Below are 144179 nucleotides of genomic sequence, written 5' to 3'. Positions count from 1 at the left end.
CTCGTCCTTGGAGGAGAACGCATGGAACGTGCGGACTGAGTAGTTAACCGCGAGGTGGAGGCCCACCTGGGGAAGCTCATGGGTTACCAGGAGTGGGAACCATTCTCATGAGGATACATCAGACGGAACAGCCCACGGAGGGGGTGTTACAGACGTCCGGTAGCACTAGGTCCGGTTAGAGCTATCTGTGATAGCTCACATGGTATCCCGGCCTAAGGGGGAAGGCTGCTCTGCCCAGCCAGCCCCCAGGGGGTGCTTGTTTGGTGATGGATGGAATGCCTATTCTTAACCAGTGTCTGGGTAAGAATGGAGGCTGGTGAGGTACCAGTTTCTTAGCGATGTGTTCGGGTAAGAAGAAAAGGTAAATAGCACACTGACCCAACCTGTTAGAGGGTGGAAAGGTGCTTTCGCAGGCATACGCCCCCCCGGATGCCAGTCCTACATGTCGCCACGCAGGACGTGGGCTGACACCGGGTTTACGCGAAGGTTGTTAACCCTTGCGAAGGTGTTTGGGCATAGCCCAACCCGCAGCTCTACAGATGTCTGCTAGAGAGGCGCTTCTGCCAGTGTCCAGGAGGTGGCTAAACTCCGTGTGGAGTGAGCCCTCACTGCCAATGGGCATGGGAGATTCTGAGATCGGAATGCCGTCGTAACGGCGTCCACGACCCAGTGCGCCAGCCTCTGTTTGGAGACAGCCTTCCCCTTCTGCTGTCCTCCAACAGACACGGAGCTGGTCAGAGCTTCAGAGCTCTGCGTGCGGTCCAGTACGTACTGGACACAACACTAATCGGGTTGGGTCTTCCTCCCCTATGGGGAGCGCCTGCAAGTTCACCACTTGGCCCCGGAGGGAGTAGTGGGAACTTCTTGGGCACGCATCCGGGCCTGGGTCTCAAGATAACGTGAGAGTTTCCAGGGCCGAGTTTAAGGCAATCCAGGGACACGGAGGATGCTCGGTGGTCCCCTACCCTCTTGAAAGAAGTGAGCGCCGTCAGGAGGGCCGTCTTACTCTATGAGGAAGATCGGAACCTCCGAGGGGCTCTTTGGGGGGCCCTGAGGCTCCCCAGGACCACTTAGGGTCCCAAGAGGGTATGGAGCGGAGATGAGGCGGATTCCGCCCTCTCGCTGCTTAGGAACCTGGTGACCAGGTCGTGTTGCCCTAGAAACTTTCCACCGACTGAGTCGTGATGAGTGGCAATAGCGACTACATACACTTTCAGTGTGGAAGGGAGATGTTAGTCTCCAGTCTCGTGAGGAGGGGAACACAATCCTGATCAAGCACCTCAGTGGGTCTTTCTCGTTGAGAAAGACACCAGGACGAGAAGAGGCACCGTCTAGAGGCGTGTAACCGCCTAGTAGATGGGGCCCTAGCCTGGGTGATGGTCTCAGCCGTATAGGGGGAGTAGCCATCTTAGGATCTTCTCGTCCCGTCTAGAGACCAGACATGGGTGTTCCAGAGGTCTGATCTGGGATGCCAGAACGTGTCCTTCCCCTGAGAGAGCAGGTCCTCTCTCAGGGGAATGGTTCAGGGGGAGTCGCTGTCCAGAGCATCGGCTCTGAGGCCAAGTGCGGTTAGACCGGTGTGGTGTAACCAATAACACTTGGTGCTCCTGCTCCCTGACCTTGCACAGAGTCTGTACAAGAAGGCTCCTGGGGGGGGGAAGGTGTGCTTCCGCCCATCCCGCGGCCAGCTGTGCGCAAGGATATCCGTGCCGAGGGCAGGGACTATCAAGCGGGCAAATGGTGGTGTTACGGGAGGTGAACAGGTTTTACCTGGGCCTACCCGAACAGCCTCCAAATGAGCTGGACTGCACGGGGGTGGAGTCGCCACTCTCCACGAGGCATAAACTGGCGAGAAAGCACGTCGGCTGTCTAGTTCAGTTTGCCCGGGGTGTGTGGCCTGCAGGGAACGAGTCACCTGTTGACTCCACCGGAGGAGGCGTCGAGCAAGTTGTGTTTAGCTGCTGTGTGCGAACGCCACCCTGACGATCTGTATTCGCTACAGCTATAGTGCTGTCCTCGGAACAGCACGTGCATGTCTCGCACGAGAGGCCGTAGCCTGCTCAGTGCAAGTAGCATAGCCCACAACTCTTGGCAATTGATATGCCAGCGCAGGCGGGGGTTCGTCCAACACCCCACCTGCGTGCCCGTTGCACACTACACCGCACCCCTGCAGGGAGACTTCAGTCGTCACCACGACCTGCCTCATAACCTGCTCAGAGGGACCTGAGTCCGTCGAAAAAGTCATAAAGACTAGGGGTTATGGTGCGTCGGCAGCAGGGCGGCATCACCATGCGCCTGCTGCCGGTGTGCCACGCTCTCCTCGGAACTCGACTCTGAAACCAGTGTTGGAGCGGTGTCATGTGCATCAACTCGAGGGGTATTAGCCCGCGAGGACGCCATGTGTCCCAGGAGCCTCTGAATTGTTTCAGGGGGACCGCTGTCTGCCTAAAATGTTCATTTCAGACAGTTCAACACTGGTTGGGCACAACTGCGGACAGGTGTGCCGACATGGTGACAGAGCTGAGTTCCATACCGAGAAAGAGGATGCTCTGCACTGGGGAGAGCTTGCCCCTCTCTTGGTTGACCTGGAGTCCCAATCGACCTAGGTGCCGGAGCACCAGGTCCCTTTGTGTACATAACAGATCTCGCGAGTGTGCCAAGATAGGCCAGTCGCTGAGATAGTTTAGTACCCGCTCGCCTTCCTCCTCTCAGGGAGAAAGGGCGGTCAGGGACAGACCGAAAGGGAGGACTCTGTACTGATATGCCCGCCTCTCGCACGCGAACCGTGGGAACGGCCGGTGTCGAGGAGGATCGAGACATGAAAGTAAGCGTCCTTCAGGTCGATTGCCACGAACCAATCCTGACACCTCATAGATGTCAGGACGCGCCTCTGTGTGAGCACCCTGAATGGCAGCTTGTGAAGGTGCTCTGTTCAGGGTACGCAGCCTTTGGGGGCAACCCGCCGTCTTTCTTGGGAACGATGAAGTGCGGGTGGTGACCCACTGAACATCTTGGTTTTGAGGGACGAACTCGATGCCTGTTTTGCCAGAAGGGTGGTGACCTCTACCCGAAGTACGGAGGCGTCCCTGCCTCTGACAGAGGGAGAGATGATGCCCCGAAACTTGGGTGAGTCTCTGGCGAACTGGATCGAGTAACCAAGACGGACCGCCCTCATTAGCCAGCGAGACAGTGTGGGCAGCTCTCGAGCTCCCAGGGACTGTGACAGGGTGACCAAGGGGACGGTCTGCTTCATCATTCCCACGGGGGGTGGTTCGTCGGCTGGCGGAGCTAACCATGTCGCGGGGAGTCCCCGGAGGGAAGGTTTTTGCTCCGCCTGCTTACCTGCCTGGTGGGACAACGGCACGCACTGTCGGTTTGAGAGTGGTGACGGCTGTCGTATATGTGTACGACCTCACGCCTCGCCAGGGTGTGAGGTCGGTTCGCCGAGCACAGTCCAGTGGAGTGTGCGATCGGCTGCAAGTAAACCCGGGGAGAACAGAAAACTCAGTGAGTAAGTGGGCACCAAGCCCTAACAAGGGCCCGGCTTTGGTGACGAGGCAGGAGTCGTCCCGTACCGACCGATCAGAGCCGTGGCTGTGAAGGTTCGGGCCCGATGTTGTTCTCCCTGGGGTCTTCCCGTCAGTGTCCCTTCTCGCGAGGAGGTTGCTGACGGGGTGGAGGTTTCCCCCTCGACCTCTGCTTCCGGGGTGCCGCCTGTGGGGGCACAGGAACCGGAGCCGATGTCGAAAGGGTCCTGGGTTGCAGGGAAGCAGACGTCACGTGAGATCTCGGAGGCCTGTAGGCGGCCGAGTCGCGGCGTGAAAAAAATGTGGTTAATTGCCACTGTCTGCTTCGCCGTCAAAAAACTGCTGAGCGCAGTCCTCGACGGTGTTACCAACAACCCACCCTGCGAGATGAGTGCATCAAGAAAGCGGACTTCCTTGCTGTCACTCTTCTGCACAAGGTATAGCCGGGGGTGTCTCTCCTGGACCACTACCGTGGACATCGTCCGACCCAGGGCCCGTGCCGCCGCCTTAGTCGCCCGTAGAGCGCTGTCAGCGGTGGCACGGAGATCCTGCATTATACCCGGGTCGGCCTTACCCTCGTGGAGCCCTCTCAACGCCCTGGCCTGGCGGACCTGCAGGATGGCCAAGGCATAGAGAGAGGAGGCAGCCTGGCCCGCAACATCGCAAGCTTTCGACACCAGTGATGCCGAAGTCTTACGTGCTTTGGACGGTAGGAGTGGTCGATCCCCCCCCAGGTGGTAGCCGTCCGCGGCACAGGTGCACCGCAGGCGGACGTTCCACCCGGGGGATCTCGACGCAGTCCTTGGCTGCCTCACCATCGAGGGAAGTAAGGGAGCCGGAGCTGGTTTCACTGGAACGGTCCGTGAGAGGAGCGTTCCAAGTTTTACACAGCTCCTCATGCACCTCCGGGAAAAACATGGCACCCGGGGTGGGCGCGGTTTGCACCGCGCACCGACCTCGGGAACCACGTATCCCCGGGTTAGCACGGATGACATCACTTCTGCTTCCTCCTGAACTCGACCGCTGGGGGTGGAGTTTGGATTCGGCAGAGTCGGATGCCAGTCTCCCTCCGATGTTGCGAGCGACATCTCATCTACGTCACACATCGTTTCCGAGTGTGTGCGTGAGGATCCGGACGGTATGCCACCGCCGGTTGGGGAACGTTCAGAAGAGCGAATCGGGGTGCGATCGGCCCGTGAGCACTTGGCTGGCGGGTTTACGTTCGCAGAGTTCCCCGTATCACTAACGCTGCTAACGTGGGTGGTCATCGGGGCCGTAGCCACAGATGTCACAGCCCGGGTAGCAGACGAAATGGTGGCTGGTTCCCGTAGGAAGACAGCCACCCGTGACCGCAACTTCTGAATGACAATCTGCCCGCAGTGCAGGCAGATGTGTCAACGAACGCTGCTTCAGTGTGCTGGACGCCCAGACACCTAATGCAGCGATCGTGTCCATCCCCCTCCTCGATGAGGGTGCCGCACCCAAGAGAACAGCGGGACATGCCGCGCTGGAGAATGCTCAGTCAGTCCTGAAAAGGACTTTTAGAAAAAATCTCTAACACCTCCGGAACCGCCGAGACGCCCAGGGGAAGGTCGCTGCAGAAAGGGACGATCCGCTGTAACACGTCGTAGCACCAGCGTGTAGTTGTAGAGGATTGAATCCTGAGTTGTACTCATGAGCGATGGCTCTGAAGAACAAAAGGTAAGTGAATGCTGCACGCCGGCCTCCTTTTATACCGGATTTCCGGGGGCGGAGCCCGGCATGCAAATTGCATTCGCCAAATTTCATTGGCCTTTTCTATAGTAGTCAGAGTTGATTGGTTCTCAAGGGCGAACCCCATCTGTCGTTCTCGACACAACGTCGAGAGACCGACAGAAAGGGAACTCATGCTGTTCCTTAAAAATAAGGTCTCATAAAAATAAATGTTCAGTCGTTATTTTCTTAACCTTATGGTGTGTGTTTATTCTTAATGTCGGTGAAGGTTTGTCAAAGATGATGCCAATTGGTCAAATTGTGCAAATGAACTGCAGTAGATGGGAAGATTTTAAAGGTTTATTAAAAGAGATAGTTCACCCCGAAAGGAAAATTTTGTCAATTACTCACTCTCTAGTTGTTCCAAACCTGTATAAATATCTTTGTTTGGTTGAACTATTCTTATAATACTTTCCTTTTAAAAAACTCTGAAAAACACTACTTCACTGTGTCACTCACACACCAGTTCTTCCATTAACACATCTGAGCACCTGTCACAGGGAGGCGAGAGACACAGGAATGTGTGTTTGTGTGTGTTTGTGCGTGGGTGTGTGTGCGTGCATGAGTGCGGGTGTGTGTGCGTGAGAGAGTAAGCTTTAAAAAGGTTTTTCACTCTACACTACGAGACGAGGCACAAATAGCTAAAACCTGACTTGATTGTATTATGTTTCACCAATCCCTGTTCAGTATGCCCACCCATAAATAACAATATAAACAGATAATTGAGTAGCATTTTAAGTGTGAAATGGGTAAATCGACAAAAATTCAGATCACAATTTTTTTTACAAACTTAAGGATGCTTTAAACAGAAAAGGGTACAGGAAAGGACATGCAAGAGATAAATGAAGCACAGGGCCCAGAGACTGTCACCGTGTTGAAGGCTCTGGAGACGTCACCCTGTTCTGAGGGTAATTGAGCTCTGTGTAAGCAGACTCAGCCCTGCCAGTCTCCTGAAGCCCCATTTGCTGCGTTTAGTAGGTTGTGTGCTGAATACTGATGCAGGGATAAAAAAAAACAGCACACACCTCACAGGGCATCACAATCACCGACCAATCTGGTGTCACAGATCTCTTACCCGTATCGTATGTCAGCCCTCCTCATACTGCAGCAATTGTTTCATTCAACTCTTCTTTCTTTGTTCATATATCTCCCGGTTTGATGGACATGGATCGGTTCTCAGCAAGCCTGTGGTACTGAATGTTCTACTCGTCTGAATTTGAGACGTTTTTCTAAATGTTCCACTTCCTGTCTAAACTGGGCGCACCTCTCTCGCTCGCTTTCATCTTCTCTTTCAGAGCAATAGCTGCAAGGACAGTGTGAATAATTTATTAGATATTAAAGTATTCAGTTTGGAGGAGTATTATTTACCTTATTGGATGTGGCTTATTATGTTAAATATTTTAAATCGTAGCCTTCAAGAAATAATCTAGAAAACACAAATATAAAAGATTATGATATATTATATATACACTGTAAATCTTTGATGTAGTTTTACAGCAGTTTTGCCTGTAACTTGCTGTAGATTTAATTTAAAAGTTCGTTTTAAACAAACACTTTCCTAGTTCTTGTATTTTCTTTCATTAAACAAGACTAAATATAATTTTTCTTGTTATCTAAATGTATCATATTTTATGAAGTTTTAAATATTTTTACTATAAAACAAAACAAAAATGCTCAGGAAGAATGTCATTTTTTGCAGTCTAATGCCAGAGATGAGACCAGTCTCGTCTTAATATTTTTGATCTCAAAGGTCAAAGTGTTTTACTTTTGATTAAAGTAAAGTTGAACTCATTTTTTTTACATTTATATGCATTTGGCAGAAAGCTTACTTTTCATTATCCAATCCCCATATTGGATAATTATCCATATGCAATCCCATGGGATCAAACCCACAACCTTGCAAAGTTGGCGCAATGCTCTTACCACAGAGCTACAGGAATGCTACTCAAACTCAAGTTAAAAACAGTACAAATAGGAAAATATTAATATACAGTAAGTCATTGGCAAAACTGCTCCAAAATTCAAGCAAAGTTTTACAGTTTATATTAAAATATATATATATATTATTACATATGCTTTCCTTAAAAAAAACATTCACGTTGGCCGTTTTGTTTTCAGTCTTTTTATGTTTGGTGTGTTCGTTTTTTGTTTTCATCTGACTGGCAGGCAATTTTCACATGATCGTGTTTATAGAACTGAACACGGCAACAGCCGCCAGTGTTGCTAGCAATACAAGTTAAAGGGAAGATAGTTAAAAAATTAAATTAAAAAATTTAAAATTAATTGTAAAAATCATTTTGATTGTTTCACATTGTCATTTTAATGGAAGTAATTTAAGGAATATAAAAGTCGGACAATTGCAGTTATTTTCTCAAAAATTATCTATTTTTTCAAAGCTGTTTTTCTGCCAAACTAATTGCGTATTGTTAAAGGACTTAGCATGGCTGTGAGCATTGTTCCTCATGAGACTGTGAAGTGTTCATAATCAGTCAGTACATGATCAGACAGTACATGACTGACAGATTCACACACAAAGAGCCTTGGGTTAAAACCTGATCATATCACTTGTTGAATTATATGATAAGAAGACAAAAATGGGATGTTATTTAATATAACTCTAATTGTGTCAACTTAAAGGGACAGTTCACCCACAAATAAAAATTCTGCCTTCATTTACTCAACCTCAAATTGTTCTTTTAAATCTGCAGAAATGTCTTTGTTTTGATGAACACGGGGAAAGATGTTTGGAAGAATGCTTGTAACCAAACAGTTCTTGGTCACCACTGACCACCATAGTATGAAAATTTCTCTGTAAATATCTGTTGAATATAAAAGAAGATATTTTGAAGAATGTAGGAAAGCAAACCGTTCTGGGGCACTTTTAACTACTATTTTAATTTTTCCTTCCTTTCCTTCTAATGGTGGCCAAGAACTGTTTGGTTGCAAGTATTATTCCAAAAGTCTTTCCTCTGTGTTCATCAGAACAAAGAACTGAATACAGATTTGGAACAAACATATATTCATTTTATGTGAAGTTACATTTTTGGTCACCATAAAAACTGTGGTGACTGTAGTTAAACTGGGGTTAGTTTTCATTTACATGTTAAAAACTACTGTATGCTATAGTAAACTGTAGTTTAAATCCTAGACATTAGTGTTGATGCTTGACATCAATATCACAGTATAGTAGTTTCAATTGATTTTTTTGTTGACACAACTTGTAGTTTCTGAATGTGTTCATTTAATTTAGAGTAACATGTCAAGTTAAATGAATTAATTAATTTCAAGTTGTGTAAACAAAAAACATTGAACTCATAGTATTCATTAACATTAAAGTGAAGTAATAACTATACTGTCTAAAAGTACACTACTATTGGTGTCGCCTCCTGTAAAGTCTGCAAAAAGGACTTGAAGCTTTTCTCCATGGGTGAGGCTCCGCTGTCGAGCCACGTGAAAGGTAAGCAGGAGGGAGGGCGGGAATGTGTTATTAACGTTATACGTATACACAAATTATTTTGCTGTCTGCAATGCATCGCGGTTCTGTTGTCATGATATATACCTAAGCATTATGCTACGCTCCAGCACAGCGTAACGTAAGATGCCCCACGAACGAACACATGTGCTGCTTTTCCAAGAATTTCAGCACAGAATTCCATTTTTCTTTTATACAACAGTTTATTTGTTGATGTAGAGAAATATTTACATCATTGTCTGTTTTTGTTCAACTTTGCTAACAATAGTCAGCTAAAAGCAAACAACAAACTGTTGCGTGACTCATAGCAACCGATTGAACAAACATGCATATGCAATATCAAAACATATTTACATTTTTTACTGCATTTATACATTATTTCCTTAAATTAAGGTAATAATAATTGCAACAGATATATTTTCATTAGTTTAAATTTGTTTTTTTAAACCTTATAGAGTTATCTATTCAAGACATTTCTAGATAGATTCATAGATTTCGGATAGGCCTATTTACAATAGGTACTGTTTACCCCCATGTTGTTTTTCCCCATTTCGGTAAGAAAAGTTAAAGGTTAATAAGGACACTTGACGGGGTTAGCATTGGCGCTATCAAATTAACACGCAAACTGGGAAGTTTATTTTAATGTAACCCACTACCGTCACTAGGCCTTTTCATGGGAGCTAAAGCCGACAGATGGGGTTCCTATGGAAAACCCCACAACGCTATATCGTGTCACAATCTCTAACGAAGCAACGGTAACAGGCCTGGGCGTGTCAGCACGAGGCTTTCGAGAAACTGTAGCCTTTCAGTGTGATGGTCGGGGGGTCCCAGTGCTTTCTTGAAGTAAAGATGGGTACAGCCCTGACCGGTAAATCTTTCACGGACGGAGGCCTAAACTCTCTACTGGCGAGAGGCCATCCGGATCGGGTTTTGACCGGGTGAGTGCGACTTCCTTAATTAGGGATGCGTTGCAGAGGCTACTTCCTACCCGGGGGATGTAATACAGTGGATATAGATATGGTCTAGCCCTTGGGGGAGATCGCATGGAACGTGCGGACTGAGTAGCTAACCGCGAGGTGGAGGTCCACCTGGGGGAATTCATGGGTTACCAGGAGTGGGAAACATCTCATGTGGATTTAACCTGTCATTTAAAAATCACATCTCAAATATCACAAAAACAGCCTTCTTCCACCTTAGAAATGTTGCCAAATTACGAAATAGTTTGTATGTTGCAGACGCAGAAAAGCTTATTCATGCATTTGTGACCTCACGGCTTGACTATTGTAATGCTCTACTTAGTGGTTGTCCTGTATCATCAATAAACAAACTACAGTTAGTTCAGAATGCAGCTGCCAGAGTTCTTACTAGGTCAAGAAAATACGATCACATAACCCCAGTTTTATCATCGCTTCACTGGCTACCCATTAAGTATCGTATTGATTTGAAAATTATTTTAATTACTTACAAAGCCCTGAACGGTTTAGCACCTACTTGCTTAACCGAGCTTTTATCACGTTACAACCCATCACGCTCTCTAAGATCTCAAAACTTAGGACTTTTGACATCCACCTAGAATAACAAAATCCACCAAAGGGGGACAAGCTTTCTCATACGTAGCACCTAAACTCTGGAATAGCCTTCCTGATACTATTCGAGGGTCAGACACACTCTCCCAATTTAAATCAAGATTAAAGACACATCTTTTCAGCCAAGCTTTCACTTAATGCATAGTTAATGAACAGCAGCTTCGCTAATTATTCTCTTTATTCTCTTTCCGCCTCTGCCTCGGGATTCCCATCCCGAGGTAGGAAGAAGTTCCACCATGTCCAGACGACCGACAGATGCCCATCCCCAATTTGAGATTACGCCAGCTACAGCTGCAGACTGACTGACCATCCCAGCTCCATCTAAGGCAATTCCACCACCAGCCAAGAGAAATATGACCATCGGACCATCCCAGCTCAGACCACTACATCCCCAACCAAGAGCAAAAGACGGACTATTTGTCTTACTAATGCTGAAGTTACAATATTTGGTATTAAATGCTAAACTAAAATCACATGTCACCAGTTTGAGGGCAGCTATGACACATCAGAGGGGATCTGGCCCTCCCGGTTGAGCCTTTCTCCATTAATCAATCATTGGAGTTTGGGTTCCTCGCCACAGCAGGGCAGTGTTGGCCTGCTCACCGGGAGACTGCATTCATTCATTTATTTATTTAATTAGAAATTAGATATTATTTATTAGAATGATCTTACTCGTTGTATAAATACCATGCACTGTGCTGTGTTTTAACTTTTCTGTTTTTCCTGTTTGCCCCTGTACAGCTGCTTTGAAACAATACACATTGTGAAAAGCGCTATATAAATAAACTTGAATTGAATTAAATTAAGCGGAACAAAGAAACTTGATCTCGCCCAAAAATCAGCTCATCACATTGGACCACTCACTTTAGAGGGGCGTGAAGCCCAAGCTTAAACATCCGTAAACTGAGCAAACGATGCTCAGCTCTTCCGTGTGTTCGCGCGTTACAGTTCAAGAACACCTCCTGAGACCTGTCTCTCTGTTCGGAGACAGTTTTTCCTTTTGGCAGAATTACTTTGGCTAATTTCGTCAGCCAATCCCGGCTCTAAGAAAGAAGTAGACAGACTCACCTGCTTGCTTTGAAACCATCAGGACTTTAAGAACACTTTTCCACGGACACAAAACCTTGTCCAAGCACACTCAAAAGGAAACCAATGCAAGTATCAACTATTTCCTAAATAGGTGCGTTTAAGCTGTAACCCCTTTTAACTAAGGAGAAGGTCCTCGATGGTTCATGCAGATGTGAATAGTTGTTTGTAATACTGCCACTCTTTGCTTTGTCTATTTCTTCCATTTCTTTTCTGCTTTTACGTTTCATGTTTGTTTGTTATTTCTTAGTTAGTCGGTTTGTTTTCCCTTTAGTGTAGTCAATAAACCTGCATTTGTCAGCTTGTCGAATTGTTGCTGTGTTTCTTTATCACATATTAACGTCACTTAAACTGCTTGATTTCGTTATAATTTCTGGAGCGGTACTGTACTACATACAGTAAGAGTGTTATGTTTCCAAGGCCAGGAAGGTAATATTTTTTAGATTTGATATATGATCTGCGGATCACTCGCTGGACGAGTGAATTTAGTTTGTCGCTATTATCAGGTCTGCCGAATCCGATAAAGTGTATAAAACAGGTATAGTTAATCATCATTAATTATAAGTCTTTTACTGTGATCAAACTCATAGTTTTCCCCGAAATACACTACATAATTGGTGGAAAATGCGCGGGCAGTTTTAAACGTTGTTTGTGAACAAAGCCCAGTTTTAGTTTCATTTGTGTTGGCATTTGTGTGTAACGATAATGCGCGCTGAGCGAAATTTGAAACTCGCTCTTTGTATGAATGATTGAATTGTTAAGTTATTCCGGCGAAACACACTCTCAGTTTCAATCCAGAAAACTCCAGTCACAGTTAATGATGGTCGAGCTAACTGCCATTTCAAATTTGACCCTATAAAACGAATAAATCTTTTATAGTGAATCACGATATTGTTGACCGCCCTAATCTGAGCGAAGAAATCCTCTGTTAGCGCGAAGGAAATAGTGGAGCGGATTTCCTCCCTGTTTCATGTATACGGCCGAATTTTGTGTATTTTAGATTGATGTAAGAGCCATTGATGCATTTTCCAATGAGTGTTCAACTAAATATACACCGCTTCCCGAAGTTGAACCATTTGCCTAGCTAGCTAATGCGTGCTATTTGTTCCCTCCTAGACAAGGCGTAAGGATATTGTTTTTGTACTTTACTTTACTGGATGTTGTGGAGTTAAACAATAGATTGCGAAGATTAAAAGGGAAGTGTTTTAAAATCTTGATCAAGTTAATTGTACGAGGGTCGAAGAAATCCCGTTGTGTGTTTGTTTTGAATGTTACTGTGTGTTTTTAAACTCAGTTTGGGCAGCGAAGAAATCCTGCCGCACGCGTACAGGTAGTGAACTGACGCGTAGCTTAGATCCGCCGAGATCGAACGTAACCATCTGTGACGCCCCCAAAGCGGGCGATTTGATTTGAATTTATATCAATCTGACGTCAAATTCTGTAGCATAATTGTCTTGTAGACCCAGTTAAGAAAGTTATTGGTTGATTTGTGTTTTGACGTTTATTTTAGATGTAAATTCTTTTCTACAGCAATTGCCGCTTGAATGTTCAAATTAAAGTGATTGTTAAAGTCTTTGTGTAAACACGAGAGGGTAATCACGTTAAAGTCGGAGGATATGGTGTTACGACTCACTAACACCAGAGGGCAGTGTAGCATGTTTTAGGTGACTAACACTTTCCTAACTCCACCCCTTCCTCCCTGACTTCCTTTTGGCGTGGCTCCACCACGCCCACCTTGTGGGTACTCTCAGTCAGTCTCTTCCTTTACCTTCTCTCATTTCCATTTTGTTGTTTTGACTTCTCAGTTTATTTTTATTTATTTACTTATTTGATTTTGAGTTTCAGTTTAATTAATTATTATAATAATAATAATAATTAGTTTTCAGGTTACCTGTTTTTATTTTTGTTTTCAGTTTTCAACATAGTAGGTTTATTTGTTTTCATTCCTCATTACTCCATATAAAGCCCCCTACCTAGAAACATCATTTATTTGATTTGATTCAAGGATTAAATGCCATTAATTCTACCCCTGTTCAGCCTTTGTGTTTCCTTATAGGTAGCACTTCCCTTAGCACACCTGGGTAGCGGAGTGACGGCTCTCCTCAGTGGTACTTGGTGAGTGGATCCGGCTCTCTTGGTGTGCCTGGCACTGGTGGTGGATTGCTCAGATACCTCTGTCCCCGACTCTAGGTGACGGCACGCAGGGAGACTTTCAGCCAATGGCACTCCTATGTTTAGTGGGGGACCAACAGCGTTGGCTGGTGCACTGCAGCAAATTTTGGGGTATATAACGCCGGGAAGTGCCATTTAGCGGGAAGAAAAGCCTACGGGCTATGTCTGTTGCGAGTGGCACCCCCGGGTAAAACCCCAATTTTTCTCTGTGCCCAACAGCTGGTCACACACTCGGTACGGCGATGTTGTGCTGAGAGTTGTAACTGTTTGAGTGGTCGCACCTGAGTGGTGCGTAGGGCGAGGGGTCTGGGTTGTTTGCCGCTGTGTGTCCAGAAAGGCTGGAGAGTTGGATTTGTTTACCTGGGGCCCATCTGGAAGCCCTCGCTTCACGCCAGGTCTGTGCAAATAAGGTACAGCCCCTAAAGATTTTCTATAGGCAGAAAGAGAAGTAGGAATGCTCCCTTCTCCCGCTTTTAAACTGGGTAGTTTTTCCCTGTTGTTTTTAACTTAGCTGCCTCCCTAGGCTATATGACACCATAGTGCCCCCTACCTGCAGGCCCCGTCATAACCCTAGGGTTCCCAACCAGCGGAGCCAAGTTGAGCAACCCTCTCTTGCCCCTTTTCTATCTTTTTTCTTTTTGTTTTGTTATTGATCTATTTTTGTTTTACTTTTTGTTTTTTGCAAGATTGAATCTGCATGAGCCATCAGGAAATTCTCAGTAATATGTTGATAAAGTAAACTCCCCGGTCATTAGGGTCTAAGTTTAGACCCATCGAGACATTTACTCCAACAATTTCCCTGGGCCCACACACACTCACTCACACACCTTCTATCCAGCCCTGCCAATTCACCGCTAGGTTAAATAGGTGTTTGAGTTACGCCAGTGACTGTTCACCCAGTTAGCTGCACAACACATATCATAGAAGCGTTATAGAGCTCACTGAACTTGTAGGGACTTGCATTGGCCTTTTGTGCTCTTCTTTCTCGACCCAGTGTTCCAGCATGTCCAGTCTATCCAGCCCTGCCACCCACTGGGACCAGCTAGAGGTCTGGCTGATCGCAATGACGGAGGCACTCCTGCCCGAGGCGACCAGGGATCTACAGGACCTGAGCCGTGAGCAGCTGGATGATGACTTGAACCGGCTGATGGCCCCCGATCCAACACAGAGCTACACCCACAAGGAGCTGGCTAGGATCAGCGGTGCCCTCGCCCACAATCTCATCGTCCAGTTGAAGCTGAGCGACGGAAACGTCACCCTCCTGGAGCAAGAGACAGCAGCACTAAAGCTTCATGCTGGAGAGGCACGCAGGAACCAGGAAGACGTCCAGAACCGCCTAGATCAAATGACCCTGGAGGCCCAGGAGCTGGCAAAGGATGAGCGGCACCCAGAGCTAAAGGAGGAGGTGAAGAGGCTCCAGCATACTGTAACTGACCTCCGTACAGACACCGAGCACGGAGAACGGTTGGAAAAGCAGGCCCACGAGGACCTGGAATGCAAGCTCCAGAAAGCAGAGACTCTATTACAGCAGGCTGAAACCGAACTGAAAGAGAGGGAGGCAAAATCCAAAGCCTCTGAGAAACACTTTCAAGCAGACCAAGCAGAAGCCCAAGCCTTGGCTCAGCAGCACGACCAACTCCAGTCGGAATTTGATATCGTGCAAAGAGAACTAAAGTACGCCTATATGTTTAAAGCTGAACCAAGAGGGGGAAGAGCCACCGCTGAACTTCCCCCGACAAGCAGGACCAGACTTCCAAGCCAAGCATCATCCGGGAAAGAGGAAGCTGATAGCCTGCGGTTAAAGACATCACCTGCCAGTATCCAAGAGCCCTTAACCGCCACTGAGGGATGGGAGCATCTCCAGAGAATCCCTACAACAACCCACTGCATGGCTCCCAAGGACCTTGACAAGCTGGCCAGGAACATCCCCACGTTTACCCCAAACCCTGCAGGAGGACACGACATACACTCCTACCTGCAGGATATTAACTTTCATCTTCAAAACATGGCAAAAGTTTCCACCACAGACACTCTGTACTTGCTCAGGATTACCTCCAGCCGCGAGGTGCGCAGCTTCCTGGACCGGCAGTCAGACACTGTCAGGGGATTACAAGCAACTGCAGCAGGCTCTGATAGAGGAGTTTTCAGACCCAGAGTCTGAACAGGGACTGGTTGCTGCCATGGACCTTAAACAGGGCCGTCTCGAAACCCCACAGGCCTATTATAACAGACTGAGACAAACCTACTTTGGTGCCAGAAATGAGCCAGAGATGGAGGAGGATTTTAACTTTAGAACTCTTTTCCTGCGCAACCTGCATCCTAGCGTGAGCCAACACTTAGGAGTCACGGCATGCCCCCGCACCATGACCACTCAACAGCTGCGGGATCTAGCCCATAAGGCCTATGTAAAGCACAGGACTGCCTCTGAAAAGACTGTTAAAATTCCTTTTATTCTCCTTGTCTCTGAACACTACCCAGAGTTGACTCTACAGGGCACCCAACCGCATCACAATGACAGGCCTGTCAACAGAGAGGCAAGGGACTTTACCACCAGTCGGGAACGGTTTGATTACACTGGTGCTCCAACCATGCATCCGACAGGATGCCCCGAGAGACCTTCGAGCAGACCATGCCCGTCTGACAACCCAGAGGGCAGCACTGCCTGGGAAACTTACCTCATCGAGATCAACCCTCTGACAAGTGCGCCACAGCATGGAGGACCAATAAGACCCACCTGTCACTTTGACTACTACGATCCAAACAATCATCGTCCGACTAAGCTTCTATGCGAACCCCGTCGACCGAAGGGGGGAAAATGTAGGATCTTGCCCCAGATCAAAGGTGACCATTTCGAATATCGTAAAATATCTTGACCCCTCAATAGGGGTCGCACCAGTGATTAGAGATCCGGGTGTTGAAACAAAGAGGACCATTGAGGGTCGTTAAGACTATGACCTCTTAGTGGAACGCTAATCGGCGCCAGCAAGTCTGATCCAACTGTCCTCTTCTAACACATCCATCAATTGACCATGATAAATCCCAACCAACACTCGTGGACTTCAAATAAATTCCAACAGAAAGGATGGGGTCGTTGACACTAACATGGACTCTAGATGTGTTAACAGGAGGGCAAATGGTCAGTCAAGTCTTGAAAGTCTCCCTCTTGTTAACCACAAAAGAATAGTTTAAAATAATTCAAACCTACATCTCCACATTGTATCTTTGTCCCCATGTTATTCGGCCTCGCCTATAACCTCAAAAGCATGTGTGTTTAGTTGTATTCTGGTTATATTTTCATTCTTGTACAAACTTCAGGTCAATGTACTTATAATCCTGGCATGTTTTATATCTAAATGTTTCTCTTTTCATTCCTTGAAAGATGATGTATAGCACAGTAAGGTGTTTCCTACCATACTCATTTTATGTATTCATGGTACCTTGCACACGCTGAAGCTTCCCAGTACCTGCAGAAGCAAAACAGCCCCAAAGCATGATTGACCCCCCGCCATGCTTCACAGTAGGCAAGGTGTTCTTTTCTTCATAGGCCTTGTTCTTCCTCCTCCAAACATAGCGTTGAGCCATGGGCCCAAACAGTTCTAATTTTGTTCTTCCTGTGAAGAGTAATCACCGGTTCTCTTGTCTTCCTGGACCATTCTCTTGACCTCACCATGTTTGTAACCACACCAGTAAATGTCTAGAAGGAGCTGGGTATCACAGTCATTTTAAAGCTGCCTAATTGGTGCTTATTAGGCTTTATTGCTGCTCCCTGATATCCACAGGTGTTTTCAATACCTGATTGAAAACACTTCATTGAACCTCTGTTCTTCAGAGTGGTAGTCTTTAAGGGGTTGAATAATTATGTCAATGAAGAATTCACAAAAGAAACATTTACTACTGTATTACAAAACTAAGTGATGTCATTTTAGTTGCATATGGTTCTTTAAGAAGTCCTTGTAGGATTTCATTCTGAATACAATTACAAATGTACACTAAATTCCCTAAAACCATTTACAGCATTGGGGGTTGAATAATTTTGAACACAACTGTACAACTGATTTCAGCAGTGCGCAGTGTACAGGTTATAAGATGGTGATCGGAAACATCGTCACTTTGAGGTATAACATCGATATTGGTTAGATCGGCTCCGTGAGATATAATCAAGTCTAGGGTATGATTAAGGCGATGAGTAGGTCTATTGATGTATTGTGTTACACCACAAGAGTCTAGCAGTTCTTTAAACGCCACAGCTAATGGATCGTTAGCAATATCTACGTGGATATTAAAATCAACAATCAGCAATTCAACAATCAGTACTTTATCGACGTTAACCAATAGATCCGATAAGAAGTCTGCGAACTCTATCAGAAAATTAGTGTAAGGCCCAGGGGGTCTAATCACAGTAACCAATGTAAGAGAAACCAATGGTTTTTTCCTTTAATTTGGAAAAGTTATGTTCAACGCAAGCACTTCAAATGATTTAAATGTATGCATTGTTCTCCGAGTCACGGTAGGAAAGTCTCTAAAGATTGTTGCGACACCACCACCTCGACCAACCGGACGTGGCTCAAGAATATAACTGTAGCTTGGTGGAGTAGACTCATTTAGAACGAAGTAATCATTTGGCTTAAGCCAGGTTTCAGTAAGGCAAAGTATATCAAAACTGTTGTCTGTGATCATTTCATTTACAATAACTGCATTTGGATTTAGTGATCTAATATTAAGTAGCCCAAACTTTAGGCGTTGGTTTTGGTTTTGCTCATTAAATATATTGTCTTTTGGTTTAATCATGATAAGATTTTTTCTCTGACTTTTAAATAAATTATTATTTGGTTGTATTATTCGGGGGACAGACCTTACCTTCATTGAAGGAGGCGCGTACGTTCCGGACGATTGAGTCTCCGATGACCACAGCGTTGGATTTCGTCTTGCAGAGGGCAGCATAGCGATTTCTCGTAGAAATCTCAAAGACCGGTGGCGGCGGTGGGGGAGAGTTCATCGCTCCGGTCCTGGATTTCGCCTCCCGCCGTGCGATTGCAGGTGCAGGAGTGAAATTCATTTCGGCTCGTTGTGATCTTGAAGCCTGGTATCTGTGCATAGAAACACACGGAGTAGAAGTGATAGGAGTATTACAATCACGTCGAACACTTACCGCAGCTTTACCAGCGTCAGCCCGGGATGTTTCCAGCGCCATTTTTCATTCTCGCAGACGTGTTTGCCTCTCGAGTAGATCGTGGATCTGCTTCTCCAATGCTTCCAGTTGTGACTGAAGTGCAAAGAAAGATTCATCATCTGCACTCAAAGGTAACATTAAACACATATCTGAATCATTAGCCATTAGTGGTGTTATAATGAGAACAGTGGGTTAAGCAGTAGAGGCAATATTCAGAAAAATAAAGGCTGGGATTGCTAACAGCCTGAGTGCTAATAGCGAATGGTCTCACAAAACAAATTTATCTGTGCGTTATATGATGATATTTGGTATGGGATACACTTAAGGATAGGTTTAACCCTCTGTGAGTTATCAATTTAGAACATAAATATTAAGAAATAACAGGAATAAACGATATATTTAGAAAAAGTTTGACGGAGCTCTGTCTCAAACCACGCTCTCTCAGCAAACAGGAAGTGATGAGTTTCAGGTGTGTCCAATCATCCAATCACTCGTAGGACGTTACGACGTTTGCAAGGAGGCTCCTGGGGGGGTGTGCTTCCGCCCGTCCCGTGGTCAGCTATGCGCAAGGATTTCCGTGCCGAGGGCCTCGCAGTGCGGGCAAGATGTGTCAACGAACGCTGCTTCAGCGTGCTGGACGCCCAGACACCTAACGCAGCGATCGTGTCCATCCCCCTCCTCGATGAGGGTGCCGCACCCAAGAGAACAGTGGGACATGCCGCGCTGGAGAATGCTCAGTCCTGAAAAGGACCTTTTAAGAAAAAAAACTCTAACACCTCCGGAACCGCCGAGACGCCCAGGGGAAGGTCACTGCAGGTAGGGACGATCCACTGCTATATGCCGTAGATCTGGTAATGTAGAAGAAGAATTTGTTGAATTCTTTTTGTTCGTAGTCATGAGCGAAGGCTCTAAGTAAATGAATGCTGCACGCCGGCTTCCTTTTATACCGGACTTCCTTCTTCCTGCGGATCTATAGGACGATTTCGTTTGTGCGCCCCCTGTCGTTTCTCTACAGCGAACGCGTCAAGTATAAACGTCTCGTCTATTTGGGGAGTTGCGCGCGTGCGGTCAGCGGAGGTTCGCGAAGCGGAGCCAGGCTCGTGTATAAACAGGCCTTAAGGGCTGGTTATACTCGACGCAGAAGCTAGTTCGCCTGGGTGCGCGCACAAAATATGACGTCATCGCGGAGTTAGCGGAAGTTCGCTTTGTGGCGCGGCGCCGCAGTCAACATGAAAGCTTTGAAGAGATTTTGGCTGAACATGTACGCCTGTAAAGACATCTTTAATCATCAGTGTGTCTGTTTTATATTGTATTCAGAATAAAACAATATTTATAAACATTGCTCTTTTGATCTGTTCTTATATCTTCTCATTTTTTAAAACAAAGACATCCAGTAGGTTAATTTATGGCAATGTACATTTAGCAGTCCCTAACCAACAATATGTAGAAATGTGTCTGCATTATGCACAGAAATGAAAGAGTGAACAAAAGTTTTTGATGTAAAAATGTATTCAGTGAGCTTAACAACTTAACAATTCATTTGTTTGCAGGCTTGTATTCATTTATGCGGAAATTAAATCTAACACTCACCATAGGAGAGAGTGACTGACTTGTGATGCGATCGCTTTTCTCTCACACATACGCAATATAAGCATAACATTTAAGATATATTTGTATTATAAATCCTTTAAATGTGCTGTTGTGGTTTTGGCTCCCAAAAGTGTTTTTGAAAGTCGTGGAAGCTGTTAAAAACACAATAGACACCACTTACATGCTTCAAAGGTCATGGTGTTACTAGTTCCTGTCAATCCATGTGGATATTGTATGTAAGTATGCACTGTTGCTTAAATTTGCTTAAACTGTCGCGGAACAAAAATAGACTCGGCGCAGAAATCAATCGCTGCACTGCCGAATACGCGCCGCTTCTGCTACGCGAGCACACGCTGCTTCCGCGTGCCGTATGAAAGCCCTCATCTGTTAACATGTGCATCGAAAAAAATACTGCTTAGTGCTCCATCAAAGCCTTCTGTCCAAAATATTGTTCTCGCAGTACAAAGTACATTAAATGTACGTACTTCTTGACTGTTTTATCAGTACGTGCTTTAAAGTTTGTGTGTGATATAATAGATCTGACATGTTTTTTTTGTCACGTGACCCTATGTTTACCTGTGACTACATTTACATGTATGCATTTGGTAGACGCTTTTCTCCAAAGCGACTTACATTGCATTATCCTATACATTTGTTTCTAAGTATGTGAAATCCCCTGTGATCGAATTGTTGTTAGCGCCATGCTCGGACCACTGAGCTACAGGAAAGCTAGCAGTGCTGAATAAAGTAAAACATCATCTAAAATAGACAATTTTGGTATACATACGTTTTTTAGAATATTCCTTTGAACATAAGCTACTACTGTCACTTTCATTCGCATACTGATTTCCGTGTACTGTGTTCTAGGGCGATTTGGAATGCAGGGAATGATTCAGTGACTCAATCATTAATACAGTAGTGTCCAAAACTGCTCTGTATCGTATTTAGTATACCGCTCAGTTTATCTGCTATTATGAATGGCAACATTCTTTTTATAATTATTTTCTGCCTTTTTTAAAGAAACATAGTTCTTAGTAAACAAGACATGTTTGTCTCTTTATCATCAGCTAATACATAATGAACTTAAGTGTGGTATGATACAATCCAAAAAGCCATATATTTTCATACACATAGCCATTAATACACATTAGGGCTGTTTATGACAGTGGACTTGTCATGTGTTATGTAATATATTAGTGAGCGACTTTAGACACAGAAGTAACTTTTTACATGTAATGCATCATGAAAGAATACTTAAAATGCTCTTAAATTGTTTTTATTTGGCTAAGTGCTGTTCTATTATAAGTTGAGCTCAGAGCTCAAGCTCCCCTTCGAAGATGGCAAGCTAAGTATATTTACCATTAACAATTAAGACAGAATGGGCAGCGAACTTGTGAACTCTGACCTAACCGATTCACAAGTATCATTTTCAGCTTTCTTACATAAACACTTTCTTCTATTTTTGCGTTGTTATTAAGGGAAAAAGCATCAAGATCTGATTAGAAGACTTCAACATTCAAGTCCTGCATTTGAGGATTTTTTCTGCAGACAAGCAATGCATCAAGCAGCAGTGTAAAAGGAACCAGTATATTGGAATTAACCAGTGAACTTTCAACAGGATTTGCTCCTCTACCATTCCCAGGTTCATCAAATCCATATGAGTCAACCAGTTACTGTGTAGAATCATTTGTTAACTCTAATTCTGCACTTAAAGCCAAAATATGCTGGGCGATAAAAGTTGCAAGTAGCCACTATTCCTACAAAGCTTGTGAGAATGCAGGGGCCATTTTGCAAGCCATGTTTCCTGACAGCGACATAGCAAAACAGTTTACATGTGGAGAGGAAAAAGTGGCATACCTCACTGTATTCGGGTTAGCTCCTTATTTCTCTTCCCTAATGAAAACCAGTGCCAAGAATAAGTCTGGCTATGTACTTCTATTTGATGAATGTCTGTATCAAGAAATGGAAAAATGCCAGATTGACGTACACTTAAGATTCTGGAATGATAATTAAGTAATCTCGAGGTATCTGATTATCTTTTTTACAAGCCACCGCACTGAAGAATCAATCTATGAGAAGGTTTAGACAGTGTGTTGCGATATCGGCTTCCAGAATTTGATTCACCTGTCGACGGATGGTCCAAATGTGAATGGGAAGCTCCTCACCATGGCCCAACAAAACATAGAAGAACAAACAGTCAAGAAAATGCTCAATGTTGTAAGTTTTGGTTTGCATGTAATTCTCAATTCCTTCAGAGCGGGGTGTGCGTCCACCAACTGGGAGCTGGAAAATGCTCTTACCAGCCTTAGTTGGCTATTCAAAGATGTTCCAGCTCGTATGGAGGACCATGTACTAGTTACCGGTTCCACATCCTTCCCTCTTGACTTCTGTAATGATCGATGGCTGGAAAATGTGGAGGTGGTTGAGCGTGCCCTACAGATTTGGCCATCTCTAAAAATGTACATCAGTGCTGCCGAAGAGCAAACAGAACCCTCTACTCAGTCATTCATATCTGCCAAGATGATCGTCCAAGACAATCTTTTCCCTGCAAAGCTCAACTTTATAAAGCCGTTTATGAGTTGTGATCTCACCAATATGCTGAGAAACCTAATGGAGAAGTTCATCAAGCTCAGTGTCATGAAGAACGCAACAACCACATTGAAGCTTCTCAAGGTCGACTATGCCGACCCAGTCAACCATGTGAATGTGGCCAAACTGAGAGTGGGATTTGTCACGGAGCAAGTCCTTGATAAGAGCTTAAAGAAGAATTCTGTTGTCTTGCGTCTCTAGGCTACACGTGACAGAATAGCCAACCTTAAATATGGATTATCTGCGGCTCAAGACTTCCTCGTTCTGAATCGCAAGGTGAGCTGGAATGATCGCTCGCTTAATGCATGTTTTTTGTTGGGATTTGATGATGACTCCCTTCGGTGTCTGTGTCCTGAGTTCAAGGACAGACCCGTTGTGGAGTTTGTCGATCTCATCCAGTGCTGATTGGGTGCTCAACTCCGTTTAAGCGAAACCATCCCGGATGAGATCGATCATCATCCAATCCCGTCTGTGCACGTGGCGAGCGATCCGACTCACCTCACGATCTCTCCGAAGTCCTCCACCGGAGACAGAGCGCACAGAAATCCGGGGTCTGCAAAGCCTGCTGCCCAGCCTCTAGAGCCGACTAAACTGCCGCTAAAGATCGCTGCCCAGCTGACAGACTCCGCCACCAACCGGCTACATGAGCCGGTTAAAGGGGACATGCTCTCGGAGCCGGTTAAAGGGGACCTGCTCTCGGAGACAGTTAAAGGGGACCTGCTCTCGGAGCAGGTCCCGTCCGGCCTTCCAGATCCCATCGAGCCAGTCCCATCCGGCCTTCCAGATGCCATCGAGCCGGTCCTGTCCGGTCCCGTCCGGCCTTTCAGATCCCATCGAGCCGGTCCCTTCCAGCCTTTCAAATGCCTTCCAGCCTGTCCCGTCCGGCCATCCAGAGGCCCTCCAGCCGGTCCCATCCGGCCCATCCGAACTACCTCGGGTCACGGGGAGCCTGCGCCTATCTCAGGAGTCATCGGGCATCAAGGCAGGATACACCCTGGATGGAGTGCCAACCCATCGCAGGGCACACACACTCACTCGTTCACTCACACACTCACACCCTACGGACAATTTTTCCAGATATGCCAATCAACCTACCATGCATGTCTTTGGACCAGGGGAGGAAACCGGAGTACCCGGAGGAAACCCCCGAGGCACGGGGAGAACATGCAAACTCCACACACACACAAGTCGGGAGCTGGAGGTGTGAGGCGAACGTGCTAACCACTAAGCCACCGTGCCACGTTTACTTATTTCTGACATAATTCTAGTAATTGTCCTGTAAATAGTTTATGTCGACTGAGTTTTATGGTAGGCATTAACATCTACTGGCTGTCAACATTATATAATATTCTCCTATTTAAAATGGCTTTTCATCAAAACTGTCCATAATATTCTATATATGTTGTTGACAGATAATCATGTGATGATTGATGCGAATAAATATGTATGAGCAGTAACCTTTGGCATGGGGAGAGGAACACGTTGTGTTCAGAAGCGGACAGGTATCTTGCTGAGCTGACATCAGCGTTCTGAACGAGGAACAAGCACCTCACAGCATGAGCACAAACCATTAAGAGCCCGCTGCTCATCAATCTCCTGCTACGTATAGACATCAGACCTGTGGGGAATGAGCCTTTTTATTCATTAATATTGATTTAACATGGCTTTAAGATACAAGCTATAAAAGACAAGAAAACTATTTACATAAGAAAATGCAGAAAAATACAACGGGCAATTTAAAATGTAAAACTAAAAAACATAACATTTTATTTGTATTAAACTGTTTTTTACTACATATAGAGTAAAGTGGGACATCATCTGTCCAACAGATATAAAAGTTGCTAGGCAGGTCTTGTGTTGTGGTAACCCGCTCTCAGGTTGCTAACAGTCTCAGAGCTCTGTGTGTTCCTGTTTATTATTCCTGATAAGAGCTCAGAATGCTTCAGACTTATGCAGAACCCACAGAATGAGCCTGCGAGGGGTATTGTAAGCATTCTACAGATGCTGGTGGTCTCATATGGCTTCTTGTTTGATCTCAGAACAGATCTTATATTATTTTATGAAAGTTTATTCTGTAGAATTGAGATGAAATGATGGTCCTGGGGAGAGTTTGGTACCTGGCAACTGTGACTGATTAAGTTTGGCACTGGAACTTCAACCTCTGTTTCTTCTCATGAAAGTCTGAGTGGAGCTGAACTTTGGATTCGATGTGCACATGTTGTATATTGCTGTACATTGCTGAAAATGGAGTATCATAGGCCAGTGACATGCTCTGTAAGTACTAGATCCTTTAATATTGAAACTTGTTTATTTGTTGTACATATGGAGAAATGTTATTTGTCCATTTTATGTTTAGATTTACAGCACAAGAAAGAGTCATACAGGTTTTGAATGACATGACAGGGAATGAATAAATGACAAAATTGAACTTTTGGTACCAAACAACTTACATTGTGTTTGATATCGTGTTATTATGATTAGTATTTGATGGAGGCATTCATCCATCCATCCATCCATTTTTTTCATTGTCTTGTGTTAGAATCATATAATTAAACATGCTATTTTTTTTTTTTTTTCCACACAGTTGGAAAAAGAGATATTTGATTTGCCGTCACATGACGTGATTTCCAATATTCTGTCAGAGTACCTTCACATCGATAAACAGCCTACATCTCAGACCAGACCTGAACCTGAACAACAGAAAATAAACCCAGAGCTCAACCAAACTTTTGATCCACATTCACCACACAACAGGTTAAGTTTAACACATTAAGGATTTCTAGAAATATCAGTTGTAGTAATCATTTTATCACGGTTTTTCCCTGCTCATTTGTGTCTATGATTTTTTTAGTCCCCCTGTACCTGTTATAAAAGATGATCCACAGACAGATGAAGTCGCTGAACATCAAACTAAAGTGAGTATTAAAATTATAGAAGGTTTCAAAGCAACATCATGAACGTACGTTACTGCCATTGTTGGGTAAGTTACTAGTAATTAAATACTAGTTACTCATTACATATTCAATAGTGTAGTTAGATTACTGAACAAATTACTCTCTCAAAAAAGGATTGAATTACTTATTACTAATTACCTTCTATGTATATCCTATATCAACCATGACTCATTAAGTGAATCTAGGATAGACATGAAACATCTCTTTTAATTCATTCAAATGAATAATATAAACCTACATAAAGGATTCGTATTAACTGATTCAAACATAGACTTTGAATTTAGATGTCAATTCCACTATTGAACTATTACACAGTATTTAGTTCAATTACATCAGAGGTTACTGTAATTCAATTATAATTATCCCTTACTTAACTTTTTCAAGTGAAAATAAATACAAATTACTTGGGTTGCACCCAACACCCAGCGCTTTTGTGGGCCAAATGTAACTTTTGGTACACTCCCAAAATGTTTTTTTCTGAAAACAAGCTAAATAAATAAGTTAATTTCATTATAGCTAGCAAGTTAAAAGTATGTCTAGACAGTATTGTTTGGGTTACCAGTAAAAGAACCTTTACTTGGCTAAACTTAAATGTGACAAATTTACACGACCTATTTAACAAATAGATTATTTCATAAAATTAACATACAAAAAATTCAACAAATTGTTTATTTAATACAATAACTATTCGGTACAATATAATATTAATATAAATAAAATAATGTATTAATAGTTATATTATAAGCCACTAGCCAGACCAGTAAACAAACACAGATCAGAAATTAACTTCAGGCCAAGCGCGTTACATTTATGTTTTCGCTGTCAAGTGAAACCTTGTATGTCCAAAATGGCTCAATTAAAAAAAATAAACACATCTTTTAATACAATAAAACTGCTGACATGCTCTTTTGAATACTTTTTTTGGTTAATATGTGCAATGAACAAACATGAAATGTGACCAATAGTAATGATTTTTTTTAAATCATGAAATATAGATATACAAGGTTGATGTGTATGATAGCCCAGAATTCCTTCACAGAAATTCTCCCTCCCAACCTTCAAGAGAGAACTCTTGGTCATGTTTGAAAATAAAATGTTTATGGAATAAACTTTCCATAAGGAGAAAAGGATTACTTGAAATGTAGCGTAGTGTTTGTGAAGGTCAGGAGGTATACAGAAGGTTTGGGTCCAGTGAGGGGCAAAAGCTTTTTTAGTGTCCGTCAGGCCCTCCTTTCTCATGTCTCGGTCGGGAGTCTGGCTGACGGGTAGCGATTAAATGGTCGGTTCCATTTATTATGCCAGCTTGAATCTCCCATACAGGAAGAGGCTGTCTGAGGATAGATCTGAAATCAATGAGACCGCAATAATAGCAGAATATAACCAAGCGGATGCCCATAATAAAACAATCTAGGCGAACATACAGACAAAGCAGAAAGAACATGAATGCTCTCTCTCGCTCTCTCGCTCTCGCTCTCTCTCTCTCTCTGTTTTTTATATATTGTGAATTTTAGCAGTATTTATGTTTGATATCCTGTTGGATTATTTCAGATTACAATTACTTTTTGAATACATTTGCTTTTAAATGAAAACTGTAGACACATACATGTCACCTTGAGATGGGCCACAAGGGCTTTTTATTGAAAGGAATGAAAATACATTATCAGCTTTTCTTCTTTCATCATCACAGAGAGAGAGAGAGAGACCCAAATTTTTATAATGTGATTGTTTGGAGCCAATTCTCAGGCACCCCATCCGCAGGGTCCGATCTCAATACATTCACTCTTTCATTGGGTTCAGAAGACCCACTCCTCATCTCCGCCCCTTCGTGGGGTCCCATCTCATCACTGATCATCATTCTCACCTAGCATGTGTGCCCTTTCAATTATGCGCTCAATTTCTTTCAGATGACCCAAGGGAGACACAAGCACACTGGCCCAGATTGGAATCGTCTAATCGGTCTCTCATTCAAACCCTTCCATTTCTGCACGGCTGACGCCCACTCCCAGTTCAGTCAGACCCCCTTCCTATGCATGGTGACCCTACATGATACACATGAAAGAACCCTCGCTCACGTGTCGCAAGACATGCAGTTAACATAATAGCACAAAAGGATGCCTGATGGTGTGGCACATCCCATGTCCCTGGGCTGTTCTCTGTTTAGCAGAAGGTTGATGCCACAGGTCTTATTGTTCAATCGAACAAACATTCAAGATTTTTTAAATTGAGCTCTGATGATATGATTCCAGCTCTGTCTGGTTTATTTATAGCTGCTTCTCTCTGTCTGTCTCTATGATTTGATCCACATCCAACAGTTTTGCAAGGGATTCTGGGAATTTATACACCTTTGACCTGCTAGATCTCATAGTAATTCTTGAATTCTTTGTATACTCGGATCTCACTCAGGTCTCAGTATCTGCCTGCGGTTACAGTCTCGAGTCGATTATATTGTACTGCAGTGAGTCAAGCTGTTGTCTAAACACAAACACATTCTCTTCCCCTTTAAAAGCATTAAAGAACAACATTAAAAGCCATTGTTGATTTACATTTTTAGAAAAATCAATAATAATTTAAGAAATTCGTAAAACAAATTTTGCATGAAAACAAGACTGCTTTTAGTTTTAATACTGTTTTGGCGCCATGGAGACACAGTGAGTAAATATGAGCAGGGCTTTAATGCCCTCTAGTGGCAGTAGTTTTTTACTACTGGATAGCTGCTCAAGAATTTATTTTGTTGTGTTTTAATGATGACTGTTATAAGAGGTGTTTGTGTGAAAGACATGATACATGACGTGTCTTGTTGATAGATAGTTGAAATGAATTATAAATTAAACAATTTTAATTTATATAATAAAAACGATAATGTTATCACTTAGAAAGTAACAATAATGGATTTAATGTTGAATAAGTTTGTTATTCTCACTGTTGATTTAACATTAAATCAATTATCTTTGCTATCTGCAATGTGATTCCATTAATTTATTTTATTTTATCAATGATCTTTTATTTATAAAGAGGGAGAGGTAGACAGTAGTGAGGTATTTTTATTGTCAAGTACGTTTTCAAATTTCTGTCCTTTATAATTTTTTTACTATAAAGATTTTCCTACCCTACATTAAAAAGGATATTATCACGTCTCCACCACATTTCATAAATGTATTTCAATACACTTTTTAAAACCTCAATACATATTCTTAAAGGTGTTAGGTTTGTTTAAAAAATACATCTTTTTCTACATTACATATTTAAGTGTAGTGAAGTAAAAACTTTGATAGATGCTTTTTAATGTTGCAAAGTAAAAGTATTTCAATTGTAAAAAACCTTCAAGTTTCTGTCAAAAGGTACCATGGTAATACCATGTTTCAATAGCAATTTACTTCAACATCACGTAATTTTACATGTAGCGCTATTTTTTATATTTTGTATCAATAATTTATGCTTTTGAAGGATTAGTTCACCTTCAATATGAAAATTCGGTCATCATTTACATGCCCCTTTGTCATTTTATAACCTGTATACGACTTTCCTTCTTCTGCAGAGAAGATATTTTGAAGAATATTTTTTAAAAACCATTGAAGTGCATTGGTTTCCATAATCAGTGTCCATAACACTGAAGTCAATGAGGACCCAGGGTTTTTGGTTACCAACATCTTTCAAAATATCTTCTTTTGTGTTTTGATAAGAAGGAAAATCACACCGCTTTAAAATGACAGAGTGAGTAAATGATGACGGAATTAGAACTATTCTTTTAATTTTCTAATTAGAAAGTAGAGTTAACAACTGGAAGAGTAATAAAACTTGAAAAACATTATGTAAATAAAGTTAAGTGTCATATTCAAAAAACACAACTGAAGCCAAAATGTTTATAATTGTCTGTATTTCTCCATCAGGAGCTGGAGAACTACCGTACAGCCATGCACAGGATGGCAGATGACATCATCATCCTGCGTTCTCAGGTGAGCAGTCTGGAGTCTGAGAACAGTCAGCTGAGACGTGATCTCTCCCTGCATCAGGATCTGGGTCACACCCTGCTGGATGACATTGATGTTGACGTCATGACCAGGGCTGAGATTGCTGATCGGATCGGTATAATTCCTCATATTGTAATCTTGTTTAAGCATGCTCAGAGAAGGCTTCGGTCCTCATTGTGCACATTAATGGTTAACATTGGCTACCTGAGAACCAACCACGGGTAATGCTGCAGTTCTTTAAGCTCAAACTAAATAATTGTTTACTCATTTTGATACTGAGAAGTTGATAGAGAGAAGTTTTACAATGCAGTTCAATGACGTAGTGTAGAAAGTTATTTTCAGACTTTCGCATTTCAGAAAGAAGTTGCTAATCCTCCCAGGTTTTATATCCTTGTAGCTGTGTTGAGGATTGATAAAACGTCTCATTTAGCTCAAGGAATCTGATAAGCACTCGCTGTCTAATCTGCTGAAGGACAGCGTGTGTCCCTCACACACACGCATGCAAGGCTCAGTTTAAAGGACACGTCGAAGACCTTTGAGCCCTTCAAAGCAAACGCAGGCTTTAATTTCCTACCTATGGGAAATGCTTCGTGTTTAGATAACGCCTGGAATATTTTCTCCAAAAGTACCTCTGCTGTCACAGTCAAACTGTTTATGTTTTTGCCGTCCTTTGAAAGCCTTCAGTTTCACACTTTCGGCTAAGTTTAAAATCCATCATTCATTGAAGGTAAATTCTTAGCTATTCAAAGTACTCTATTGTTCAAGATTGGAACTATCCCTTTATATGATGTGATGTATTTACAGTGTTTCGTTAATTATTTAGTTACACATCTATTTTTTTGTTAACCTTTTATTGTTTATATAGCTATTATCAGTGTCTTCTGTTGTAGCTTCTCTGAAGTTAAAGCTGACCAGTGAAAGCAGCCGGGCCACTTCCCAAAATGACAGAATCCAACAGCTTCAGAATGAGTTGATCAAGGTGTGCTTCCATCAGACTTGAATTAAATCCTTTAGTACCGAAGCAGCAGACTTCCTCTTGAAAGCTCAGGGGCTACATTGACTGGTACACATGAGTGATATTTGCTGGCAGTAGGAAATGATTTATTAAATGCATTAATGCTTTCCTCTCAAGATCACTGATTAAATCCGGTCATTGAGTTTGTTTTCATTTGATGAAAATGCAAAGGGCAAGCAGGCATCTTTAACACAGATGTTACACTTAAAGGTCCCTTTGAAATTAAAAAGACAATTCTTATTTTTTCTTGAAATATAGCGTTCATACTAAATAGCTTGTCAATGTGGGCCATTCTCTTTTTAAATTCCATGTATTCCTTATAATCTTCAGTTAAAGTGTGAAAATACACTTACGCCCTGAAATGACTATCCGTCTCAAATGATGTAAACTAGACGGCTTGGGCAGAGCATCCGTTAACTCCTTCCTTTCAACTGTCAGTCTGCTGCCAGTTTCATTTCAAAATTCAACTGTTTTTACACATCCAATCAATTCGCAGGAAAAAATGCAAGTCACCTTGCACCTTGCTGTTCTCCTTAGAAATTCCTTTTCAATTGGAAATGTGTCAGAATGCGGCAGTAAAAACGATCAAAACTTCAAGTCCATAGGGACTTAGCATATTCGGTTTTATTTATACACTGTGAATGTTTCATTTTGGTCTCCACAAAAACTTTCTTATGTGCATTATAAATGCATTCATATTGTATTCGTCTATGATCTGTTCAGCACAGCACTCTTATTCTCCTATTTTATTCTTTTCATGCAGTTGGGGGAAATTCAAAAAATTATAAAAAACAGTTCAGATGTTCTTGTTATGTTATGACTTACCGGGTAAACAACACTAAGAAGCATTCCTGGCAAATAAGTTAACAGACTCAGTTAAAGGTGCTGTGTGTTGTTTTTTCCCGGTATCTATTGCACTCTAAAACATAATTATGTGGGCTCAGTAAATATCACAGAAATAAACAGCTATATTAACTTAAGTTTTTAATTAACAAATTATAATTTTAATATACACTTGGTGATTTCTAATAGAAATATTTTTGTTTCTTCAGTATATTTCATTGATTCACAGCTGGAGTTAGCCATTGGTTGCAATTCGCAATCTCACCTCTATATCTGCTAAAATCTCCACGTTGCTGCTTCAACAAATGTGTATGGGTTTTGAGTTCTTTACTTTGTTTATTCCAGAAAAACGACGCTGAGAAAGAGTTTATTCAATTGCAAAGGGTCCATCAACAGCAGCAGGCGTTGTTAAAGAAATATCAGGCCCGTAGCAGCAAGATAACTGCACTGCAGGAGACAGTTCACCAACAGGACAAGGTATCTAGCTGCCGTACTACTGCATGTAAATGTCCAGCAATTTTAATGTCATGTATCGTTTGGTCTCATTTTTAGACACAATCCCAAAAAAAGGTTGGATCAGAACCTGCACAGTATGTTGTGGTCTTGATGTCATAATTCTTTAATAAAGGTTTATCACCTTATGTTTCAACTATAATTGAATAAATTGGTGTATGTACTGAGGATCATTTAGGGTTTTTGTCTCATAAGTGATGTTCAGTATGTTCAGTTATTGTGTGTGTTGTGTTAATTCACTGGCAGGTCATTGAGAAGATGGAGACAATATTGGATGCAAAGTTAAGGGAGAGAAATCAAGAGAATCCAGAAAAGAAGAAACGTAAAGGTGGGTCTCTTGCACAGGCTGAATGAAATCACACATGCTCACAGTTCACTGCACACCCATTGAAAATATGTACACTTCAGGTTACTTTTAGTAGGTTTACTTTGATATTAGAATATTTAGTAAATAAAGAATTAAAAACTTAAAACTTAGCTATGTAGGCTTCTAGTGGTATACTTTTAAGTGTACAAGTATCTTCAGACTAAATTGGAGTCACTTTTTATTTTATAAAACTATACTTCTTAACTGTAGCCTACTTGGGGGCGGTTTCCCGGACAAGGATTATTTTAAATTAGGATTAGGCCTTAGTTAAATTAGCATATTTAAATCAATTTAAAAAAACATACTTAACAATAAACATTACTGGTCTAAATCTTGAGACAAAACAATCGCACTGATATATTTTTAGTTATGTCAGTGCAAGTTGTTTTTGATCAAGACACATCTAACATTTAAATTAGTCTAGGACTAGGGTTAAACCCCATAAGTGTAACAGTAAACTGAATACACGACAAGTTTACAACAAGGTTTTTTGTTTGTACTACAACTACACGTGAAAGTTATAAAGGTTTATAATACTTGTTTAATCTCAACTCAACTTTTATTTGTAAAGCACTTTTTACAATTCTCATTGTTACAAAGCAGCTGTACATGAAAACATGTTAACTATAAGCAATACATTAAATATCATACATGTACTGACACACCCAATAACACTCACCGAGAGAGATAGAGAAGATAAAAGATAAACGCTGGTAATATGTTATGCAGACTATCAATTCCTCTATGTGGTGATAATAATTCACGCAAAATGTTACATTTAAGAATAATATTAACAAGTACAAAATTCTAAAGCTGATGTCAACAGCACCCCGGTGAGCAAAACGAATGCAAACAGCGGCGAGGAACCAATGCTCCAATTTTTACAAAACTCATTGTCTGAAAAGCGAGGTGTGCTGTGATTGGCCAGTTAACCAGTGGGTAGTGATTGGTCGAATACTGCAAGCATGTGACGGAAATGTAACGCCTCGTACCATATTTAGAACATCAGGTTCCAAATCAATTGTACTGACAGGTACGCCCACCTTACTTGCATATACATTTGAGCAGTCTTAGTCAAATCATACCATGAACTGACGTAGATTTGTGGGGTGTGGTTACACGAGGAGTTTCAGGCAGGTCTGGGTGAGCATTCGCTTTCAGATGGATTGCATCTTTTGTTCTTACACTTTCATTTTTGCAATTTTACGTGTCTAATACATGCATGGCGAACTTATAACACACCAAAGACACAGAAAAACATGTTTTCTCGCCAGGTGACCCCTTTAATTTAATATTAATATGTTAAGTAGACTAATAGGCTAGCACATTTGTTGTAAGCGACTAAAAATGCATTGAATTCATTTAAGTTAATATCTCTTTAATTGTGAGCGACATAAACTTACAGTCATGACAGTGGATAGCTCATATAGGAGACAGGTTTGAATCCGGCCTATACCACATATTTAATATACCGTGGTAACGTAGGAACAGTAAGGTAGATGTGCTGTGTTTATTCAGATGAAGAGCACAAGATGAGAGAGATTGAGACTGTGCTTGCAACAGAAAACTCTCGACTTAGAGAAGAACTGAACAGACTGCGTACTCAACCCCTTCAATTCATCATTCATCAGCCTGTACAGGTAAACATCATTCATATTACTCTAAACTGTACACTTGAAACAGACTGAACAGCACTAACTAAACGTTTTAATTCATGTGTTTTTTTGTCTCAGTCCCATCAGTCTTTCTCAGACAGTGAGAAACTGGAGTTATTAACACAGCTGGCGAGAGCTGAGGGTCGAATCCAGTCACTGGAACAACAGGTTTGCTCTTTTTTATGGTGTCAGAAGACAGACATATTTTAATAATGTAAAGTATTATATATAACACACTGACAAGAAATATTCAAACTTAAATTATTTTATTAGCTTTACTCATAGAAACCACATAGAAACCACACCTGTCCAGAGACAGGACACAAGCAAAGCTTTGATGAGTTTTTGAAGTATTCCAGAAAATAGTAGCACCATTCCATGCTGTAGCATGAACGTCACTAAAAATAAGTTCAGCACAACCTCAAAAGCATCTGTTTGTTTGTAGAACCAATGGTAGGAATATGCTTATCCTGTGGTCATGTTCATTTCAGCTGAAGGAGAACTCCAGACAATGGGGTAAAGAGAAACAAGACATGTTGACTAGACTAAGTGAATATGAACATGGATTTGCTAGAACATCAACTATGGTTCTTCATGACCTGCCTGTGGTGAGTTATGTAAGCATATTTTTGTATATGTTTGACACATTCATAAATGCATTACATAGAATACAATACAATAATTGCATAATGTAGAGTAATTTAACTTTTGTAACTTTTGTAATGGTCTAATAGAAAAGTGTGACTGATTCTGTGTTGGGGCGGGTTCGACATGGACAACTGGACCCTCTGAAATAACCACAAACCTCATGACTGAATTCAAAAGCAATTGATTAGAAAGTTATATGTTTTTTTTCTAATAATAAAGTGTATGAAAATAAAAATATCTCATGTACTTATTTATCAATGCTATCTTAATTTCAGAATTTTCTACCTCCTTATTAAACACTATCAATATTTTAATATATTTACTAAAGGACACATAACGTAAAGTACTAATCAAAATATTGGACACACCCTATCATTTTTATTATAGTTATAGGTATTGCCGTATTTAGTATTTTTAACAAATCTTGTTAGTGTCCATTCCAAGTTCAGATTTTCATTTCAGAAATAAATTGGTCTCCAAAATGAATTTAGATTACATGTCTTGAGATCAAATGGCCAGTATCATAATAAAATAAATATATTCAGTCCAAATTTTTACTGAATGCTGAGTGTATCTAGTGTAAGGTCAGCGTTCCAGTGATGTCATGTCCTGTTTGCAGTTATCCTATGTGTTTCTGTGCAGTGGTTTGACTGTTAGCATGATGGGCTTCTCAGGGAGAATGATCAACTCAAACGTGCTCCTCACCTCCACCTGTCTCTGCTTCTCAAACCTAAAGTTCTCCAGCATCTGCACACATACAAAAGAGAGCAAAGAAGATAAAATCTAGTGACTAATCGTATATAAAGAAAAGTGGAAACATTGTGCTGTTACAGATACAGATTTGTATATCACTGGTAAAGCAATTAACTTAAGTCTGCCAAAGAGGAAACAAATCAGAAAAAGAAAAGGGCAGAGAACTGAACCTTGGGGTAGACCACGAGAGACTGGAGCAGGTTAGTTTTCTCAGTGCATTTACTGAAAATTCCTATAAAATGGTGATGTCATAGGCTGTTCCTTACCATATCTATAAGCCTACCAAATTTCAAAACGAAACAATCAAAAGTTTCCCTAAAAATAAAAAATCAGGTCGATAATCTAGGTTTAATAACACCAATACATTGTGAATTGATGGTTTCAAAGAGATCAAAATAAACATACATGAATGAGGAAAAGCTGCATCTCTGTTTCAGCTATCCTGCGACCCAGGCACTGGCGTGGGCCGAACCCAAATCCCAGACTCTTAAAGTAGTGGCTTTCACTTCTGAGCCAGCGAGAGGGCCGGTACTGATCCGGATGTGTGAAAACCCGATGATCACGACCCATAGCGTAGAGACCCAGCTGTACCAATGTCTGATCAGTACAGAACACATGCAAACAGCCCAAAAATAAATAACAATGCAATTTATCAATAAAATGTAAAGTATCAATGTAGTCATCAGTGTTGGGGTCAAACTCACCCCAGCTGGGATATGGTAATTCTGAATGACAATATCCTCAGTGATGTATCTTTGTAAGCTTACTGCAACAGGATGTAACCTCAAAAAAATGTTATGTAATTATTTATCAACAAATAAACAATTAAAATATTAAATAAAGTGATTAACTACCTCAGAGTTTCCTTCAGGGCTCCTTTAAGCAAAGGAACCATCTTGAGCATCTGCACCATGTCTCCCCTAGAGGCCACACGAGCAGCCGAGATCTCTGCCCGGATCTCCTCCTGGAGGTCTGGGTGACGAGCCAACTCATATAGCGTCCACAGCAGTGTTATAGATGTCTGACAAACAGACAGGTCTCAGAATTACTCACAAATATCAGCTATCAGTTATTATGAAAATATTGGTGATTGATGATTTGGCATACAGTATCCACCCCTCCAGCCATCAGCTCTGTGACGCTTGCTTTGATGTCCTCGATGGACAACTTGTCTAGCATTAGAAGGCTTGCCAGCACACCCGGGTACTTCCCATTGGCTTCAGGAGCTTTCCTCAGCTGCCTGTAGATGTTCTGGATGCATATGTCCGCTGTTTTATCAAAGAAATCAGAGATACGGTAAATTACTGAGTATTCCAACTGGGTACTTCACAGATACTGTATTTTTCTGTTCAAATAAATGATCGTTGAATTCTGTACAAATCTAATGCTGTTTTACCCTGGTTAAAGATTCCGTCCCAAGCATCTATGTGGTCCTTCCAGATTTTTGCCCCCAGGCGACGGAGCAGAGCCGGGGGAAGATATAGCATTGGGGAGGTGGTCTTGAACATTTGGGTGATACAGTCAATGAAGTGCTGGGCATCTGGATCGATGTAGTCTAACAGCAGACCCAAGCGCTCGCCGTACAACACAACACTCACAGCTGACAGAAACAGACCGAAATGGATGGTGTTCGACTTACATTTATCAAATTAATACTTAAATTAAACTAAATTCTTAAAATACACTCATGAATTTGTGAACAAAAGTCAATGAAATAAAAATCCCCTTTGTTTGTGTATAAAAGTGCATTTAAATTCATCTTATAAACACGTATCAGTAGCATTAAAGTCACTTGGATTATATAGAAGTAAAATAAAATTTAAATAATCTGTTCATCACGATAATATAAAACACATCAATATCAAAAGAGGATGTCTTATATAATGCAGCTATAGTAATATAAATGCAGGTGTCATTTTATGTACAATAATTTACAGTAAAAACAGTAAAAGTCTAAGACCTTACATTCCAGCGCATATTTAAAGAGCTCGTGGGATAGATCTGTGGTCCATTCATTTTTACCACTCCTCTCAATCTTCTTATAAACACGAGCCACAAAATCCTGACCGACTTCATCCAGTAGAGGCACAAAGTTGCCCTGAACTTTTGGTGAAATGACTTCCCTGTTTAGAATAATCCTATTATGTTTCCAGTCCTCGCCATCTCTGGGGAACAGATCAATGTGTTAACGAATATTTCAGTAAACAGAATAGCATTTATGGACAGAAGTTGCTCACTTTAGCAGTACACCGTATTTGCGATTCCTGTAGTCCCTGTACGAGGTCCAGGCTTCCACCCTGAGTCTTTTGGGATAATGACCCTCAGCTTTGAACAAGATAGCAGCATCTTCAGGTTTGATGATGTTGACACTATCATAGTATCCAATTTTTTCCCTGTTCAGATTGATAAAGAATGTCCATGGTAATATCATTTGGCCTAGAAAACTTTATTTTTATATTATATTTCTAGATATTCTATTCTATTAATGAATATTAAGTAGCTATACTGAAGAAGCAGGGTCCATGTAGATTAGTGATAATTATCCTATGCATGTACTCACTATGAGTTATTTTTAGCCAATTAAATATATTCTAACTAATCATTTAGTGGAAACATTTCATTTACTGTATACATTTTTATTAATATCAGGGTTTACAATTCCCTAAACTTGTATAAAACATGCACATATATATGCAATGATATTTTACCTGTAAATAGGACCGAAGATATTAAAATTGTGCACCATAATCCGATGAATATTCCTGAATCCATCCATTCTCCAGAATGTATAGAGATTTGCCAGACTGTTCTTCCATAGCCCAGGTATCTCATTGAACGGTCGAACTGTTGAGTTGTCCCTTTGATACAGAGCTTCTTTAACAGCAGGTACACTTGAGTGATTGCTTCTCGCCTGTGGCAGTTCTTTCAGTGTGGAGAGAAACTGACCCGAACGGCCACTCAGACTCCACCTGGCCATCACACACACACTCACACACTTCCACTATCTTGCTCTCTCTCTCTCTGTCTAATGGAAAGCTGGTTTCGGTTCTTATATGGCCTCCTACTCATGTCAAAGATGATGCAGGAGTGCACCAAGGACATATGCTTGGACCACCCTAATTCTTCTACACTCAATTTTCACTTGGCACACCATAAAATATGCAAAAATCAATTAGGGAAGAGACACATCATATATACAATTTAAGAAACAGCCATAAAGAATGTTTACAGTATGGATTCTATTTTATTATAGAATCCATACTGAAACATATTTGGCAGCACAGTGCTGCATGTGCTCCCTCAAAAAACATATGTCAATGATGGAACTGGACAGAAAATGTGGAGAATTCACCTTGTAGTAGAGCTTTCTCTATAAACAGCTGTGTGTAGGGTCCAAGGGCAGGCGAAGTCAGAGGTCAACTCCCGAGCGTAACAACCTTGTGCAACAAGGCTACTGACCAAACCAAAACATAACCTCAAGGATATATACTAGGCTAGTAAAACATAATCTTAGATGTAAGATGAATATATATTTTATTTGACAAAACAATCTCATAAATCAGCAATAAATAGATTTCAAACGGTCTAAAATATTTTTACATATGCAAATATGTTCATTTAAACACTTTGCTCACACAACACAAAATCATAAACTCACGTGAACACACTGAAACAACCAGGAAATGTATAATGACCATTTAAAATAGAACTGAATTGTAAAACGTATTTATGTGTTAACCTGTCCGATACATTATATATTTTCCTTTGATTTCAATAAACCATCTTCATGTGGTCTTAAGGAGTCTGATGAGTGTTTCTAACTTCATGGCTGTGTTCAGATCTCCCTGTACTTTCAGTCGGCCGCTGCTGTAGGCTGCGAACGGCCTCAGGTCACCCTGAAACATGTCCAGCAAATCCTTCTCACTCACACACAGGGAAACATCCGGCTCTCCAGGTAGGACACCATCCCCACAGGCTCCACAACCTCAACACAGAGACAGAAAACGCTGAGACAGCATTCATTATTTCACTATAGCACACAAAACTGTCTAGAAATGCTTAATTCCCTTTTGGGATAATGAGTCTACGTAATATTAATTTATAAAATACGAAGGTGGTCAAGAATTACATGGTAGTCATTGATGTCCCAGAACTGAAAATTGCAAACATTCTTCCAAATATCTTTCTTTGTCTTCATCTGAACAAAGTCATTTATACAGGTATGAAATTACATGAGGGTGAGTAAACAATGACAGAATTTTAATTTCTGGGTGAACTATCCCTTAAGTCCTACCTTGTGTCAGATCCACATAGTAGTTGTTGGTTTGTCCGGAGTCAGTGTTGATGTGAAAGTGGTAACGGGCTCTGACCTGTTGGACCACCTCTTCAGATAGCACTGATCTGACCCGATCCAACAGTCCATCAACACTGCTGCATCTCACAGCTGCGACTGGGCCTGAAGTCAGCTCGTCCGCAAAATCCACCACATCTAAAAAGAAAAGCACACACACAAAAAGAGACTTTACATTACTGTCCATATGTGTTTTCAAACTCCTTCCTCATTTAAATCACAACACATCAGCAATCACAGAAGACAGATATCTCTATATATACAATACTATATTCAAATTGCTTGGAACTGCCCAGACATAACCTAAAAACACCTTTAATGCTTCAGACAAAGTCTTTATAAACATACTTTTCTTGTTTTACACTATAAATACAATCCTTAAAGCCTTTAAATGAAAGTATGTAAAGAAAGGATTGTAAATATCACCTTTACTGGCACGAGATGCAGCCGTCTGGCTCAGGAAATGCATGGCGAGCTGCTGGATTGGCCCGGTCAGACCTTCTAACCCAGGAACAGATGGGGGCATGATTAATGTCCCCGACTGACCCCTGTCTGGGTCCCGGAGCACCCCCTCTAGCATGAGCTCCACGCGGTCCACCTCCAGCCCCCACGGCTTTGTCATCTCGTTCATGTCCATCTGTATCTCACACGCATTTAAAAAATGTTTTTACTTCTACGGTGTTTTAGTGTCACTTATAAATGACCAGTTTAAACTTATGCAAATGACTCTTGAAAACCCTACAGAGTGAAATATTTAGGGTTTATATTTAATCCTAAATAAAAAAACTACCATAATTTACCCTCACGTCATTGTCATTTTAAACCCACTTTTCCTTATTAAGTGAAACAATACTATATTCACACAATTAAAATGAATGGGCATCTGGGCATTTGAGCATCTCACCCCGAGATGCTCTCCCAGTTTGATTCTCTCTGTCTGTATCTCCCTCAGGGTCTTTTTGCTGAGGCTTTGCATCATGGCATTCTGTGTAGTGAGTCGCGTGGACGCGTTAAGATCCTGCACGGCCACCACTGACATCACTGGACTCCATATCCGGAACTGAATATCTGCTCCAACCGACACCAGTCCACCATCTTTAGTGGTCACCTGTTGGTAGAAAGATCGGGAATTTCAATGTTATGAAACTAGATATTCTGGAGATGTCTTCATATAAATTTCAAGATGAGAGTGTTATACATGTATCTCGTATGGATTGTACCTTGCAGGGTGGAATATTAAAGGCTTTTGTCCGCAGGTCGACTCTCTGCCACTGATCGATCAGTGGCAGAACCAGAACCACACCTGGACCTTTAGGTGGACGGATCCGACCCAGACGAAAAACAACGATCCTCTCATAGTTTGGTACAACCTGGAAATAATATTCAGCACTTAAACTTTCCAAAAACGTCATATAAGATCGAAAATTCTCTGATCCTGTGCATGAAACTGACCTTTAAAACAAACCATCCAGAAATAGGGAAGCTTATTAAGATGACCAGGAAAACAAGGAACGTTACAATCAAGTTGCAAATCCAGGACAGAAATCCTTGAGATTTGTCTGGAAAAGAAACAAGATATTTATATTTCTATAAAGTAATCAAAAAAAAGAGAAGACAAATTTAAAAAAGAACACGATAACAGTCTTAACTATATTAATGTTTTTTTTTTATTCCACTCTCTATGAGTGTGAGTATACTTTAAAGTACATTACTAAAATATATACAGTATACTATGAATAATATAAGTACACTAGTAAGATTACTACACTTCCCTTACTACAGTATTCTGTATTCACTTTCACAGATCCTACTATACAATACATGCAGTACTATAATATACATAATACAAGTTATTATATTGATAAAATAAAGAAAATCTATATACAACACATTTAATATACTTGTAATGTTTTATTTAATATTTATACATCAGTTCTCTCTGGTTCTCTAATCTGGTTGGTTGATAACCGTGAGACATTCTAGCAGGATCATCACGTGAACTGACCGTTGAAACGCTTCACTGACTGTTTGTATCACTCATGCGTTAACTGCGTTACTCTGAAGAAGTTAGATTGCTAGCAAACAAGAACACGAAGCAGTTTATCCTTTCCGAATGTTTACTTGCGTGATGCTTTTTCTTAAAAACAACTGGTATACAATAAACAAGATATGAAATTAATAACTGCACATTCATTCGTTTGGTAAAGCCTACACATAAACGCGAGCACTGCGATCTCTGCACATGGGTGTACATGTGATGCGATAGGGCTTTAAACATTATACTGATGTATAAATGCAATATCGCTGTTGTAGTCGTGTTTGTAACGTAGTGTTCTTATATCGGCACCATGAAGATATAAGAACAGAACATACACTCCTACTTGAGCAATATTGCATTAATTTAAAGAGTTTGGTTACAAAAGGAGATTTATTAAAATCATTTTTTTAAATCATGTTTTTGTTGTGTATTCCAATTACTAGCAAATCAAACTGCAGTTAGCCATAATTACAAAAAAAGAAAGCTAATTAACACAATAAAAAACATGATAACATAATAAAAACACGATTTTTGAAGGCAAAAATTTAATTTATCTAATTTTGGAACCTAACTCTTCATTTGCAATGTTCAGAGACTTACCTGTGAAGTCATTTTGAGCGACTTTGGGCACATAATCAAATGAATGTCCTCTCTGAAGACACTGACTGTAAGTTAAAGCATCATGTGATGATGCAAACATATCCAATGTTTTACTGCATCCCTCTTTCTCTGACAATAACTGATACTCATAATCTGTTGACTTCCGGAACATTTTCGCTGAGATATTATAATGATTTCATATAAAACTGAATCAAAGCATTTTGTAATGCATCCGTAGCAGGTTAATCAAAACAAACATCACTTCCGCGTTTTGAAGCTTATAGATTGGCGTCATGTGTGGGCCTTTTGCGCCCTCTAGAGTAACGGAAGTAACATGACTTGTGTTAAGATTCAAATGTGTAAGGTAAACCAAAAATGACAATCATGTATTTGACCCTTTAATGCAAACTTTGTTTTTAAATAAAACTGTAAAGGTCACAATGTTGATGCTGCAAAACCACACACCTCCATCATAAAAGCATCATTAAAGTTACTCCAGTGGGTGATTAAATGTTTTCTGAAGTAACACAAAATGTGTTTGTGAGAAAACAATAATAATTTGATCTAATTTAGCTGAACTTAAACAAAACAAATGAACATCTGTGTACTACATTAAAATATGGCGACGCTGACTCTCACTGGTTATTTGCCTGTCTCGTGATGAAATTTGATCAAACAATGAGACAAGTGAGAAATAAGAGATTTGAAATATTTTATATTTTAGATAGAAAAAATATAAACATCTGGAACGGCATGAGGGCGATTTGAATTATGAAAACAATTTTTATATATGGGTGATCTATTTATTTAAATGCACTGGGTACAGAATGCAAAATTATATCAATTGTGTGATAGTATTGCATTATGTATGGTGTTAAAGTGGGGAATCTGATCCCCTGCCTATTTGTTAGTTTACCCATAATACAAAGAAATGAAGAGTCTATCATTTTTATGGTATATGCTTAATTTAACTGATATTAACAGAATATCAACTGAAAAAAATCCATATAAAACACATTATATAAGGGTTATAAATTGATTTGCATTTCTGTGAGTGAAATAAGTATTTGATCCCCGAGCAAAACATAACTTTGTATTGATAATGGCAAGCACGTTTCAGGCAATATTTTGGTCCATTCCTCTCTAAATCTTTAAGGTTTCTCAGCAACTTGATGTTTAAAAATTTTTTGACAATGTTTTTCCAGATTTTCTGGTTGATATCTGTCACTATCAGTTAAAATAAAATAAACCTACCACAGACTCTTCATTTATTTTTAAGTGGTCAAATTTTCCAAATCAGGAGGGGGTCAAATATTATTATTATTCCCCAACTGTACGTAGACCTCTAAATAATGCCATACTAAATGTTATATAAAAAGAAATACAGGAAAATGCAATTATGCATTTGCATTTTTATTTATATGTCCTACAAATAAAAGGCATATCTTCCAACTTTTATCAAAAGTGTCCCCTTTTAGAAAGGGTATCTGTGTACAATTGCTTTCAAACTTCATCAAACACATTGCTAAAAAATATTGCATTACAATGATACTGGAAGGCGATTTGCATTCTCAACATGATAGAGAAACAGGCTGAAAGAAATATCTAGAATCTCACTTAATTGTGAAATGCAAAGCAACATTACGGGTGTAAAACTAACACAAATAAAAAGAGACGTAAGACATACCGTTGAGAGACATAGAATAAGCAAATGCAAATCAATTATATACATTTGAGATTTTTTAGCCTTTAGACAGATTCATTGGCATAATAACTATGGCAGGGAAGCAAAGCACCTAAAGTCCAATGGATTTTGCACCTCGTGCAACAGTCTGTCAGTTTTTGAACATATCACACAGAAGTTTCTCCATCGGTGTGTTCCCAATTGTCCTCTGAAAGAAGAGCTGCTCGATTCTCTCTGAGCTCACAAAATGTAAAGATGGAAGGAGAAGCAACAGTCTGCCAAACCTGCGGAAAGAGATTCAATAAATAGTTAGTATTATGTCTTCTTTTAAAAATCACCTAGATTTTAAATTCTTACTGCAGGTGTATGTTTGTGTGCATGTGTTTTCACTCACCTGGCAACTTGACTGGGATACAGTGTGTGTATATGCTGAGCTAACAGCACCTGTGACTGATCTTGTAGGTTCTCCACCTGTTCTGGATCTTTCAGCCCTCGTGTTTCTGTTAGAAAAAAAAAGACGATTCATGTAGAAGTAATCAGATTCCCCTATCAATTCATTGCGTTGATTTTATGGGGTTCATGAATGACCTCTTGTGGTACAAGAGGGTAAACGCACCTGGCTTAAACAGAACGATGGCTTTCAAGCAAGCAAACTCAGTTGGATCCACTTGAAGGGGTTTGAATCGGCTGAACACTTCTTGTAGGACCCTCACATCTGAGGCAGAGGGGCTGCCCTTGCCCTGTCCTGGGGGCGAGAGATCAGGGAAGGACAGCAGGGGGCAGTTGTCCAAGGGTAGAGACCACTGAATCGCACACAGAAGGAATAGCTCGCTCCACGCTTCTTCCAGCAGAATCACCTTAGAAAAACAAAGAGAGGGGACTCAAGTCTACTGGATGGCAATAGACTGATGATCCAAAGTAATATTTTATGGTATCTAATAATAATAATTATTTTATATATTGTTTATCTATTATGACAAATATTTAAATGAACTAAATTTACTAACATTAATAATAATAATAGCACTAATAATAATACTACTAGCCAATTTTTTTAATTATTGTTAATATTTAAATTAACTAAATTTGCCAATAATAATTAATTATTAAACATTAATAAAAATGTTATTACTAGATTATTTATTTATTATTTCAAATATTTGTATAAACTAAATTTAATAACAATTAAATTATAATAAATATTTTATTATTATTAATTTGTATTTATATTATTGCTGTTGTTGTTATTATTTTTTGATCGTTTTATTTTTCATATTAAAATAATCACATTGATTATATTGACCAATTTAAAAAATGTAAATTTACTAAGTGACAGTAAAGATTGAAAACTGCAACGTTTGTATAATATGCTTTTATCGTCTTCATTTTTCATTTTCATTTAAATATTTTGTGAAATAACTTTACAATTGACTCTTACCTGGTCCCTGAAAGGCAGGTGGGAAAACACAGGCAGGTTCTTGGCCCATTTGACAGACATGAAGAGCAGGCGGGCCGAAGTCTCGTACACACTCTCTGGGCCCCGTGTGGGATAAATTGAACTTCCGTACTCTGGAGAACTTCTCTCAGGTTCATTACTAGTCACGTCAATATTTTCATCCACTGCAAAAATATTTAATATTGTAAAATGTAGGGATGTTACAACATTATGGATATTGTGTTATTGCAATAGAAAAATTGTCTCAATATTCACATGACTGTATAAAATGATAAGGCTTCCGGGCCTAACATAGAGAATGTTAGAAAAAATAATAGATTTTACCTTTGGCAAGGTCAATCAGGTGCAATTATTTTATTTGATAAAATCTCATACTATAACTCATACCTCTAAGCAACAGTTATGATAGAGGATAAAGAAAGCAGCACGCTTGTTGCATGTTTCAAGTCATCATTTGTCTTTTAAATATTGCAATAAATATTGTACCGTGGACTGTATACTGAGGTATTATTGTACAGTGAGATTTTGATATTGTTACATCCCTTGTAAAACGCAATATATTGTACACTCTTAAAAACAACTGGTTGCTTCACCCATGATTAATAATTTAGGTAATTTATATTTGTTTTCCAAGTTAATTTACACCAAAGCTTGGGTTTGCACATATGGGTTGAAACAGCAGAGACAGAAGCAGAATGTAGCTCTATATAACAATCTGTTGTCCATCTACTCTAGTCACCTCAACAGCTTTGTTGAACAAAGATAAACATGTTGTCTGGTTTAAGATCACCACAGGATTAGTTTGCTCCTCACCCTCTTCTGGCTCCAGTTTGGCGCAGGTCTCAGCCGTCATGAGGCTAGCCATGAAGCGATGGCCATTCTTTGGACTGCTGGGATGTCGACTTGTATCTGTGGAGCTGATGATGGAGCAGATGGAGGAGCCCAGCATCGGGCGGTTGATGATGGAGCAAGTGGAGGATGACGTGGGCTCAAAAGTGGTGGCAAGGTGCTCTTTATCTCTGTTGACATCCAGAGCATCTAGCCTAACCTGAGAGGTACTGCGGGGCTGACGTTCATTCTGAACAGCTGTGAGATGGTCGGAGAGGTTGAAAATTATCTGAAATAAACAAACTGATAAAGGAAAAGATGATGTTTTTCTCACCATCCTTGTTCATCCCAGCCTGAAGGCATTTCTTCAAGCGACAGGCCTGGCACTGATTGCGATGGGCTTTATCCACAGGACACATGCCTGTACCAGCTTGACATCTGAAAATGTCAATATTCGAAATGAAAATGTTAAAAAAAATAGCTTCTTATAACATCTCTGGTTCTAAATATGCGAGTCGTTTTCTCACCTGTAGATAAGTCTGCGTCTCACGCTGCGCTTGAAAAAGCCACTACAGCCGTTACAAGTGTATATGCCATAGTGTTTTCCACTGCTGGTATCCGAACATACTTTACAGAGGAGACCTGAGTTTAAGACTTTGCCCGGAGCAGGACTTTTACCTGGAAAAGCAAAGAAAACAACCTGTTAGTTCACAATTCCATAAATCTCTGAGATTTTATACATTTTGACCCAAAAGGAAATAAAGTTTTATGATATTGTATAAAAATATTATGAAAGTTGGGTAAATTGTAAAACTGATATTGATAAAACCTTTAACACTTAACATGTTTTACTTCTTTTCATTCAACACTCTTAACAAATAAATCGACCCACAATCGCAATTTGTAGTAGTTTTAACACGTTGCAAGTCCACTATACAATGTTAAAATATATATATATATATATATTGTTAACATTATCACACACTAATATTAAAACACAAATTAATGCAGTGCAAAATCTAAAACACAGATTTACATTGACAAAATAGTTTATTGTGACCTATTTTGATACTCAATTGAAGAAATATCATTAACATACCCTCCTGACTGTCATCCGAGTTCCTTGAAGACTCGGAGGATGCAAACTGTACCATGGACATCTCAGTCATCGGATCATCCATTTGTTATACTGCCAAAGTTCCCAAAGTGCACCCTGGCTTTGAGGTCAAATCTGTTGCTGCAAGAATCCTTGAGCTTCACAATGAGATGAATTGTCCAACGTTTAGTCTTACTTTCTTCAAAGGTCCTTTAGTGAACTAGTCAGTCCTGATGATGATCTCTGGTTTGGATTCTGTAACTCTCTGTCCTGTCAAACTTCTCGTCTGTTGGTTTTTTATAGTGGGGACTGTCACCTACTCATGGGGTGCCGGACAGTGAGTAACTCTGAACTCTACCGCGGGCTCCCTAAAGGAAGACAAGGGGATTAGCAGCATGCGCTGTGTAAGCAAGTGCCTATTTGTCATCCCTCTTAATCTTTAATGTCCATCTAGGGGTGGATCAATCAGTCACACTCAGTATTAGCTCCATCCACAACAAGTGAGAAAATAATAAACAAAAGGATTTGGGTTGAGTCATATCCGGCTGCATCTCTCTCATATGCTGTTTTCAAGGTCTTTTGGCATCACTTATGGCACATGGTTAACTTTCATATTGATTTTTGTGAATCCAGAGAGATTTGGGAATCAATATTATTTTCATGGGTCAACACATGTGTTTTTGTTATGATTTAACAGGGATGCAAAAGAGATTCTTCACTTGTGAATTATGGAGGGGAGGGATCATTCCAAGCATGTGGCTTTCTTTTTTTTGAAGAATGTTGCTAACCATCAACAATGAACTCCATTGACTTCCATTGTATGAACACAAAACCACAGAGACATTTCTTAAAATATCTACTTTTGTGATTCAGAGAAAAAGTCATATAACGGGTTTGTACCACATGAGGGTGAATGCATGATGATAGAGTTTTTTTTGGGGGGGGGGTAGCTCTTAATGTTGTTATTTATTGAAACCAGTTTATTTATTTTATAGTAAAATATATATTATTATCAATAAGAAATATTAAGATATATCATATATATATCTTTCATATATATATTTGACTTTTAAATGAACTAAAAATGAGTCATAGTCCTATAAGTAGAGTCTGTAGAGAACATCTGCTCTGAGATTCTTCTCTAAAGTTTTATGATTTCATCATTATTTAATCCTCAACTGCTCACCAGTAAAATGAGGCAATGCTAATCTGCATTGGCTCCAGTTCCCCAAATCCGCTTGTCATTACTCAAAAAATGCTGTCAAATATTGTGTCGAACAGTGATTGACTGCGGCATGTTTGCTTATACAGTACGCACACTAAAATCACTTCACTGTTGTTGACAAGCAACACAAATGTTTTCATGATTGTTTTATATTGTACATGTCATATTTTAGGTTGATAATTAATGTGAATGTACAGGGAAAGTGTTTTAGTGTTTAGTGTGTGTGCTGTTTAAAGATTTTTTTCAGATCAGTTAAGTACAATTGAAGAGTTCAGGCTATTTGCTGAGTTTTTTACATTTTCAAAAAACATGTATTTTATTACATTAATATGTTTTGATTGTGTTAGCTAGCTGTATAATTATTCTTTGTAGTTATTATTACTCAATGAAAACAACCCAACTTGCAGTTTGATTGATATTATTCGGAATGCACAATAAAAAATGTTTTTTGAAAATATTTAAAAACAGGGTTAGATGTTTTACATCTTAAATTAAGCGTATGAATATAAAAATATATAATGTCCGTCATCATAGGTCATAAAACTGCATACCAGAGAAAATCTATATTTACATTGTTATATTCTGTTCAGTAGCATGTGGCTGTATGTGAAAAATATATTTTATTACACAAACTGTGAAATATACAGTAAATATATGTATTTTTTAAAATACTAAATTTTAAAATATATATTATTAAATTATCAATACTAATTCGAATTTAAATAATGTTTGTATTAATTAACATCGCAACGTTTTTTTATGATTTTTGTCTTTCTTGGACTGTCAAACAATCACGATTAATTGCATCCAGATTAAATGTTTGTGTTCACATAATATATGTCTGTGTACTGTGCATATTAATTTTGTACTTATAAAAGCATTCACGTACATGCATATCTTTAAGATAAATATAAAACATAAAAATGAATAAACATTTAAAAGTGATTAAAATTATTGGTAAATATAAATTAATATATGTTAATATTTATTAAATATGTACACCCTAGTTATTATAGTTTTTAGTTTTATTTTAAATTACCTTTTTTTTAGGTTTTAGCAATCTCGGTATATGTCTTTGTAATTTTATAATTCATTGGTTTATAGTTTATGTTCCAATATAAGATTCTTTCATTTTTATTTTATTTGTACGTTAGATTTTGTTTATTATCGTAATTTTAGTGCCTTGAATTGAAAAAATTTTGAGGCAACATTAAAAAAATTCCTTTAACACACTTGTAGAATACAATAACTAATCCCCATGTAATCGTACAATATGTCATAATAAATTATAAACTTTTTAATTTAAAGACAGCATGCATCTGTAGAAAATGCAGAAAATGTGACGATGATGTCACGTCAACGCATAAGTTATGATTTAAATAGCAAATAACGCAATGTTAACTCTCCAGGAGTATACACCACCACCAGCAGCAGCAGCCATTTCAAATCAACTAAGCGGTTTATCCTACCATAAAACGTGTTCTCTCAAGAAAACAAAGACCTCAAGTTTAAAGAGGGGGAGCTGGGAAAGACAACAATTAGCTGCTTGTGAGGCTGTGGCTCGACCCCAACTCGGCACGGTGCCATATGGTGGCTGTCCTCTGGATACGGCTCTGCCTGCGTGATTTACTGGTAATTAGAGGGCTGAAGTCAGAGATTTGCTTTTTTCTTTTGATTTGTGTATCTATCTTATTAAGATCTTAAGCAGTGTGAGGTCACACACAAAAGCCGGACGGCAGCACATGCTCCCTCACTGGTCTCTCGGCTGCGCCAGTGGGTCTTTAATTGGAATTGCAAACACAACAGGTGGTCAGATTGCTCATAAAGATGAAGCCACAATGAAGTGACCTTTTAATTGACAAAAGATTTGTTTTGTCTAAAAGCATCTGACTGTGCCAAAAGCCACAACGTGAGTAAGAGGTCTCATATTGACTTTGTTGATTCTCTGATTGGTCTAGATATGAATAACCAGTAGACAGCGTGTAGTCTGATGAAGAGATGATCTTTGTGAACCAAGAATCCTCCTTAATACTCAGTTGGCATTAGACTGGTGTCTTAATGCTGCTGACAGAGACCTCTCTGTTGACCTAAACTAGTGCGTAAAAAGATTACGGCCCCCTGTAAATTAGGTTGGTGGTTTTGGGGAGCAGACGGAGCCGTTTGAACTCTGGACTCTGGATTTAGATCTGTCATACGCAGGCCCTGAAACAAAATGAAAACAATATCAAAAGCAGGCCATCCTGTCTAACTGCTCATGTTGAAATATTTTGCTTTACAGTGACCTTAGCATAAGTGATTTTAAAGATGAGGTAACACACGCAGTTTCTGCCAATCTCATATTAATCTTGAGAACCTTTACAGTATTATTTCATACACTGTATCTTTGAAGAGTATTTAGTTTGATCAAATTTATTAAAGACAGATACAGCTTTATTTCGATACGATTATTCCTGGAAAAATACGAGCGCCTGGAGGCGTGCAGTGGGGACGGAACTACAGCACAAGCACACAATACATAATCGCTTTATCCCTGCATACGTTTGTGTTGTTTACATTATGGACGTACACAACGACTGCCAACAAAACGCAGACAAATGACTAAGTTTGACTTACTGCGTGCAGTTTATGTCCTGCATCATTTAGCGCTGGGACCGCTCCATCTATCAGTTTCAAATGATCTCCAAATCCAGCATTATATCCATCGTATATATAACATTCATCACCAAAAATGCAGTGAGCAAATAAATACAGCTAAACATCCTTAAGCTCAGTGCAGCGGCATTGATGGACGTACTTTTTCTTACTCTGGCTAGTTGACACGTGGGCGTGCTCTGTCGCTCACTGGATGACGCGTGGGCGTGCTTTTCTGGGAGAATTGTCAAATAAAGGAATATGAACCCTTGTTACCAAACGAGGATCCCTATTCGGAAAAAAACTTTCATAAACCTGAGCGACCCCCGGCGGAGTGAATCGAGCACAGAAATACTAAGTTATTTTGAGTTGACCATGTTAAGCTTGAGAAGCCAGCTCATTTAACAGCTTAAAGAAGTCAGAATGCATGAAATAGCTTGTTACCCCACCTTTAAAGATGTCAGCCTTTCTCATTCAAGTAGGACTTGGTCTTGTATGGCTGAAATAGCGGCCATTTGTTAGCTAAGTAGGAGGACTACGTACTTTCAGGGACTTTGGTAACAGCTCACAAAAAAACATTTGTATGGTAGTTGAAAATCTTTTGCCCCCTGAATAATCACATAATCACAGCAGTTTTTGTACAGAAATCTTTTAAAAGGGTTAGGGAAAAACTTTATATTGTTACTAATTTTATAATATGAATATGTACTTTTAGATTTTATAATATTTTACTATTGAAACAACTTGAAACTACTTTCTGTTCTAATCCCTTTTTATTGCCCTTTTAAACACCAAATATAAATGTCCACCTATTTGAGTATAAATTAATTATTTATATGTGGATATCAATACTGGGATAAATGGAATGGCTCATTTGCTAATAATGGCCTTCATCTCTTTAATAAAAATATAAAAACTTATTACCAAACCATGATTCACAAAGGTGATTATAATAGTTATTTATAAGTTTAGCTTATTTTTGTCACATAAAGATGAGTGTATATATTTACCTGCTATTTTATGTTTCAAACAGAGATGGCGATAGAGAAACAAAAGTTACAGATTGCAGCTTTAGGTAAATTCATGAAATGCATTCACAGCAGTGAATTTTCAGTAAATTGTTTGCTAAACAAAGGTTTACAACAGAACTGAATTCTATACATTTAAACTGTTGAGTTAGAACTTTCACTTTCCTAACTTTATTTTTGTCCCTTTGCTTTTATGTTTCCGTTGTGTTGAAGAATGGAACATGAGTGTCAAAACATGTGACAGAGTATCCAAAACAAAAGCTCAACTCATGACATATTTCTGTCGATGACACAACTAAGCGTGTGCTTCACAACAGCTCAAACCCATGCCTGTCACAGCAGGAAGGCATTAACAGCATTTATGTAACTAGCAGGTGGCAATCACGTATAATGTTCCTAGTGGCTTTTTAAGACAAGTCTTGCTGAGATGAGCAGAGCAGAGATTACGATAAAACAAACAGATTATTCAGGGTTAAAAATAGCAGGAATATTAACCATTTATGACTGAAAAAACCTAAACGGAGTTCAACACTGGATCATTTCAGGTCAAGGCTAGTTACTAGACAGCTTTTTAAAGCATACTTTTTATAATTGCATATTTGGCACATTTGGTTTATTATCCAAAGTGACTTAGAAACGCATTTAAGCTATTCAAACTCATAAACTTAAACTTCATGGAGCATCATGAACATCAGTTAAATCTGGTCACTTTGAACAATTAAATTAACATTACATGAAGTAACAAGACATGCATCAACCGCAATTTTTTTTGCAGGTGTAGTGTAGCATCATGGGACACATTTAATGCGTTTAGAGTCTGATCTGTGCAGTGCTGACTGTGTAACTTGGCAGGTGTTACATAACCATGTGCTAAAGTCTGTGTTGGTGAGTCTGCGCCAGGACCGTGAATGTGAGAGATTAGGCTCTTTCGTACGTCAGGGGAAAGCTGTTGATGTAAGACAGCCTGCACACAAGACAACATTACAAGTCTTGCTAATTAACATTGCTTTTGAGTGCCTGTCACTGCAGATTAAAACACTTTTGTTAAGATTAACTGGAGAGTTATAAAAAAGATCTCCTATACCGTGTCTATCTATCCATCCATCCACCTACCTACCTACCTATCCATCCATCCATCCATCCACACTATCCATCCATGTATGTTCTATCTATCCATCTATCCATCTATCTATCTATCCATCCATCCATCCATCCATCCATCCATCCATCCATCCATCTATCCATCTATCTATCCATCTATCCATCTATCCATCTATCCATCCATCTCTCTGTGTAAGGTTGTGGGTGTGGCACACACACCGTTCACCCCGGGCACTATGTGACCTAGATCTCTGACAGTAAACAGATGCTGCGCGTGCCAAAATGCTGCTGCCATCAGCAGAATCAGCGTTGTAGGGCGGATGACTGTCAGATCACTCCTATCCTGAGCCTGATGATGAGGATCAGACTGCTGAGGAGATCCAGCAGCACTTAAACACAGCCATCACGACCTGATATCATCAGCGGCAAGCCATCAAATCTGTGGGAATGTGTTATATTTTCAAAGAAAGAAAAGTTTTGTACAACTGTACCTTATTCATTTAAAGGTTACATTAAGGTACTTAAAGGTTCTTTATGGCACAAAACCCATAGTAGATTTAACATAAATCAACACAAATTGCAATCAAAAGCCATGTTGCCAAAAAAGTAAATAAACACAATCATGGCTAAATAAATTCAATGTTCAAATTATCTTAAATTATAAAATTGAAAAATATTTATATAAATATAAAGTACAGAAGTGGAACAACATACATACCTAAACTATTGAGGAAATATATATAGCATGATTGTAAAATGCAAATGTATAATGTTTACTCAATAATATTTATGCTATTTATTCAACTATTTTCCGTATTAACTCACTGTCACTTAAAAATTTCAGCTCTTTCACAGGATTTTTAACAGTATATTATGGGGAAAAATAAAGCATTGGAAAATAAGGTGTAGGTGTAATTGTGTGTTATAGGCGTGTTAAGTCAGTGGAAGGAAATTTCCTTGAGGGCATATTGACATAAATTTACATCTCCGTGCATCACATAAGGCGCTTTGTGTATAATCTCTTTGAATGTCAGCTGTTGTCAAAGAATGACGCTATTGTAACTTTTACAGTGTGTAAGAACATGTGATTGCAGAAACAAGATTGTAAACGAATTTAGCCTCTAAAACGTTACGTTACCATTATTGTTTTAGGATTTCTTGACTACCAATGACAGCAGCACATTATAGAGTATAATCTGTAGTTATCCACACAGTACTTGTGTGAGATCTTAAATTTGTGGCATCCTGCATTTTCTGAATACATTTCAGAAAAGGTTTATTTATCTTTTTGGAAAGGTTCTTCTGTGTCTTTGCTAGTATTTTGCAGTTGATAACACTGTAAATAAATATATGTTGTGTTGCATTTAGTTTCAGAATAGCTTCATGGCAATTTGGGAGTCGGTTAAGTGTTAGTCTTGACAAACTAAACACAGATCAATGCAAGTAAATTAGACAGAGAGGGGATTATCACTCCAGGATGACGGATGTGACTTCAACACAAACAAACTGTGTAAACAATGAAGATTATCCATTCAAGATTTTGTAACTTCCATTGCAGTAAAGTATGTAACAAACTTTAAATGCAGTCACAAATTTATAAATTAGAGTGGTTACTATAATCCAACACAGTATAGAGACCGGTCTCTGCCCAAGAAGTTATTTTAATAGTTATTTTTTAATTATTAAATAATTAAAATAAATTATTTAATTAATAAAAGTAGTATGAAAGTGCTAAGACTAGAGTAATTATTCAAACAGTTAATTGTTTAAATGATAAATTATCAAAGTAAGTCATTCAATTAATAAAAGTGTTAAATATTTACATTTAACTATTTATTAATTCATTAATCAAATACTTCAATTCATTAAAATTCTTTTTTCTTCTGCTGTCTAAATATTATGCTTTTGAAATTAAATTGAAACTTTATAGATAATAAAGGTTGTGTGTAACAAAATATCACAGTCTATTGCTTGTTGCTGCTTTAAAAAACATTTTATCATGGCATGACAAATTGTGTAACTAAAATTTTAATTAATCTCAAATGTATTTCTCAACTGTATCTATATTTATATATTTATGTTAATATCAATTCAAAGATCATATAATATGTATAATATGTATAACCATTATTTCATGAATACACTGGTTAAACAGCATTCTTGAATGCTTATTTACACATAACTATTTAGCTATGTAATCTAACACTCTCTTGACTGTAACAATTTAACTGTCACTCCTTCCAAGTTGCCAATAATAAGATCTAACCATCAAATGAATAACCAATGAGTCTTGCAGTCTAATTAGGGCCATTTATCACATTCAGTAGACAAACTCTACTGCCTCTGTCATAGTGGAAGGAAGCCAAAGAATTATAAATCTATGACTCATCATGATTAATCTTTGTGTTCGGGATTAAACACATAAATGGATACAAGCCGCCATATGTTCTATGCGGTGCATTTAAACTCAAGCGAATGGGTTGCTGTGGAAAAGTTGGCATGAATCGACAAGCTTATTAACAGAATGCGATCATTAACTAGATTTCCGGATCGACCGTTAGAGAAAATGCGAGTCTCTGGCCAAGTAAGTTATTACAATTTTGCGGGAAATGCTACAGTTTGCATTGTGCAACAGAGTGGATATATAATATTTGTTACTTTCAAAATGTTTAAGATTATATTTCATAATATGTGAAACAACATACAATAGATATGATAAAAATGATAAAAGGGTTTCAAAACAGTAATTTAAGGAAAATCCTTATTTTTCTATAATTCCAAATTGTTCTGGAATATCAATATCCCACATTTAATATTTATAAACAAACCAAAGGTTATGTAGAGGTCAGTCCTGCGGCCGTGGACTAGTTGAAAGACTTTTTGTTGGAAGTGTGGGGGAACAGAAGAGGACAGGTGGAAATGGGGCAGCACCATTGCGTTCTGGGATTAGCCAATCCCTGCCATCTGCTATCAGCAGCATAATCCCGTCAATGAGAAAAATCAATTGTCTAAGTAAATATCAAAGGCATGTAAACTCATTTTGGCAAGTAACTTAAACATTAGGGGGACTTAGGTTGAAAGAGCATTTTAGTGCTGAGCGAAGCATAGAGGCTTTATTATTTCATACAACTGACAATTGTTGTTGAATTAACAAGAAGTGATTGTGAAACTGTTCATTCAAATAACTGAATACCTGTAAAATATAATACGAAATCTTTTGGTGAACAACTAGACAAAAGAGCTTTTTGTAGTTTGTGGTAACAAAAATCTCTTCTAAAGTTATTTTAGTTTACTAAACTTTGAAAACGTTTCAGTTTTTGAAATCAAAAATTTAAATATTGGCATAAAAATGATGACTTAATGTAGGGAACTAAAATAAAACTAATAAACAAAAACTAAAATAAAACTAAGATAAATTCATCTTAATATTCTAAAAAAAAAATTTCTAAAAAAATAGCTTAAAATATAAATAAAACTAAACAGAACTACAAAACAAGAATAACTCTGATCTCTTCTTTTTTATCTTATTCATTCTTAAATTTGTTTTACGCTGGAATTTGCCCAAATGTAAAGTTTTTTGGTTAAACAATGTGAAAACAATGTATAGCATTTAATAAAATTAATCAATTGTGCCAACAAGGTACATTTTAAAATGCCTGTAGCTGTGACAGTGTTTCTTAAATTAAATTTATTTGAAAACAAAATTGCATTAAAAAAATGATGAAGTTAGCGAAGAAGTCTCAGTTCAAAGCATTTGTTTATGCCTAATTGGAGCAAAGTTTTTTCGAAATAAATACATTCACATTGCCATTTACACTCACAGTCAATTTAGAATATATGGCAGCTATTAGTTTAAGGTCATGCCTTAAACTCCCAGCACAGTTAATAGGATCTGCTGCCTTGTAGATGTTGAGATGGGATTGATGTTGTAGTGGAAGGAGATTTCATTAAATGTGTAGCTACTTTACATCCCCTGTTAACCTGATGCTGGAAAAGTGCAACATTTATTAATGGCCTTATAGTTTAGGTAGTAATAACCTTGTGCACAGCCCCTAAAAAGACAAAAAAACACTGTAACCGTCAACTGTTGTTACAATAGAAGGAAATTGATTTATTTCAGTCAGTATTAAGTCATTTTTTAATTCTTAAATTTTATTTCACTTTTTATATTTGTTATTTAATATTGATTGTTTCTTTATCCAATTACATTCATACACTTTTAGGTGTGCCTTGTGCTTTATATAATAATGCATTTAGAATGAACTTTCTTGCATAGATCTTTATTCATAAAATGTACATTTCTTAGAGATTTTTTAAAACGTCTTAAACATATATCTATCAAAATGCAATATTAAAATACTGTGCAAATTCAAAAGCAGTATCACAGTGCATATAATAATCCCTTGGCACCTTTCTGTACTTACAGACCATTGTACTCATGTCTGCAATAGCCAACAAACAGAGGCTCGGCCTGAATACCCCGCCTGCCAAACACAAACAAGAATTCATTCTCCACATTAAACATTATAATATAATTTAATTGAATTATAATATAATTAATTAATTATAATATAATTAAATTTAGAGTACAAAATGAACAAAACAGACAAGAGGTTAGTATGCTTATTAAAGCATTGTATTACCTTAAAAGTTTGCAGCGAAAATCTTCCAGGCGAGGGAAGGCCAAATCTGCATTTAGTGTTTTTTCTTCATCGCTCCACAATCTCTCAGCAGCAGCGCAGGCTCTCGGCCTTCACACAAACATAAATTTGCATAAGCATGTGCATTTGTACCATAAATAAATTATTCTGATCTTGATTGCTTTCTCGTACCACAGTCTAGGGGTCAGATTGGTGGCATCAACATATTCGCCCCACATGGCAACCTCTCCACCAATCACTAACTTCTTCTGCTCTTCTGTGCCTAAACCATGAAAATAAAGTCACATCTTTAACCAAAAACACCAGACAAACACACAACAGCATATCACCACAAACGACAGAAGAGACAAAAAAGCTATTTTTTTATAAACTCTGCTTCAGAAAATAAACAAAACGACTAAAATAATGGTTTATAAATGGTTCATACGTTTAATATAAAGTCTTTCAGAGATTATTTTTAGCACTAAATTCTTTGTAGCTAACTCAGCCAATGATATCTAATCACATCTATAAATACGAATAAAATAGAGTCAACAGTAATAAGCTTCTCTTTTTTCAATGGCACCCGTCACCAGCCAAACATGCTGCTCTACACACCAGTGAAATTCTGGGGCTGTATAGTGTATGAGTAACGCCAGTCCTGGCCGTAGCTGATGTGATTGATGTACCAGGGAGCAGAGAGCACAACCCGGTGCCCGGCCTTGGTCATCCGGCTCATTTCAGCTTGATATTGTACAGTTGTGCCCTTCCAGATTTCCAGAATCGTGTCCTGTGGAATCTGCGCCGGAAACAGTCACAGTCTCACATGCCTTTACAGTGTACACACATATTATGTATATACATTTCAATAATCACTTCTTTTAATAACCTTTCGTTTTTGACGAATCATTTGAACAAGTATATACAGTATACAGTTCTGTTTAATATAGCATTATGCTTTCTGTGAGGCTGGGAAAAGACTTTAAGTGACACTAATATCGCATGCCAAGTGGTGAAGACATGACATCTCCTGGTAAGAAAAAGACTGCGAATTTAGTGAGACATATTGGCTAGTGTTGGGCAACGTTTTGTGCAAGAATAACATTCTCGCTCTACTTCTTACATTAGATACATTTTTATATTGTTTGCCTTCCTGATAATATTTGCATATGACACCTTATAGTGCCATTGGGAACGGAACCCATAAACTTGCACTTTCCTCTCTTTACACTCCTCCTTAATAAGTTGAAAATAAAGCAAATATTTTTAATTGAACATATTTGATTCTCATTTAGCAGAGAATACACTTTCACACAAAAAAAAGAAAATCAGAGATAACTGGATAGATTGGATAAAGCTGCAATCTGTAACGCTTTTGCTTAAACAATGAACAAAAATCAACTATTGGGCAAGTACATAAAAAAAAAAAAACTTAAAAAAAAGCTTAAAATAATAACTTGTAATGTAAATCTGATTTTAACACACATCAAGATTAGTCTGTAAAGTAACCTTCAATTTCACGTTTCAAACAGAGATGGCGATAGAGAGCAACCCACAGCAACCCACAGCACATTAATCTCTACACTTATTTGTTGGCTATTCGCACACACGTTCTGACCCCTAAAGGCTAGAGGCCGTACGCTGTAGTATCGAGCCCAGTTGTGAGTAGGTATTGGCAGGTCAAGGTAGAAAGGGGCGGCCAGAATAACCTTCAACCCTGCCTTAATCACCCGACGCATCTCGCACAGGTAACAGCCCTGTTTCCAAAACTTCCACCATATACTTAGATCTGGGCTAAAAGACAGATACCTCATTCTTGTTAGATCACATGTTTTGGCCGTACAAGGCTTTGAATGAATCTGGTGGATCTGTACTCACTCTCTCATGGTAGTCGAATACGTCCTGCCAAACAATGGAAGTTTTGTTCAGAGTGGCGGTCATGTTCATTATACTGGAGAAAGAAACACAATAGACATGTTAAAACTGTCGTGTTCGTGAACGTTCCTCTTCTCATCAATTTGTGTCATTCGTCTAAACCTTTACAGTACCGTCACAGTTTTACTTACTTCTCCATATAGAATGATTCCAGTTTAGTATAATCCTTCCCAAAGCCCATCTTCTTCATAAACGCTCCCACATTGGGATTAGACATCCTTTCAAACAATATTAAATATTTTTTGCTAACAGTCACACATACACACATAAGGAATCTGTGATGATGTTGAAAACCCTTACCAGCAGCTAAAACTGACCTCATCTCCTCCTATATGAACATAGGAGTCGGGAAAGACGGACTTCACCTCTTTGAAGAGACGTCCCATGAATTTATAGGTGGAGTCTAGCGTTGGATTGACCGGTCCAAATGACCCAGACGGAACATCTCCCTTGTAACACGGTGTCAAAAGATCTGGCTGTCCTGAGAAATATTCAAAAGTGAGTGTACATTACAAAGTATACTTTTTGTGAGTGTCCACATTTCTTTAAAATCAAACCCATAACCATACGAACTACAAGAAAGCTTTATCATCATACACACAATGTAAGATCAACTAAAACCTTCCACATTATAAAATCACAAATTCTTATCATGAAACGTCTAAATATTTTTAAGACTCAAATGTTTCAAGGTGTTTATTTATCACACCTGCAGTAACGTATATACTGTAAGTATACAACTTGCAGTGAAATAAAATTTGCCAACTCTATAACACTAAATAAATTATTACAAATTATTAGAGTATTACAACCATAATACCAATAAAAACTGCATAAATAAAGACCATAATAATTTAACAATGTTTAAAACGTATAGAACAGTCATAGATAATGTAGGTGACATTAAAAAAAACTATTTTGTTTTAATATAAGATAAGATAGGTAACATTTTCTATGCAAAATATTACAATAGAAGATTAAACTCAAATATAAAACACAAATCTAAAGCATATATTTACAACTAAAAACAAAAACGTAAAATGTGGAAGGAAAAGAAAAAGAAAATTATTTGTAATAAATGTATTAATATAATTAATTGTTGGGAATTATTATTATCAGAAATTAAAAACAGCAAATACCGCATATCATTCATCTTAGTAAGAGTATAAGAAAATTCTACTGTAGTTTCAACTGGGAATTAGTTAATGATAATATATGAGCCATAAATTTACAGATAATACCACATGTGTTAATTGTGTTTCAACTGTTTTGACAATGAAACATTTGGTTAACTTGAAGATCTTTAGGCTGGACACGGATACATTTGCTCTTTTGCATATGAGGGCAGGTTGTTACATAAAAGGATTTGAATGAATGCTTCTTTTATTCACATTCTCTTTATGTTCCTAAGAAACATATAAAGGGGGAAACACAAACCTTTTCCCCACGACTGAGTGTGTCCAGGTGAGTCAAACTCAGGTATGACTCTAATGCCCCTCATTCTGGAATGTTCAATCACCCTTCTTATATCTGTTTGGGTGTAGGTGTGTGTAAATGGATGAAAAGCTCCCTAGAACCAAATAAAACAACGGTCTAAAAATGACAATTATAGTACACAGATAGTTATAATCAATGTTATATTTATATTATTTGTAAGTTGTTTCTTAAAAAGGAAAGAAGGTTCCAGTGAGAATTTAAAGGGGTCATATGACACAGCTAAAACGAATATTATCACTTATTTTAGATTTAACGCAATCTTTGTACACGATTTAAGGTAAAAAATATTGATTCTTCGAATACTGCAAGCGTCTGAAGGAAATGTAAAGCCTCTTACCATATTTGGAACATGAGGTGCCAAAGCAATTGTTTTGACAAGTACGCCGACCTTACTTGCGTATACATTTAGGCTGTCTTAGTCAAATCATACCACGAACTGAGGTAGATTTGTGGGGGTTTGGTTACACAAGGCGTTTCAGGCAGTTCTGGGTGAGCATTCGCTTTTAGATAGAATGAATCTTTTGTTCCGACACATTTATTTTTGCAATTGTGCGTTTCTAATACATGTATGGGCAACTTATAACCCACCACAGACACAGAAAAACACGTATTCGTGCCATACTACCCCTTTAAGTCTACAGGCTGAGAGGGAAAATGCTACACAACATGAATGAGATGATAAAGTTGTGGAGCAGAAATCTGGACAAGGACTTTAATTTGGATGGTGGTTTTAGTGGTTTTACAAACCTTATTGCTGAGATTAGGAAAGCTGCGGCTCTGATAGGGGAAAGAAGGGTCGTCCACAATGTGCCAGTGAAAAACATTGAATTTACTGTAGGACATGGCATCCTGAAGACAAAAAACACAAGGGAATCTTATTATTACATGTTTTTATTTTGTAAGTGCCCTTTACATGAAAAGTAAATACTCACCAGGGTCTTCAGAATAGCATGCAGAGGTAAATAATGCCTTGAAGTGTCCAGCAAAAGCCCTCTGTATGCAAAGCGTGGGAAGTCCATAATCTGGGTTTTATTGATAAAGTACTGAGAATAAACAAAAACGAACAGATTTACTTCTTATCGTTCGCAGCACTTTTGGTGTAGATATAATTTATAACATTATAGAGAAAATAACACACAATGCTTACAGAGCCATAATCATCCTGGTACACTAGCTGACTCAATGACTCCAGACCTGACGTTCAGATATCACGGTTGTAAAAAGAACAAATATTTATTTAGTGCCTTTGGGGTTTATTTTTCAGACATATATTATGTGCACGTTAAGGAATAAGGCTCAATAATGGTGAAAACAAGGTTGTCAGACCTCTTAAAGCACCCCATACTGATAACGATCTCAGCAGAGCTTGGCCCTCAGACACACTCAGCTTATCTGCAAGAATAAAGCATGACTACAACTTTATAAAAGGCCTCAGGAAAAGGCGGGGTAAGTTCTATTATAGCTTTTTATGCTGCATCCCAATTCGCCAACTAACAATGCACTAGAGAAGTATGTCCATCCGGGTAAAGATCCTCACTACAACATACTACAATTTGAGACACTGAAACACTATTTAGTATGGCTAATGTACGAACTGGGTAAGTTTTTTTTCCAACATGACTAAAGTAATGGAAAGGTGAAGGGTCAGTAGGATGTACAGTACTCCCTAACATCCCATTCATCAGGAAATACTCACAGCTCTCATCAGAGTCTTCATCAGGGTAGCCATCACATCCACTGCTTTTGACACTGACAGAAACCCCAAAACCTTTGGACTTCAACCACACGTGATGAGGTCCTGATGATGTTTAATCAAAACAATATCACTTCTCAGTATTGTTCTGTACTGCTAATGTGAAACTTGATCATAAAATCAACACATGCTATTCAAACATGCTTAACATACTTAACTTTTTCTTTTGACAAATAGAAATTCATGCAAATTTTTTTTTTTTAGTATTTCATATTTTCAAAATCTAAATAGAGCGGGGAAAATAAGTATTTGACACATCAGCATTTTTATCAGTAAGGGGATTTCTTAGTGGGCTATTGACAAAATGTCCACCAGATGTAGCCATCAAGCCAAATATTGCATTCATACAAAGAAATCAGAACATTTAAGCATACAAGTTCAGTCATAATAAATAAAGTGAAATGACACAGGGAATAAGTATTGAACACACTTTATTTAATACTTTGAAGAAAAGCCCATGTTGGTGATTACAGCTTCTAGACACCTCTTGTATGGAGAGGCCAGTCGTCTGCATTGCTCAGGAGTGATTCTGGCCCATTCTTCCACACAAATGGTCTTTAAATCTTGAAGGTTCCTTGGGCCTCTTTTATGAACTTTGATTTTCAGTTCTCTCCATAGATCTTCTATGGGATTTAGGTCAGGTGATTGACTGGGCCATTCAAGCAGCTTGATTTTCTTTCTTTGAAACCACTTCATTGTGTCCTTGGCCTTGTGTTTGGGATCATTGTCTTGCTGAAATGTCCCCCCTCTTTTCATTTTCAGCGTTCTGGTAGATGGCAGCTGATGTTTATCCAGAATGTCCCGGTACATTTCTCCATTCATCCTGCCCTCAATAATATGAAGTCTGCCAGTACCCCTTGCTGAAAAGCAGCCCCAAACCATGATGCTTCCACCCCCAAATTTAACTGCTGGTATGGTGTTCTTGGGGTGGTGGGCAGTGCCATTTCTTCTCCAAACATGGTGTGTAGAATGACTGCCAAAAAGTTCAATTTTGCTTTCATCTGACCATACTATAGTCTCCCAATAATCCACAGGCTTCTCCAAATGCTCTTTCGCAAACTTTAACCGAGCCTCAACATGCTGTTTGTTCAGCAATGGAGTCTTGCGTGGCGAGCGTGCATGGATGCCATGTCGGTTCAGCGCATTGCTTATAGTTTTCTTTGAAACAACAGTACCTGCTGATGCATGGTCGTCCTGAAGTTCTGCCCGAGTGGTTCTTGGCTCTTGGAGAACTCTCCTGATTATTCTTTGGACTCCTCGGACAGGGATTTTACGTTGAGGACCTGATCATGGTTGGTTTATGGTGAACTGATGCTCTTTGCATTTCCAGATAATGGCCCCCACAGTCCTCACAGGAACATTCAGCATTCTGGAAATGCACCTATAACCATTCCCATCAAAATACTTTTCAACGATAAGATTACGAAGATCTACAGAGAGTTCTTTGCTTTCACACATCATGAAGTCTTTCCTGTGTGCCTCCTAGGTAATGAGAAGCCTTTATAGGCCATCAATTAGGACTAAAGCAGCTGATATCAATTAGTACTGATAGGGGGCAGGGATTCTCTCTCAATACTGACAGATTTTAGGTGATCTCCTGGCTTTCTAAGCCATTTTGCACCTTGTGTACCTTCGTGTGTTCAATAGATTCCCTGCGTCATTTCACTTTATTTATTATGACTGAACTTGTATACTTAAATGTTCTGATTTCTCCGTATGAATTCAATACTTGGCTTGATGGCTACATCTGGTGGAAATTTTGTGTCAATAGCCCACTTAGAAATCCCCTTACTGATAAAAATGCTCATGTGTCAAATACTTATTTTCCCCGCTGTATTTAATCTATTTAATTTGATCATCCAGACTCTACAATAACTGATGGAATATATTTATTGTTACTTCTTTTATGGATCAGCCCAGAAACCAAAAAGGATGATGTTTAAATAAAATAAATACTGCATTTAACCCACAATATACAATAAAAAGAAGAAGAAATATATTTAAAAAAAATATAAATAAATTATGTGGTTATGTTTATTAACCCAATGTTCCATATTATTTTAAATTATACTAATATAGAAGAAGAATTCGAAAAATATATACATAAAGGATCTGGTTATGTTTACTATTGCAATGTTCTATCATTATTCATTATTAATTATACGTCTAAGTATATATATATATATATAATTTAGGAAACAGTCAAACAAAAATATTCATTGTATATTTCTCTTCCTATGAAAAGGAAACTTGCATAGAAAGAGTTATTTAGAACACAAAGTAAACAAACATTTAACACAAGGAAGTACCTTACATCCATACTCACTCAATCGCTCGCCCAATTTACCTGAAGCATCTGTAAAGTCAGGAAATATGATGGAGAAGTATCTTTTAAAGGCAGCATCCAGGACAGAGCATCCAGCCTTCACAGCTGAATCATTTCCATACGTAAAAGAGAATAACTGTGGACTCAGCATGTATCTTTCTGCAGATTCTTCAGTCTGTTGAGGTAATGGCCAAACGCCATTTACCCGCTGTACAGTATAACTGAGAAAAACTAATAGACAACAAAGTTGCAGGCATGTGCGCGTGTGTGACATATTACTGCGCCGTTTATTCTGGATTTAGTGGCTTCGGACTGTTTACAAAGAGAAGCGTTTACAGCAGAAAAGCGCTGAAGCGTCTCAGATGTCATATGACAGCTTGTTCTCAGTTGTGGTCAGCTGACTGATGTGTTAGCTGCGGCGATGCTCATTGGCTCAGTTGTAGTCACATGGTGTGTCCGGGGTGACTTATTTTTTAATGCAAATGATGTGCCATGCAGATAGAAGTCACTCAGTTCAGAAAGTATACTGGTTTATTACCAAAGATATATATTAAAATCTAAATATCTAAAACACAAATAACTCAAAACAAAATATATGTTGTTCATATGTTGTCGTTAATTAACATATTTGTTGTGTGCGCTAATGCCTGTAGAGGGCGGGATTGTATAGTAAAACTAAAGTCACCACACGGCTAGGAAAGTTAACAAAGTACGCTAATCTTATTGCCTCATTTATTTTTTCCGACTTTGTAATGGGATTGCTTAATTAATTACCCTGTCTGAAAGAATAACGTATTTGACATAATTAACATGAATGTGTTTTGTACTCATTTCACATTTTTCTAATTCAGTTTTCTACCTGCAGACAAGGGAAGGCCTTATTCAATCATAACACCATTTACACCAAAGTAAATATTATTATATTAGTTCAAACAACCTCTGGACAATTAAAAAGCTTTGAATGAACATGAAAGCCTATCTGGCCAACTTAGATGAGTTCAAGAGACTAAAATGACAAAATGAAATAAAAAACGTAGTAATCTAACAACTATCTAATATTATGTCATAATATCTGTCTATAAATTGTTCATCCTAACTCCTCCATTTAGACTCTAACATATATTTTGTGTAATGTACCAAGCAGAGGACAAATTATACAAGAGAATGTGGCAAAACAATCCGACATAATCATTAGGAACCAAACCACCCTAATTCCTAAACAATACAGTTGGGAGAGGAACATTTAAGAGCCAGTCCTCTGTTTGGCCTGCAAAACTTGCTAAAACTATGACCATTGGGACCTCAATGTTACAAACTGTACCCAATTAACAATTAAAGTAAACTAAATAACAACCAACAAACAGTAATAAACCTCAAATCTTCAATTAATGTAATCCTATTAGAGTAATTGTGATGATAATGTTGTACATGCAAGTCGGTATACTGTGTAACTGGTTGAACCTGTCATGGTGTTGCCATGGTATTATTTAGACCTTTTGGAAAAGCAAAAACAAGCGCCCCCTACCCATGCTGGAAAACTTTCCTTGTCTGTTCTTGCCAAGACAACTAATGTCACAATCAGTGATCCCCTCCCAGTTCCACGAATGTCCTCAGTCGGAAATGCAACGCTGTGTTCTGCCAAATACCTCACTGTATAGTGGCACATGGCGTAAACAGAATATGATTCATTCAATTATGTCGTTTGATGAGATTACATCACTGTGTTACCATGTCCCATGTCAATTATCTTCACATCAACCGACACGCATGCTAACATTTTAAAATGTACAAAAATCGATATTTATAAAAAGAATTAAAAAAATAAATGATTATTCTTCTTTAACATTTAGTTGAGTTTTATGTTAATGCCATTATGTAATTTTGAGGTTCATTTATTATTTGTGTTTTATTTGCATTATAATCGTTAGAGAACCACACCCCCTAAAACTTGTGGAAACAGCAATCAAAACTGTTTAAACCCCAACCAAAAATACTTTGGAACACATTTTTAAGGGTGAGTTATTGAAAAAGAATTATGCTTTAATTCTTCGGAAAAACACCATAAGCTAGGAGTACATTAATAATTATTGTTACATAACAATCCTCAAAATCTTTCTGTTTTTTTTAGACTTTTATCGAAAGTGACTTACAAATGAGAGAGCAGTGAAATCTCAATATAAAATGGTCGGTTCTGGTCCTTGATTCTGATTGGGTGAGCCAAGTTCGAGCCGTTATAAAATACCCCGATTTATAATGGCTGGCCGCATTACATAGCCTGAATTACATTTTATTTACTTTATTTTATGAAACATTGCTACGCATATGAAATAACCATTTTACAAAAGCAATAAGCCCCGCGAAGCAGTGGCTTACAGTGTATTTTATAACAGCTAAGGGAGTTTTTGGCATTCCGCTTTAGATCGTGCCACAACGCCCTTCTGTTATAAAATGAACTGTAACCCACTGCTTTGCGGGGCGTATAGCTTTGATAAATCAAATGGTTCTTAAAATGTTTTTCTATGCAGTTATGCGTATTGGTCTTTCACTTTATAGTTTGTCGTTAGAGGATTCAAAAAATAACTTTAAAGTCACAAAGAAAAAAAATAATTGAAGAATAATCTGTATTTAATGCTAATGCCCATTAAGTATACTGAATGCTTTAAAATGTAATGCAGTATAATGTGGGAGGTGAAAATGGTCAAACTAAAGATCAATGAAATTGAACTTTGTGCTTTTTGTGTATGTTATGGTGAGGGTACTCCAGCGCATTTCAGATGACATCTTAAGTATTCATATTCTCATGAAAAGAGTTTAGTATGCATAAGATTGATGAATCAGACATGACATGACAGAACCATGTTTAAGGTGGAATAAGACTATACAAAGTTGAAAAAGGGAAGGGCGACTAATTATGTGCCATCTGCCCTGGCCTCAGGAAATCTCCATATACAATGTGCATTTATTTGTGTGTGTTGCCTTTATAGTGACTCATGTTTAGACTAAAATTCAGCCAAGCACTTGAACATTTGAGTAATTTTGTAAGTGGATGCCACCCAGTGTAACTCAACACTTGATAGTTTGTGACAAATATCAATTAAAAGTGTGACCGTTGAATGATTTTAATAAAAACAAATATGTTGTATGTTCAAATTAACCAACATGAGCAGTTTGAGAAGTTAGAAGGAATGCTGATTTTGCCAAGTGGATGTTAAAGTGATATTAGAAGGCTATTCTGGCTGGTTGCTAGGTCATTCAGGGTGGTGGACTAAGCATTGTTAGGTGGTGGCCGGGACGTTATTTGGGAATTTCTAAGAGTTTTAAGGTATTGGCTAGGGTGTCCTGGGTTGTTTCTACAGCACTCTTATACAGTGGTCAGTTGCTGGGGTGTTGAAGATGATCGGAGCGGGGTTGTTAAGAGGTTGCTAGGGTGTTCTGGCTGGTTTTTACTGCTAGGATTTGCTGGGGTGAGTTCCCAACGTTAAACATATGTTTAACTTTGAACATTCCACGCCAAACTCCAAACTTTTTATCTATGTACCACTCAAATGTTTAGCATCACTCGACTGAAAAGCTTCTCATAATCTTAAAAATTCATATATTTTTGAAATTGGTACCATAGGCAGATAATTATTTGCATAATAGCAATAATCTTTTTCATTTGAAAAGTACATTATTATTATAATACATAAAACTACATTATAAATAATTTAACAGAATGATGAAAATGAAAATCTGCCAATAAGAACGCGGCAAAGATAACGTTTACATGTTTAAAATGTATCTCTGGGTGAGACCTCAAGAATCTTTTTTACTAATTCAAGGCAAAGGGTGCCTACATTGAAGAAAATAAATGTACATATTGAATTATTTTTAAATCTTCTTTAAACATAATTCCCAGTAACTTTTGTGATATTCCATTGTTTTGAGTTTACTATACTGTGAGAATGACCCTAAACTGACCTTGAACGGCTGGATACAGCACACTTAATAGACAAGATATATCTAGTTTGGTGAAGCGGAAATTCTTGTTTAGGTTAGGTATTCTAAAAAAACCTAACCCAAGTTTATACGTTGATTGTACAGTAAGTTGGTTTCATGAATTTATTAGTGGTATTAATAAATCAAACATGCTTAATTTGTAATTATCTCTGAAAGCATTTTGTGTGGTATTGAATACTTGGGAGACACCTGTGGTTTAGTATATTCACTCCCTCAAATTCTCTTCATCATCAGACCTACATCACAAGACTCACCCATTTTAAGTCTCTGTCTGTCTGAGACACAGTCTGTTTCTGTCTGATACATACTGTAATCACACAATCCCCTCCCTTAATACTTGAGGTTTGGTAACCAGAAAGGTATCTGTGAGTGCGTACATACAGAACATACAGTACATATTTCATGAGATAGGGGTGTTGTCACTAAAAATACTATAACTTCATCCCGCTCTTTGACATCTGTCAGATTTAACCAAGCAAATTACAGGAGCACAGTACATTAAATAGAGAACATCTTTTTCTGCACTGGAATTATTCGACAAACCCTGCTAATAAGAGGTGAGTAATAGCAAAAAAATTTAGTAGCTACAAATATTTTGTAATCTTTATCATGAGAAGCGATGAATATATTACTCATGACTTTGTAGATGACTTCTGTGGAAGTTTGTGTGATGTCCCTGATGCTTAGAGAAAATATCTTATTTTAATACAAAAGAACTTTGGTCTTCTTTCGATATGACGTGGCATAAACATAATTCAACCTTGAAATTACTAAATGTTGTATTATATTAAGTAGAATATAATCAATCTAATTAAAAAAAGTGGATAATTTTAATTCAATAATAATAAATATACCAGCAATTGTAGTGATTTCAATGAATTTAACCCATTTAAGATCAAAGATTGCTGCACATCATATCAGTTGATATAGGCTAGGCTAAGTTAAAAATGTAACTATGGCAAAAATAGATAGGCTAGATGACTGAACAAGCTATCTATATAAAAATACACAACAGTTAAAAAACATCTCAACACAATTAACAAAATATATGAATAAACAAGCACAGACAGAAATATATATATAGCCTACCATAATTATGTTGAGTAAGTTGTCTTAAAAGAAAATATATTTTACAATGCAAAATGGAGCTTTTAGGCAGTTTTAAATTGACAAAACTTAACAAGATACGCGGTGACATGCCACAGCTTTGGGCTTCTCGCGTTGCTAAGCGACGGAACAACAACCGCTGTAAACGGACGCATACGTCACATGTGCGTGTGTCTGCGCCCACTTTCACTCGAACTCGGACAATTGGTCCAGCGGTGAACTGTTTAACCTTTGAATCGCTACGGAATGGATCCAGGTTTAACTTTGGGGTGATACCATTATACTATGCAACCTGAACATGCTTAAGAGTCTCCTATACTGTAGAAACACTGTACCAGAACTTCCTTTAGCTCTTTCATGAATTTTACCTTGATCAGGTAACATATTACTCATCTGCAAACTCCGCCCACTGAAACACCCACCTGCGAAAAAACACGCTCAGATCAGAACGATCGTCAGGGCAATACTGCACCACCTTACAAGCTCAAACAGCACTGAGAAACTCGATACGCGATTATTGTATCACATCGCTTGGGTCTAGCGTTTCTTTCGCGTTTTGCTTGGACTGTTAACTTTTGTTTTCTAAGTGTGACTCGGTCCCATCATGAGTGTGAGTATGACCTCAGAAAACGTCTTTCATTCGGCGCTGCAGCCCAATATGACCGTCACTACTTACGCGGTACCGTCCGAGAACGAGCTCGCGCACGGCGGGACTCACGCAAAGGACGAGGCCAGATTTAAGCGCCTCCACCAGCAGGTGTCCATGAGACTGGCGGAGAAATCAACGCTTCCGCGCCAGAACGGCTCTACTTCACAATACGCAGCTTCAGGTGTGTCACGGGGCTCTTTCAACTTTTCTGTTCCTTTTTCAGAGGCCTGTTCGATTATTGTAATACAGCTACAATACCACTTAAGCCTTTAAATGATGACTCATCTGTCGAGCTATTCAATATGATAATCGATTTTTCTTTTGCGCTGTGGTTTCATATGTAACATGATCTGGGCAGACTTTTATCCTCATTAAACTTTTGGTAAAGTTTTGCGATGTACGTACGAATGACTTGATTAAATATTAAAGCAAATGAAAACAAATGCATTATTAGTGCATTCACACTGGCAGGCTGTTGTATGTTGTTTACACTTATCTTTTACTTGAATGTTTTTGCAAATTCAAGCCAAAACAGCCTGCAGCAAAAAACTTATGGTCACATGACTCCTGTAATTGAATATACGATTATCATTTACAGACACCAGCAGTCAAAAGTTTAGAGTAAAACACTTCAAACTATTCTTCTTTAAAAGCTAATGGTTATATACTACGTATACATATCTGTTTCTTTTATAACACTGTAATGGATCATTGAAACTGCTAAAGACTGTTTTGAAGGGGGATATTTCATGAATGTAACTAATAACACATACATTGCAATAAATTTGACTATTTATCATAATTATATAATAAAAAGTAGTTTCAATTAGGTTTCATTTGAAGTTTTATGTCTAAACTTATGACTGATAGTGTGATATAGTTTATTCATGTTAACAAAAGACAGGCCTTTGTTTTAACTGAGAATAAGAAGAGGAGTTGGTATTTGTAGTTTTTAGATTTGACTCTTTTTTTTTTTAACATCATGCATCGTATCATTTTGCATGAAATCTCAATAGATTTAAAATTTGTCATTGATATGAATCAATAAGAACTGAGATTTGCAACACATTATATAAAAAAGATCAAGAATTGGTACTGGCAAAACATAAAGGCATAATTTACTGTTTGAAGTGAGCAAGATTCAAGTGTAGTCTCTATTCTTGCTGAACATCAAGTGAGAGTGAAAGACGTGACACACCCCAGACGAATAAGTGCTTAGCATGTCACAAAAGGAATGTAGTTTGAGAGTGTCAATCATTTCACTGTCAATATCAACTGGAAACTAGTTCACTAATTTCTACCTTGTTTGATAGACTAGATTAAGTTTCTAAGCACTATTTGTTGTATTTCCCAACTCTAGGCTGCACTCTGTCTAAATGTAAATAAGCATGTTTGCTTAACAAAAGTGTGACAGAATTGTATTATTCGTTTATGTGTACTTTCCATTGAAAGTAGCTGCTGAAGATTTATTAAAATTATTTTTGATCTGATCAGTTGAATTCAGATACTTCATGGTTTACCTTTGGGCATATGGTCGAATTTAACCGGACCCCTTGTTTATGAGCTCTAACTGCGTTTTGGCAAGTCTGAACAACCCTGCGTCTTCATGTTACTGGCCTAAAGGCATCCCGGAGACGTGAAACTTCTGAAATTCAGACTTTGGTGCGATATCAGGCATAAGTTACAGGTGAGAGAACATGGGGCGTACAGTCTGTTTTTGCGTCGAATGTCCTAAATGAAAAACGTTAAATTCTCACAATCACCAGCGTTTTTTGAGAATAGTTTCTTAAGCAGAAATCCACTAATGTTAAGCAGAATGACAGAGCAGGGCGAGGCAGGGCTTGAAGTGTGTGTTTTTTGGGTAGGGCGTTTGGGAGGGGCATCAAACGCAGCCATCAAACCGGTTCTGTGCTTTCACTGGCTTCTACTGACTACAATTATGAAAGCTCACACCACACCCTGATTCACACTCACACACGTGTACGTGCATGCCCACGGCACGGACTCGCATATGTGTCTGACTAAACAAGTCAGTGGATGTCAACCTTTCTAAAAACTGTAGCAAACTTGCAATGCCGTTACTGCAGTACCTCTTCGGGTTGCCACATACTTGCGATGTCATCGAGGACACATGCCCAGCATACTGACTAATTTGTTACTTACCTGACGACTTCACAGGGCACTAAATCATTCGCTTATCACCTGAACTTTTTTTGCCCGTTTCCCACCGATAGAAACTTATGCTGACTGTTGCTTTTTCCATTTAGCTATATTGTTTAGTTTGCATGCAAACTTACAAAGGTATTATAAACCTGACAAAAGAATGACAGAAAGAGATTTATCGTTTTAGTTTAGTTTTATTGAACAACAAACATGCATGAATATGGGATTTTTTTAATTGTTTTGTCAAATAATAAACATAAATGTTTGTTTATAATACGAAGCATTTATTTATTTATTTTGTGAAACAGGGGTGTAAATTCTGCACAACGTTTATGTTTAAATTCTTACTGAATTTAGTTTTTGAAAAGATAAACACAAAAGGACAACATATAGACCTGAGGGCTAGAATTGTTAATGAGATTTTTTTTAAATAAAAAAATATAATAAATAATAAAACATTAAAAAAAATGTCTCTGGGAGTAAATTCAACAGTTCAACCGGGTTTGATATTCTAAATTAAAATACATTGTAGTTGTGACATTTAAAGAAATGATTCTATTGCAGTGTCAGTGATCTGTTCAAAGCTCATCCATGTTGTTTACATGCATTTTTATATTTGTATAAATTCCTAATGTGTTTTTTCTTCTTTTTCTAGAGTCTGGGAATTATTCAACAATGACAAAATATCAGACACAAAACTTTACCCCAACTTTTAGCTCAAAATCATATGTCTATTCTCCTGGAAGACCAATGATGGTAAAATTATTTTATTATTTTAAGATTACTTCTACATTTTTATATATTAACAAGTCTATTATATAAATAATTGGTTTAACTTTGTGAAAATTATGATTAAGAGTAACATATGCAACACTGAGGCGTTCTAAACACTTCCTCTAAGCCTAATTGACAGGGAAAAAGAAGGGCTTATTGACGCCATTAGTTGAATCAGTATTGCTGTGTTAGTGATTGGAATTCTCAAACAAAAAAGCATGTTTTAATAGCACTACAGGGTTAACACTTTTGGGGAAACAAATATGATTGGCTTATTTATAGTTTGCTGTCTGTGCATATTACTTTGGAATACTTAAAAGTACTTCAACGTAGAAAAAACTGACACACTTTATCTTTAGTAAATTATTTTGGCGTATATGTATGGGTCAGCATACATACAAGATACAAATCTCAGAGTTACATTCAAGAGTAACTTTCTTGTGGAGTGACACTGTTGAAAGTTTCTTTATTAATTTCCCACCAACTTTCTTTTTTCCTCTAGTCCCAACGTGCATCGCAGTACTCCAGTGGCGGTTACTCGTCTCATTCCGCTGTCGATTTTGCCCCAAAAACTAAAATGAGCTACACAGCTCGAGGTGGTGGTGGGGGAGGGGCCTACTACCAAGAAGAGCACAGCGGCGGCGGTTATCAGGGAGGTGGTTTCCAGGGTGCCAGTTTCCACGGTGGTGGTTTCCAGGGTGGCCCGGTTCAACAGCAGCAGGTCAACTCAATAACTCGTTCCTTCAGCCGCATGGCGACCGACCCTGAGACTGCCTCGGTGCACTCCATGCGCTTTGCAAGCTTGCCCCGCCAGGCTTTTTCTACCCTGATGGCACAGGACGACAGCGACGGGAGCGGTTCCGAACGAGATGCCGGCTTTGCACGTCAGGCTTCTGTTCACAGCATGAGCAACGGCTACGTCGCCAACACCTACCCACGTCATTCCATGTACTCCACCACCAGAATGAACGGATATGAAGGCGGACAGCAGCAGGTCAGTTCCATGACGCTACCGGTCATGAAGCGGTCCATCAGTGGGACGCTCTCCAGTAGCGGGGGAGGTGGCGCCGTGGAACAGGAGGTCTACACTCGCCAGCAGTCTTTCAAAGGCCCAGCCTACCGCACCATCAGCCGAATCAACAATCGTCAACAGATGCGCGGGGCCGCTACTGGAAGCATGCATGGAAGCAGCGCTGGACAGTTCAGCGGTTCTCAGACCAATCTGACCATGTCACAAGGAAGACTCTCACGTGCTGGCTCTATGAGGAGTGTGCACAGTGTTGGGAGGGGCATGGATGTGTTCGATGGCATGGATGTGGTCGAAGGAATGGGACACCTTAGCGGGTAAGAGCGCATGCGCTTACTGACTAGTGCAGTTTTATGTTAATTGGATGTACTGTAAGAGCGTTGGAAAAATTCAGTTATATAAAAATACTGTACAAAACGGGGGCCACACAAGTTATAAAACATGAAGAAAATCTTATTTTCTTCTGGGTTTTTTTTTTTCTTTAAAAACCAAGCAAACATTTTCAAATGTATTATCTTTTGAATCATTCAATCTAAATCTAGAGATTAATGGCTGGAATACACTACAAGACTTTTAAAATTGGAACAGATTTTTTGTTATTAGACATCATACACTTGCTGACTCTTTGAAAGTTTCAGATAGAATCACACTAACTGATAAAAGCTGCAGACTGGCACAGACTTTCTGCAACAAGTCCAGACTGAAAATCTGAGCAAAAGTCTTGTAATGTATTTTAGCCTTAAGTCTGTTTTGACGGATGTCTGAAAGTGATAGTTCACCCACAAACAATTTTTTTGTCATTATTTACTCACCCTCAAAAAGGCAAATAAGAAAGTTGGTAACCGACTGCTGGTCATAGCTGGCCCCCATTCACTAATATTATATGGAACAAAAACCAATGCAAGTGAATGCGGCCTGTAAAAAACTTTCTTCATGATATCTATTGTTTTCTGCGGAAGAAAGAAAGCCAAGCATGTTTGAAATGACAAAAGGGTGAGAAAATTAATTTGTATTTTTTCTGGGAACTATCACTTAAATTAAAGCAAAAGTATGTTCGCACCACTGGTGTAAAACAGGTTACTCGGAAACAATAACCTATCATGTAATTGTGCACCACAAATTACATGATGTGTCTAAACAAACAACGTCCTTATTGTGTTCAGTTAAAAATGTCCTAAATTATGCTCCGTGACTACAGAGACTCAACATCCCTTATGAAAATAAGCCATGCTCTAACTATGAAGAGTTTGGTTCCAAAATGAGATAAATCATGTTTTTATTATGTTTTCATGTTTTTATTGTGTTAGTTAGCTGTGTATTTTAAGTTATTGTGGCTTAATCAGAACAAACCAACTGCAGTTTGATTGATATTAATAGGATTGCACAGTAAAAAAAACATGATATTAGATTTTATTTGAGTTCTCATTTTGGAACCAAACTCTTCTATTGTTATCATATTTTTTGTGTTTTATTTGTAGTATACCCATAGGAACCACAATAAAACCATGATTAATAATCCAAAGGGGCACTATGTTTTAGAAAAAAAACACTGTTTATTACTGTTAGCAGATTAGCATTTTTGGTATTTTGGTGAGAGTAGCCTGTATCGTGTTCCTGAACGTGCAGATATGGATAACGGTGATTATGTGCAGTGAATGCAGAGGTTGACCTTTGAACCATGAAATTATTCATTCTCGGTTTTAACAGCCTGTCAGCACACCTACCTTTAGCTTATCTTTCCCTCTTGCTTTGCTGGTAATATATTTGCGTACATTAGTGTGTGTTTGATGTTGCCCAGCCCTGTTTGTAAAAGTGAAGAGGTAGTCTGTTCTGTAGGCACACCTAAACCAGTCCAGCCACCTCACCTACACACACCCTGGGAAAGAAACACCCTTCATAGCACTACAGCAACACAAACATGCACAGGGAGGAATGTCCTCTTTACCAATACTGTTTTAAAGTCAAGATGTTGACTTTTGAAGAACTATTAGGTGAAGTCTGAACTTGTTACGTAAGAGGTTCTCAACTGAACAGAAATTCAGAATATCAAGTTATCATAGTACAAAATACTGTTATTTATACAGAACTAAGAAACATGTATTAAACATTTACGTTTTGTGATTTCTAATAAAAAAACGAATCTTTCCTGTTTAGACTCGAAAGCCTGGACATGCCTACTGCCATGAATTATCTTGATCAGAACGATCCTGATCTTCAGATGCTGGGAGCTGCCTACATCCAACATGAGTGTTACCATAGCACCGACTCAAAGAAAGCTGTATGTGATTCATGTGTTTTTATCTAAAGAAATATTCATGAGCTTTATTAGAAATCGTGCTTTTCAAGTGGATGACACTGAAGCATATGAACGTTTTCTACGGTAGGTTTTCCAGATGAAGGGAATTCCTCGTCTAGTGAAGCTGTTTAACACCGGCAATGAGGAGGTGCAGCGCTACGCCACCGGTGCCACAAGGAACCTCATCTATGAGAACATGGAGAACAAAGTGGCTCTCATTGAAGCCGGTGGCATTCCCAAACTTGTAGAAGCACTCAAAGAGCAAGATGATGAGCTGCGCAAGAACATCACAGGTAAGCGTCGTGGTAATGTTACCTTGTTTACCTTTATGTGTGTTTCTCTTAAAGGGATTGTTCAACCAAAACTGGAAATGGTCTCATTTACATTTTACATTTAGGAATTTGGCAGACGCTTTTATCCAAAGCGACTTACATTGCTTTATCCTATACATTTATACATAGGTATTTGCAATCCCCTGGGATCGAACCCACAACCTTGCGTTGTTAACGCAATGCTCTTACCACTGAGCTACAGGAAAGTCTCATAATTGATTCACCCTCATGTCATTTAAAAATTGAATGACTTTGTTTACTCTGCAGAACACAAAAGATATTTTGAGAAATGTTGGTAAACGAACAACACTGAGTCCTATTGACTTCCATTGTATGGACAGAAAACCAAATTTTCTTAAAATATCTTTTGTGTTCCATAGAGGAAAAAGTCATATGCGTGTTTTGAATGACGACAGGGTGAATAAACAAGAGATTTTTTTGGGGGGGTGAACTATCCCTTTGTAAAGAATCGCTTTAATTCGTTTAAATTATTAGCTTTTTCTTCTTAATGTAATTTAACCAAATGCACTCATAATTGAACTCAATATAATTTACATCTATCCTTAAATAAAAGTGATTTCTTTGGTTCCATTTTTATGCATACATGTAGTAAAAGATTAATTATTAACTTCAGATAAAAACACATAATAAAGCGTTCAGATAAGGTTTATACAAAGAGCGTTTTACAGGGGAGGAGATCGATTCTCATATTAATGTTAGCAAGTTGCTAAAATGATATTACTTCATATGCCAAAAGTAGAATATATAGCACATCCAAAAACCAACCATCTACTATTTTTTATATTTTTAATAATTTTATACAATAATCTGTCAAATATTATTCATTTACGTATTGTAGTATCAAATCATATGTTTTTGTTCAGTCCACATTTCACACAGTCCTACATCTTGGAATTATTTGAATCAGCTTTTAACAGTGCATTCTGGGATTGCCCTTGCTGAAGAATTTGGCCTAAATGATTTGTCTTTTGAATCTGTTGTTTTTTAAATACCAGGAAATTGCATATGAATGTGTTTTAGTTATTAGTGTGTAAAGGCTGCATAAAGGGCGTCGGCCATTGCATCACAACATTAATTATTACCATTGTCTCGACTTGTGCAGAAGAATCATAGGCCTACAACTCTTTTGGTGGAGGGCTGTGAGTCAGGTTGAACTTCGTCCGAACACCTCGCTGCATGTCTGGATATGCACAAACTCCAATTAACATCTCACCTATCACATTCGCAAAAAGTTTTAAAGATGACACAAGGATTCTCATAAAAACTGAGGATGTCTGATTCCAAAATTCCATTTACAAACTAGTGGCTGGAATACACTACAAGACTTTTAAAATCTGAACAGATTTTTTAAAAATTTGAAATCATACACTTGCAGACTTTTTGAAAGTTTCAGATAGAAACACACAAACTGGTAAAATCTGCAGACTGGCACAGACTTTCTGCAACAAGTCCAGGCTGAAAATCTGGGCAAAATCTAAACAAAAGTCTTGTAATGTTTTTAGCCCATAGTAGCCTTTTTTAATTTTACCTGAGAAGCAGAATTGCATAGAATTTAATGATTTGTATTCAGAGAATAGATACATTTACTTTATTATGAAAAAAATTGATTAAAGTGTCCACGGGGAAGTAATTTTGATGTATAGTAATTTCTGTATTCTGATTTCTTTTCCCACCAATTCTCTGTGCTGTTGTTTTCTCATTCTTATCTATATTCAAATAATTATCTATTTCCCATGCTACTTTCACATGCCCTCTTCTCTTCCTCATTCCCATTATCTCCCTCCTCTCTCATTCCCTGTAGGTATCCTATGGAATCTCTCGTCTAAGGATAACCTGAAAGAGAAATTGGCACGGGAAACTCTTCCTGAATTGACCGAGAAGATACTAATTCCCCTCTCGGGCAGCGGTGATCCTGATTATATAGAACTGAACTCCTCAGAGAAAGAAATCTTCTTCAACACCACTGGATGCCTCAGGTACACCTACACTTTACACGAGCACACAGACACATTTTTTGAGTTCCTCCGTATGCGTTCTTTTTCCTACATTAACTTTGCTACATATTGTCACAATACGTGCAGGGAAGAGAACCCAAGTGCAGGCAGCAAGTCGTGAAGGGGTCACAAGGTTTTATTTTACAATAAACAAAAAAAGCCCACGATGGGGTAAAAGAAATATAAACAGGGTATAACGGGACGGAGACTGACTTTCACTAGACTAACATAAACAACACTTGAAAATAAACTCGACTGAACACTTACTAGTCAGGAACAGATCTTTGACGACAGGCACAGGACTACGAGCAAGGATAAACAAACACGGCGAATAAATGGCATAACGAATACAGCGACTGGAAAAATATACAATGACCAAACACAGGACAAAGAAACATGAGGACTCTTAAAGGGGTCAAAATCAACGGGGACAGGTGCAGGATATGAACTTATTAACAATCGGTGATGAGACTAAAGGACGGAAAAAACACAGACGAGACTCATAGAAATAGTATGGTTACCATCGAGGCCCAAAAACCTCTCTCTCTACAGGAAACAAGGGATCCCGTCCTGGTTCTGCCACGAGGCCAAGAAATAACAAAATGAGGCAGAACCATGACACATATATTAAGAATTCCCAATGGAAATATGTCGGCCGAGTCTAAAGCATGTGTGTGGTTTTTATTTATTAATAAGAAAATAACGTGGGTATCCCCCAAATGTGCATTATTGTAATGTCCGCCAACAGTGAACAAAAATCAACAAAAGTCAAATTATAAATAACAGGCACTTATAAAACCTGTTCGTTGTTATTTCATGTTACATAATTTCTCTGAATAGAGCATTTTAATGTTTAAACATAGAACCTTAAGGTACAGAGTCCCCATTTTATGTTACTGCAGCCCCCATGATAGTCCCTTAGTTCATAGAAATAAAAAAGGGTGTAGAAGTCTAGACAAGTATTTAATGATGCAAATTTAGAGTATAAATTTGCCTAAAATGTAAATCATGAGAAAACTGTGTACAATGCATAAAATCATATTTTGGCTTCATTTTCTTTATGCAAAAAGAAAAACTGGGTTTTTTGCAGAATTCATGCTTGTATATTTATATATCTTTTCTCTTTGAACAGGAACTTGAGCTCAGGGAGTGAGAGAACCAGACAGCAAATGAGGGATACCAATGGCCTGGTGGATGCTCTGGTTCAATATGTTCAGAAGTGCATGGTGGACAATAAAACAGAGGAGAAGGTAATTGTGTGAAATATTATTACAGGCTGCTTATCAGCCAAACCACAAACGCTGTTTTAATGTCACACCATCCGTATGTTTAAATGGCAATTCACATGAACTTTCTTCTTTCAGGGTGTGGAGAATGCTGTATGTGTTTTGCGGAATCTATCCTTTCAGGTGTACAATGAGATCCCCCCGTCAACTCAAACACGATTGGAGGGTCCCACTCGTTCTTCAGGTTCTTCAAAGGGCGAACCTATCGGCTGTTTCACCCCTCAGAGCAAAAAGGCCAAAGATGTGAGGAGCCGCTTAATTTTTTTTTAATTAGTTTAAAATGTCCTTCTTTTCCTAAACACGTTGCATTCTGGGTTTGTAGTTCAAACAGTTCTTCTTGTTTTCAGAGACAAAATCAGGACCTCACAACATTTGCAGAAGTGTCAAAGTATCCGAAAGGTATGGAGTGGCTGTGGCACCCTCAGATCTTGGAATTGTATAACCAGGTGCTGCAGCGCTGTGAGATCAACAGCACGACACGAGAAGCGGCAGCCGGAGCCCTCCAGAACATCACTGCTGGAGACAAGAGGGTGAGATGTTCCTTTCCTCTTAGCAGCACTGGCTAAATTACACTAGAAACAGCTTAGCAACAACCTACAACTTAATACTCTCTTCTTGGAACTGCCAACTTGCCACTAAGTTACACCCTAGCAACTACTCTGTAAATGTCTGATAAGCCTCAAAGTAATACAATAGCAACAACTAAGCCACCACTTGTGCCATCAATGGCTTTGCAACTTTCCAGAATACCCTGGCAACTGTTTAGCAGTGCCCTAGCAACAATTCGAACACCTTAGCAACACTCTAGGTGTCATAAAAAGCATAGTACATTGCTACATAAGTTGAATTTATTTTATTTCAGTTCTAGTCATACTTATTTTTTCTAGTTATTTCTTAATAAATAGTTTTTTGTTTATAAACAGTCTGATTAAAAATAAATCTAATTTTCACCCCTTTCTTTCTCTTAGTGGGCGTCCATCTTGAGTCGCATCGCGTTAGATCAGCAAAGGATGTTGCCCACCATCATTGATCTGTTGAGGACCGACAGCGACACGGAACTCCGCTCTCTCACCGGCCTCCTAAGGAACCTCTCCCGCCACGCTAAAAACAAAGACGATATGGGTAAGCTTCCCTTCCGTCGCCCGGAGTCAGTCCCACATCTGTGACATGCAAGCATCTCATGACTTGATTTCTCGCTGTTTCAGCCACCAAAGTAGTCCAGCACTTGATTCCCAAACTGCCCTCCGACGGACGCCAGAAGAGCCCATCAAGTGACGTGGTGGTGAACATGTGCGGTGCTCTCAACAACCTAGTGACCGGCAGCAGTTTGGCAGCAAGAGATATCTCCTTCTTCGATGGATTAGCCAAGCTGGTTGGCATCAGGAGCAATAATGATGGCAGGTAAAACTAAGAGTCGTCCGACTAGACCAGAAATATTAACATGCAATTGTATTATTACACTAATGATGCTTTTTTTCCTATATTTGTCCAGTCCTGGCAAACTAAAGGCTGCCAAAGCTGCGGCGACGGTACTGAACAACATGTTCCAGTACAAGAAACTACACAAAGATTTCAAAAGTGTAAGTTTTGAATAAATATTTAAGAAAAGGAACACTTTACAATAACGTTGTATTTGTTAACATTAGTAAGTGCATTAGCTAACATGAACTAATAATGAGCTATATGGATATTTTATAAATTGCCTTGCATTTATAATGTGCCTATTGGTTCAAGTATTTTAATTAAAAAAAAAATGAACAGCACTTATTTTTTAATGCAAATAGTGTAGCTCTTATAGCTTTTATTTTTTTTAAAGTAAACATATTTCACCCAACGAGAACGACCTCATTTTAAGAATGTGTGTACTTATTTCTATTGGTGTTTTTACCTACTGCGAACCAGAAGTCACGGTGTGTCATTTTTACTGAATTTCTGTCTTCCGCCCTTCCCTCCAGCCATTTTCCACTTACACACACACATACGTACACACAGCAAACATTTCTACAATAAAAAGTAAAATAACCCCCTGATGTACTGAATATAGTCATATATGGGATAATTTCCAAATGACACAATATACGAACACATGAGGAATATATTAAGGTGTGTTAAAAAGAGAAGCTTTAGAAGTTTAGCCCCACATAGAGAAGTAGCATTCAGGTGATTTCCTCGTGAGCATGTCTCAACACACCACAGCATGCCAAAGGTGAAGAACCCTGCTAGTATAGAGCTTGGATTAAAGCCAGTCTGCTATCTGAAATCTAGTATTACTTTGAATGTGTGCAATTTTTTTATGTTAAAAATACTGTACTTCCTCCTGATTCGTGGAAAATATGCATATATTGATAAATGTAAACTGTAAATGGAAATAAATATTGTGATTGTATTGAGTAGTTGATATAACAACAAATGTGTGCCGAATTTAAAGCTAAAAGTTTAAAGTAAAAATTACAAAAGTTGCAACATTTTGACCTACAAAAGTAGTGTATAAATAAGGCATCTGTTATTCATTTTCTGAAAGGTGTAAATAATGGTTGAGTCTGCTGACAGCAACATTCGTTCAACCAGTGGCATGTGTTTGGGAGCGGGACTATCTGTTTGTCCAATTGCAGATGGTGGGAGGTTTGGGAAACCTGTGTGAAAATAAATAATGATTTTCTTTTTTTGCTTTGTTTTACAGAAAGGGTTTCAGAAACAAGACTTTGTAGAAGGGGCCATGTAAAACAATCTTCAGCTGCGTGGTTAATACATCTATCATCATTTTGAATTTTGAAGACATTTTATTAAAAACAATATATAACAGCAGTTCCGCTAAAGAAAATGGTCCTGGGAGGATTAAAAGACACCACAACATGAAAAACAAAGTTGTGAAAAATGAAAATATGTACAAGACTTTATTGCCCGAATGCACCTTTCTTATTTGCTTTTCTGCTTGATAGCGATTTTTCAAAAAATCCTCAGGGATTTGTTGTTTTGTATATCCTACTGTTGTGATTTTGTAGATTTACAGGAACACAGACTAGTCATGATAAGATCACTCATTTTACTACTGTGCATTTTTATATAGTTGGTAGGAAAGACATTAAACAGGAAAATCATAAACGGAAATTGTAATGGTTTTACAAAACGATGGACAGATTTTTGCTGTTTGGTTAGTCATAACAAATGTGCTAGATGTTTAAAATCTGGGTTTGCTATAGTTCTGATGCTTTGCATGTACAAATAAGCTTCGTAAGTAAAATTATATAGCATTATTTCCTGTGCAAATAATGATAGTTTTTAAATGAATTTTGTTTGAGAACGAATGTTTGAATGTATATGTTGTGTGATTGCATTAAACCCATAGTCTGACAGGGTCACGGCTGCCATCCGCTTTCCACAGAGTTGTCTTTATAGAAACATTGAGTATATTTGATAGAAAATACATTAGGATGGTGTAGTGAGATATAATTTGACAAATTAATATGGATTTTTTTAATGCTGTTCACAAAAGTGCAAAACAGAAGTGTTAATACTTGGCAGTAACAATGTACATCTTCATATTTTCTTATAAGAGATCTTTAAGAGAATTTGAATGTCTTTTGTTTTATAGATGTAAGTGTTTGGTGCAATATGTGCATTCATTTGACAGTAAGCAACTTTACCCATATAAGTAGTGTTATTTTTGTATGATCTTTTTTATTATGGTAATTAAATGTTGAATGTTAGGTGTGGGTTTGTATGTTTTTAGCTTATATTTAATAAGATGTATGCGACAATGTTCTCAGACTGTAATCTTTGCATATCTGTGACATGCCTTTACTGGATCAGAAATTAAACCGGCTGAGACCTTTAAGAATCCGAGGAATGTTTCCTCTAAATACTTTGATCATTTCCATTCTCAAACATCTTGTTTTTATATCAAATGCATTGTACAATGAAAGTGTGTAAGTGTCATAGGTATATGTTCATATAAACAAAAAACAATAAAAAGCAATATATGTTGAAACAAAATCTAATCCTGCGCTTTCTTAAAGGGACAGTACACCACCTTCCTTATACTGCTTTGTAAAACAGATTACCAGATTTGTTAATTTCAAACCAGTCTGTGTTTCAGTAAAGCTAGTAAATTGGTTACTTTATACAGCACTTTTCTCCTGTGCTTTCTTCCCTCATGCGCCCAGCCCATTTACATACTTTCTGTTTTCACATGAACAATCGCTGCCCCACCCAACTCCGAACCACTTTCTTAAGAGCCACCACATTTATGAGACATCTGCTAAATCAGCAATACCCCATAACCTCTGAGTGTAATAATATGGATTGACTTTTTTTGCTGTTTATCCAACATTTTATATTCTTACGACCTTCATATGTCGCTCCAGGCGACGACTCGAGTATTTACAGTAGTTACAGTGTGTACCTCAGAGTAAATTAGATAGAACATAACATCCACTTTCTATACGCCACACCCACAGCTGGGTGACAGACTGTTCCCTCCATAATGTTAACTGATGGCAGTTTCTGAAAATAAGGGTCAGCAGTGTCATTTATCTTCTGACTTTACCTTGAATAATGCTCTTGTTCCCCTCCAAGCAGCTACTTGTTGTACGATTTTCATTTGTAACAGTAAATTTCCTTATTAATCCCATTTTGTCTTATTTTTGGTGGCATATGTACTAAATGAAAGATCATAGTGTGTTTTAATATTTTTTTTAAGTCCCCTTTTATTGATGTCTTTTACTATGCTACCCTCTGCTGGTAGAGTTGGTCAGGACACACGCACAGTGAAAGCAGACATTTGAGATAAAGCAGAGAGAACCACAGGTCAAATATTAAATGGACTATAAATTCCTAAATGCAATATTAACTATGTAAAACTTCTAAATTCTAAAGCAGCATATGACGTAGTTTAGATATATTCTTAAGATGGAAAAACACAATTTTACAGGTGACATGGCTCTCATATGACAGATTACTATCGAATAGAACGCCAAGATTCTTAGCTGACGACGAGGGTTTTATAGAACACCTATCAATAGTTAAGCAGTATTCTTGATTTTTACCTACGGCAGTTTTCGGGCCAAGAAGTAGCACTTCTGGTTGGTCCGAGTTCAGTAATAAAAAGTTGTTACTTATCCAGTTTTTTATATCAACTATGCATTCTATTATTCGATTGAGCTTCATTATAAACCTAGAGGCAGCATGTATAATGCGAAGAGCAGAGGCCCTAAGACTGAGCCCTGTGGTACACCCTACTGGACTTGTGATTTGTCTGACACATCATTGTTTATAGCTACATAAATAAGACTTAAACCATTTCAAAGCTATTCCCTTAATGCCGACATAATTTTCGAGTCTATGTAGGAGTGTGCTGTGGTCATTGCTGTCGAATGCAGCACTAAGGTCTAGCAGCAACAATAACGAAATACAAGCTCGGTCAGATGCAAAAAGCAGTTAATTTGAAACTCTGATCAAAGCAGCCTCTGTACTGTAACATGCTCTAAATCCAGACTGGAATTCTTAATTGATGTCATTCCTTTGGAGGAAGCAGCACAATTGACTCGAAACTACTTTTCCAGAACTTTGGATATGAAAGGTAGATTAAACATAGGCCTGTAATTCCCTAGTTCTCTAGGGTCATTTTTTTGGGACAAGGGGCCTTATAACAGCCACCTTTTATGCTTTAGGCACATGTCCTAATGTCAGAGATGAGTTAATAATAATAAGAAGAGGATCTAACATTTCTGGGAGCATCACTTTAAGTAGATTTCTAGGTATAGGGTCTAGCATGCATCTTGTTGATTTAGATGATCTAATGATTTTAGACAGTTCATCGTGATCTATGGTAGAAAATAATTGCAATTTCTCCTTAGGGGTGCTGTAGTTAGTTTGTTCAGCGGGTCTCACTTCTGGTTGCATTTTTATAATTTTTTCTCTAATGTCTTGTAATTTTATTTGTGAACTAGTTCATAAATTCTTCACTGTGATGCTGTTATCCAGTATCTGAAGTCGCTTGCGATTTATTTTTTTGTTAATTTAGCCACTGTGTTAAACAAAAACCTAGGGTTGTGCAGGATTTCCTCTATTACTGATGAAAACTAGGCGGATCTAGACGTTTTTAGGCTTTCCTGTATTTTCGAGTACTATCCTTCCATGCTGTACGAAATTCCCCGTTATTTAGTTTTCTTAAAGTTGCGCTCCATTTTTCTGCCGCTTTCTTTAGTGCCTGAATGTGTTCATTATACCACGGTGTTGGGCTGCCATTTTTTATCTTCTTTAAACGCAGAGGAGCAACTGTGTCATGTGTATCCGAGAAGGTGGTGTTAAAATTTTCAATGGTAATTTCAAGATCTTCCACGTTATTTCTCATGCTTGAGATTTGAGACAATTCAGGCAAATTATGGAGAAACGCATCTTTGGTAGTTGAAGTTATTGTTCTACCATATTTGTAACAAGGAGTTTGACTTACAGCCGTAGCCCAGTGAAGCAAACATAATACCACACAAAGATCCGAAATGTCTTCACACTGCTGAAGGATTTTAACGTCGTCCACATTTATACCGTAAAACAGTTTTAAATCTAAAGTATTATTACGAAGGTGAGTGGGTCCTGACACATGTTGACTAACGCCGATGGAGTTAAGAGTGTCTTTGAAAGCCATTCCTAAGGCATCTGTATGGAATATAGAAATATACAAAAAAAACATGGTTACTACACTTTAACCCGAAAAAACGTGGTTAATTTTCATGAGGGTCAGATTGACATTATTTGACTCCAACACATGCAAAGGTAAGTAAATTAATTATTAATTAATGAAATAATAAACATATATTTTTTAAAACAGTGATTGTGATGAAGACAAAATTTACAATGCGTAGCTTTTATTGTGAAATAGACTGGCTAAGGCAGAGAGACTGCTATATGTCGTCCGCTGACGTAATTAGCATATTTGTTACGCAAGGGCGTTGAATTTGCATTCTGTCTAGCATCAAGATTTTACGTCTGATTAGCTTTCCTTACATGCTGTGTTTTAATACAGCTGAATAAATACTTATGAAGACATATTACTTTTTGTCGTTGTTTGTATGCATTTAAAAAAAAAGGAGTCTGAAAAGTCGCTAAATGTAGGGACATAGATTTAACTAAGATGGCTTTAAGAGTGAAGTCAATGTTTATAGTATAATTACTAGGGATGAGCGAGTACAGCATTATCTGTATCCGTATCTGTATCTGTCAACCATATGAATTATCTGTATTCGTATCTGTACTCGGACTGGGCCTAACCCGGAAATGGGCGGGATTTAACCCGGAAGTGGGTCGGGTTGTCTTGATATGGGCGGGGCTTTAACCGGTATGTTATTTTAAGCATGCAATTGATATGGGTTGATCAGAAATTGTTATATTTATTGCTGATTATAAAACTATTTACATGACAGCATCAGCATTGAGCTTCAGATCAATGGTTTTGATCACGATAACAAACGAACTATATTCAGAACAAGTTTGGAAACAATGAATAAAACACATGCGGTTGCAATTATGAAGTAAAATGTAATGAACAAGAGTTTTCATCTCAACATAACTTTTTATTTAACTTTTAATTAAAAACTGGTCAGAGCCAGCTGACGGTTTAAAAAATAAACTCAGACAGGCGGAGACACAACGCGAGGCGCATTCTACCAAGCACTACGTCTGAACAAATCCCACGTTTACCAGAACTCTTCTCGTTAATAAGCAAGTACTACAAACCGAAATAAAAAACAAACCTGACGCTGAAGAAACCCTAAACGTTAACGGAAAAGACCCGCAATCCTGAGTGACTGAGGGAGAGACAGATAGACAGAGCGCTGTTCTCTTCTCAGTGTTCTGTGTGTGAGTGAGCAGAGCGGGACACAGTCAGCAACACAATGAGGATTTTTATTCAATCCGAGCACAGATATAGACTCGTATTACTCGTATGATACTCGTACTCGGCAAAAGTGCTTTATCCGTACCGGATACTCGTTTCAGCCGAGTATCCGGCTCAACTCTAATAATTACCTCTTATTTATGTATAATTCTTATTTACGATTCATTGTAAAAATGATCAAATGAAACCTAACACAAACCACAGTCATGACAATTTTATTAAAACATATACAGAACAGAAATTGCAATGACTGCACATGAAATGCTGTTAAACATTTTGCATAAAAACAAAGAAATGCGCATATTCAAAATACAAAAAAAACATGGTGATATAGAGCAGATTGCTGTTAAACACATGAAAATGATGACAGCAAAATTAATGACAAAAAGTGACCAGATACAACATCGAAGGAGTGTATTATATATCTTCCTCTGAGACCAGGCAATAAAAGTCTGTGCGGGCGGCATAGTTTCTAGTGCCAAGGTCAGACACATCTATATCAGGAGCCCGGAGTTCAGTTATCGCTTCTGGACCCGCGGGGAGCACTGGAGCTTTGGTGGACAGAGTCTTGTAGATAGGCAAACGCAGACCTGTGAGATAAACATGTATAGACTACGTTGAAATAAAACGTTAAGTATACTGTATATCATTCTTGTCATGACATTTAATAAAGATAAAGTAATTTTGTTGCACATTTGAAATGAGGATTATTGTTACCCAGGTCTCCTGCTGGATCTGGGTCCAGTCTGCAGTCCAGGTAATCAGGCTGCAGCGAGAGCATCGGATCCTCATCGCCTTGCATTAAAGTTTGTGGATCGCCAGCAGATTCGCGGTGAAACGTTACCTTGCGTGGCATTGCTAAAGCGAGAGCCTTCCAGAACCCTGAAGAACGGGTCTATAAGAAGAACGAGAGATAGATGAAGTGTGCTCAGGTGCTTGTTTAAGAGTGTACAGAGCACTGTGAGGTTCTCACTATAGAGTGTGCTCCCCAGGTGAGAGTTGAGATTCGAGACTGGTGGTGTTTCAGCTGCTGAATGATGGTTTGGCTAATTTGCTTCTGTTGGGACTGAAAAATGATGAAAATTGGCTTTGCAGTCAGCTCCATCAAATGCCAGAGACCCTGTCTGAAACGATACATTAAACTGCATTTAAAATTCCGTCATCTTTTATTCACTCTTATGTTATTTAACACCTGTATGTGACTCTTTCTTCAGTTAAACACAATGTATAAAATGACATGAGTAGATATTTGGAGAAATGTCTCAGTGGTTTTGTGTTCATACAGTGGAAGTCAATGTTCGGTTGCCAACATTCTTCAAAATATCTTCTTTTGTGTTAGCAAAGTATCAAAAGTCACCAAGGTTTAAAATGACATAAAGGAGAATAAACGCTGAAAGAATTTCCATTTTAGGGTTAACTATCATTTTAACATTAAAACGGGTTACTGTTATTCTTTTTAAAGGTTTTCATGTAGTGTTAAAAAACTGTAATTTTATAAAATTGCACTGTTTTATTAAAATAGTTTTCATTTAAGAAAAAAAAACTTTAATTACAGAAAAAGACTCCAAATTTGCATGTAACATGTAATTTTACAGGAATGTTAATTTTAACAGTATATTTCTGGTGCCCCAGCTGCCAGAAAATGTCATTACTACTGAATTGTTTTTACAGTGCATGTTATGAGAAATCAGAAATCTTCAAACTAATAGAATAATCTAATGTCACACCACCTGTCGTTTAAGATATATTTAGCACAAAAAATTTGACCTAAAGTTTGTAGTACACCACTCCTGCTGCAGGTATGACTGGGACATCACCACGATTAACCGTCGACAGCGACTGATGTTCATAAGCAGTTCTGCGGACGGCTCTGCGGATGAAACATTTGAAAATTTGTGACTGCTGATATGCAAATCAGCCATCACAGTTATGTAGTGATGAACATATTTTAATCCTTTTTTATTAAAGTGATAGTTCACCCAAAAATTTTGACATCATTTAATCAATCAGAACACAAAACAAGATATTCTGAAGAATGTTGTTAACCTGCCCCCATTGACTTGGTTTTGTCCATACTTTAGAAGTGAATTGCTTACAAACTTTCTTTAAAATATCTTCATTTGTGTTCTGCAGAACAAACAAAGTCATACAGTTTTAAAATGACAAGAGGGTGAGTAAATGATGACAGAATGTTCATTTTTGGGGGAACTGTCCCTTTAAGATTGGTTTATGGTTGGATGATTTACCGGCTCCAGGAAGGATGTTTGTGTCGTTGAGCAGAAGCTTGTGGCCGTACTTGTTCTCCAAGTGTGGTTTCAGAATAAAGTTGACAAACTTCCGGTCATTGTCATCATTGATATACGAGACGTAGGCATCGTACATTTTGCCATCTGAGAAACAGCAAAGAACAAAAGCTCAAAACACTGAATTATAAAATATGATGCAAGTGAATGTTGCAGTTTTGCTTATGTTTAATAAAATGTGAACTGACCATTGAGCTCATACTCCCCGTATATGTTCTTATACCAGAGTTTGACGTTGAGTCTGCATTTGGAATAGACCACCGCTGAGAGAGCAAGAACTACCAACAACACCGCCGTTGCCACCACAGCCCCTGTATGACTTGGGTTTTCTTTGAATAAAAATTTGACAAAAATTGATTAATAACCTTGATTGTGTTATTGTGTGCTCTATGTTCAATACTGTCTAATCATTTATGTTATGAGTCATGGGAAAAAACTGCACTGAATGCTTTGAATTTATGTAATAGTATAATATTTGGTTTAACATTTGTGATATATCTGGATTATGGAATAATGGATCAAAATGTAACTTTTTATATACCATTTTGCAAGAAGTAAACACACAAAAACATTTTCGGTTTCAGTTTTTTTTAAATATTTATTAGTAGAATTTGCTCAAATGTTTGAGTGACTGAAACAGGAAGTTCCTCTGGATCAGCGTTGAACCATTGCTGTTAACATCATCCAAAGAGGCCTATAGACAGCTTTAAGATAAATCTTATAAGTATAAATCATAGGCATGCATGGGAACAAACTCAACTGAATTCGTCAGAAAGCCCAGCAGATTTCCACAGAATCTGTATAGCTCTACTGTACCATCCTTATCCCCTATCATCTTTTTAACATCTTATAATGTATTTAAATTTACAATTCACAATGAAAATGTACAAAAACTGTGTAGTTTCCTTGTGGACCTATTCCAGCATGATAAGTGTTCAAATGAATGCATCAAAGTGTTTGTCTCTTACTGTGTTGTTGAATGTTGAATTGTGCTTTGCTGTTTCGCACCACACAGGAGTAGACGCCAAAATCGGCCTTATCTTTCAATGTCACTGTTAGTTTACTGCTGTCAATGATATGACCCTCATCTGTGTACCTGTAAGATGTAGATCGATCTTTGTTCACCTGCACATGGTTTCTGCATATGGACATGACAATACCGAACAGTACTGTTTAAACTACTGTTTAATAAAAATACGGTGATTTGTTAATATATATAATACATTCTAATAAAATCTTTTATTTTTCTGGTTTTCTGGCATAGGGCTGTTAAAGTATCAGATTTTATAGATGCCATTATCATGGCCATAAGAAAAATTATATTTCATAAAAACATAAAATAAATAGTAGCACTCAAGTCGTGTTTTAGAATAAAATAATATTACTATTTGTACAATACAGTATGTATACACAGTATGTAAATTTTCTTTGCACGTTTCTTTGCAGTTGTGTGTATTGCAACTTGATTTTTTTTTTCTTTTTTGTCTTATTGTTTAACGGAAGTACCTAGAGCTGGGACATTTTAATATGAAATTAAAAATGCCAACGAATCACATATGCAGCAGGGCAATATTTTTCTACACCTTTATTATCAAAATAATGCACAATATTATCATGATACATAATATCTACAAATGAATAAATAATATCTAAGAAATGTTAGAAATCAATAATGCTATCAGTCAAATTAATCTTTTATTTTGTATTTTCGAGGCAGAACTTTTAACAGACGCAGCATTATTCACAATCATTTTAAATAATCATGTTTTTAATATCAGTTATTCTCAATAGGGGTGTATATTGTTTCCCCCTTTCTTTAAAGTATACCGTAAAATAGGATTACATTTTAGATTTATAAACTGTACTGCATCTCTTTGATTTGTAATCAAGTGTTGCATTATGATAAAATTGCAATAACCACAACTTTAAGGTGCATGTATTAAGAATATTGCAATGCATATACCCACCAGCCTTCTATTTCTTGAGGGTAGATGGTGTAGTTGGTAAGAGGACTGCCGTCTTTCATCCAGTCCAGGGGGTCTTTACAGTCTGAATTTGTGTTATTGAAACCCATGAAGGCTGTGCAGGTGAGGATCACGCTGGAGCCGAGTGTTCCCACAACAGTTTGATTCTGATCATGCTTGAACTCTGGAGGGCTGTTACACAGCTGATCTTTGGATACAGTGGATAAAGATTCAGTTTTAGTTTTTTAAAAATTTTGGGAGATTTTCCATAAAGGCACAATTCATAAGAGAGATTAGAATAATAAAGTATGAACCGAGTTTACCTATACAGGTCTTCAACGTGGCACTCGGTTAAAAACAATGACTTCTTTATGAGCGTAACCTTGCTTGAGACTTGTAAGGGTCTCTAATCTCAGAAGAGATGAAAGAAACATTCTGACGCATAGGTGAACGGCGCTGCATATTCCACGTGTCTGGATACAATGTTCTTTGTTTTCTTACACATATATGGTATAATATTGAAATGCAGTTATAAAAAAATGGTCATCAATTACAAATAAAAAGACAGTTTGCCTGAAACGCCTCGTGTAGCCACACCACCACAAATCTACTTCAGATCATGGTATGATTTGACTAAGACCGCCCAAATGTATACGCAAGTAAGGTGGGGGTACCTGTCAGTACAACTGCTTTCGAACCTGATGCTCCAAATATGGTAAGAGGCTTTACATTTCCAACATATGCTTGCAGTATTCGACCAATCACTATGCACTGGTTAACTGGCCAATCATAGCACTCCTCGCTTTTCAGAGCGATGAGCTTTGTAAAACCGTTTCAACCATTTCATGAGGAGGGGCAAAGAGGAGATACAAACATGCAGGGTATGTGGAAAATACAGCGTTTATGAACCTTAAATCGTGTAAACACATGGCACTAAATCTAAAACAACTTATAATATTCATTTTAGCCGTGTCACATGACCCCTTTAAAACTCCTCTGCTAAAGGACAACAAAGATACAGTTGGTTGGTTAAGGAGAACATTAATTAGCAAATTTAGTTTTAAATAGTTAAAAAAAGGTTTGTACAGAGTGACAAGACTTTTCGAGAAAGACCTCTTACAAAAAAGGTAAAAATAGCAATGACCAATGACGCATTGAGCTTTTTATTATCAAATCCAATGACCTCGAACAAACAATAAATGTGTGGTAAATGTTTAGGTATTTCTATTATCTCCTGTATGCTTTCTTTGTGCCATACCTGTGTATGAGAGCACACGGTTTATTTTACTGATGTGTCGGACAACAAAGTTGTGGTACTGTGTTGGTACAAAAGGTCCTTTTGAAAGAACTAGGAAAGAAACTGGTTTTACCAGCTTTCTTGGTAAATGGGTACCAATGTTGACCGCGTTTTAGGCCACAGATCAGAATTCAGGCTACGCATGCTATCCAGCTAGATATAAACCATCCGGACATGAATTTTAACACGTAAGCAATTTACATTTGCATCTATTCAAAGCAGGTAAAGAAACCTGTAATTCCTTCCTGTAGCTAGATCCTATAGTCCGACCGCCCTTTCCCAAAATCTATTCATGTGAAACATTTTAACGTGATGTGTGATGCTGTGCCGAATTTCTAAAATATTGACTTAAACAGGATTTTGTATCACTTCTTCAAGCTGCAATTGGCCACCAAAAACCTAGGCCTGCATGATGCATTGAAGTCATGCCGTTGGTTGTTACTGCGCTCTAAAACAAACTATGAACAATTCTGTGAAATAAATGCACATTTTCCCCACCTTTAAAATAGATTTGAATAAAAATGCCTCATAAATGTAAACATTACCAATCTGAGGTCAGGCGTGCTTGCAGGAATGCAGCAAAAGAAAATTAGGAAAACAATGACACGAGAGCAAATATTGAGGGTTAGTGTGTAAGAAGAACACTACAACAGTGGATTGCTCATTTTATGGCCATTTTTACCCTAAAACCAAGTTTTAGCCCTCACAAAGACATTTAAATAGGGAGGTGAGGACTGGCAAAAATGACCTCACATTACTCTCTTAGTCCATTCCACTGGTGTACAACTCAACTGGTTCACACACACAGAAACAAAAAGAAGAGTGATTTGAGAATCATGACAACAGGTTAATGCTAATAAAGACATTTGACATAAACACTAGAGGAGTGTTACGCTAAACCTTAGCATACGCATAAACACCTTCATATCACTGTTGTTACTGTAAATAGTTACTATGGCATGTGTCACAAGTTCTCTCTCTCTCTCTCTGTGTGTGTGTGTGTGTGTGTGTGTGTGATGGTAAGGTAGGTTTATTGTTCAGCAGCCAATATCCTCATTCAATCATTAAACAGGAGCAGCTGTGTTAAACAAGCCGTTTCCAGGTACAAAGTTCCCATAAGAGGCTGACTTTTGTTTTTTCATTCTGCTGGACAAATATAGCCATGCTACACCAAACAAAACCAACCTGACAAGCAACACCTGTATTTCAGCTTTAAGTGTGAAAGCTTTGTAAAGTTAAGGCTGGGCATTAGATTTAGGCATTCAAAATTCTCTTTTATCCACAGTAACTTACAATAGTGAGGAAGATATTAAAGCGATTTCTCTTAGGGAGGCAAGAGGATGAAGTTAAAATATAACCATTTCATTCAGACAACAGGGTTGACACTGTAACAAATGTTATATATATATTTTTTATACAATCTTTTTGAAAAAACGTTTTATATGTAACAGCTCAAATCAGAGTTTGCACAAACTTGTTCAGACCAGCTTTAGTGCATGGAATGCTGAGATAGATAGATAGACAGACAGACAGACAGACAGACAGACAGAGAGAGACAGACAGACAGACAGATATATAGATAGATAGATAGATAGATAGATAGATAGATAGATAGACAGACAGATAGATAGATAGATAGATAGATAGATAGATAGATAGATAGATAGATAGATAGATAGATAGATAGATAGATAGATAGATAGATAGATAGAATTATAAAGCAGTCTTACCAAGAGATTTGGTTGGAGTTAGGCATGTCAGATACAGAATCGCAAGACTCCGCCACATCGCAGCCCTTTGGTGAATTCTCTCATCAAAAGGTATGACAGCCTTTCTCGTGAACTAAGCAAATGCACTTTAAACATGAAACAGAGAATGTTGGTTTTCCCAGCTGTTCGCGCTCAGCAGGTACATTGAAACACGGAAGGTGCGCGCCGGTTTAAACAGACTGTCGCCTGGAATAACTTGCATTGGGAATACAGGGTCACGTGATGCAGGTGCTGCTCACCTGAGCTTTATATTAAACCGTCAGGGGTGAGAGAGCTCACACGAAATGCGCGTGAAATGGAGCGAAGCGCAGGGATTGTGAGACGTAGTTTATTAGTTAAACTACTTGACGCTAAATTAAACTCAACGCTTTTACGGCGCGTGACGCGGAAACGTACAGTACGTTGAAATACGGTCCGTGTGACTCATGTGCGCAAACATCAATTGTTTGTTACCATATAATTCTATTCTCACCTTGGATTTTTTATATATATAAGGATATGTTAACAAATAGTTGTAATGTTTTAATGGTAGGCAATATAAATACATTTATTGTTACTAAATCTAGACGTTACATACAAGTTTGTGTAGGAAAATATTCCAAATCCGAAGCGGTCTCTTGAACGCATCATACCCCCTGATAGCACAAATGCCTATCTGAGAGAAGTCTATTTTATGTCTGCATTTACATCTGCAAGACATAATGTTTTTGATTGTTTGCTCATCTGCTATATGTGTGCAGTCCTGTCAGATGTCATATAGACATCTTATCTAGAAGATGTCTGTAAAACGTTTATGACTTAGAATTTATTTCAAACTTCCTTTTCCAAGACGTTTATCAGATGTTTTTACACAGCAGATGTTTTCCAGACCACGCACCAGTGGTATCTGGGCCCAGACCCCGAATTAGTTTACTTGGGTAAAGTATCTTTTTTGGCTACTTTGTAGTCGTACAGAGTATTAATGATTTTAGCAACTTTTACTCACTACTTTACATTTACATTTATCCAAAGCGACTTACATTGCATTATCCTTTACATTTAATGCTATTCTATACTACTTGACTACATTTTTGAATAAATTGATATACTCTTAACTCCACTGAATGACTAATGCAAATACACATTACATTTTACATGGCAATTAACATAATCTGCAGCAGTTTATTTCTGCTACAGATGAAGCAATATTGCCATTTACATGGCATTGAAGGTACTATATCTTTCGTATTTTGCCCTTACTTACTAAAACTTGTTAACATGGCTTCTTTCTGTGAATGCGGGTGCATTGTCAGGTAGTTAACATCGCTGGTGTATTATGTGGGAAGAGGACATGATTGCAGCTGGCGATAAACCAAAAACCAGCATGTCCAGTGCAAAAAGGCTTTGACTTTTGTAGTTTAAAGGGGTCATATAACACGGCTAAAATGAATATTATCGTTTGTTTTAGATGTAACGGAATGTGAAAGCAGAGTTTAAGGATCAAAACGCTGTATTTACCACATACCCAAAATGTTTGTATATCCTCTTTGCCCCGCATCTTTGAAACGCATGTTTTTTTTTTACAAACGATCATCGCTCTGAAAAGCGATGTGTGCTTTGATTGGCCAGTTAAACAGTGAGTAGTAATTGGTCAAATACTGGAAGCGTGTGATGAAAATATAACGTCTCTTACCATATTTGGAACATCAGGTTCCAAAGCAATTGTACTAACAGGTACGCCCAACTTACTTGCGTATACATTTTGGCGGTCTTAGTCAACGCATACCACGAACTGACGTAGATTTGTGTAGGTGTGGTTACATATGAGGCGCTTCATGCAGGTCTGGGTGAGCATTCGCTTTTAGATACAGTAGAATGCATCTTTTGTTCCAACACTTCAATTTTTGCAATTCAATCTGTCTAATACATGCATGGGCAACTTATAACACACCAAAGACACAGATATACACGTATTCGTGCCATATGACCCCTTTAACTTAACATTATATTATTTATCCGTTTTTCTGAAGAGACCATTTTGATGGATATTGGTTTCTTTATGACTGCTTGAACTTAACTGAGACTTGGGTGTTTGTAATAGACGTAGGCTATGAAGTGAACCTTGATTTGTTGCAATTTTGAGGTGTTCAGTTTGATGCAATTGCTCTCCTCACGAATAAACATTTTTACTTTTCACTGACATGTCTCTTTGGTATTGAGGACAAGTGCGCTTTGAACCTAAATTTAGTATGAGTAAAATACTTAAGTACTGTTAAAATCAGATACTCGAAGACTTTTTTTTAAGTCGTTTTGGAATTTGTGACTTGTAACTTGTAATGGAGTCATTTTCACTGCAAGATTTCTGTACTTTTATCTTAAGTATGGTTTTCAGGTACTCTTTACACCTCTGACCCAGCAATTTGCCGCCTCATCGTACGTCAACGGAGCCATCATTACAGTTCTAAACTAACAGTGACCGACAGTATTCCTGTGGGCCGAGTACCCCGACACAGAGATGGATGACCTCCCTGACGCACGGAAGGTTGGTCAGGATGGGAGTTGTGGAACTCAGAGAGTAGAGAAGGATCCACAATATCATCTTATGGGACCCAGGATTGTTCCTCAGGACCATAGCCTTCCCAGTCCATGAGGTATTCAAGCTTTACACCCTGACATTAGGAATTCAGGATCTCACTGACCTCGAAGATGCCTTCCTCCTCCTCGACTTGTGGCAGGGGAGTTCCTCTTCCTCGGAAGGCTCTGGGAAAGGAGCAACTGGGTGAATGTGGTAGTGAGTTGAAAGCTTAAATTCCAAGGTGACACAGCTGATTTCCTTAACTATTTGAAGGGGTCAATGTAGAGCAGCCGTCTATCTGTGCAGCCACCAGCAGAAAACAGAAGCACATTCAACCAACCGAACAAGACAGCGTTTCCAAAACTCTGTCACTATTTCAGACTCCCTGTGCATATGAAAATGGATGTAGTTTGTTTGTAAATATTTGCATAGCTTGTTGCCCAGACAGACATTTATGCTGCACTATTCACTAAAAGTTACTTTGAAGTACTATTTCATAAACAGAAAATATGTAAATGAGAATGGCTTTTTGCATTTTGTTGTATAAAAATGCAGCACTGTCTGTAACGGTTAAGACAGTAAACGCAAGTACGACTATGACGCCATGAATATGATGATTAGCATATGAAGAGTTGATTTACAAAATATAACTTGTACACAAGAGGTTCAAAAACAATGTTTTTATTGTGCATTCAAATTAATACCAATGAAACTACAGTTGGGTTCTTTTGATTAGGTGATAATATAAAATACAACTAACTAACACAATAAAAACATGATTTAACATTTTTTTAACTGAGTTATCTGTTTTTCCAAATAAACTCTTCATATATAGTTGATTTTTTTATTTAATTTATTTAAAGTTGTTGTAAATGTTTATTAAAAGCAAGTTTTGTGATAATAATTGTACTGGACCTTTGACGTTGACAAGAATTCAGATTCGGACCTTTGAATATAAACTTGGAGAACCTCTGATGTAAAGGGACTTTACCCTTAGAACTTAACCTTCTGACCCATACGTGCTTTCGTTGGAGTCTGGGAACATATTGACGGTGTGATGGCATGGGCGTGAATCTCATTTAACAGAAGGGGATGCCAATACACATAAAATTTCTCAAGAGCAATTTTTGAAGGGGAAACAAATAATACAGTCAAAATTGAACTAACTATGACACAAGGCGACAAAATGCATTAGGTTCATAGGTTTATCATGCAGACTTGCAGTCATATTATAACTCAACGCAACTGTCACATGATGTAATACAAATGAAAAAAAAAGCTTTTTTCCATGTATATAGTTTTTGTCTCTGTTGTGAAGACATTACATTACATTTACATTTAGGCATTTGGCAGACGCTTTTATCCAAAGCGACATTTTAAATAGGTATTTGCAATCCCCTGGGATCGAAACCACAACCTTGCTCTTACCACTGAGCTACGGGAAAGAAATATAAATACACACTACCCATGATACTACATGTTAACAATGAGTCACTTTTTAAACACTTGCTATCCTGATTAATACTGCAACATCGTCTGACAAAGTCACCGTACATCGTCATTAATGAGTGGTTGTTTCCCCTGTAGTGCACCGCCTCCGCCAACAAACTTTGTTCATGTTCGTGTACCCGAAAAAACAGTCAGTAACAGTGAAATATGCTTAAATTCTGTGTTGTAATCATTGATGAATCGTCCGAGTTTCAGTAAACTGAATGTTTAGCTTATCCGCCGCGCACATACTGCACAAAATAGATGCTTAGAAAACGACCTTCTCCAACTTAATGAAAGCTGTGCACCTTTTGTCGACGCTAGATATAGTCACAAAATTGTAACCGGTATTTTCGCGGCTGTGTGTGACACGGCACCTGAATAGCAGTATCGGTGGCTAATTGTGGCCGTTAATGTTCCAGGTCGCCAAAAATAAAAAAACGCATAGGAAACGGCTTCGGCGTGTTTGTTGGAGTGTGTGACGTCCTCTGTAATAAGCTAACGTTTACTAGCCAAGTGACGTTTTAATCGCTAAGCTAGCAGATTCATGTAAAAATACGCCAGTCAGCATTTTTTGCAACAACTAATTTATTAATGAATCAGCATCAACAACATTAAAGAGAAGCACTTCATTTAAAGTGAATAAAATAGCCTTCTTACTGGAGTTCAACAACCACAAATGATCCGCATACCTGACTTGAATCTGTTGCGCAATGCGCAGGTGAGATGAACGTGGAGAGCAGGCAGTTTATGGAAGCAAATAAGAGACATAATGTTTTGAAATTTAACAGCCTATGAATACTTGATTTTGAATTATTTTACTTTGGAAACCATGTATCTGAATTTATTTGTTTCGAATTTACCTCTATGAAATTTAAATATGAAAATTCTTGATTTCCAATTTAAAACCCTGAATTTAATGCTCACAAATTCAGATACAAAAAAAAAAATCAACTTACAGAATTTCAGATAAAATACATTCAGATTTATCAAATTTGATTGCTCTTATTCAGATCTCAAATTTCAAGTTAATACTTTTCAAGGAAAACATCTGTCTAATTCGACTGCTCAAATTCAGATCGAAAAATTCAAGTTAAATATTCACATGGTAACATCCGGGCTACCCAGGATAGGAAAAACAGTTGAGCCCAGAGCCCGTCTGCAATTGAACCGAACCATTGAACCGAACCAATGAACTGACGTCGGGCGGCCTATCAGAGCACGACAACCTGACTGTCTGTCATGATCCAAGAAGAGGCCAAGGCACGGATATTAAACCTGTTAAGAAGATGACTTCTAGGGAAAACGAAGGCGCTCCGGTAAGATTGCTGTTTATGTACAATCAGACTCTACAGAACAAAAGTATGTTGTTGCTAATTATTTTTTGGAACTATTATTATTATTATTTTTCTACCGACGTCGGTTCGGTTCATTGGTTCGGTTCATTGGTTCGGTTCAATACTTCTGTTCAATGGTTCGGTTCAATTACAGACGGGCTCTGGGCTCAACTGTTTTTCCTATCCTGGGTAGCCCGGATGTTACCATGTGAATATTTAACTTGAATTTTTCGATCTGAATTTGAGCAGTCGAATTAGACATGTTTTCTTTGAAAAGTATTAACTTGAAATTTGAGATCTGAATAAGAGCAATCAAATTTGATCAATCTGAATGTATTTTATCTGAAATTCTGTAAGTTGATTTTTTTGGTATCTGAAATTGTGAGCATTAAATTCAGGTTTTTAAATTGGAAATCAAGAATTTTCATATTTAAATTTCATAGAGGTAAATTCGAAACAAATAAATTCAGATACATGGTTTCCAAAGTAAAATAATTCAAAATCAAGTATTCATAGGCTGTTAAATTTCAAATCATTATGTCTCTTATTTGCTTCCATAGGCAGTTGGCCAAACCAATGCTAGAGGCAGGGGAAGGGGGAACTCAACAGTTTCTAAACTTAAAATGCATTTTTGCGTTTGTATTTTCTTCCAATTACACAATTAGTTTAGGTAAACATAAATATATTTATGACAATAGAGAATGCGAGTTTAAATGATCCGGGATTTAGAACCATGTGTGATGGACAACCAGGTGTTACAAAATTTTCTGTTACCCGTGATATTTTGTGACCGCAATAGGCGCTGTTGTCACTGTTGACAATTCTCTACGCAAAGAGCGTAAATTCAGGCGAGGATGCGCATTGTGCTCGAGCGCAGCTTTTTAATCTTGTGCAATAACGCGCTTTGTTCTCGTGCACGTTACTGTGAGCGGGCTTTTCGGAAAGTCTGTTAAGAGTGCTGTCGTGACGTGGGTGGCTGAACACGCAGATTGAACTGCACAAAGCAGGATCATTTAATTCCTCTACTGATTGTGTTTGGAATTATTGTGATTGCCATGGTAATTGTTTTATAGCCAACATGTGTGTGTGTGTGTGTGTGTGTGTGTGCGTGTGTGTGTGTGTGTGTGTATATATATATATATATATATATATAAATATATATAAAGTGAATACACACACATATATATATATATATATATATATAAATATATGTGTGTGTGTGAGTGCGTATTCACTTTAAACACAAATCATAGAACAGCAATCATGATAATTCTAAACGTTGTCCATTTAAGAAACATGAACATAAATGAGCTTTGTGTTATACATGCATTATAGGCTATAAAATGTACATAAGAACATAATATTATAAAATATTTTTTTTATAATGTACAGAGTAACCTTGTAGTCCTACAGCAGGTCACCATATCTCACGATGAACGGTAACAGGCTAAAAAAATCTGTTAAGTTCCCTGTTATACACAGAATAACCTTATTGTTCTTCATATTCACTCTTTTGACATCTTATGCCTTCTGTGTCTTATCCTGAAGTGCATTTAGCTGTGATGAGAACAGTGACAGTTCCAAACAAAAGTAAAAAATCATTGGTCTCTCTTACATTGGTTACTGTGTATAGACCCCCTGGGCCTTACACTAATTTTCTGATAGAGTTCGCAGACTTCTTATCAGATCTATTGGTTAACGTCGATAAAGTACTGATTGTTGGAGATTTTAATATCCACGTAGACAGTGCTAACGATCCATTAGCTGTGGCGTTTAAAGAACTACTAGACTCTTGTGGTGTAACACAATACATCAATAGACCTACTCATCGCCTTAATCATACCCTAGACTTGATTATATCTCACGGAGCCGATCTAACCAATATCGATATTATACCTCAAAGCGACGATGTTTCCGATCACCATCTTATAACATTTACACTGCGCACTGCAGAAATCAGTTGTATATCTCGTTATTGACAGGGTAGAACAATCACCTCAACTACTAAAGATAGTTTCGTAAAGAACTTGCCAGATCTGACTTCTCTAATAACCTTTCCAACGAATATAAAATTGCTCGATGACATGACCAGCAACATGGGCACTATTTTCTTTAATACATTAGAAGCGGTCGCACCTATGAAGTCAAAAAGATAAATGAAAAGAACATAGCACCATGGTATAATAACACCACTCGCGCCCTAAAAAGAGAAACGCGTAAACTGGAGCGAAAATGGAAACAAGCCCAATTAGGGGTCTTTAAAATTGCATGGAAAGAGAGTGCAAGCTGTTACAAAAAGGCACTAAAAGCAGCAAAAGCTGAGCACTTCCGTAACCTCATAGAAAATAACAAAAACAATCCAAGGTTTTTATTTAGTACAATTGCTTAATTAACAAACAAACAGACTCCACCTGACCTGGGTATTCCGCCGCACCTTGGTAGCAATGAATTCATGAAATTTTTTACCGAGAAAATCGAAATAATACGAGACAACATAGCTAAAACCAAACCTCCAAGTTTGTCGGAAGAATTAGTTTCAACCGTCACCCAAAAAGAAAAGCTAGAGTGTTTTTCTCCTATAAATCAGGAAGATTTAATTAAAATTATTGCAACATCCAAACCGACGACATGCTTATTAGACCCCATTCCGACTACTTTATTAAAAGAGTTACTACCTGCTGTAATTGAGCCCATTTGTAACATAATCAACTCGTCTATTAATCTAGGACATGTCCCAGGGCCCTTTAAGCTGGCTGTAATTAAGCCTCTTATCAAAAAACCAAATTTAGACCCAAATGAACTTGGAAGCTATAGACCGATTTCAAATCTCCCGTACTTGTCTAAAATACTAGAAAAAGTAGTGTCAACTCAACTGTGTACCTTCCTACAAATAATGACATGCACGAAAAGTTTCAGTCTGGCTTTAGACCGCATCACAGCACTGAAACTGCACTCGTTAGAATTACAAATGACCTTCTTATTGCTTCAGATAAAGGTAACATCTCACTATTAGTCCTGCTTGACCTTAGTGCTGCTTTCGATACTGTAGACCATAAAATACTACTAGATCGTTTACACCATTATATCGGTATTCAGGGACAGGCACTGCGATGGTTCAGATCTTACTTAACAGACCGATATCAATACGTCCATTTAAATGGGAAATCGTCAAATCTTACGCAAGTCAATTATGGATTACCTCAGGGATCGGTTTTAGGACCCTTGCTTTTCTCCATATACATGCTGCCCCTCGGCAACGTTATTAGAAAACATGGAATTAGCTTCCACTGTTATGCAGATGATACTCAGCTATATATCTCATCAAGACCAGATGATTCCTTTAAGCTATCCAAACTGGCAGAGTGCATCGAGGATATAAAACATTGGATGACTAGTAATTTCCTCCTTTTAAACTCTAGCAAAACAGAAATATTACTTATAGCACCAAAATTAAGTAAACAGAATATCTCCGATTACAGCCTGCAAATTGAAAGCTGCACTGTTACTCCAACAAATACAGTTAAAGACCTAGGCGTTTTATTAGACGGCAACCTGTCATTTAAAAATCACATCTCAAATATCACAAAAACAGCCTTCTTCCACCTTAGAAATGTTGCCAAATTACGAAATAGTTTATGTGTTGCAGACGCAGAAAAGCTTATTCATGCATTTGTGACCTCACGGCTTGACTATTGTAATGCTCTACTTAGTGGTTGTCCTGTATCATCGATAAACAAACTACAGTTAGTTCAGAATGCAGCTGCCAGAGTTCTTACTAGGTCAAGAAAATACGATCACATAACCCCAGTTTTATCATCGCTTCACTGGCTACCCATTAAGTATCGCATTGATTTTAAAATTATTTTAATTACTTACAAAGCCCTGAACGGTTTAGCACCTACTTACTTAACCGAGCTTTTATCACGTTACAACCCATCACGCTCGCTGAGATCTCAAAACTTAGGACTTTTGACAACACCTAGAATAACAAAATCCACCAAAGGTGGACGAGCTTTCTCATACGTAGCACCTAAACTCTGGAATAGCCTTCCTGATACTATTCGAGGGTCAGACACACTCTCCCAATTTAAATCTAGATTAAAGACACATCTTTTCAGCCATGCTTTCACTTAATGCATAGTTAATGAACAGCAGCTACGCTAATTATTCTCTTTATTCTCTTTCCGCCTCTGCCTCGGGATGCCCATCCCGAGGTAGGAAGACACTGACTGACCATCCCAGCTCCATCTAAGGCAATTCCACCAGCTGCCAAGAGAAATATGACCATCGGACCATCCCAGCTCAGACCACTACATCCCCAACCAAGAGCAAAGACAGACTATTTGTCTTATTAATGCTGAAGTTACAATATTTGGTATTAAATGCTAAACCTAAACCACACGTCAGCAGTCTGAGTGCAGCTATGACACGTCAGAGGGGATCTGGCGCTCCCGGTTGAGCCTGGTTTCTCCCGAGGTTTTTTTCTCCATTAATCAATCATTGGAGTTTGGGTTCCTCGCCACAGCAGGGCAGTGTTGGCCTGCTCACCGGGAGACTGCATTCATTCATTTATTTATTTAGAAATTAGATGTTATTTATTAGAATGAACTTACTCGTTGTATAAATACCATGCACTGTGCTGTGTTTTAACTTTTCTGTTTTTCCTGTTTGCCCCTGTAAAGCTGCTTTGAAACAATACACATTGTGAAAAGCGCTATATAAATAAACTTGAATTGAATTGAATTGAATTGACTGTGGTGCAGCAGGTCACCAAATTTCACGATGCACAGTAAAGGCCTAAAATAATCTGTTACCTTCCCCTGTTTTATACAGAATAGCTTTATTGTTCTTCATATTCACTCTTTTGACATCTAATGCCTTCTATGTCTTATCCTGAAAAGCATTTATCTGTGATGAGAACAGTGACTGTGGTACAGCAGGTCACCATATTTCACGATGCACAGTAAAGGCCTAAAATAATCTGTTACCTTCCCCTGTTATACACAGAATAACCTTATTGTTCTCCATGTTCACTCTTTTGACATCTAATGCCTTCTGTGTCTTATCCTGAAAAGCATTTAGCTGTGATGAGAACAGTGACTGTGGTACAGCAGGTCACCATATCTCACAATGCAGGTAACTTGGACTTTGATTTTAAGTATATTTAAGTGCATTTTCGGGTTTTATTAAACTTAATAAACTTAGTTTTTCTATAATCATTTGCTGTTTTGAAAAATAATCATGATATATGTATACTTAATACAATTTTTACCCTAGCAGGTTTTTTTTTGGCTGTTGTCCTTCCTTGCCCTGCATCCTTCTCCCTACTATAGTGGCAAAGCTCACTGAGGTCATCTGGTCACCAATAAAACAATACAATTTAGTAATGGGCTTCATCTGTTAATCATTGAAATATTATATGATATTGTGAAAATGACAGAAGTACACCAATAATACCTGTCTCGTTTAGAAGTGTCTTCACCAACTATCTTCTGTACTCTTCAACTGCAGAATGGTGATTCAAAAATTGAAAAGGCACTTAAGCAAGTATTTTAAGAAAATTAACTATGCTTTATTGTAGTAAAAGTGTAATAGCGATCGATGCTCTGGCTGTCACAGTTGTTTTATGTTTGTTTGTTTTTTTCCTCTCATTATTAGTTAATTAGTTTTCACTTGTGTTTTGTTATTAGTAAATTGTTCCCTTGCCTGTTTTCACTTGTCTCATAATTAGTTTATCCCCAGCACCTGTTGATCCCTTGTTATATGTTGTATTTAAGTTCTCCCCTAAAGTGTATTCGTTGTCTGCTATTGTTTAACGTCTGTTCTTGTTCCTGGTTTCCTGTTAGTTGTAGTTTTTGTTATTAAATCACCTTTTGGATTATACCCTTTGTCGTACGCTCTTGTCTGTCTGCAACACCCGTGACATTGGCAGATTTAAAACAACTTAAACACAAATACCATGGTTAACAGTTACTGTAGTAAGAATATATTTATAGTGGGGATAATGAATATTTGAAATGCCTAGAGCCATACCCACTAGTGTACTTTTCTCTCAGGTGCTTATTAACATTACCTACCAATGATACAAAAGTTGTTAGCTATTCGTTTAAGTGTAGCGCTGCTGTTTATCAGCATCTTTGGGATATTCCCCTTTCAAAAGAAAGTTCTTCTGCTCCAGCTCCATGTTACCATCCATTTTGCACAGATATAACATCAGGTGCTGATCACGTTGATCTGCTTTCCAGTGGGTGCAAACTAGCTAACGGAGCCCCCATGTGATTGGTATGTGCGATATGGGGAGATGGGAAGAATATGAAAAATAAAATAAGACGTGATTAAATCATCACAAAATTAATACTTTATACCTTCAAATGTTAGATTACTAAAAATAAAATGCTGTAATAATTTAGTAATGTAGCATTTGAACGTATTAATTAAGGAAAAAGTAAGGAAAAATAAAATGCTGTAATAATTTAGTAATGTAGCATTTGAACGTATTAATTAAGGAAAAAGTATTAATTTTGTGATGATTTAATCACATGTCTCAGCCAATAACGTTATGCAAAGCAAAGAGGTAAGAGAGGTCCAGATAGTTTTTTAATGCTCATAAAAAAATACAAAACATACATTAAACTGTTTTCAAGTGTATATACAACATACTGTCATACACTAAATCGAAAACATCTTTAACAATAAATTATTATCAATTACAATGAAGTTAACAAAAGCAAACACAGAACGTTCCCCAAATGTTGGTTCCCATTTGGTTATTTTTGGGGAGCAAAAAAAGAATGTTCTAAAAATAAGAAATTGGATACAGGTAAAGCTAAAAAAATAGAATATCATGAAAAAGGTCAATATTTTCTGTCACTCATTTCAGAAAGTGAAACCCATATATAGATTTATACACATAGAGTGAAATATCTAAAGGCTGTATTTTGATAAATGTGATGATAATGGCTAACAGATAATAAAAACCAGTGTCTCAAAAATCAGAAAATTACCTCAAAACACCTGCAAGGTTTTCCAGAGCCTTTAAATGGTCTCTCAGTCTAAATGGTGCTTTTCAGGATAAGACATAGAAGGCATTAGATGTCAAAAGAGTGAATATGAAGAACAATAAAGCTATTCTGTATAAAACAGGGGAAGGTAACAGATTATTTTAGGCCTTTACTGTGCATCGTGAAATATGGTGACCTGCTGTACCACAGTCACTGTTCTCATCACAGCTAAATGCTTTTCAGAATAAGACACAGAAGGCATTAGATGTCAAAAGAGTGAATATGAAGAACAATAAGGTTATTCTGTGTATAACAGGGGAAGGTAACGGATTATTTTAGGCCTTTACTGTGCATCGTGAAATATGGTGACCTGCTGTACCACAGTCACTGTTCTCATCACAGATAAATGCTTTTCAGGATAAGACATAGAAGGCATTAGATGTCAAAAGAGTGAATATGAAGAACAATAAGGTTATTCTGTGTATAACAGGGAAGGTAACAGATTATTTTAGGCCTTTACTGTGCATCGTGAAATATGGTGACCTGCTGTAGGACTACAAGGTTACTCTGTACATTATAAACAAATAATTTTATAATATTATGTTCTTATGTACATTTTATAGCCTATAATGCATGTATAACACAAAGCTCATTTATGTTCATGTTTCTTAAATGGACAACGTTTAGAATTATCATGATTGCTGTTCTATTATTTGTGTTTAAAGTGAATACGCACTCACACACACATATATTTTTTATGTATATATATATGTGTGTGTGTATTCACTTTATATATATTTATATATATATATATTTATACATACACACACACACACACACACACACACTTACATGTTGGCTATAAAACAATTACCATGGCAATCACAATAATTCCAAACACAATCAGTAGAGGAATTAAATGATCCTGCTTTGTACAGTTCAATCTGCGTCTTCAGGCACTCGCGTCACGTCAGCACTCTTAAGAGACTTTCCGAAAAGCCCGCTCACAGCAACGTGCACGAGAACAAAGCGCGTTATTGCACAAGATTAAAAAGCTGCGCTCGAGCACAAAGCGCATCCTCGCCCGAATTTACGCTCTTTGCGTGGAGAATTGTCAACAGTGACAACAGCGCCTATTGCGGTCACAAAATATCACGGGTAACAGAACATTTTGTAACACTTGCAATGGATTCTGTGCACTGGCTTGGTTTTCCTCTTCCGACTATTTAATGTGACATATGTTGAAAAGTAGATTTGTTAGCAGACAGTCAAGTCAGTGCAATCGCCTTACTGTCAGAATGTGATCTTGTATTGAAGCATGTAATGTTTAGCTTAACACAGATATTGGAGGTTTAAGTGACGGTGAAATTTAGATTTTGGACCGAAAATTTTGCCAACGTCAGGTTTTGGAGAGCTGATCAAGAAATTTGGTTTGGGGAATCAAGAACTTGGATATTCCAGAGAGCAACATTAATTACAGTGAAAATGACGGAGAAACACTTGCATTGCTGTTAATAAACTCTACCCTCGGGCCATCCGAGATGTCCAATCCGAGAATGCACTTCGGGGATGGGCTTTTTCAGGGCATTCCCGCCGTCTACTGGTAGAAGCAGTTGAAGTGATAGTTCATCCAAAAATAAAAAATCTCTCATCATCTACTCACACACTCGTCATTTCAAACCTGTATGACTTTCTTTGACAGAATACAAAAGATATTTTGAAGAATGTTGTTAACTGGTCCCCATTCAATTGCAATGATTTTGTGTCCAATAGAAGTGATTGGGTGCCAGTGCTGTTCAATTACCAACTTACTTCAAAATTTCTTCTTTTGTGTTCTGCGGAAGAAAAGCCATACAGGTTTGAAATGACAAGAAGTGAGTAAATGATGACATAATTTTTATTTTTGGGTGAACTATCACTTTAAGGATGGACAAATTTTATTACAAAGATGAGTGATTTCATTTTTCAAGCTTAATTAATTGAGTAACAAAATGTAATTAAAAAAAAAACCGTATGTTCATAATGCATGTCATGCAGGATGTCCCCCTTTTCTTAAATGACAGCATGAAATCTGCACATTGTAAGTAAGTTCCAAAAACTATATATTTTTACCAGAACACCTGATGCTGCAAAATAATCACCCACTTTCATTTACATATGCATTTGGAAGATGCTTTTATGAAAAAATAATTTAATGTACAGTGCATTTAAGGAACTAAGGAAGTATCATAGCCTATTTATTTTATCATGTGTGTTTACAGGACCTTACCATTTCAAGTGCTGTGCACAACAGCTGTTATTAGGGTGATGTTAAGGTTGCACAAAGAAGTGCAAAATACCTTTTTTTTATCAATACTGGATGAGACCGGAAGAAGCGAATGAATGCAAAATTCAACCTGGGTGGTTAATGAAAGGGCTTCAAGGCGTTGTTTCCCACAACATCACAAAGGAGCTGAAAGACCTGCAGAACCAGATGAAGAAGTGAAGACGTGTGAATTGAGGACAGGTAATAAAAAAGTTGTAATAAAAAATGTTGCAGGTGCAACGTGGAGAAGAAATATTATGAGCGTGAAGCAGGAGTGGCCAACGGTGAAAACAATGGTTGTTTATGAGCTGAAAAGAAACAAAAATGTTTTTGAACACATTTATGGTTTCTTGTTAAACAACTTGAAAATATTCATCTTGATAGTCTGGATTACAGATCTGCACACACTTTTAAACCAAGTTTCCTTCTCTATTTGATCAAAATATGTAGTTTTGTGAAGATGTTGTAAAATCTCTATTATGTTGTCTTAATAATTTAGAGAAAAAACATTAACTACCTAAAAGAAAAACAAATATCCAGAGGGTCTGTGAACATTTGTTGTGACTTATATTTTATGTTCCAAAATGTTAAAGGTCCTTTTTACTTTTTTAAGAACATTAGTCTTTATAACCTTTTTACCAAAATTTGAAATGAATACGTAAACTTATAAAAGAAAACGGGTATGTTACACTTCTGAAATGGCGGATGTTTGTTTAACTGAATCATTGTAGGAGAAGGAGCTTAAAATTGAAATTTTCTTTCTTTTTTATTCAAATAGGATCAAGAAACAACTGAAAGATTGTGTTACAGTTGTAGCTAAATCACATTTTTTACTTTCTCCAACAGAATTTTATTTTGTAGACAAAATATGGCAAGAAATTAAACCTTTTCAAACAAGACGTTTTAGCAGTAATACCAATATAAATAAGCATTTCTACTTTCAACAAACAATATATTAACTTACATTTCATTCCGCTAAAAATTACAACTAAAAACAATTCACAGTTTTTTTACTTGTTTTTGTTTGCCACAACCATTTATGGCCGTTCCTTTTAATTTCCTACAAATAGATACATTTCCATACTTCATTCTTTTTTTTAACCATTATAAAGTTGCAATACTAACTACAGACCTTCATGTCCTTAAGTAACAAATTTGGGAAATTTGTATATATTGAAACAAGTGTTTATCACCTGGTGAAGTGCCGTTTAATTTCATTATAAATAAGTTTGTATGGGCTTTTTTTACAGTAGGTGCTGCTGGAGAATGTTTTGTGGCACTAATATCCAAGTATACAAATGCATAACCTGTTTCTATGGCAGCTAGGCTGACGATATAATAATCGTGGCCAAATGACAAGACATTTCAATGATAATAATTTTCATAAAAAAGTGTGTAACAAGCATTATTACATAAATATTTAACACATCGGTTATGTAATAATAATAGTATTTTGTCAGCCATATTTATTATAGTGGCTATATGTGTATTTGACAGTGAAAGACTGAGATTGATTAATGCCAAAGTGAATATAAAAACACTGGGAACATTGTTTAAAGAGTGCTACAAGGGTAAATAAACTAAGCCAATATTCCCAACGTAATACACCTAAATATTCCTCCACGTATTTTCAACATTCTGACCAGCAGTACCCCACCAACACATCTTCCCTCCACAAAAAAAACAAAATATTTATATATTCCAAATGACAGGCCTTTTATAATCAATCATTAAAAATAAAAACATATAAAATGTGATTTTGACATATTTGTATTTTACACAATCACATTTCTTTAAGAAACTGTATAAATATTAAAATATTTTAACTGAACATTTCTGAAAAAAAAAACATTTTAGCAACTCATCCCCTGCGTGGGGCACGAAAGATCCAAAGTCAGTTTGAATTGTATCAAGATCTTTTACATGTGGAATAATGCCATTATGTCTTGATCTCTAGTCTGGGACTACTTTTCTGCACCTTCTTGGCAATGATCTTTTAAATGTCAGATTGGGTTAAGTGATAGATATTTATATTCTTCAGATGCCTGTTTTGTTCAGATACTGTATCTGGTGGGCGAGTTTCCAGTGCTGAATATCACAGTGAGGCATCAGACATTGGCACCAGACAATGACTGATAGCTTTGTCCTCTCCCTCCTCATCCTCACCGTCCATTAGTTTCAGTGGTACACCATAAGGTTGAGAGAGGTCACCTGGGTGAGGGTCTCTTGTAATGTCCCCTGTGCCAATGAAACAGGGGCAGTGCCAGGCATTTCTTCAAGTGCTCCAGTTCGGCCTGCATACGATCTCTCTTTAATGCCAGATTGTGCTTCTGTGCCAACAGATCCTAAAAATGAGAAAATAAAGATATGCATTTCTATAGATTGTACCGTAGTGACTAAACAATTTTCTGTATTTTCAAAAGTTAATATCGAGTCAATTTATATAATACATACAATAATGCAGTTTATAACCTGATGTTCAGTTTCTCTTTTCTAATAGTATGTATCACTTAAACAGCCATGGTTTATTTGCGATAAAACCATAACTGTGACCAAAATGAGGTTATACCCGAATAACTGCACAAAATAATATACTGTAATCTTACCCTCATGCTCTGAGAGAGCTGCTCGGCTGTCAGCGTGAGATTGTAATGGTGCGTCTCAAGACGTCTACACTCGCTTTGGAGAACCTGATGCTCCAAACTTCTCTCTGACAGACAAAAGGAGAATTAACAGGTAAATACACAAAACTACATGATTTAAAGTAATTACATAGATTAATAGTAGTTACATAATAAAACTAATACAGATAATGGTGACAAGTAAAAAACGACTAAGATCATAAGATGTACGATCTTTATGACAGCTATATTTACATCCATTTATCCCAAAAATGCTAAATTGAACATCGCATTCCCAAATGTTTTCCTATATTGAAAACCCACCTTCTATATACTCCTCATATGCTTCAAATATTGCTTCAATTCCTTTCCACCTGGGACTGAAAGTCTCCTCTCCATCATCTTCATCCGTACTGATGCCTTCTTCATCTGAAAGATCCTGCCTCGCACCCGGAGAGTCTCTATGGGGTGGTATATTGAGGGTGTGGCCATTGGTCTGTGTTTGAGGGGGTTTGTTGAATGCCTTATGGAGACCTGGAGGTTGATGCGATGCATTATCAATATGCTCACTCGCTCCTAATGTGGCACCTGCTGAAAAATAAACAACAATGGTTCAAAACTGCAATTTCGGACTCAACGTAACTTCCGGTAGACCTCTGCAAAGAATCAATAACTGTTGAGTTCAATTAATATATAATTTAAGAAAATATAAAAATAAATTAATGTAAACAAAATAAATTATCATATCATATCCAAACATGGACCAGAAGTTAACTTCAGGCAAGGCATGTGCATCCGATGAAAAGTCTAGTCCAGTCCATTGACTACATATTAAATAACATAACATAGTTTGTTGTATGAGGAAAGAAAATAAATTTGTTGACTAAAACTATTAAAATATTTCTGTTATTTTAAATTGAATAAAATACTGGTCCTGAATATTATAAAAAATATGGTTATTAATACCAAAACTAAAATAAATTAAACTTATATAGCAACATGAACATTCCATTCCATTCCATTTTCTACCGCTTATCCGAACTACCTCGGGTCACGGGGAGCCTGTGCCTATATCAGGAGTCATCGGGCATCAAGGCAGGATACACCCTGGATGGAGTGCCAACCCATCGCAGGGCACACATACTCACTCATACACTCACTCATACACTCACACACTCACACTAACATGAACATTTAAATAATTAAAATAAATAAACGAAAAAGCACATATCAAAAATTCAATAAATAAAAAAATTAAATCTACAATAACTCTGATTTGGACATTTGGTTCCATACACTAAAATAAAAACTTTGAAAACGTTTCTTGTAATTGATATCAAACATAATATTGGCCTAAAATGTTTGGGAACAACTTGAAGTAAACAGAAAATGTAATTGTTTCTAAATGTTTGCAGATTAAACTGAAATAAATTTAAGGCACTAATTTTATGATAATAAATAAAACTCAAATAAAAATGTATTAATTTTATAATGCAGCACAAGAAATTAACAAATAAATAATAAAATGAGAAAAGCATGTAACAAAAATTGCTAACAATTTAACTAAAATGAAGATAAAAATAAAAAATCTAAAAATACAACTAAATAAAACAAAAATAATCCAACTCATCTGATAAATCTGTTATAAATGTGGGGTTTGTCATGAGGGTTTTAGTCAAGACTACAAAAAATTCGAAAAAAATGCAATACATTTTATATAAAAAATGCCCATGGAATAAATGTCACCTTTCTGTCTCTGTTGTGTTGTTTGAGTGGACTGCAGTACAGACTGATGAAAGTGCTGAGCGAACTCCTCTTGGTTTATGCTCTCCCACGCTCTGGATCTGCCATTTAGTCCATTGTGCCCTGGAGGGTGATCCTTGGGTGGGGCGAGGAGCGGCCGAGCACTGGCCTGCAGGCTTGTAACCCTTCTGACGGGAGACGCCTCCTTGGGTTGGCATGAAGCTTTGAGAGGAGCCAGCGGTGGAGGGTCTTCAAATCGAAGGTTGTCGGATGAGCTATTTACGTGTTCAGGGTGACCATTACTAGTTGACTGATGTGAGGTATCTGTATGATGACAGAATGTGGATGGTCAGCAAAGTCCATTACTACATGATTTACAGTGATTTTATATTTATCAATACAACATAAAATGAAAAAGCAACAAATACGTGAGTACTACGGTCTAATTCTGCTTTTGATGGTGACTAATCTGAGTGTGTCCAGCCAATCTGACGTGGTTTCGGAACTGGTTTTACGAGGTGGCTAATTTGTTTGATTTGTACAATGTGAATTGTACCAAAACATATGACTATTATAAAAGACTAACGTCACATCACTGCCGCAAAAGCAAATCGTGTTAAAACGTACAAATTAGATTGTTCGGATTCATACGGATCACCCACCCAGTAAAATAGTTTGTCTGAAACCTCAGTCTCCAAAAAAGCATTACGCAAGAAATACAGCGATTCTAGATTTGTGACCGATGGACACATTTCTATCCCATTAGACCACAGAATCTGAGGAGCCACCAAATCCAAAAACATAATAATATAAAGTTACCAATAAGGTTTCCTTATGGTTAAATTGTACTTTTAACAACACTTGAGAAAATACATTTACGCCTGACCATTAAAATACGACGTAATATCTCCTGAATGTTTTATCTAACACAACTAAGTATTCTTTTAATATGCGATTTCAGATGCAGGCTAAAGGTAAGTTCACGCCATGGCATATTTACCACAATGACACGAATTCAACGTGTAAAAAGCATTCAATTCCTCGTAAAGCTTGTAATTACAGCTTGTAAATTGAGAGCTTTCTGAGATCTACGGCTTTTACCACATGACCGCTAGCTGCAACCTCATACAGAACCATAAAAAATGGCTGTGCTTCCAGGAGTAAAATGTAGTTACGCAGTCATTTCGTAATGTTTGCATTTAATAATTTGTTATACTGATTTAGCCAAATTTCGCCTTATGTGTACAAAATAAACGTGAACTAAACAAAAGCACAGTTAAAGAAAGCACTTACTTCGCCGTTGCTAAATAAACACATAATCCTTTGTCCAAGGATCTGAAAAGCTTTGAGTAGACGCTGAACGATAAATATGACACGGCTTACCTGACGGGCTAAAACAAGGAGTATCTGAGGCATATCTGAGCGAGTCCAGAGTTACGTTTTTTTGTTTGATGGCTTCCAGCAAGCTTGTGATCTTCTCATTTTCTGAAAATAACAAAAAAACAGTTACAGGACATATACCAACAACATTTACATTACATTTACCATTACATACATTTAGACAAAAGGGGAGTGAGTAGCAAACAGTGCAGCAGTTTCCTTACTATAGACGGTTTCATCGGACACACGCGCCTGACCCGAAGTTAACTTCCGGTGTTTGGTTATAACAATTTATATTAGTATGTTATTGTATACTCATTGTATTAAATGAAATAAAAAATACTCAACAGTTATTGATTCTTTGCGGAAGTCTATCGGAAGTGAAGTTTAGACCCAAAATGTTTGTTTGTGTTCTTGCTAGAACTTGTGTTGTAGTTTTTTGGTTTTATTTGTAGTTAACCCATACTGAACCACATTAATGTGTCTTGGTGTCAGTATATTAACCACACAGAAGTTGAACTATGATATTTGTAGTAAAAGTATGGTTTTACAAATGGTAATCAATCTACCAAAAAACAACACTGCTTCACATTAACTATAATACAACAATGGTTTATATTCATAAGGGCTGTTCCACTAACAAACTATTTTCCAACAACTAGCGGTGTGGCATAGCTGTTTTCTGTCAGATTGTGTCCCGTTTGTAGCCGATTGTGTGGGTTTCACACTTCAAGTAAAACATTTCTGACAGTCAGGGCTCAAAGTGTAACTTGTATCTTTCTAAACACAGGTAGTGTGAGCAGGGGTGCCGCCAGAAATTCTGGGCCCTATGGAAACCAAAATTTCTGGGCCCCCTACATTTTTTACAGATAAAATTTAACCCAATAAACATGCCCTGTATACTTAAAAAAAGATACTTAGCACATTGCATAGTTAAAATGTCTAAAGATGAGTACAAAGCCTACAAAAACAAGAATTTTTTTTAGAAATATGTACTTGTTTACATAAAAGGGAGAACATTTATTATCTCAATTGCAATTGCAAGCACAAGAGAACATTATGTATTGACATATACTTAACATGAACAAGCTTTAGCTGGGTCAAACTGCTCATTCAGGAAACATCAGCTACAGTAGAGACACGTTTTATTCAATTTTATATTATATTTTTCTGGGGCATTTTATTCATATTAAGAACGTCAAGTTTGACAGTATCGATCTTAGCAGCCGCACTGTCACTTCACAGAACACACGACACGGCAAACTAATTTTGTAATTTTTGAAGCGTGTAGATTACTTTTTGTTTTGCGAAGTTATCATCATGTGGCGAACACAGTAGATAAGACGTGTTTAGAGGCTTCAATCTTCGCGAAGTTTCGCGCTCAGGCTCACCTTGTTCGGCTGAGACGGGGACGGGGGGTGGGGGACGTGGGTGTGCAGCAGCCGCTGAATCTGTGTCTACGAGACATGATAACCCGTCCCGGAGACAGCAGAGATGTTATTATTGTTGGATGTAAATCATAATTCAGTAATTATTTTACTATGCTCGCTAGATAAAAGCAGGTCATGTAGCAACAAAAATAAGTTTTGGAATACAGGAATATGGCAAGCTACCTTTCTTTTTGAAAAACTGTGTGACATACTGTCGACTTTGGCGTTCTCTGTCTTCTCTTGACTTCTTTTCTTTCCGTTTTTGTTTCCCTGACTTTTGATGTGACGTGTCTGCGTGTGTCACTGTCTGCGGCAAGTCCAATAAGCAAGAGACGCTACACTAGCGAGCGCAGGTGGAATGAACCATTGTGAGGGAGCAGGGAGGGTTGTGACCGAAACAGTAAATACATTATTTGTTTTTTAAATATTAAATCTATGGTCAAAACGGACAAAATACACATTTAGTGCACGAGGGGCCCTAGCATATTTAATGTATGTATTAAAAAAAGAGAAAAGAAATAGGAAAATAAAAAGGGGGTCTGCTCTTCTGGGCCCTAAATCAGGCTGGGCCCTTAGAATCGTCCTAGCCTTCCACCCCTTTACGGCGCCCATGAGTGTGAGAGTATTCGTGAGGTATCAGGGTGTTTTGGTCTCGTACCTTTTCTTTCCTCCACGCTGATGTGGTTCAAGCTGAACATACTGAGGAAATGCTTCTTGTCCTCAAGTTCACTGGTGTTGTCCATCTCTTCTGGAGTGAAGCGTGTTGTGAGATGAGGTTGGGGAGGAGAGGGGGTTTTTCGTTTGTTCTGCACCGCTGGAGGTGACGGGCTTCTCTCCAGCATAAGTCTCCTTCTCTTTCTCCTCTTTATCTCCAGAAGCTCATCACGCTTGGAAAGGGTGGTCACACCGAATATATTCAGAAACTCCATTTTCTGCAGAAAGATTTGGCGGGAAATTAGTGAGACACAGAGCTGTACTGGGCTGTAAAGGGAGATGGTGGTCTAGTGGGTTAAACCAGTGAACTGGTAAATCAAAGGGTTGCTGGTTCGATCCCAGCAGCCACCAATTCAATTCAATTCAAGTTTATTTATATAGCGCTTTTCACAATGTGTATTGTTTCAAAGCAGCTTTACAGGGGCAAACAGGAAAAACAGAAAAGTTAAAACACAGCACAGTGCATGGTATTTATACAACGAGTAAGTTCATTCTAATAAATAACATCTAATTTCTAAATAAATAAATGAATGAATGCAGTCTCCCGGTGAGCAGGCCAACACTGCCCTGCTGTGGCGAGGAACCCAAACTCCAATGATTGATTAATGGAGAAAAAAACCTCGGGAGAAACCCGAGTGTGTCCTTGAGCAAGACACTTTACTCCATGTTGCTCCAGGGGGATTGTCCCTGTAATAAGTGCACTGTAAGTCGCTTTGGATAAAAGCGTCTGCCAAATGACTAAATGTAAATGTACTGTTGCTGTTACTCAACGATTATGGGTTTGATCCCCCAGGACAAAAAATACTTGAATAGTTTGAAGGTAAGAAACTTTGGATAAAAGCGTCTGCTAAATGCATGAATATAAATGAAGCATAGAAAGGGATACATATTTAAGACCTCTAAAAAAGCACAATTAGAGACATGTAACACTCTTGCAAACGTTCTTTTAAAGTTCTCTCAAAGTTTAAAAAGGCTTTCTTAAAATCATTTAAAAAGATGTCTAAAAACATAGGTGTAAACATTTTGATTTTACATTGTTATTCTCGAAAGTTTATTTTTTATTCAAAACTTTTTCATAAGGTAATGGGAATGTTAGCAAAACGTTTTTAAAACATATTTTTGTCTAAGTCATTTTTTATCTGGGTCATTTGCACTAGAAATGTATTCAACTGTATGACTTTACAACACTGGGTGATATTCAGCAAGTTTGGACCAAATTGCAACCTATTATGGTCAAAACTGAAAAAACAACAGGGCTCACATCTCAAAAACATGTCAAAAAGAAATTTTGCAGGTAGTAAATGTTATCATTGAGAACGCACTACCTCTTTCGATGCATCTGGTTTGAGAGGAGGTTGCTGAGCAACTCTTCTCAGGTGAGCTCGAACTTCTTCCTCATCGCTTTCATCATAAGAGTCGTCCAATTCATAATAATATCCTAAAACAAGCAAAAGATTGTAGTAAGCAAAACAACAAAATATTGCAATGTAAATTTCGCTTGATTCATGGAGCCTTCAGACAGTTCCAAGAAGTTAATTTTCCCTTTAAAAGCTTTATTTTTTTTTTAAAAATTATTCGTTAAATTAATTGAGTCTTTAAATAGTTTAAAAGTTTGGTCTGTTTAGTTGCATCTCCATGCGTTACTAGTAACTTCCAGAAACTATTGAGAGCCTCCATGAACCGCCATTGCTGTGAAAAAACTGTTCCATTGGAGTCAACGGAGTTGTCGCGAATCTCTCCAATGGCTCTAGGTTCATCCTAACACCACAGGCAATCAAAATGTGTATGGTGCAGAACTATAAACCAATGAGATGTCACTGTGGGCGGGACTAAGAGCAAAATATTTGACACAGTAATTTGACATCAAAGATGGGTAGTAAAATAACAACTTGACACGGTGCAGATAGTCTTACAACGGCAAACAACGAAAGAACACAAAAGAAGATATTTTGAATATTCATTATATGGACCACCAAGACATTTCTCATAAGATCTTCTTTTGTGTACTACAGACAAAAGAGTCAAATAGATTTTGATCAACGTGAGGGTTAATAAATTATTACAGAATGTTAATTTAGGGTGAATTGTCCCTCTTTTATAATATCACACACTACACACCTTTCTCTCTTGCTTCTCTGCGTTTCCTCTCCTCCAGGTCTAGTTTGCTGACCAGCCTCCTGTGTTGCTGCAGAGCCTGGTCGTACACCATCATGGGGTCTGATCTTTCAACAGCCAGCCTATGAGAACCTGACCCCTGAGTTTGCCCGTAGTCTCTAAATCCAGACTGAGAGAAGAAGTTCCTCTGCTGGCTCAAAAAACTTCTGGTTGACTTCTCAAGCTCGGCCAGATATTTACCAGAATCAAGGAGGCTGTTGATCGGCATGGAGGTGGTCTTCTCAGAGGCGCCTTGCTGCCTTGACTCATCTTCTTGAGGTTTAGGTTTGGTGTTCCTTGAGAAAGGATGGATGTGGGATAGGGGCCGGTCGGAGTTGATGAGGGAGACGGGGTTCCAGAGAGTGGGAGGGGATGGGCGGTGGTCTCGAGCCTGAGGCTTCGGGGATATTAGCGGAGGCGGTGCACCCAGGGGTTGAGGTTGGTCTCTGACACCTACGTCATTATGGTGTCCGCTGTACCTGAATGAGGTGACAACTGTACTGTTAAAGCGCCAAAAGAGGGCAGTATTTCCAAAACTTTGTCAGAAATCATTCAACATGAACACCAACCTTTCTCTGTGCGTTTCTGTCGGTTCAGTGGGTCGTCCCGGATCCTGACGCTTCTCCCTAACTTGCTGGGGAAACTCTGACAGCACCTGACCTTGTCTGTCCACCTTCTCCACCTTAAGTGCTCTCGGTCTGGCCAGCCATCTGTCCTCCTCATCGGGCTGCTGGAGCATCATGGGAGTTATCATGGGCCGATGGGCTTTTCCAGGACCTGATCCAAACTGGAGCCCTGAAGAGGATCCAAGGCCTGAGGCTGAGATGGAAGGTGGACCTCCAGAAGGTGCGTACGGGCCGGGTGGAGCTACGAGCAACGAAGGTTCTTTGGTTTTGTCTGGAAACAGATGAAAAGTTGAGCAAAATAAATAGATAATTTCAAGAACTTGCATAAAATGTATAACTGAAGCACCAAATATTGAAAATACAGCCAGGAAAAAATGAAGAGACCATTCCAAATTTTAGTTAAAATCTTCATTTCTAGATCGTTTTTGGCCATTTCAGTTCAGTGTCTGTTGATTCTCCAAAAAATCAAGCATCAGAAGTGACAAAGTCATCCAACAATAATGTGAAAGACTGAGAGCATGACAAGACACATGAAAACATATTTTCAAATAAATTTTTTTTTTTTAACTTTTCCTAAATACATGTAGAAATATTACTGTTATTTTAAAAGTGAATCTTAACTTGTTTTCTTTGCAGTATTTAAGGGCTGAAAGATACAGAGCATTATTTTTACCTACCAAATAGAAACAATAGTGGAAACATTTTTCCACGCCTGTATTTAACAAGATTCACTACTGTCCAAAAGTTTAGGGATGCTTTACTGAAATGTTTAAACCTTTTGATCAGAAAGCATGCATCTAAATGTAAAATGGGTTATGTGGATAAAATCGTACAAACATTAATTTCTATTGTCAATTTCTTATTTCAAAATGTTGAAAAGACCAAATTATGAATAGATAGAAACTCCTTCAAATTTGTTAAAAAAAGTATCTCAGGGTGAGACTTCAAGAAGCTGCTTGTTAGAATAATAATATATTTTTAGAAATTGAAGAACTAGTGAATATGCTCAAATATAATCGTTTTTTAATTTATTTTGTTTCGTTTTGGTTAGGTTTATTAAACTGAATTTCCATAGTTCCATTGGTGGATAACACTTTGCAATAAGGTTCAATTCAATTCAATTCAAGTTTATTTATATAGCGCTTTTCACAATGTGTATTGTTTCAAAGCAGCTTTACAGGGGCAAACAGGAAAAACAGAAAAGTTAAAGGTTGTATTTGTAAACATGCTAACATGAACTTTAAGCAATAACGTTTTCAGCATTAATTAGTATTTGTTAGTTAATGACAATACTTTTATTCATGTTCATTGTGCATTAACTAATGTTAACAGATACAACTTTTTACTTGAAATGTATTAGTAAATGCGGAAATTAACAAAGATGCTGTAGAAGTAACTAATGCATCAACTAATGTTAAGAAACACAACACTTAAAAAAAATCCCATCATTTCTGGGGCGCCAGAAATATTTAGTAAAATAACGTCTTTACCTGTAAATGAAAACTTCCCCTTGTTTTTCTAGTCTTTTTTGTAATTTGACTGTATTTGACCGTTTTACAAAAATACTTAAAAAATATGTTATATATGTTTTTTAAACCTTTTTTATTTTACGTAAATAAATAAACTGTTAAAATTACAGTTATTTGTTTTTACAGTAATCCTTACTGTAAAGTTTTTGTTATTCCATGGTTTCGATGAGTATACTTTTATTCTAAGGTGTGGAAAAAACATAATTAATAAAGAAAAAAGACTGAATAAGTGACTAAACTTATGAAAGACAGTGTATTATATATAAGGACCTAATAAGGCAAAGGAAATACATTTTTAAAACTTTCTTAGCGTTGTTAACTGTGTGGCGTGATATCGGGCAAGTTACATAAGTTATAAGTTCTTCATTAATTGAACAGATAAAGGGTGTGGACTGTACACTCTGTGAACGTATATAAACTAAAGATAAAGACAGAAGGTATTTTAATTGATCCGAAAACAAATAAAAACGGTTTGGTTACGTACGAGTACGTAGTTATATCACAAGATACACCTGAACATCCTCATTCCTGCTATAATACAATTATGCAGATCAAACCTTGTGACTTTTTCTGCCGTATAATTACAAAACAGGTTAAACAGAAAGATGATTCATCTAATTGCTCTGAGATTACAAAAACCCTGAGTAATGAAAACAGTGTTTATTTCATTAACTGCATCAGGTTAAACTACAGGTCCCTGGAACATGATTTTTGGGTGAATCGTCCCTTTAAGTATTTAATATGGTGTTCTCCAGATTGCAGCGTGTTTCATACCCGGTCTATTAGCAGTGAGTCTGTCCTCCGGCTTGGCTCTGTCCTTCACCGGCTGCCGGTGCGTGAACGGATGACCCAGCGAGTGAGAGTTCACGTGAGAGATCGAGTGCTGGTTCGTGTGCACCTCGTGGCTCAGGTAGCGTTTCTCCATCTCTCTCACCCTCTCCTTCTTAATCTCCATCTCCCGTCCCATGTCTCTCTCTCTCTCTTTGTCCCTCTGCACCTCGCGCTCCCATTGCCGCTCCCGTTCGATTTCACGCGTTCTCTCTTTATCTCGGTCCTTTTCTCTCTCGTGCTGGCGAAGATCTTCTTCCATCTGCAGCCTGTGGAGGGTCGAAACACACATGCGTGAACGGTGTGAGATGCAACACTCTCGACAGGAACAAAAAGAATACACTCAGCGAGATGCCGCGGGAACACAGGGGAGTGTTGATGATTTGGTACGGGGTATGAAGAGAAGAGTGAGTCAAGGTGGCACATGTGACCTATGTGGGAATATCGTGGTGTATATATTTAGTAAGAGGTATTTACGCTTGGTCATCTCTTGTTGTGTTTTAAGATATCCAAACATGCAGATCAAGTGCAAATTTCATCAACAACAACGAATAAAAACAAATAAGACATAAACAGATAAAAAAAACACACATTTCAGACCTGCATTTCTGATGCTTTTTTTGTAAAATATCAGTATGAAGAACTGTAACTTTTCAATATTTAAGAAGTATTTAAAGGAGTAGTTCACTTCAAAATTTGCCCCCATTCACGTTCCATGGTAATTTTTATTCCAAATATGAAAAGTGAATAGGGGCAAATTTTGAAGTGAACTACTCCTTTAACGGGATATTTCACCCAAAAATTTAAATTCTGTCATCACTTACTCCCCATCGAGTTGATCCAAATGTGTAAACATGTCTTCTGATGAACACAGAGAAAGATATTTGGAAGAATGCTTATAACAGATCTCAACCCCCATTGACTACCATAGTACCATAGAAATATCTTTCTCTGTGTTCATCATAACAAAGAAATGTATACACACTTGGAACAACTCGAAGGTGAGTTAGTGATGACAAAATTTTCATTTTTGAGTGAAGTATCACTTTAATACTCATTAAAAGGTCAAGTGTATAAAATTTTAGCAGAACTAAGATGTCATCATGTTTGCTCCTATTAGCCGAAGGAGATAACATATTTACGAAATGCGGTCTATTGAGCAGTTTGTTTGTATTTAGATAGAAATATCTTATCCTAAGGTAGTAAAAACATAAAGCTTCATTATGTAAGGCCTTTATACACCTCATAGGACATAGTTAAGGTAGAAGTATAGTCTGGACAGTATAGTCTGGATGGGACGCGTACAAAAGTGCATGCAATGTTGAATCAGCCAAGTCCACTTGGTGCTGTACTGCACATGTGTTGAACTTGTTTATCCACGATTGAGTATGCACACAAAGCTGTGCTGATGCGTTTCTTTGCAAGATGGACACGGAAAGTGAAGTATACTCGTGGCTTTATATTGCATTTCTGTTAATACAGTAGATCCTCCAAAAAATGACACACTGGACCTTTAAGATTCATTCAAACTGAAATCCATGTCAATGCGTATTTACCTCTCTGAGTGAAGAGCCCTGAGCGATGGATGTGCGATGTCACCGTGGTAAAACCCTCCCGGCACCGGCAGGTGAACAGCGGAGGGATGCAGGGCTTGCATGGCTCCACCTTCTGGAAGCTGGTGGTAATACGAGCGGAGGGCAGACAGATTGTAGTAGTCTTCCATCCTGATTAACCACAGGAAGCAGAGAGTGAACAGCAGTTCATTAGTGTCTCTATAAATAACTCACTCCTTCATTAACCTCTGGCCTTCTGAAATGAACATTACAAGCTATTTCTGCTACTGCTGTCTCCCCTCTGCTGACTTCAACAAAGAGATGTGCTGAGTGTGTTATTTACTCAGAATGAGGGAACAAATGACGACCGAGAGAAGTATAATTAAACCAAGAGAATGGCTGATTGGAATATAGGTTTGTGACGATGGATTAAAGTCGCACACTGTACACGAATATTAAAAAGCGCAAGTATAATGTAAGCACAATTTTGGATCAGGGTACATTCTCAGAGCCTTTTTAATCTTAGTTATTAAAATACGTTCTTGCAGTAACGTTAAAAGACTGTTTTATTAGTACACTATAATGCTTTCATTACTTAATGATAATGTTTTAAATGTTGTAAAAAAAACTATAGCACATGTCAAACAAAAGTCATAAAGATTGAAAGTTATGGTTTAAAATCATAACAAAAGAAAAAGATACATCAGGTATTAATAACAGTAATAGTTTTTTATAAAGGTAAAGGGTTAAGCCAATCATAACAATGATCATTTGCCTATACAAGTCTTAAAGGAACAGCAGCAACAACAGAAGTTTAGTTTGAGAAAGATGAATAAACAAAATAAATGTTATTTATGTTTTGAGATTGTTTTACGTAACATACAGCCACTGTAAAAATTAAGAGACCATTTCAAAACTATTTTCAGTGTTTCTAAATGTACTATTAATAGGTATTTATAGGTGTTTAGGTAAACTGATCATTTTTTTGTGAACTAATACCAATATTTAAATTTTTCTATTTGCATTCATCTGCAGAAAATGAACACGTCAAAATAACATAAAAGATGCTCTGTATTTTTTCAGACCTGAAAAACTGCAAATAAAAAAAAGGACAACAGTAATATCTACATGTATTTAGGAAATAATAATATGTCCACACCTGTATGAGGCGAGAGAGGGATGTGGTAAATATCCTGAGTGAAAGTATGCAAGAGCATCAGCTGCAGCCCCCGGGCCGAGCCCTAGAGGAAGCACCGGCATACGCAGCTCTTCTGCCGAGGCGTACGGACGGAACCCGTCACGAAGATACTCCTCCTGAGCTCCTGCTAGTAGCATGTGAGGAACGTGTCGTTGCAGGCTGAAAGAAAATGAGAAAAGGATGAGAAACTCACCGAAGATGACAATAGCAAAGATGGGTGAACAGTGAGGGAGGTTGATATACTGACTGAGTCTGAAGACGAGGGTCTTGCATGAGAGTGCTCGAGGTCATGCTGAAAGGATGGGTGCCCGCCAGGTATGGAGGAAGGGAGAGGGAGGTCTTCTCCTGGGCTGGAAGAGGCCGGTCTGAGGGCAAACGCTCCTGACCTGACACTCTCAATCCTGCTTCAGCCTAACAGACACAGACTTGTTAGGGCCTCATGGGAAACTGAACGGGTCAATATTTTTATTATTGCTCCAGTTCACAATTAAGCATAAACAACAAAGGCATAAAATCTATATGTGTATAAAACAATACAAATGAAATGTCAGAATTGAACAAGAAACAGTGAAACAAGTCCAAATGTAGATCTTGCCAATATATTAATGGTTGCGCCATTAATGCATGTAAATTGTTTTGCAAATGTTCATTCAAAGCAAGTTTTACATTTTGTATGCAAAGTTCTTATGCAAATGTGTGCTCACAAAAGTGAACTGTTGCTAATCGAGGGCTGATTATTCAGCGTGTGTACATTTATATTTACATTGAAAGAGAAAGTAATCGAACTCCTTCGCCTTTGGGGAAACTTAATTCATAATAAGAATTAGTCAATGCAATTCGTCATGTGCACCAAATCTGCATCTATAAATATTAAACAGACGTCCCATATGCTATAGCCATAATGATTAAATGTACAAGAATGGATGCAAATGTGTGTGGTCTAAGTAAGAGCTGGGAAAAGAGACACTGTGGTTACGAGATGACAACATAGTTTACACAGAGCTCTCTCTCTCTCTCTCTCTCTCTCTCTCTCTCGGCAGAGCTACAGAAGATTCTTTGTGTAAACAGAGAGGGTAGTTTGATCAGCGTCTATTGTCTAGCCTGATGTCCCATGACTGCTGTGTTAAATAAACTCACAAAGCTACACGGAGACCAAGAGCTAAACACACCATCCATCCCCATAAGCACACACACTTTAGCAAGATCTTGCGGTCACGCTTCAGAATCACTGAAAAAACGGACATGCAGGACACCCACAAACTGGCCCACTTGCACTTATCTAGCCTAACATAAACCCCCTGACCCCATCAGGACCTCATCCCCCCTTCTGGGCAGAAAATCAGCAGTCTGGCCTTCCCGACACCACAAACATCTGCTCTGCAGTGAATTAAGCTTTTTCCTTGCCTTTAAGGTCATGGGTTCAACATCCTGAAAGTACTAGGGCACTTTTTCTCCGTTTTGTGTATAAAATCACGTGATATTTAAATGGTCATGCATCTGTTGTAGTTTTAAAAAGTGAGAACCATTGATGTTGAGATGACATCATTGAAAACGTATCAAAAATGTATTAAATAAATTCTTTCATACCTGACGGCCTTCAGACCTCCAAAAGCCATTGACTGTTTTAGTCGGGGCGATGGTGACCACAGGTGGTGTACTAGTGGGAGGGCCCAAGCTCGTACCCATTGCAATCCGTTTCGGCGTACCGACTGGAGAAATGTGATTGGTCACGGGGGAGGAAACATGTGATGACTCGCTACTAATGGAACCTGAAAGAAAAAATAAGTTGGGAGTTGTTTTATGTTTTTGGTATTGTTTCGCACCGAATCTAATATTTATCAAAAATGTATTCTATACTTTATTGTATATTTGATCTAATATATTTTTTATTTTATTTCACAATATATTCTTTTATTTTATTGCATATTTTATTGCTAATTTCTTCTTATATATAATATATATATATATATATTAATTTATATTCAATTCTATATTTAATTTTAGTTTTTATATTATGTTTCTATTTGATATTTTTTTCTATATTATTTAATTAAAATTTTCATAATACTTTCACCCAACAATAACACTTTAACACAAGAACAATAAAACTGTGGTATTAACTGTGTAAAGTACTTCTCTATTCTCAATTTGTGCAGACTTCACCTTATAACAACAGCAAAAAAAGATTTGATCTGGCTTTATTTTTTATTTACTATAAAGAAGAAACAGACATTTAAACCTGCAGACACCATTTAAGCACCAGGGTCTAAACCACGTCTCTTACAAAGACATGCTTTCATAAAAACCAAGACGTTTTATGATTCGAAAAAAAAATAACAACAGAAAGAGATCAATAACAAACACATACAAGTGAAACTAGCAAATTAATTGTGGAGATGTATTTGTATGTGTATGTGTTCGTGTCAAACAAAACCAATGACTTGTCAGATGACTGCACATACATCACCCAGTCTCAGACTGTCAAGCTCAGCCGCTATCAAAGCCCCCTTTGGGCTGTCAGATCAGATGCCAGTTTAAAAAGATAAAAAACAAACAGTGCCATCTCCCTGCGGAAAAGCCACATGCACACAACGCTCCAGTTTTCCTCTCGAACCCCTACTGCGGGAACTCGGCACTTCACCGTGATCAAACACAACTCGATTGTGTGCATGCGTCCGTGTCTGCGTAGACCATCTCACCTCCGGGCATACTCCAGACAACACTCCAAAATCACAAAACAAAAGCTTTTATATGTCTTCATACGACATACGACGAGAGAACATTTCTAGCGAGATTACAATTATGAATTATGCATTAATTCAGACCTTTATGCCGAACGCATTTGTTGTGGTTTTGATAGCAGTCAGAGCTTGTGAGAAATGACTGTTTCCCTATTTAGACTGAAACTAGCGCAACGCAAAACCACACACGCAGAAAAATCTCATTGCTGCTAAAAGTAGTATCTATAAGACGCACAACACAAAGAGTAAAGTAGGTCAGCTGTCCTCAGCGCAATTGTGCCTGCTGGAGAGGTGATAAGAATTACAGAGGTCTCAATGCTCTGCCTTTTGTACTAGTTTACTCATTCTGGATTGAAATCCTTTAAGCAATTGCTGAATATCCATACAATGTGTTCCTAAAAATGTTTTGAAATTATTTTGGTCACCAAAGTTAGTTTGTTACACCCATCGTTTGTACTGTGGTTGTGAATACCTCAAATTGTGACGATTTTTAAATGTTATTTCTCTTCTGATCGCTGTACACTTTTGGACAATAGGCAATACAAATCTCACTGACTTAGATCGAATGAGGGACCCAGGGCCTCGTAAATAACTTTTCATAGACTTTATTCTTAAAGGGCAAGTTCACCCAAAAATGACTCACCCTGGAGTTGTTTCAAATCTGTATAAATGTTCTTGTTTATATGAACACAGAAAAAGATATATGTAAGAATGCTTATAACCAAGCAGATCTTGGCCTCAATTGACTACCATAGTAGGAAAAATTAAAATGGTAGTCAAAAGTGCCCCAGAACTGTTTGCTTTCATACATTCTTCAAAATATCTTCTTTTGTGTTTAACAGAACCAAAACATTTATAAAGCGATTTTTCCTACTGTGGTAGTCAATGGTGACTATGCAATATCGAATGAAAGAACAAAGCCATTTTTCTGCTTTACTGCTTTAAAATTGCTTGAATGCAAGTTTCTTTTAAAATACAATATGTTGAACAAAAGGCTGAGAAAAACCCTGTTTTTTGCTGATTCTTTGTCACTATACCACAAATTAATGGTAAGATGCGATGCAACAGAAGACCATATAAACCATTATAAAAAAGGAATTTGTCATGTCGTGCCTCATCCAGTGGGGACAGGATTTCAATCCTTCTATTATTTTCTATGTTATTTGGGTCTGCGTTGAATCTCATTGGTTTTCGTGGCCACAAGACACGCGACAACCAATGAGATTCGTTGAGACTGTGTGTGGCCATTTTGAGTGAAAACAGTGGTAATCTTGTTTACATCCAAACATGACAAAATTAGCTACAATAATGTGAATAAGTGAAACCCATACAGAAAAGAACAAAACCTTTGCACCTAAGAGGTGTATCATATTAGTACCTCAAATTTGCATATTTGTACTTAATGTAATGCAACCATATCTATACATAAATGGTACATTAGCTACTTGTAGCTAACATTTTTAAAGGCACTCTCCCAGTGACAGCTTTTGTACCTTTTTTTAGTTGCAACCACAAGGGCCACCTTTGCAACCACAAAATACTAACTTTTAAAAGGGACAATGACGTTGTATTTTACAGTATGTCATTTATACAGCAATCTGAAAAAAAGTGTTTTCTTAGCACTACTTGAGCATAAAGGGGTCATATGGCACGAACACATGTTTTTCTGTGTAATTTATAATTTGGGCCTGCATGTATTAGAGATGTAAAATTGCACAAATTAAAGTGTCGGAAGAAAAGATGCATTCTATCTTCAAGCGTATGCTCACCCAGACGTGCCTGAAATGCCTCGTGTAACCGCACCCCCACAAATCTACGTTAGTTCGTGGTATGATATGACTAAGACCTTCCAAATGTTTACGCAAGTAAGGTGGGCATACCTGCCAGTACAACTGCTTTGGAACCTGATGTTCCAAATATGGTAAGAGATGTTACATTTCTGTCACATGGTTGCAGTATTCGACAAATCACTACGCACTGGTTAACTGGCCAATTATAGAATACCTTGCTATTCAGAGCGATAAGCTTTCTAAAAAATCTGTGCGATTAAGAGAAGCGGGGGAAAGAGAAGATACAATGGTGCACGGTATGTGGAAAATACAGCGGTTTTGAACCTTAAATCGTGTATACACATTGTATATCATCTAAAACAAACGATGATATTCATTTTAGCCGTGTCATGTGACCCCTTTAAAAAATCAGTTTAATTTGTTGGTGGCAATTATGTTGTTTTATTGTGACCTGAGCAGGGCATTTTAGATATATCTGTCTTGGTCTTGCATGACTGGAACTGATGCATGGAGGCTTTGCAAATATGGCCGCCTAGTGTGAAGACTTTTAAGCCAGCTTGCATCCTGCATAGTGACAGCAACTGTTACGCAGAAAAGTTTCTTGAGAAAACGCCAAAATATAGTTTTACTTTTCTCTTTTTATATACTGCGCATTCAAAGCTTGTACAATATTCAAATTGTTTACAGTGATGCTAATAAAGCTTTGTTGACACAACTCTCGTGGCACAGAGATTACAAAGAGCGTGAGCATGTGTATGTGGGATGTCAGTAATGCACCATTTCAAACATCAATGGGGAACACATTCACAAAGACGTCTGAAAGCCGCCAAAGCTTAAACAAAAAATGGCATTTACACAGGTTTAGTAATCTGAGACAGAACAACCCTGACAGTTATTGAATCACTGTCATCCCAGAGTCTATAAACACAAAGTGTCATAGAAAGACGGGTCGGTATGCACGATGTGAGACGTCCGTGAGAAGGAGATTTATCAAAGGTTTATAGAATTTACTGGCATACAAGCACTTAACCAATCAATATATCACTTTCTTTCAGCCTGCTTCTCTCCGCCGCATGTTTAAGAAAGAGGAATACTATAATGTTAATACACACATGGAGAAACCATTATTCAGACCTGTTCACATGTCGGCCTTGGTGTGCGGAGCCTTTGTTTAAAGATACAGTTAGAAAAATGTAGACTAGTCATCATTTACGCACAAACCCACAAGATTTCTGTTGTAATCTGTTCCTCACCCAAAGCTATAGTTTGGTTTCCAAACACCCTGAAGAGAGCAGTTCACCCAAAAATACAACTTCTGTTGTTATTTATTCAACATCATGTTGTTCAAAATCTGTATATGACTCTTTTGTCTTTGGAACACAAAAGAAGATATTTTGTGAAATGTGTTTTTGTGTTCATACAATGAAATTCAATGGGGTCCAAGGTTGTTTGGTAACTAACATAATTCAAAATATCTTCTTTTGTGTTCTGCAGAAGAAATCGAGTCAAACAGCTTTGGAATGAGTGATGGTGAGTAAATGACACATTTTTTAGGTGAACTGCCCCATTAAGACCAATTTTATGGTGTTTTGCATAGCAACTACTACTTTTCTCAAAATTTCCTTTTTGTGTTTCACTGAATAAAGTCAGGTTTAGACATCAGTGAGGGTGGACCAAAAATATCCATTTAATTTTTTTAGGAGAAATAGTCCTTTAAGCAGAATTCAAGATGGACCTTTTTATTTCCTACAAAGCCTAAATATATGTTGTTGATCTGTGCTAAATTGTGTAAGAGGGCAGTTTACGAACACACAAAACATGATCTAAGAACTTTCGTTTGTATGTAACGCACATTATCAGAACAAGCCGCGTGCATGCGTGTATTTTTGGCGCTGACTATAACAATTATACAGACAGATGGGCGGCTAAATGTTGTGCCAGCCATCTGAAATGCGGCAAGCCCATATGCAAATATTATTCAAATCTATTCACAATTTGTTGACAGAAACCGCCACCCACACTCATACACACACGCCGAGCAAAGCATGGCTGTCCATATAACAAGCGTGCATATGGCCAATGCGCTTACATCCGGCTTCAGCTGCAACTGATGGTTATAGTGCTACAACGCATAATATATCAATGACCAGAACAATATTCTCTAATATTAGTGATTTCTCCAAGGTTGTCATTTTTCAATTCAAACAAGCATTCTTACTTTGAACAAGAAAGTATAACATGAATTATAATGTTGAATGATGAATATTGTTGTTCCGACAACTGCAATGTATTGCATTTTGGGGAAGGTAACAGGGATGAGATGATAAAGTGACGAGAGCAAGGGTTCATGGGTAAAGACGAACAAAGGGCACGCTCACCTCTTGGATCTTCGGCCTGTTTAGCTAGCTTGCGGAGAGCGGCAGCAAATCCAGAGTGTGCCGACTGGGACGCCGGGCTTCCGTTGGCTACCATTGCCCCGCTGATGGGGGAAGGGGTCAGGGGGCTTACAGTGGCCATGGTGCATGGTGCAGCGGAGATCATTCCTAATGATGGAGACTTTGGCTCATGGGTCATACCTGCAAGAGAAAGAAAGAATTGTAGCTCTGTTATGCCAAATTTTAAGTCATTCATTAAGGAAACGGATAGTTTGTTGAGTTAAGCACGATCCCAGGCATAGAGAACCATAAATGACCCTGTGACCCGAATTCATTCAACCGCTACATTTAAAGTGAATGAAGGGAGTGAATTCTTGCATGATTTTACCAACCTAAAGATCAAAGTGTGCGCAAAAATGTTACAGATAAAAACGGTATAATAGTAAGAAATCATTCTTCCTTTAATAGGCAAGTCCAAACTGGTTGGGACAGTCAGTGTGTTTTCTGCTGATATAAAGAGTCTCGTTCCTCTTACATGACCGTTGGACAGAAAACGCACAAAACAAAAGTTAAAGCACAAAAACCTCTCACTTCCTTCCTGAATGTATAGCACTCTCGCACTTTCAGCTATCACACTCGGCAAGAAACAAACAAAAGCTCACTTTATCGTGATAAACTCTGCTTCACCCCTGCCCTCCCGCTGAACCAAACAAAACAATTAATAATGAACTTAGTGCAGTTTGAGCTGGGAGTGAAATCCTCTGCCTTCAGCCACAACTTCATTACAACTTAATGGAGCCTGACGCACCCAAACACTTATAGGCGGAGAACATGTCATCTAAATGGTTGTAGTTGTGCTGATAAACAGATAAAAGGGATTAAACATGGAAACGTGTTGACTATAATGCACACATAAAATACTAACAAGATGCACGTACATATGTCACCAAAATGTCCATTTGGGCAAACAATTTTGACTCTTAACCTGTACTTTACTTAACCTTCTGCAGCACACAAAAGAAGATATTTTGAACAACATTGACCCCCCATTGACTTTCATAGTATGGATACAAAACCACTGTGACATTTCTCAAAATATCTTCTCTAGTGTTCCACAGAAGAAAGAGTCTTGATGACATGAGGATACATAAATTATGACATAATATCATTGAGATATAAACTCTCAGTCTTGGATAAACCAGTTTATCAAAGAAACCCTCGTTTCAGGTGCACCTGAGAGAGATATCTCTCTTTTCCCACACACTTTGCCACAAAAACACGTAGGTCTATATCTTATTCTCCGTCTTATTTGGAATATTTACACTACCAACAAAGCTGCTGTGAAGCCACACGTTCCCCTCTTATCTTCCCCTCGCACTTTTTCTCTTGGATAATAATCAGAAATAACAGAGTTGCAGGTCGATGTGGAAATGAGAAAAGCCACAGGTATCTACCCAACCTGCGACAGTCATTCAGGAAGTAACGACCCCTGCCTAATGCACAAGAGGACAGAGAGAGATCTGTAAGCTGTGAGTGCGGAGTAATGGAACAGACATAACATTTATTTCCTTTTTGATGCATTAAAGGCACATTTCACCCAAATATTAATTCTGTTATTTACATGCGTGTCATCCTAACCCCCATATACAGCTAGCAAGCTACAAAAACAAGGAAAGCAACATAAGTTCCATACAAGTCGTCTGGAGTCTTGTGTGAACAAAACGCTTTAGTAGATTCACAAAAAATCTCAAATTTTACCTTCATTCTAATTTTCCCTTGAGCACTATAACATCCGGTCAGTCAAATGACAAGTGAGACCCAATGACGTCATTGACATGTGAAATCACAGCACGCCAGTCCTGGAGTAACACTTTTTAAAATACGAAACTTGAATGGAAATTCTGATAAAAATCCCTGTTTTCGTTCCACAAAAGCAAACAAACTACATAAGAGCGAGTATATGATTTTAATTTTCGTGAGCCATTTTATAATTCCGTCAGTTTTGTTTTATCAAAACTGACGAGAGGGGCTTCATGGGCGGGAGAGTAATGTTTTCGATTAAAGATTATTAGGGCAAATACAGTTAATATAAAATAAACATGAAAAAAATAATGAAGTGCACAGATAAATCACTTATAAAAAACACTTCAATATACCGTAAAAAACATATTTCAATTTAGATTTTATGCGTTTTAGACATACCTCTATGGTGCTACAGTTACTGTATAGTGATCTTAGAGAGATTAAGATATGAACATTTAAAATAGTTAACTTCCCTGAAAACGTTTAAGTATGACATACCAATCTTATAATTGTTATTGCTGTTGTCAAGCACACATATGGTATGCTTAAGAAAATATTCACCAGTGAGCATCTACACGGACACACCTACAAACCAATGCAGAGAAACTACACAGTAAGCCCTGATCTTACAGGATTCCGGCATGTGTCTCATTGACCTCATATTTTTGAATCCAGTCACACATATTTAACCAAAAACGCATGCTGTACAAAATCTCTTTAAAGCGGGCCCTTTAACAGCTTCATGCGCGATGATCTCCTCTCTCCAAGACGAAATCGTGCCTTGCTGTTTGTCCCAGAGGCTTTAGTTGTGGTTCGAGTCAGCAAAAAACAGTCCCAGAATCCTCTGGTCCCCACTGGCTCTCTAATAAGCTTGTTCATTAGACAGTGCTGCCAATGCAAATTGACCCAGCCCTTGTCGACATGACCACCTCATGTAAATTCAATGCGAGAAGCAGCGAGGATAAAAGACTGGGTGATGGATGATGTGTCAAAGTGCTTTGTTGGGCACAAATGAACAGTTTCATACACACACACATACGTGCACACATGTCCATAATGGTGACAGACAAGCCGTGATGCATGGCCGACTGTGGGGATCTGCTACCCACGGCATTCATTAAGACTAGATAAAGCACCTCACACACACCCGCCTTCTGCTCATTAACCCAAGTGTACGCGTGTGTATTTCACTGACAACATTAAAGATGGATGCGGATTGGGACGGTCCTAACACTTTTCTCAGTGTGATGAGCTAATTGGTTTTCACTACAATTGGGATTGATAACCGGGGGAGAAAGTTTGACAGGAAGCTTTTTGTCGCGAATGACCGATCTCAGATCTCAGAATTACGTGTCGAAACCACTCTACTTTCCATAAGAGAAGCACTTCCATTGGCATTGGGTGTCCTTGATTAACTTCGCATTGATTCTTCTTGGTGCGTCTGTGGAAACTGACACGGTCACCAACAAACTGTTGACCTCAAAGACATGAGGGCGATATCGACTTTGTAGTTACCTGGGATATCAGGTCTTCCCAAGTGACTTGGAAGGGCTTGAAGTGTTCGCCTCAAACCCATACCGCAAGGTTCGGTAATAAGTCCCCTAAACTTCTACGTCTAAACTTCAAATTGTTTTCATAAATCTGCAATTTTCAAAATTTTGAGCTTATTTGAATATCTTTGACCAAGCAGTCAAGACTTTACCTTAAACTTAACTTCAATTAAGCCTTCCTACATTTTCTCTCCTCATCTCAGCTGATGACTCAGACTTCCCTCAACACTTGGCAAAAAAAAACACGGAGCATTTCAGAAAACCTGCTTTGTCAGTATTGATATCTCAAGCTGCTTATAAAAAAGACCTTTCTTCGACCCTTACTCAGTCAACAATTCATACACTAGTCATTCTCTGACTAATACTTGTGCCACACACATCTAAAACAACATATTACTTGACTTGCATTTGACCTCTGGCAATTCTCTCACGTGAAGCCTCGTAAGTTTTTGGACTGGCTCTCAGCAGCTCCTTGAATAATATTCAAGACACTCTTTTAGAATCACTATCCCATGAGACCCCTGGGCACATGTCCATAGAGGCACGCCAGTGACCCTGGTGTTAAGCTTGTTAAGTACTGTGCGTGCAGAGGGGTTTGGGGGCCTTAGTTTTCAGTTCACACTGTACTCTCTGAGCGGCCCTTGTTTAAAGCTTATATCTTGTGCACTAAGATTCCCAGGGGTTCCTCTTGTGATGTATGTGCGGTGGGGTCAGGGGTCTCAGCCGTCGCCTCGCACTGCACATGCCTGACCCCCCAACCTTCGGCCTTAAAGGGATAGTTCACAGAAAAATAAAAATTAGTTCATCATTTACTCCCCCTCATGCCATTTCTTCAGCAGAACACAAAAGAAGATCTTTTGAAAAATGTTGTTAATCAAAGAACAACGGACCCAACTTACTTTCATTGTTTGGAAACAAAATGACAATTGTCAAAATATCTTCTTTTTAAGACCTCCCAATCTCACATCCAAGATATTTTAAGCATTCTTGCATAATACACAATATGATCTTTTAATATAGCAACTGCATTTGTGAACTCCTGAGGACACAAGATGACTCATATGTTGCCATCTTATCTATGTACACTGTACACTTACAGTAGCATTTGTAGTTCTTGATAATGAAAGCTGGTTCAATCTAAACATCTAACCCATATTCTCACGCCATCCGTTCTGGTGGTAACTGTTACTCACATCACATGTCTGCTTTCTTGTTAGTCATTTTGGTACAAAGGTTTGTGCATAAATGATGCACAACCCCATAGCAACTCTTAACCTTGTGTTAAAAAGAAAAGGTAAGCAAAGGGCATCGTACGCAGTCTTTAGCATTTTGTTACAACACATCTTCGTTCACAAAACCATATAAGATATGCAAATAACCGCAAACCAGATTATCCGATACCCCATCGAACTACAGCAAAACGTTTCAGTCGTTTCATGAATTTTGACTTTCAGCTGTCCCATGTGCACAAAACACACATCCTGTTATGTGATTGTTCACCCAAAAATGACAGTTCTGTCAGAACACAAAAGAAGATATTTTGAGGAATGTTGGTAACCGAACAATCGTGGTACCCATACGCTTTTATTGTATGGACACAAAACCAATGCAAGTCAATGGGTGCTGTTTTTCAAGTGAGACTTTTCAAGTTTACAATGAAGTAAAGACAGTAAATTAAAGTTTTCAAATTATAATAAATAAGCTTTATTAAGAGAAATCCAAATCCGATATTTTACAGCATAAAGGAAACGCATCACTGACCCTTGCTAACGACAAATCTTTACCACAAATCAAGCTGAAACCATCACAATGCTTGAGAAACCCTGAGAAACAAACCTTATTGCACAAGAAATCTCTTTCTTTAAAAACGGTTCCGAAGGATGCAGTAAATAAGAGTTTTTATTGGCAAAGCATTAATAAAACAAAACCAAAATTCTTGTCAACTAACGCGCTTGGAATAATACAACGCAACAATGCTCCCAGCTTGATGTTTGTCGCATTAGATGCTGTCATCTTCCACAGAAGGACTTCACATCTACTGTAGGTTTACTCACAGTTTCTTTGCTCGGCATATGGTAGCATATGTTCCCTGTCACCGTGTAAGAGCCGACAACATAAACACTCTTATCAGCTCATCTGACAGCTCTGTGTGCGCCTCACAAAAAACGTGAAATAGCCATTCCGTCTAAAAGAAACGTTTGTCATAGCCCTCCAGAGTTGCTGACAGACATCAAAAGAACGCTTGGTGACGTGTTTAAAGATGAGAACGTATGCCAGTCGCAAACCTGCCGTCGGCTGATTTGAGTAGGTCACATGGTCAGGGGTAGGGTGCCCTTTCTGCTTTGTGTCCGCCGTTTCATGTTAAGCTAAATGTTAAAGTCTTGTACTGTGTATTTGTGCTCATTTATCCTATTGGTTATGCACAAAGGAAATGAACAGATTGTGGCCATTCACATGGGATCAGTTTAAGCACTTCAGAGGCTAAAATATCATGATGTATTAACTTTCTCCAGTCACTTCACCCAAACAGATGACCCCGAACAGAGGCCACAGTAGTGCAAACACCCAGTGTGTATACATACACATAGCAGGTCTGATATAATCGAAGCCGAAATCTGAGCTAATCCCAATACAGTCTGTCTCTGAGGGTTCGACACTACTGAACACACAGACAGACCAAGGTTGTTTATTTCACATTAATCTTTCCTCAACACCTTTTTAATCAATCGGAAAACCAGAGATGATTTAAAAACATACTTGAAACACAAAACCACTCTATTCAATTCATAAATCTAGACCTATGTCTCAGAATAAAACACAGATTGTTATGTTTTCAATTAGGGGTGTTACTACAGAATATACAGGATTTGACAAAACTATTGATATAAAACTGTTTTATGATCAATATAATGTTAAATCTATAGGGCTGTGCAATTAATAGAAAATAAATCGTAATTGAAAAATCAAAAGGTTAAATGATTATTGCGCTCCATTCCATCTTTCTATTCAGTTGAATTCAGTTTAAAAGACACAGTTTTTTTAGTTTTTCTATGTTGTTTCAAAAGTGTGAGTAATCGTGTTACATGACCATGATCTCAATGTTGACCAATATCATCGTGATTATGATTATATTCCTAGTTAAATCTGCATCTGAGAATATTGTAATTCCGCATTCCGTTTTAAGTTTTCACATAAGAAAGGTGTGTTGGCCAATCAAAGGAGAAAACACAAAACAAACTAAATTAAAGATGAATGCATTATTTGTCTATAGATACCGTGATGGTATCCTTAAACAATAAGTGAATAGCGGATATCTTGACAATCCTGTTTCCAATACATGTAGATGATTAATCACATGCATTTTATTGATTCTATAACTGAGTTTTTACAATTAACATACATGCAATATTCTGATAGAAAGTATAAGAGTTAACCATTTATTGTAGATATACCGGTTTATTTACAAAACCAACATTTCCTGAAAAACATTTAAAAAAAGGAATTATGGGTTATTTTGGCTGCTTAAAAATAACAATAAACCATTGAATAACACAGATAACTGATATCAAACTGGTCGCTAGTCTAGTGGAGTCATATGGTGAATGACAGATCTTACACACCCCTCATCTCACTTTCCTTCCGAGATACACTAACACTCTTCACATAAATCAATCTATCAGTGCAGTGTGTGTGCTGGTACAGGTTGAGCGACATATTTATTGTCCCATTACATTTGCACTGTGCTTTAGTGTTTGTATATTGTCATGTGGAGATACCAGTTGTTTTTTCTTCTTGAACTTGAACCTTTACCGTGATCATAGGCAAACACGCCAAATGTACAGCCACTAATTCTCATCAAACACAACACCTGCCCTGCAAGACTAGCCACACGCATACTTCAACACGCACACACACACCCCTCGCATTGTTCAGTTTAACCTGATCAAAACCTGTTTGTGTTACAGATTTAATCTGTGACTTTGTGTGGATGTAGCCTATTAATAATTACAGAAACTTCTTATTAAACGGCTCCTCCTTTTCGATCCTAGAGATCCAGTCTATCCTGTTCAACAAAGGCAAACTACAACTCTCATTTTCACACCCAAGCAAGTGCCAAACAAAACCTCCGTTATCTATGAAGTCAGAGGGACTAATGCAAACTCAGGTTCTGCCAGGTGCACATTGACGGGCTGCAGGTTTACATGTGTATTTTCACAATGCATTCATTTAATGGGAACACAGGAGGAGCGTTTAGAAACTGAAACTTGAGCGTAAACACACAGAAAGGAGGCTGTACTGTACCAACCAGTTAGTCAAACAAATTACATTTAATTTTATGAATAAACAATAAAATAATTTATTATTATGAATAATAAAATAAAATAAATTGAATTAATAAATGAGACATTAAAAGCATGATAGTCTATTTTCTTGCTTTATGTGTATACATTAAGATACTGTTGTGTTTAAACTCACAACCACAGGCAAAGCCAGATCGATGTTTATAAGTGTAATGAATTAGACGAGAAGCAAGGGGGAGATAAATGGAAAATTAACCTTGAGGTTACAGAAAAGCCGAAGGTCATATAACTCAACCACGACTCTCTGGTCTCTCTTGCACAGACAAAAAACCAAAGGTTTTACTTAGAAAAACACTTTGGGGTATTTGATGAGTCAAATAGAAAGCGAAAAGGTCGCAAATGCATCCACAATACCATTTGGGTTAAAATGTGCGATAAAATCAATAGCAGACACGAAAGACCTTCGTGCCCCTTCGCATCAAGAATATTCAGAGAAAATGCTGAATATTTTTTGCGGGATGGACCGTAATGACTATCAATGAAAACAAAGCGCACGACCGCGCAGTTTCCCCGGCACGCGATGATGCCCCCCGTAACAAAAGCTCGAGCAATGAAAGCAAACAGAGAGCGCTTTGGTCGAAATCTCTCTACCGAAACATGCGTATGAGAACTTACCTTAAAACAGAGTAAAAGCGTATTTCCCATGTATCTAGTGCAGGAATAAATCCATCGCGTCTCTCTAGCGGCGACGCAGCGGTGGAGTGCGCGTAGCGCGCCGCAGTGAGTGTGAGCGAGGGAGTGAAGGCGGCGCTTGCACCTGCTCCACTGATCCGCCCCCGGAGGCAGAGCCACTGTCAAGGGTGACGGACCTCCCTCACACTGAGGTCCGCGAGGATGGGGGTCAGGTCACACTGTGAACATGTTGTGTGTGTGCTCGTGTTTTAGGAATGCGTTATGGAGATGTGTGTGTGATATCGAAGATTTTATTTAGAAAACGGGTTCTCACATTTAGATTTCCTTTAGCTCACTATAATGTTCTTTTTTAACTCTCAAAAATAATACAAATACATGAAAATATTGAAATTATAAAATTTAAATTATTTAGACTCACTATAGTCAAGCTTTCCCTGACTATAGTTTTCGTGATCGAAATGAATTCCACATTTTATTACTTATCATAAATGTATACGTTTAATGTTAAAATATATAACTAATTATATGATCTAACAAATTATATCAATTATATCAATGCTCATTCTATAATCAGATTAACAAATTGGCCACACCCACCAAACAATTTCCAGATACAATAGAACAATGTCAATTAAATTGTAGACATTAACCATGTGTAATGTTTAAAAGCCTTTGCAAAAATGACCAGGCTGTAGAACTGAATAAATTGAAACACACAACACAAAAAAACTGAATAATAGATATTCATGAAACAAACATGGATGAAGCAATACAATAGCTAAGCAGCTTTGACTGAAATGAAATCATACTTTATTATTAAGAAGTCAACATTGAGCATGGAAAGCAACCCAAATAATTTTTTGGATGATACAATGCCAAAGTACTGTATGTAAAGGAAGCACGTAGCATAAATAATGTGCCGGTTAGGCTAAGCTATTAAGACCTACTTCCACAACATTTTCTATGATCAAGGAAAACTCACCCAAATTCTAATATGACCACAATGCTTTTACTATAAACAATAAATCTGCATTGAAACTAAAGCAAAAAGAAGTTATTCTAAGGTTTGAGATTCATGCCTGTGAGAACAATGAGATCACCTCTATAAAAACCTAGCACACTATAAATAATGCAGAGTTATTTATGCAAAATAAATGAAGGAGTTCAGACATAAAAACCATGATGTACATCTGAGTTTACCACATCCCCTCTCACTCTCTCTCAGAAAGAAGAGACTAGGAGTTTAAAACCTTCCATTTCAGCTTAAGCGTCCATCTCCAATTGATTCTCACTCACTGCATATACACGCACACACACACACTACATAGCTGCAGGGCATCCTTGAGTGAGCATGAATGTTTGTATGTCTTTCTATTGAGTGATCAGATGACAGACCACAGTGCTAATAATCAAAAAGAGGAGGATGTGTTTATGCCTGCTGTATAAATGATACTTGCACTTTATCTACGTGTGTTGGGTCTCTGTGTGTGCGTTTGTGTGACAGTTAACTGATTACAGAGGCACCTGCAGCTGTGAGACACACACACACACATTCAATGGGGGAAGACAAAGAGATACTATGGTGGTTTGGCGGCACACGTGCTCCTGGTGTTTGTAAGACTGTGTGTGGACCTGTAGGTGTGTGTGTGCGTTCGTGTACTTGTGGAACTGACATGATTTATCTCCACTCAGCGGGAACGCAATCTCACAGCATCCCACAATGCATTTATGCACCTCACTGCTT

The 144179-nt window shown here is 38.1% G+C and overlaps 8 protein-coding genes across 14 annotated transcripts; 2 read left to right on the top strand and 6 right to left on the bottom strand.

Moving 5' to 3' along the window:
- Positions 1-24883: 24883 nt before the first annotated feature.
- ccdc33 (coiled-coil domain containing 33) lies at positions 24884-35081 on the top strand. 2 transcript variants are annotated; one of them, XM_056740068.1, is made up of 11 exons: positions 24884-25218; positions 25529-25698; positions 25796-25859; positions 29786-29981; positions 30757-30845; positions 32070-32201; positions 32484-32565; positions 34123-34244; positions 34338-34427; positions 34751-34867; positions 34994-35081. In XM_056740068.1, exons 1-11 carry the CDS (start codon positions 25189-25191, stop codon positions 35054-35056), a joined length of 1155 nt encoding a protein of 384 aa, XP_056596046.1. In that variant the 5' UTR covers positions 24884-25188; the 3' UTR covers positions 35057-35081. The 2 variants fall into 2 exon arrangements, with proteins under 2 accessions (XP_056596046.1, XP_056596045.1); XM_056740067.1 differs by lacking the exon at positions 34994-35081 and having other exon boundaries at positions 34751-34959.
- A 434-nt stretch (positions 35082-35515) lies between these two features.
- Positions 35516-38697, bottom strand: LOC130414250 (cholesterol side-chain cleavage enzyme, mitochondrial). The gene is made up of 9 exons (XM_056740065.1): positions 38369-38697; positions 37898-38053; positions 37626-37825; positions 37057-37260; positions 36768-36928; positions 36515-36681; positions 36365-36443; positions 36066-36257; positions 35516-35654 (listed from the first exon to the last, which is right to left on the bottom strand). The coding sequence occupies exons 1-9, from the start codon at positions 38635-38637 to the stop codon at positions 35532-35534; spliced, it is 1551 nt and encodes a 516-aa protein (XP_056596043.1). The 5' UTR covers positions 38638-38697; the 3' UTR covers positions 35516-35531.
- Positions 38698-39177: 480 nt separating this feature from the next.
- stoml1 (stomatin (EPB72)-like 1) lies at positions 39178-42900 on the bottom strand. The gene is made up of 7 exons (XM_056740066.1): positions 42650-42900; positions 41464-41570; positions 41232-41381; positions 40916-41119; positions 40438-40648; positions 39955-40149; positions 39178-39645 (listed from the first exon to the last, which is right to left on the bottom strand). Exons 1-7 carry the CDS (start codon positions 42819-42821, stop codon positions 39446-39448), a joined length of 1239 nt encoding a protein of 412 aa, XP_056596044.1. The 5' UTR covers positions 42822-42900; the 3' UTR covers positions 39178-39445.
- Positions 42901-44310: 1410 nt separating this feature from the next.
- Positions 44311-48349, bottom strand: nr2e3 (nuclear receptor subfamily 2, group E, member 3). The gene is made up of 8 exons (XM_056740261.1): positions 47717-48349; positions 47145-47295; positions 46952-47055; positions 46603-46875; positions 45772-45953; positions 44950-45190; positions 44728-44833; positions 44311-44617 (listed from the first exon to the last, which is right to left on the bottom strand). Exons 1-8 carry the CDS (start codon positions 47796-47798, stop codon positions 44485-44487), a joined length of 1272 nt encoding a protein of 423 aa, XP_056596239.1. The 5' UTR covers positions 47799-48349; the 3' UTR covers positions 44311-44484.
- A 5568-nt stretch (positions 48350-53917) lies between these two features.
- On the bottom strand, positions 53918-71121 carry hexa (hexosaminidase A (alpha polypeptide)). 3 transcript variants are annotated; one of them, XM_056739723.1, is made up of 16 exons: positions 70938-71121; positions 65871-65954; positions 63467-63568; positions 63097-63162; positions 62918-62964; positions 62703-62813; positions 62518-62619; positions 61711-61843; positions 60574-60754; positions 60405-60491; positions 60217-60289; positions 58957-59137; positions 58531-58621; positions 58342-58449; positions 58123-58182; positions 57571-57750 (listed from the first exon to the last, which is right to left on the bottom strand). In XM_056739723.1, the coding sequence occupies exons 1-16, from the start codon at positions 71044-71046 to the stop codon at positions 57675-57677; spliced, it is 1611 nt and encodes a 536-aa protein (XP_056595701.1). In that variant the 5' UTR covers positions 71047-71121; the 3' UTR covers positions 57571-57674. The 3 variants fall into 3 exon arrangements, with proteins under 3 accessions (XP_056595700.1, XP_056595701.1, XP_056595699.1); XM_056739722.1 differs by lacking the exons at positions 57571-57750; positions 70938-71121 and adding an exon at positions 53918-54137 and having other exon boundaries at positions 65850-66255; XM_056739721.1 differs by lacking the exon at positions 70938-71121 and having other exon boundaries at positions 57573-57750; positions 65871-66255.
- pkp3a (plakophilin 3a) lies at positions 70251-85204 on the top strand. Of its 3 annotated transcripts, none has more exons than XM_056739719.1 (13): positions 70251-70405; positions 74423-74523; positions 75044-75885; positions 77723-77846; positions 77953-78157; positions 80019-80193; positions 81344-81461; positions 81576-81740; positions 81845-82027; positions 82466-82619; positions 82703-82898; positions 82990-83077; positions 84178-85204. In XM_056739719.1, the coding sequence occupies exons 2-13, from the start codon at positions 74443-74445 to the stop codon at positions 84217-84219; spliced, it is 2373 nt and encodes a 790-aa protein (XP_056595697.1). In that variant the 5' UTR covers positions 70251-70405; positions 74423-74442; the 3' UTR covers positions 84220-85204. The 3 variants fall into 3 exon arrangements, with proteins under 3 accessions (XP_056595697.1, XP_056595696.1, XP_056595698.1); XM_056739718.1 differs by lacking the exon at positions 70251-70405 and adding an exon at positions 71423-71785; XM_056739720.1 differs by lacking the exon at positions 70251-70405 and adding an exon at positions 73127-73291.
- Positions 85205-89587: 4383 nt separating this feature from the next.
- On the bottom strand, positions 89588-97063 carry sigirr (single immunoglobulin and toll-interleukin 1 receptor (TIR) domain). The gene is made up of 9 exons (XM_056740574.1): positions 96683-97063; positions 93659-93863; positions 92660-92787; positions 91880-92020; positions 91635-91778; positions 91156-91258; positions 90362-90512; positions 90106-90283; positions 89588-89978 (listed from the first exon to the last, which is right to left on the bottom strand). Exons 1-9 carry the CDS (start codon positions 96738-96740, stop codon positions 89806-89808), a joined length of 1281 nt encoding a protein of 426 aa, XP_056596552.1. The 5' UTR covers positions 96741-97063; the 3' UTR covers positions 89588-89805.
- Positions 97064-112147: 15084 nt separating this feature from the next.
- On the bottom strand, positions 112148-142551 carry gse1a (Gse1 coiled-coil protein a). 2 transcript variants are annotated; one of them, XM_056740144.1, is made up of 16 exons: positions 142418-142551; positions 134092-134289; positions 128770-128951; positions 127430-127593; positions 127144-127341; positions 125988-126155; positions 124378-124700; positions 122018-122345; positions 121413-121927; positions 120620-120732; positions 119239-119512; positions 117154-117255; positions 115774-116094; positions 114352-114618; positions 114013-114116; positions 112148-113751 (listed from the first exon to the last, which is right to left on the bottom strand). In XM_056740144.1, the coding sequence occupies exons 2-16, from the start codon at positions 134285-134287 to the stop codon at positions 113614-113616; spliced, it is 3393 nt and encodes a 1130-aa protein (XP_056596122.1). In that variant the 5' UTR covers positions 134288-134289; positions 142418-142551; the 3' UTR covers positions 112148-113613. The 2 variants fall into 2 exon arrangements, with proteins under 2 accessions (XP_056596122.1, XP_056596123.1); XM_056740145.1 differs by having other exon boundaries at positions 114352-114615.
- Between the last annotated feature and the right edge of the window lie 1628 nt (positions 142552-144179).

Source organism: Triplophysa dalaica, chromosome 24, assembly GCF_015846415.1.
Source record: "Triplophysa dalaica isolate WHDGS20190420 chromosome 24, ASM1584641v1, whole genome shotgun sequence".
Classification (NCBI taxonomy): domain Eukaryota; kingdom Metazoa; phylum Chordata; class Actinopteri; order Cypriniformes; family Nemacheilidae; genus Triplophysa; species Triplophysa dalaica.
This window is presented reverse-complemented; position numbering and strand designations above follow the sequence as displayed.

What these genes read in the sequence shown, in the direction of transcription:
- pkp3a (XM_056739718.1), top strand. Translation starts at nt 71,560, where the DNA reads ATGAGTGTGAGTATGACCTCAGAAAACGTCTTTCATTCGGCGCTGCAG. An exon ending in TTCACAATACGCAGCTTCAG is followed by an intron (nt 71,786 to 74,422) that starts GTGTGTCACGGG and finishes TTCTTTTTCTAG; the next exon opens with AGTCTGGGAATTATTCAACA. An exon ending in TACACAAAGATTTCAAAAGT is followed by an intron (nt 83,078 to 84,177) that starts GTAAGTTTTGAA and finishes TTTGTTTTACAG; the next exon opens with AAAGGGTTTCAGAAACAAGA.
- ccdc33 (XM_056740067.1), top strand. Translation starts at nt 25,189, where the DNA reads ATGGAGTATCATAGGCCAGTGACATGCTCT. An exon ending in TGAGATTGCTGATCGGATCG is followed by an intron (nt 29,982 to 30,756) that starts GTATAATTCCTC and finishes CTTCTGTTGTAG; the next exon opens with CTTCTCTGAAGTTAAAGCTG. An exon ending in CAGTTCACCAACAGGACAAG is followed by an intron (nt 32,202 to 32,483) that starts GTATCTAGCTGC and finishes ATTCACTGGCAG; the next exon opens with GTCATTGAGAAGATGGAGAC.
- stoml1 (XM_056740066.1), bottom strand. Translation starts at nt 42,821, where the DNA reads ATGTTCCGGAAGTCAACAGATTATGAGTATCAGTTATTGTCAGAGAAA. An exon ending in CTGGATGGTTTGTTTTAAAG is followed by an intron (nt 41,382 to 41,463) that starts GTCAGTTTCATG and finishes TATTATTTCCAG; the next exon opens with GTTGTACCAAACTATGAGAG. An exon ending in TGCATCTCGTGCCAGTAAAG is followed by an intron (nt 40,150 to 40,437) that starts GTGATATTTACA and finishes TTTTCTTTTTAG; the next exon opens with ATGTGGTGGATTTTGCGGAC.
- hexa (XM_056739721.1), bottom strand. Translation starts at nt 66,123, where the DNA reads ATGTCACACACGCGCACATGCCTGCAACTTTGTTGTCTATTAGTTTTT. An exon ending in ACCAGGATGATTATGGCTCT is followed by an intron (nt 62,814 to 62,917) that starts GTAAGCATTGTG and finishes GTTTATTCTCAG; the next exon opens with TACTTTATCAATAAAACCCA. An exon ending in AGACATGAGTACAATGGTCT is followed by an intron (nt 57,751 to 58,122) that starts GTAAGTACAGAA and finishes TTGTCTTTTTAG; the next exon opens with GGGCTGTGCACAAGGTTATT.
- LOC130414250 (XM_056740065.1), bottom strand. Translation starts at nt 38,637, where the DNA reads ATGGCCAGGTGGAGTCTGAGTGGCCGTTCGGGTCAGTTTCTCTCCACA. An exon ending in AAATACGGTGTACTGCTAAA is followed by an intron (nt 37,826 to 37,897) that starts GTGAGCAACTTC and finishes TCTGTTCCCCAG; the next exon opens with AGATGGCGAGGACTGGAAAC. An exon ending in GCCCTGAAGGAAACTCTGAG is followed by an intron (nt 36,444 to 36,514) that starts GTAGTTAATCAC and finishes CATTTTTTTGAG; the next exon opens with GTTACATCCTGTTGCAGTAA.
- sigirr (XM_056740574.1), bottom strand. Translation starts at nt 96,740, where the DNA reads ATGTGGCGGAGTCTTGCGATTCTGTATCTGACATGCCTAACTCCAACC. An exon ending in AACTCCAACCAAATCTCTTG is followed by an intron (nt 93,864 to 96,682) that starts GTAAGACTGCTT and finishes CTGTATCCAAAG; the next exon opens with ATCAGCTGTGTAACAGCCCT. An exon ending in ATTCAACATTCAACAACACA is followed by an intron (nt 92,021 to 92,659) that starts GTAAGAGACAAA and finishes TTTTATTCAAAG; the next exon opens with AAAACCCAAGTCATACAGGG.
- nr2e3 (XM_056740261.1), bottom strand. Translation starts at nt 47,798, where the DNA reads ATGGATGATCCGATGACTGAGATGTCCATGGTACAGTTTGCATCCTCC. An exon ending in CTCGGATGACAGTCAGGAGG is followed by an intron (nt 47,296 to 47,716) that starts GTATGTTAATGA and finishes TTGCTTTTCCAG; the next exon opens with GTAAAAGTCCTGCTCCGGGC. An exon ending in GGCTGGGATGAACAAGGATG is followed by an intron (nt 46,876 to 46,951) that starts GTGAGAAAAACA and finishes ACCATCTCACAG; the next exon opens with CTGTTCAGAATGAACGTCAG.
- gse1a (XM_056740144.1), bottom strand. Translation starts at nt 134,287, where the DNA reads ATGACCCATGAGCCAAAGTCTCCATCATTAGGAATGATCTCCGCTGCA. An exon ending in ACAGGCCGAAGATCCAAGAG is followed by an intron (nt 128,952 to 134,091) that starts GTGAGCGTGCCC and finishes TTTTTCTTTCAG; the next exon opens with GTTCCATTAGTAGCGAGTCA. An exon ending in GACCCTCGTCTTCAGACTCA is followed by an intron (nt 127,342 to 127,429) that starts GTCAGTATATCA and finishes ATTTTCTTTCAG; the next exon opens with CCTGCAACGACACGTTCCTC.